The 108,805-nt window shown below is 43.0% G+C and overlaps 2 protein-coding genes and 103 non-coding genes across 105 annotated transcripts; 1 reads left to right on the top strand and 104 right to left on the bottom strand.

Moving 5' to 3' along the window:
- Positions 1–5,124: 5,124 nt before the first annotated feature.
- On the bottom strand, positions 5,125–11,380 carry mrps11 (mitochondrial ribosomal protein S11). The gene is made up of 6 exons (XM_056749426.1): positions 11,207–11,380; positions 10,476–10,586; positions 9,800–9,898; positions 9,471–9,600; positions 7,859–7,924; positions 5,125–5,437 (listed from the first exon to the last, which is right to left on the bottom strand). The coding sequence occupies exons 1-6, from the start codon at positions 11,284–11,286 to the stop codon at positions 5,330–5,332; spliced, it is 594 nt and encodes a 197-aa protein (XP_056605404.1). The 5' UTR covers positions 11,287–11,380; the 3' UTR covers positions 5,125–5,329.
- A 242-nt stretch (positions 11,381–11,622) lies between these two features.
- On the top strand, positions 11,623–18,017 carry mrpl46 (mitochondrial ribosomal protein L46). Its single transcript, XM_056749436.1, has 4 exons — positions 11,623–11,876; positions 15,883–16,084; positions 16,191–16,358; positions 17,299–18,017. The coding sequence occupies exons 1-4, from the start codon at positions 11,634–11,636 to the stop codon at positions 17,544–17,546; spliced, it is 861 nt and encodes a 286-aa protein (XP_056605414.1). The 5' UTR covers positions 11,623–11,633; the 3' UTR covers positions 17,547–18,017.
- Positions 18,018–34,561: 16,544 nt separating this feature from the next.
- Positions 34,562–34,634, bottom strand: trnar-ucg (transfer RNA arginine (anticodon UCG)). Its single transcript has one exon. It is a non-coding gene; the product is annotated as a tRNA-Arg (tRNA).
- A 664-nt stretch (positions 34,635–35,298) lies between these two features.
- On the bottom strand, positions 35,299–35,371 carry trnar-ucg (transfer RNA arginine (anticodon UCG)). Its single transcript has one exon. It is a non-coding gene; the product is annotated as a tRNA-Arg (tRNA).
- A 193-nt stretch (positions 35,372–35,564) lies between these two features.
- Positions 35,565–35,637, bottom strand: trnar-ucg (transfer RNA arginine (anticodon UCG)). Its single transcript has one exon. It is a non-coding gene; the product is annotated as a tRNA-Arg (tRNA).
- Positions 35,638–35,968: 331 nt separating this feature from the next.
- trnar-ucg (transfer RNA arginine (anticodon UCG)) lies at positions 35,969–36,041 on the bottom strand. The gene has a single exon. It is a non-coding gene; the product is annotated as a tRNA-Arg (tRNA).
- A 930-nt stretch (positions 36,042–36,971) lies between these two features.
- Positions 36,972–37,044, bottom strand: trnar-ucg (transfer RNA arginine (anticodon UCG)). The gene has a single exon. It is a non-coding gene; the product is annotated as a tRNA-Arg (tRNA).
- Positions 37,045–37,824: 780 nt separating this feature from the next.
- On the bottom strand, positions 37,825–37,897 carry trnar-ucg (transfer RNA arginine (anticodon UCG)). Its single transcript has one exon. It is a non-coding gene; the product is annotated as a tRNA-Arg (tRNA).
- A 331-nt stretch (positions 37,898–38,228) lies between these two features.
- trnar-ucg (transfer RNA arginine (anticodon UCG)) lies at positions 38,229–38,301 on the bottom strand. The gene has a single exon. It is a non-coding gene; the product is annotated as a tRNA-Arg (tRNA).
- A 696-nt stretch (positions 38,302–38,997) lies between these two features.
- trnar-ucg (transfer RNA arginine (anticodon UCG)) lies at positions 38,998–39,070 on the bottom strand. The gene has a single exon. It is a non-coding gene; the product is annotated as a tRNA-Arg (tRNA).
- A 330-nt stretch (positions 39,071–39,400) lies between these two features.
- On the bottom strand, positions 39,401–39,473 carry trnar-ucg (transfer RNA arginine (anticodon UCG)). Its single transcript has one exon. It is a non-coding gene; the product is annotated as a tRNA-Arg (tRNA).
- A 591-nt stretch (positions 39,474–40,064) lies between these two features.
- trnar-ucg (transfer RNA arginine (anticodon UCG)) lies at positions 40,065–40,137 on the bottom strand. The gene has a single exon. It is a non-coding gene; the product is annotated as a tRNA-Arg (tRNA).
- Positions 40,138–40,677: 540 nt separating this feature from the next.
- On the bottom strand, positions 40,678–40,750 carry trnar-ucg (transfer RNA arginine (anticodon UCG)). Its single transcript has one exon. It is a non-coding gene; the product is annotated as a tRNA-Arg (tRNA).
- A 323-nt stretch (positions 40,751–41,073) lies between these two features.
- trnar-ucg (transfer RNA arginine (anticodon UCG)) lies at positions 41,074–41,146 on the bottom strand. The gene has a single exon. It is a non-coding gene; the product is annotated as a tRNA-Arg (tRNA).
- Positions 41,147–41,602: 456 nt separating this feature from the next.
- Positions 41,603–41,675, bottom strand: trnar-ucg (transfer RNA arginine (anticodon UCG)). The gene has a single exon. It is a non-coding gene; the product is annotated as a tRNA-Arg (tRNA).
- Positions 41,676–42,357: 682 nt separating this feature from the next.
- Positions 42,358–42,430, bottom strand: trnaq-uug (transfer RNA glutamine (anticodon UUG)). The gene has a single exon. It is a non-coding gene; the product is annotated as a tRNA-Gln (tRNA).
- A 931-nt stretch (positions 42,431–43,361) lies between these two features.
- trnar-ucg (transfer RNA arginine (anticodon UCG)) lies at positions 43,362–43,434 on the bottom strand. Its single transcript has one exon. It is a non-coding gene; the product is annotated as a tRNA-Arg (tRNA).
- A 682-nt stretch (positions 43,435–44,116) lies between these two features.
- Positions 44,117–44,189, bottom strand: trnaq-uug (transfer RNA glutamine (anticodon UUG)). Its single transcript has one exon. It is a non-coding gene; the product is annotated as a tRNA-Gln (tRNA).
- A 918-nt stretch (positions 44,190–45,107) lies between these two features.
- trnaq-uug (transfer RNA glutamine (anticodon UUG)) lies at positions 45,108–45,180 on the bottom strand. The gene has a single exon. It is a non-coding gene; the product is annotated as a tRNA-Gln (tRNA).
- A 940-nt stretch (positions 45,181–46,120) lies between these two features.
- Positions 46,121–46,193, bottom strand: trnaq-uug (transfer RNA glutamine (anticodon UUG)). Its single transcript has one exon. It is a non-coding gene; the product is annotated as a tRNA-Gln (tRNA).
- A 918-nt stretch (positions 46,194–47,111) lies between these two features.
- Positions 47,112–47,184, bottom strand: trnaq-uug (transfer RNA glutamine (anticodon UUG)). Its single transcript has one exon. It is a non-coding gene; the product is annotated as a tRNA-Gln (tRNA).
- Positions 47,185–48,247: 1,063 nt separating this feature from the next.
- Positions 48,248–48,320, bottom strand: trnar-ucg (transfer RNA arginine (anticodon UCG)). Its single transcript has one exon. It is a non-coding gene; the product is annotated as a tRNA-Arg (tRNA).
- Positions 48,321–48,543: 223 nt separating this feature from the next.
- Positions 48,544–48,616, bottom strand: trnar-ucg (transfer RNA arginine (anticodon UCG)). Its single transcript has one exon. It is a non-coding gene; the product is annotated as a tRNA-Arg (tRNA).
- A 698-nt stretch (positions 48,617–49,314) lies between these two features.
- On the bottom strand, positions 49,315–49,387 carry trnar-ucg (transfer RNA arginine (anticodon UCG)). Its single transcript has one exon. It is a non-coding gene; the product is annotated as a tRNA-Arg (tRNA).
- A 569-nt stretch (positions 49,388–49,956) lies between these two features.
- Positions 49,957–50,029, bottom strand: trnar-ucg (transfer RNA arginine (anticodon UCG)). The gene has a single exon. It is a non-coding gene; the product is annotated as a tRNA-Arg (tRNA).
- Positions 50,030–50,380: 351 nt separating this feature from the next.
- Positions 50,381–50,453, bottom strand: trnar-ucg (transfer RNA arginine (anticodon UCG)). Its single transcript has one exon. It is a non-coding gene; the product is annotated as a tRNA-Arg (tRNA).
- Positions 50,454–50,547: 94 nt separating this feature from the next.
- Positions 50,548–50,620, bottom strand: trnar-ucg (transfer RNA arginine (anticodon UCG)). The gene has a single exon. It is a non-coding gene; the product is annotated as a tRNA-Arg (tRNA).
- Positions 50,621–51,525: 905 nt separating this feature from the next.
- trnar-ucg (transfer RNA arginine (anticodon UCG)) lies at positions 51,526–51,598 on the bottom strand. Its single transcript has one exon. It is a non-coding gene; the product is annotated as a tRNA-Arg (tRNA).
- A 94-nt stretch (positions 51,599–51,692) lies between these two features.
- trnar-ucg (transfer RNA arginine (anticodon UCG)) lies at positions 51,693–51,765 on the bottom strand. The gene has a single exon. It is a non-coding gene; the product is annotated as a tRNA-Arg (tRNA).
- A 905-nt stretch (positions 51,766–52,670) lies between these two features.
- Positions 52,671–52,743, bottom strand: trnar-ucg (transfer RNA arginine (anticodon UCG)). Its single transcript has one exon. It is a non-coding gene; the product is annotated as a tRNA-Arg (tRNA).
- A 223-nt stretch (positions 52,744–52,966) lies between these two features.
- On the bottom strand, positions 52,967–53,039 carry trnar-ucg (transfer RNA arginine (anticodon UCG)). The gene has a single exon. It is a non-coding gene; the product is annotated as a tRNA-Arg (tRNA).
- A 1,020-nt stretch (positions 53,040–54,059) lies between these two features.
- Positions 54,060–54,132, bottom strand: trnar-ucg (transfer RNA arginine (anticodon UCG)). Its single transcript has one exon. It is a non-coding gene; the product is annotated as a tRNA-Arg (tRNA).
- A 94-nt stretch (positions 54,133–54,226) lies between these two features.
- Positions 54,227–54,299, bottom strand: trnar-ucg (transfer RNA arginine (anticodon UCG)). Its single transcript has one exon. It is a non-coding gene; the product is annotated as a tRNA-Arg (tRNA).
- A 94-nt stretch (positions 54,300–54,393) lies between these two features.
- Positions 54,394–54,466, bottom strand: trnar-ucg (transfer RNA arginine (anticodon UCG)). The gene has a single exon. It is a non-coding gene; the product is annotated as a tRNA-Arg (tRNA).
- Positions 54,467–55,371: 905 nt separating this feature from the next.
- On the bottom strand, positions 55,372–55,444 carry trnar-ucg (transfer RNA arginine (anticodon UCG)). The gene has a single exon. It is a non-coding gene; the product is annotated as a tRNA-Arg (tRNA).
- Positions 55,445–55,667: 223 nt separating this feature from the next.
- Positions 55,668–55,740, bottom strand: trnar-ucg (transfer RNA arginine (anticodon UCG)). Its single transcript has one exon. It is a non-coding gene; the product is annotated as a tRNA-Arg (tRNA).
- Positions 55,741–56,760: 1,020 nt separating this feature from the next.
- trnar-ucg (transfer RNA arginine (anticodon UCG)) lies at positions 56,761–56,833 on the bottom strand. The gene has a single exon. It is a non-coding gene; the product is annotated as a tRNA-Arg (tRNA).
- A 94-nt stretch (positions 56,834–56,927) lies between these two features.
- On the bottom strand, positions 56,928–57,000 carry trnar-ccg (transfer RNA arginine (anticodon CCG)). The gene has a single exon. It is a non-coding gene; the product is annotated as a tRNA-Arg (tRNA).
- A 404-nt stretch (positions 57,001–57,404) lies between these two features.
- trnar-ucg (transfer RNA arginine (anticodon UCG)) lies at positions 57,405–57,477 on the bottom strand. Its single transcript has one exon. It is a non-coding gene; the product is annotated as a tRNA-Arg (tRNA).
- Positions 57,478–57,571: 94 nt separating this feature from the next.
- trnar-ucg (transfer RNA arginine (anticodon UCG)) lies at positions 57,572–57,644 on the bottom strand. Its single transcript has one exon. It is a non-coding gene; the product is annotated as a tRNA-Arg (tRNA).
- Positions 57,645–58,549: 905 nt separating this feature from the next.
- Positions 58,550–58,622, bottom strand: trnar-ucg (transfer RNA arginine (anticodon UCG)). Its single transcript has one exon. It is a non-coding gene; the product is annotated as a tRNA-Arg (tRNA).
- Positions 58,623–59,399: 777 nt separating this feature from the next.
- On the bottom strand, positions 59,400–59,472 carry trnar-ucg (transfer RNA arginine (anticodon UCG)). The gene has a single exon. It is a non-coding gene; the product is annotated as a tRNA-Arg (tRNA).
- A 776-nt stretch (positions 59,473–60,248) lies between these two features.
- trnar-ucg (transfer RNA arginine (anticodon UCG)) lies at positions 60,249–60,321 on the bottom strand. The gene has a single exon. It is a non-coding gene; the product is annotated as a tRNA-Arg (tRNA).
- A 94-nt stretch (positions 60,322–60,415) lies between these two features.
- trnar-ucg (transfer RNA arginine (anticodon UCG)) lies at positions 60,416–60,488 on the bottom strand. Its single transcript has one exon. It is a non-coding gene; the product is annotated as a tRNA-Arg (tRNA).
- Positions 60,489–61,523: 1,035 nt separating this feature from the next.
- On the bottom strand, positions 61,524–61,596 carry trnar-ucg (transfer RNA arginine (anticodon UCG)). The gene has a single exon. It is a non-coding gene; the product is annotated as a tRNA-Arg (tRNA).
- Positions 61,597–63,020: 1,424 nt separating this feature from the next.
- trnar-ucg (transfer RNA arginine (anticodon UCG)) lies at positions 63,021–63,093 on the bottom strand. The gene has a single exon. It is a non-coding gene; the product is annotated as a tRNA-Arg (tRNA).
- A 777-nt stretch (positions 63,094–63,870) lies between these two features.
- trnar-ucg (transfer RNA arginine (anticodon UCG)) lies at positions 63,871–63,943 on the bottom strand. The gene has a single exon. It is a non-coding gene; the product is annotated as a tRNA-Arg (tRNA).
- Positions 63,944–64,531: 588 nt separating this feature from the next.
- Positions 64,532–64,604, bottom strand: trnar-ucg (transfer RNA arginine (anticodon UCG)). Its single transcript has one exon. It is a non-coding gene; the product is annotated as a tRNA-Arg (tRNA).
- Positions 64,605–64,803: 199 nt separating this feature from the next.
- Positions 64,804–64,876, bottom strand: trnar-ucg (transfer RNA arginine (anticodon UCG)). The gene has a single exon. It is a non-coding gene; the product is annotated as a tRNA-Arg (tRNA).
- A 94-nt stretch (positions 64,877–64,970) lies between these two features.
- Positions 64,971–65,043, bottom strand: trnar-ucg (transfer RNA arginine (anticodon UCG)). Its single transcript has one exon. It is a non-coding gene; the product is annotated as a tRNA-Arg (tRNA).
- A 352-nt stretch (positions 65,044–65,395) lies between these two features.
- On the bottom strand, positions 65,396–65,468 carry trnar-ucg (transfer RNA arginine (anticodon UCG)). The gene has a single exon. It is a non-coding gene; the product is annotated as a tRNA-Arg (tRNA).
- Positions 65,469–66,549: 1,081 nt separating this feature from the next.
- trnar-ucg (transfer RNA arginine (anticodon UCG)) lies at positions 66,550–66,622 on the bottom strand. The gene has a single exon. It is a non-coding gene; the product is annotated as a tRNA-Arg (tRNA).
- A 1,248-nt stretch (positions 66,623–67,870) lies between these two features.
- trnar-ucg (transfer RNA arginine (anticodon UCG)) lies at positions 67,871–67,943 on the bottom strand. Its single transcript has one exon. It is a non-coding gene; the product is annotated as a tRNA-Arg (tRNA).
- Positions 67,944–68,402: 459 nt separating this feature from the next.
- Positions 68,403–68,475, bottom strand: trnar-ucg (transfer RNA arginine (anticodon UCG)). The gene has a single exon. It is a non-coding gene; the product is annotated as a tRNA-Arg (tRNA).
- A 94-nt stretch (positions 68,476–68,569) lies between these two features.
- Positions 68,570–68,642, bottom strand: trnar-ucg (transfer RNA arginine (anticodon UCG)). Its single transcript has one exon. It is a non-coding gene; the product is annotated as a tRNA-Arg (tRNA).
- A 951-nt stretch (positions 68,643–69,593) lies between these two features.
- On the bottom strand, positions 69,594–69,666 carry trnar-ucg (transfer RNA arginine (anticodon UCG)). The gene has a single exon. It is a non-coding gene; the product is annotated as a tRNA-Arg (tRNA).
- A 1,249-nt stretch (positions 69,667–70,915) lies between these two features.
- Positions 70,916–70,988, bottom strand: trnar-ucg (transfer RNA arginine (anticodon UCG)). The gene has a single exon. It is a non-coding gene; the product is annotated as a tRNA-Arg (tRNA).
- Positions 70,989–71,683: 695 nt separating this feature from the next.
- Positions 71,684–71,756, bottom strand: trnar-ucg (transfer RNA arginine (anticodon UCG)). Its single transcript has one exon. It is a non-coding gene; the product is annotated as a tRNA-Arg (tRNA).
- A 161-nt stretch (positions 71,757–71,917) lies between these two features.
- Positions 71,918–71,990, bottom strand: trnar-ucg (transfer RNA arginine (anticodon UCG)). Its single transcript has one exon. It is a non-coding gene; the product is annotated as a tRNA-Arg (tRNA).
- Positions 71,991–72,084: 94 nt separating this feature from the next.
- On the bottom strand, positions 72,085–72,157 carry trnar-ucg (transfer RNA arginine (anticodon UCG)). The gene has a single exon. It is a non-coding gene; the product is annotated as a tRNA-Arg (tRNA).
- Positions 72,158–72,509: 352 nt separating this feature from the next.
- On the bottom strand, positions 72,510–72,582 carry trnar-ucg (transfer RNA arginine (anticodon UCG)). Its single transcript has one exon. It is a non-coding gene; the product is annotated as a tRNA-Arg (tRNA).
- Positions 72,583–72,912: 330 nt separating this feature from the next.
- Positions 72,913–72,985, bottom strand: trnar-ucg (transfer RNA arginine (anticodon UCG)). The gene has a single exon. It is a non-coding gene; the product is annotated as a tRNA-Arg (tRNA).
- Positions 72,986–73,079: 94 nt separating this feature from the next.
- On the bottom strand, positions 73,080–73,152 carry trnar-ucg (transfer RNA arginine (anticodon UCG)). Its single transcript has one exon. It is a non-coding gene; the product is annotated as a tRNA-Arg (tRNA).
- Positions 73,153–74,105: 953 nt separating this feature from the next.
- trnar-ucg (transfer RNA arginine (anticodon UCG)) lies at positions 74,106–74,178 on the bottom strand. The gene has a single exon. It is a non-coding gene; the product is annotated as a tRNA-Arg (tRNA).
- A 161-nt stretch (positions 74,179–74,339) lies between these two features.
- trnar-ucg (transfer RNA arginine (anticodon UCG)) lies at positions 74,340–74,412 on the bottom strand. Its single transcript has one exon. It is a non-coding gene; the product is annotated as a tRNA-Arg (tRNA).
- Positions 74,413–74,506: 94 nt separating this feature from the next.
- trnar-ucg (transfer RNA arginine (anticodon UCG)) lies at positions 74,507–74,579 on the bottom strand. Its single transcript has one exon. It is a non-coding gene; the product is annotated as a tRNA-Arg (tRNA).
- Positions 74,580–74,931: 352 nt separating this feature from the next.
- trnar-ucg (transfer RNA arginine (anticodon UCG)) lies at positions 74,932–75,004 on the bottom strand. The gene has a single exon. It is a non-coding gene; the product is annotated as a tRNA-Arg (tRNA).
- Positions 75,005–75,629: 625 nt separating this feature from the next.
- trnar-ucg (transfer RNA arginine (anticodon UCG)) lies at positions 75,630–75,702 on the bottom strand. The gene has a single exon. It is a non-coding gene; the product is annotated as a tRNA-Arg (tRNA).
- Positions 75,703–76,333: 631 nt separating this feature from the next.
- Positions 76,334–76,406, bottom strand: trnar-ucg (transfer RNA arginine (anticodon UCG)). Its single transcript has one exon. It is a non-coding gene; the product is annotated as a tRNA-Arg (tRNA).
- A 663-nt stretch (positions 76,407–77,069) lies between these two features.
- Positions 77,070–77,142, bottom strand: trnar-ucg (transfer RNA arginine (anticodon UCG)). The gene has a single exon. It is a non-coding gene; the product is annotated as a tRNA-Arg (tRNA).
- Positions 77,143–77,326: 184 nt separating this feature from the next.
- On the bottom strand, positions 77,327–77,399 carry trnar-ucg (transfer RNA arginine (anticodon UCG)). The gene has a single exon. It is a non-coding gene; the product is annotated as a tRNA-Arg (tRNA).
- Positions 77,400–77,987: 588 nt separating this feature from the next.
- On the bottom strand, positions 77,988–78,060 carry trnar-ucg (transfer RNA arginine (anticodon UCG)). Its single transcript has one exon. It is a non-coding gene; the product is annotated as a tRNA-Arg (tRNA).
- A 223-nt stretch (positions 78,061–78,283) lies between these two features.
- On the bottom strand, positions 78,284–78,356 carry trnaq-uug (transfer RNA glutamine (anticodon UUG)). The gene has a single exon. It is a non-coding gene; the product is annotated as a tRNA-Gln (tRNA).
- Positions 78,357–79,110: 754 nt separating this feature from the next.
- trnar-ucg (transfer RNA arginine (anticodon UCG)) lies at positions 79,111–79,183 on the bottom strand. The gene has a single exon. It is a non-coding gene; the product is annotated as a tRNA-Arg (tRNA).
- Positions 79,184–79,915: 732 nt separating this feature from the next.
- trnar-ucg (transfer RNA arginine (anticodon UCG)) lies at positions 79,916–79,988 on the bottom strand. The gene has a single exon. It is a non-coding gene; the product is annotated as a tRNA-Arg (tRNA).
- Positions 79,989–80,211: 223 nt separating this feature from the next.
- Positions 80,212–80,284, bottom strand: trnar-ucg (transfer RNA arginine (anticodon UCG)). Its single transcript has one exon. It is a non-coding gene; the product is annotated as a tRNA-Arg (tRNA).
- Positions 80,285–80,621: 337 nt separating this feature from the next.
- Positions 80,622–80,694, bottom strand: trnar-ucg (transfer RNA arginine (anticodon UCG)). The gene has a single exon. It is a non-coding gene; the product is annotated as a tRNA-Arg (tRNA).
- A 1,139-nt stretch (positions 80,695–81,833) lies between these two features.
- On the bottom strand, positions 81,834–81,906 carry trnar-ucg (transfer RNA arginine (anticodon UCG)). Its single transcript has one exon. It is a non-coding gene; the product is annotated as a tRNA-Arg (tRNA).
- Positions 81,907–82,537: 631 nt separating this feature from the next.
- trnar-ucg (transfer RNA arginine (anticodon UCG)) lies at positions 82,538–82,610 on the bottom strand. The gene has a single exon. It is a non-coding gene; the product is annotated as a tRNA-Arg (tRNA).
- Positions 82,611–83,273: 663 nt separating this feature from the next.
- On the bottom strand, positions 83,274–83,346 carry trnar-ucg (transfer RNA arginine (anticodon UCG)). Its single transcript has one exon. It is a non-coding gene; the product is annotated as a tRNA-Arg (tRNA).
- A 274-nt stretch (positions 83,347–83,620) lies between these two features.
- Positions 83,621–83,693, bottom strand: trnar-ucg (transfer RNA arginine (anticodon UCG)). The gene has a single exon. It is a non-coding gene; the product is annotated as a tRNA-Arg (tRNA).
- Positions 83,694–83,916: 223 nt separating this feature from the next.
- Positions 83,917–83,989, bottom strand: trnar-ucg (transfer RNA arginine (anticodon UCG)). The gene has a single exon. It is a non-coding gene; the product is annotated as a tRNA-Arg (tRNA).
- A 184-nt stretch (positions 83,990–84,173) lies between these two features.
- trnaq-uug (transfer RNA glutamine (anticodon UUG)) lies at positions 84,174–84,246 on the bottom strand. The gene has a single exon. It is a non-coding gene; the product is annotated as a tRNA-Gln (tRNA).
- A 223-nt stretch (positions 84,247–84,469) lies between these two features.
- Positions 84,470–84,542, bottom strand: trnar-ucg (transfer RNA arginine (anticodon UCG)). The gene has a single exon. It is a non-coding gene; the product is annotated as a tRNA-Arg (tRNA).
- A 330-nt stretch (positions 84,543–84,872) lies between these two features.
- Positions 84,873–84,945, bottom strand: trnar-ucg (transfer RNA arginine (anticodon UCG)). Its single transcript has one exon. It is a non-coding gene; the product is annotated as a tRNA-Arg (tRNA).
- An 888-nt stretch (positions 84,946–85,833) lies between these two features.
- On the bottom strand, positions 85,834–85,906 carry trnar-ucg (transfer RNA arginine (anticodon UCG)). The gene has a single exon. It is a non-coding gene; the product is annotated as a tRNA-Arg (tRNA).
- A 753-nt stretch (positions 85,907–86,659) lies between these two features.
- On the bottom strand, positions 86,660–86,732 carry trnar-ucg (transfer RNA arginine (anticodon UCG)). The gene has a single exon. It is a non-coding gene; the product is annotated as a tRNA-Arg (tRNA).
- A 1,016-nt stretch (positions 86,733–87,748) lies between these two features.
- trnar-ucg (transfer RNA arginine (anticodon UCG)) lies at positions 87,749–87,821 on the bottom strand. Its single transcript has one exon. It is a non-coding gene; the product is annotated as a tRNA-Arg (tRNA).
- Positions 87,822–88,044: 223 nt separating this feature from the next.
- trnar-ucg (transfer RNA arginine (anticodon UCG)) lies at positions 88,045–88,117 on the bottom strand. Its single transcript has one exon. It is a non-coding gene; the product is annotated as a tRNA-Arg (tRNA).
- Positions 88,118–88,506: 389 nt separating this feature from the next.
- Positions 88,507–88,579, bottom strand: trnar-ucg (transfer RNA arginine (anticodon UCG)). The gene has a single exon. It is a non-coding gene; the product is annotated as a tRNA-Arg (tRNA).
- Positions 88,580–88,763: 184 nt separating this feature from the next.
- Positions 88,764–88,836, bottom strand: trnar-ucg (transfer RNA arginine (anticodon UCG)). The gene has a single exon. It is a non-coding gene; the product is annotated as a tRNA-Arg (tRNA).
- Positions 88,837–89,059: 223 nt separating this feature from the next.
- On the bottom strand, positions 89,060–89,132 carry trnar-ucg (transfer RNA arginine (anticodon UCG)). Its single transcript has one exon. It is a non-coding gene; the product is annotated as a tRNA-Arg (tRNA).
- Positions 89,133–89,740: 608 nt separating this feature from the next.
- On the bottom strand, positions 89,741–89,813 carry trnar-ucg (transfer RNA arginine (anticodon UCG)). Its single transcript has one exon. It is a non-coding gene; the product is annotated as a tRNA-Arg (tRNA).
- Positions 89,814–90,164: 351 nt separating this feature from the next.
- On the bottom strand, positions 90,165–90,237 carry trnar-ucg (transfer RNA arginine (anticodon UCG)). The gene has a single exon. It is a non-coding gene; the product is annotated as a tRNA-Arg (tRNA).
- Positions 90,238–90,331: 94 nt separating this feature from the next.
- On the bottom strand, positions 90,332–90,404 carry trnar-ucg (transfer RNA arginine (anticodon UCG)). The gene has a single exon. It is a non-coding gene; the product is annotated as a tRNA-Arg (tRNA).
- A 94-nt stretch (positions 90,405–90,498) lies between these two features.
- Positions 90,499–90,571, bottom strand: trnar-ucg (transfer RNA arginine (anticodon UCG)). The gene has a single exon. It is a non-coding gene; the product is annotated as a tRNA-Arg (tRNA).
- Positions 90,572–91,090: 519 nt separating this feature from the next.
- Positions 91,091–91,163, bottom strand: trnar-ucg (transfer RNA arginine (anticodon UCG)). The gene has a single exon. It is a non-coding gene; the product is annotated as a tRNA-Arg (tRNA).
- Positions 91,164–91,353: 190 nt separating this feature from the next.
- On the bottom strand, positions 91,354–91,426 carry trnar-ucg (transfer RNA arginine (anticodon UCG)). The gene has a single exon. It is a non-coding gene; the product is annotated as a tRNA-Arg (tRNA).
- Positions 91,427–91,520: 94 nt separating this feature from the next.
- Positions 91,521–91,593, bottom strand: trnar-ucg (transfer RNA arginine (anticodon UCG)). Its single transcript has one exon. It is a non-coding gene; the product is annotated as a tRNA-Arg (tRNA).
- A 94-nt stretch (positions 91,594–91,687) lies between these two features.
- Positions 91,688–91,760, bottom strand: trnar-ucg (transfer RNA arginine (anticodon UCG)). The gene has a single exon. It is a non-coding gene; the product is annotated as a tRNA-Arg (tRNA).
- A 330-nt stretch (positions 91,761–92,090) lies between these two features.
- Positions 92,091–92,163, bottom strand: trnar-ucg (transfer RNA arginine (anticodon UCG)). Its single transcript has one exon. It is a non-coding gene; the product is annotated as a tRNA-Arg (tRNA).
- Positions 92,164–92,493: 330 nt separating this feature from the next.
- Positions 92,494–92,566, bottom strand: trnar-ucg (transfer RNA arginine (anticodon UCG)). The gene has a single exon. It is a non-coding gene; the product is annotated as a tRNA-Arg (tRNA).
- Positions 92,567–93,235: 669 nt separating this feature from the next.
- On the bottom strand, positions 93,236–93,308 carry trnar-ucg (transfer RNA arginine (anticodon UCG)). The gene has a single exon. It is a non-coding gene; the product is annotated as a tRNA-Arg (tRNA).
- A 482-nt stretch (positions 93,309–93,790) lies between these two features.
- On the bottom strand, positions 93,791–93,863 carry trnar-ucg (transfer RNA arginine (anticodon UCG)). The gene has a single exon. It is a non-coding gene; the product is annotated as a tRNA-Arg (tRNA).
- A 94-nt stretch (positions 93,864–93,957) lies between these two features.
- On the bottom strand, positions 93,958–94,030 carry trnar-ucg (transfer RNA arginine (anticodon UCG)). Its single transcript has one exon. It is a non-coding gene; the product is annotated as a tRNA-Arg (tRNA).
- Positions 94,031–108,805: the final 14,775 nt, after the last annotated feature.

Genomic DNA, 108,805 nt, shown 5'->3' with positions numbered 1-108,805 from the left:
TTTTAATACTATTAATTCTAAGAGGCATTTTAAAATGTGTTTAGTTAACTGGCTCAAGCATTCTCGCTCTTTTAACAGGGCCACTTTAATCTACCACTATAATCCACAAACAACCTTCATGCCCCCAGTGGGTTTTCACTTATGTCCTCATTATTTTAATCAGAGTGTGGAGTATTTTTTGCCCCTTCTTACAATTTAACAATCTGTAAACAGAAATAGAATGACGTACTGTTATCATTAAGTGCAATTCTAAGAAAACGTTATATTTAAGCAAATTAAGTAAAGAGAACAAGAACAAGAATGCTTATTATGGTGCCTGCATGCGAAATAAAAATTCTGTATCTTACATTCTTTTTCTGAATTACATATATCGCAAACTCACTATGCCCTTTGTCCTGTTAACAAAATTTAACAAAACACAAAAAGCAAGGCCAGTCACCCACTTTCATTAGGTTTCCCCCCTCCTCCTCCTTATTCCCCCTTTTGTTTGGTGCCAGTAGGTAACCATGGCAACCAGCATCACAAAGCTGCTAGTACTCGAGAAAGAAATGTTTGCGTGTATCAGGACAGTCCACATATACAGGCGTGGATGCGACTTATGCCACACTCAAAGAAATTAAATATTAACAAATGAATCTAAAAATTGACATTATAGGTTGTTCGAATTATATGCGCTAGAAGCCTCAGTCCTGTGTTTGCATTGAAAACCACCACGGTTAGCAGCAAACCGATGTATTAGATTTAATGTACCTTAACATACACGTCGGAAGAGGGAACTAACAAGTGCTGTCACCACAAGTCTGCTTGGAGGAGATCAAGCAATGCAACAATTCATGCAGTTTCGTCATGTTCCTAAGCAACAGAGATCTGTCATTTTGATGGCTAATCATCCAAGCAATCCCTCGTTGGACCTTTTAGACAAACCAAATGCTGCATGCAGAGCGTTTGTTTTGCTGCTGCCAATTCACACCGATTGCGCTGGTGTTTTCAGTCACACGGGGGAATTTCGCACTCTACAGAAATTTCATTTGATCATAAATCGAAAACACCTGTTCACCTTGAAATGATGCTTTAAATCTTTAAATGAATGTTTTTTTAAAGTGTAAAGTGATTTATATATTTTATACAAAATTAATTAAGCAGAAGGTTCAGATTCAACAAGCGTTTGTTTTTTCTCGCTCAAATGCCCCAAACTTCTCCAGAAAGTAGAAACTAGTAAATTATACTACATTACGCCAAAAACGCTGTTCTGTAAAAGGTCAGTAGCCTAATAGGTTGACAAAAGACTAGCCATTAATATAATGTATCAACAATTAGTGCCTGTCCCCGGTTTGCAAATTATTCATAATATCTTCTAGGAAATGTCTTTTATCTCATAATAATGCTTTGTGTTCTCTAAACCCCAGCGGCTTTACCATCTTGCCGGGCTCTTGGTCTGTAGAACAAAGATGCTATTCAGTGCAGCAGGACAGGTAAGAGCGCCCAAATGGAGCTCAAGTGGGCACTAGGCTTCTTGACTAAATAGCCAATGAGCATTCTAATCTTTCATTCTCTGCCTCCTATTCCATTTTGATAATGTACCATAGCCAGCAGCTGCTAAAAGCATGAGCGGGGAGAGGGAGGGGAAATATGGGACATTTTTCGATGAAAACAAAAAGGCGGACATCTCAAGATGCTTCTGCCGAGCCGGCTTCAACATTTCTAAAGGCCAGCACATTAGGACCGACTCCTGTGGGCCAAAAATGCCACAAAATCGACAAATATTCAGCAGCGCACATCACAGTTCCTCTAACATCTTTTTTTTTGTTACTTTATCCTTTTTTTCCCCAACGTCCACATCCTGCCTTTACAGAAAATTACAACTTATATGTCTACATTCTTGGAAGCGGATAATTGGATGGAAGCCCATTATCAAGCACTCAAGTTATACATGAAGCAGGATTTTCTGCTTTTAATACCCTCACACGTACCTACTTGATTTTTTGCCTTTAAGAATTAGGACTGCTGTAAGAAAGAAAAATATGTCAATTACGTCTCCATCAGCGAGAGTTCGTGGATCATTTGACCCTTTTCATTTAGTGATTTCTGTGGAACTTATTGCATATTACTCCATTTTCACTTTCTTGAAAAAGCCCCCGGACTCTCGTTCCGGTAATGCATCTTACCGTTCAGTTTAACGTCGGGAAAATAATGTAACGATGCCAACGATGTTATCGGCCTTGATTCTGTAATCAAAATAGAATTTCCATCTGGCATACAGGACGTTTGACCGCATTCTATAAACGCATAGTCGCAGGGGCCGCTGAGACTAATTGCTAGAAAAAATAAAAAGGCAAATGTACAACATACAGTAGGCTACAGTGCGGAATAAAATTTTATAATAGGGACAAATACTTAATGGCTGTAGGTCCATTGTGGTGTGTAAAGTGCATCATGCTTTTAAAAGGACTGTATAGCAGTAAAGATTGTACTAAGGTAGGCCTATTTGAGGAACAGAATTAGGGGTTTGGGTAGGGTGCATAGGAGGAGGTCTGCTTGAAAGGTTAGTTGGGTTGTCACACGGAGCTGTTGAGCACTCTGACAGCTTGCGAGAAGTCTGGCAATTAAATGAGGCTGAAAAGATGTAATGGACTACTTGTACTGAATTTCCCGACATACTTCTGTTTTATAATAGTATGTCTCCTTATATTTCTTGATGTGTGTGTTTAAAATGTTGCTGAAAGCTGCGTATTTTAAAAGGAGGAGGAGCTTCTCAATGTAATCCCACTCTAACTTCCTGTTTCAGTAGATACATTCAATGCTGCAAACAAAGCATTTAAATGCTGCACTTCAGTTGGTCTTTAAATCTGCATATTCTGTTTAATTTTTAAAGACCGGCCAGCATGAAAAAACAAGTAGTTTATTTGAAATCAAGTCAAAAATAGAACATTTAACAAAATAAAAGCATTTGCAATCATTGCATGGTCTTATTTAATTGTCATTGAAGCCCAAACATGTATGAAGTATCTTTGACAAAATCAAAAAGTTTTGTGTCCTAACAATAGAAGTCAAAGCGGACCAACGGTTTTCGGTGACCAACATTTTTCAAAATATCTTCTTTTGTTTTTTGCAGAAGAAAGAAAATAACACAGGTTTAAACTGACAGCAGGTAGTAAATGATGATAGGTGGTGATTTTAAAGGGAACTTTACCTTTCATGCATATCTTCATGTAGGTGTGTTAAACATTACCGGAAACGCACAAGCCACAATAATTACAAAGCGGAAGTAGTTGTGCAAGTAGTCCATAGCTCAGAGGATCTGAACAAATCGTGGCAGGTAAACATTTATGTGTCTCTCATATGATTAGCGTATTTAAATAAACGTGCGCTTAAATGAAAATCGCACATTATGATTGCAAATTCAATGCAGATATCATGCAGGGTCTCTCCCAGCAGTTTAGGAAAGTGTGTGTTACTAATATGTGCAAATGGATGCTTGAGTAGCTCTCATTATATGGCTCCTAGGGTTACATGGGTGTAGGTCATGCAAGCTTTCAAATGGATCTTTAATATTTACAGCCGGTTTAACCCCCGGCTCTGAAGAAATCCTCAGACGGAGGCAAAATATAATTGATACGTTTCAAGTGAATGTCACATTGAAACAAACTGTTTTATTGCACATAAACAACATACCACCTTAGAATATAATGTTTTTACATAGATTTAAATGTATAGAAATTAGAACATACGTGAATTTAAGCTTTACTTGGAATCCTTTCCACTATTTGTCACATGCAGGAAAACATTGCGTTGTACTTCGATTTGGAGCAAATTGTATCATATTAAGAACTTTCACCTCTATGCTGTTTTCAAGAGCAATCTGTTGCTCTGTTGAATCTGAAAGGTCGGTTTGAGGAAAAAAGAATTTTAAATGCAAGCCTTGGTTAAAAGAACTAAATGCAATATTTATTTATCAAACAACTTCAGCAAGTCCTCATCCCACAACATTTGTGCCACAGACATGAACACTAAATAAAACGGTAAAGATTTCCAAGCAATACAACTTGCGATCTTCACCAAGCATATTATAAAATGTCATATCTAGAAAATAGGAATAGGAACTTGGCGGTCTCATAGTTGCATACAAGTCACGGAACAAATAAACACAGACAGGATTTCAATTGACAGCTCAACTGAAAAAGGGTATAATACCACATGTGTTCTTCAAGGCCAGCAATACTTTCTGATGCACGACTCGCAAACACGCAGATAGAGAGCAAACCTTTTAACTCTTCATTTAATCAACCGTGTTGGCTCTAGTTTCTAATCACTTCCCACAAAAGCCCAGCAGGGAAACTCTGGTTTCATGTCAGAGCCTCTGTCGCATACACAGGCTATCTGAAATGCTTGGCCATCTGGGTTAAAACGCTGGTAGGAGTCACATTTTGCCACTGATGAGATTTGTTTTGTGGTGTGAAAGGAGAGCAGGAAAGGACTGATGGTGAAGGATCATATGTGAAGGGTTTTAGTGAGAAATCTACGCTTATTGTAATGAAACTGCAACTGTAGGAATAAAATACAATAGTGCAGGAGGCTTATTTATTTAACCTTTGCACGGCAAACTCAAATACAACCAAATTCTGAGATAACGTTTTTTCATTTCCAGTCCTCAAGCAAGAGCGTGCACTAAAGCTGGGCTACTACGAAAGCAGATGTGTGTTGCAGGCCTGACCTTGGTTGCTATGGGTACTAGGGACAGACTTATATTCAACTGCCTGCCTGAGTTCCTGCTAATTGCCGTTGTCATGGCAACGAAGCACCTGACGTAATGGTAGGAAAGGGCAATATTCTTACAAGGGTCCATTTATTTATAGGGAGCTATTGCACCCTGGAAACGGACTCAGCACAGATTAAGTGCTTGTACGTAAACCAATAATGTTTATTTAAAAAAATTGTGTACATGTATATAAAATAACATACCTTTCAAAGCACATGTTGAGGAATAATTTTGTTGCCATTTCCCGAAATCATAGCACAGCTTGTCACATCCCCCCCCCCAACACTCGATTCATTAGAAAGTACTTAAAATGTATGCATTCACGCAGAGCCGAAATGAAGCTCAATAAGTCAGCAAACAAGACACGGTGAGTCTTCAATACTCTTTAATAATTATGAAAAATGTAAATAACACATATGTCATTAAAGATGTTATTGCAAAAAAAGAAAATAGAGAGCATTGAAAGCTGAACAGGGATGACCTGCATAAATCAGTCTCTCTATTCAGACTAGATCCGGGATGAAGATGTGCAGAAAACGACAAAACATCTGGGTACACAGGGTTTGTTCCTCCTCACATCCTTCTCGCTTTGCGAGGGCGACAGCCATTGTGTGGGACCGGGGTGTTGTCGGTGATGGATACAACCTCCAGTCCTCCCATGGTTAACCCTTTAATGGCCGACTATACACAGAGGGAGCAAAATCAATGTAGGCCAAGTCAGCAACGAGATAAATCCGATGACAAAAAGAGCATATACATCAGCATACTGGTAAAACAGTTTTTTTGAATGAGGGATTAGTTTAAAAATGTGCTGTTCTTTTAAAAATAAAATCAACCAGGACTTTACTGGGCAACCCTGCAAACAAAAATACGTTCCAAGAACGTTTCCTAACATTTCTATTAAGAAATAAAGTTTTCAAATGTTTTTAAATCTTTCACTAACAATATAAAATAATATTTAAACGTTTTTATACAAATTTTAGAATGTTTAGCAATGTTTATCTCTTTGGTCCCTCAAAAAAAAAATCACTCTTGTTACATGACTGCAAAAAGGCTTTTTGATAATTTTATAGAATTTACTTTTAAAGAACAGAGAACATGTTTTTAACAAGTAAGTTAACAGATGCAACGCTATGTTGCGAATATAAGCGAATGATATGCCCATATTTACAATATAACCTGGCAACAGGTGCCTTATTACTCGTAAATCAGTCAGACATTATAAAAGCCAAGGGATGCTAATTAATATCTGGCTGGAAAATAACAGTTGAATAGTTGGCCTCTATGGGTGTTGTACAGTGTTATACATGCAGTAGTCAGGTAAACATGCTCATTTACAGCAGTTGGCACCATAGTTGTTGGGCTTGCATTGATACATAAATGGCATCCACTGCTCACTTAAATGGATCTTTAGTTTAGAAGACGCTTATGAGGTGACTCGATAAAAGGAGTTATTGAGATCTTAAAGCACACCGCGCCCTTAGCTCTGAAGGGGATCATTACACCCTCATCCAGTCTTAATATCCTCCAGTGGTTTAGAGTAAGAGCATGTGGCCCACAGCTGAGCTTAGAGAACTCATCGGTCAGTTTTGATTATTGAATAAACACTCCCAAATCTGTGCTTTCCCATTTGGGTGATAAAGACAGATTGATAAATACTGTGTTAAGCTACTGACAAGAAAATAGAAAATAAACAAATGAATAAATAAACAATAATTCTTTCATCAGAGGTGTAACGTTTGATAAAACTTTGTCTGTACATTATGTCCGTGGAAATTTCTCCTCAACTGAGGACAAGTTATAATGTGTACAAATATATATAAGTATCAATATTTGTTGTGTGAAAATAATACTTTTTTTATAGTTTTCATAGTCATAATTTTTAACTTTGTTACTGAAAATCGTCTGCTAGTTTTAACAAAAATCAACCTCTGGGATATAACCACCTCATACCATGGTGCATGGTCTGTTTGAATACTTGATTCTGATTGGTTGGAAGGTGTGCATAAAAACTCTTTAAGGAATGGTAGGGTAGCTCCAGTCAGTTTGATAAAATGTGAAATTAACTGACAAAATAAGTTTGATCTAAATTTACAGTCTAAACATCAATAAAAGCTTTAACTTGGCTAATGACCATGGTATAAGCGGGATAATCCACAGCTAACACGCAGCTAGCTGTGGATTATCCCTTTAACATCATAAGATATGAGCTGTGTCCAACGTTTGTCCCAAATCACAGTATGCTAAAATGAGTATTCTCAAAATACCCGGATGGTCTACTGTTTCCGGGGAAAATTCGAGGTGTGAATCCATGGCCACATAACAAGTGACAATTACCAAGAACTCAAAGCGAGAGGGCGGAGTTTAGTGACGCTGCACTGCATTTAATTAAATAATAGATGCTTTGCACAGTAAACATTTCATACGAATTAATACATGAAAAAATACTTTAATGAAAGGGAGAGCTGTATTTTGGTGTTCGTGATGGTTAAGGATCACAGTATGGTCTAGGCAATAATGGCCACTTCCGTTTCGTATTAGTATGTCCCAGTGCGTGCATACAGTTTTGATACGCCCTAAAATGTATATACTGTACTTTTCCATGACAAAAACAGTACATAATTTCAACAATGGGTCTTTTGAGATAATAATCAATCACCTAGTAACAACCCACAATACCCTAGCAACTTCATAACAATAAACTAGAATCCACTTAGTTACAATTTAGCGATTGGATAGCTAGCCCTGGCAACCATATGTGTATGTGACAAATAAAATCTTGAATGTTCCACATTAATTTTATGACTTCCTTTCTCTTTCTTCTATCCACGTTTACCGCTAGAGTTTGTGAAATAGCGTAATGTAAGTATTTTATATTCATTCATTACATGTTATATTGTAAAGTAAATTATGATGGTGATAACTGCACTATTTCAAGACCAGCAATTTGCATTCCTAACACATACGAATGACAGTCATATTACAATCAAATAAAATAACTCTAAAATGGCAACAAATAAATTGCACCTTTATTCACAAAGAAGAGATACTGCCCTCTTCTTTCACATAACTCAGCTGTTGATGAGACCAAAAGCTACTCACCAAGCGCCCTGGACCGAGTCCTTTCACCAGCACGCGAACGTACGTGACCCCCTTCGCCTTTGCCTTCTGCTCAAGACAAACACGCATAAATTCAGGACATTGAGCATAATGAGAAACTAATAAATCGCTGCGGAAAACAAAATTGCCGGGGCTTCGAGTCTGAGGTCTGTCTGAAACCACTCATTTATATCATAACGCTTGTGTCCATACAGCAAATGAATGGTTATCAGCGAGAAGTCATATACTGATTATACAGACTGCTGTGAGTCAGACTTCTCATTATATTCTTCAGGGTGAAAACTGATGAAATTACAAAAAACTGCATGAAAATAGCCAAGGAGGATGTATAAACATGAAACGGAAGTTCTGGATGTTATTTCAATCCATGGCTGGTCTAATTGTCAGTATAAGCATCATTGAAAAAGTTGATCGCATACTGCTGTACCAGATCATCTTCAACACAGAAGGAAAGAAATCTCATACACAATACTAGCACTAAAAAGGGTGTGTCCATTAATATATGTATTTGCTAACTTTATTTGTGATTAAATATAAATAATTTAAAATGAAGATGAAAAGTATTTTGATACTTTCTGTCTGTTAAATGAAACATTTCTATAGTTAATTTGTTGAAAGACACCAGTGGACATTAAGCTTAGATTGACAGAAGATAACACCCGGACTGCGTTTGTTTATCAGCCTGGCTAGAGTCTAATACTAATTAATTTAACTTATAATAATAACATATAATTATTTTATTGTATTATAATTGTATTCAATAAACGATTTGATGAATTGTCTTGTATGTCTCATTTTGCGAAATAAACAATTGAATTGTTGAATGGTTCCTTTAGTTTGGTCGAATTTAAAGAAACCGTATGGAACATTGACATGGTTGAGATTTGGATCGTATTCAAAATATTTGAGAGGCAAGTTTAGCCAGGTAACAGTTATTTCAGTTTCTTTTGCTTGTTATCAGAAATAACCCACAGTCACTCTATTGTTTGCCGATGTGTACCAGAAGTTAAGTTCCGTCTACAAAGGCGAGTATGTGCTTGGACTTGTTGCTTTGAAACCGTCTATTGGCAATAAAAATGGCATTTAGCTCGGAGGATGCCTAACATTATCTGTTTACTGATGCCACTTGGTTTGATACTTCAGTATGTGTACCAGTTAAATTCATAAATGTGACGCCTTTTAAAACGCATCTCGCTTTGCTCCGATTATGTTCTTGACTGGCCATATTGCTTATTTTAAAAATGCATCTGTTCGGACTGGCATCATGTCTTAAAATGTTAAATGTTAAATGTTTCACAATCCATCAGGATCTGATCAATTACTAGAAAGAAATGCGCTGCCATCCAGTGGACGACATTGAAATGACAGATTTGATCTTGTGACAACGAGATGAATACATGACAGCACAGAATTGAATGAATTGCTCGGAAACAAATGTGTAGTGTATTGCAATCTATTTTAATACACATATATTTAAAAACTCTTCTTTTTTTATAAGAAATAAGATCTTTCTCAATCTTTAATTTCACATTCAGCTCAACAAACTAACTCCAATTAGTGCTGTATGATAAATCTTTATTTCTGTGGATCTTACCGCAGCAGCAGAAATCCCAGCAGTCTGTGCTGCAACAGGGGTGGATTTTTTCACATTCTTGAAGCCTTCTGAGCCGCATGAGGTTCGGACCATGTACAGGCCTGCGCTGTCTGTCACCTGAATGTGTGTGCTGGTGTAAAATGAAATTCAAAAGACAGTGAGCTTTTGCAAACACAATCACACCAGTGGACGGTCACATTCGGTTTGAATCTTTATTCATTTCTCTGGATTCCCCTTATGTCTTTATAACCGGCCAAAACATGCCTCTGACCAAAAGGAAAGGTGACAATTGGATGTCTGTTTAATTTCAACTGCATCAGGCAACTTACTTGTTGTACGTAGCTTTTATGTGTGCGATCGGTAACCCTTCATATTTTTTGCTGTCCCATGTCAGCGAGCTCTCCTGACCAGGCAATGGAGGAAAGAGACTAAACAAAAAATTACAATATAGACAAAATAAATATAAAACACACAGCATAAATAATATCTATAATAAAACTGCAAAAATGATGTTCTCACACATCTATTTTAGATTCAAAATATGATAGTATTACCGTATTTTTAAAATAAAAACTAAACTAAAATACCAGTAACAAATTCAATAACATTTATGTTGTGCACAGAACTTGTTGAAGAATCAACAACGTTCAAGGTTTCATAGATCTTTTTTGTATGTGTACATTATAAAAACTAAAAAGGTCTATTGCTGAAAATAAAACTCAACTTAAATGCAACATTAAAATTAGGTCACGTGTTGGTAGCTTAACCAATTGCACTAAACAGACATCACATCATAAAAATATCGCCATAGATCTACAATACATATCGTATTTGTTTGCGTCACAATATAAGTATCTACCCCTACATCAAAAACTATTCAAATTTTCACAGTAAATTATTTTGTGGTTAAGCTGGAGAAAGTTTGGAAACCAGTGTGTTAAAAAGTGTCTGTAAGCAAATGTGCATGTGCACAGATGACTGTCTGTGTTTGTATACAAGACATACTCCTTTAATCTTTTGACGGGTGCTGACGGGTTCTTGGTTTCCACAGGTTCGACATCAGATTCTTGTAATCGGACGGCACTGCATGACAGCATACGGACTACATTTCCTCCACTGCAAAAAACAAGAAGAACAAGAGAGTGAAACCCCGCTATACAAAAACACCAGGTGATCTTATGGTGTCATCGGTTTGGTGAAGAATTAAACCTCCAAGACACAATATTATAGACTTAAACTTACAGTTATATTTTTAGAACATAAAAATATCATTAAACTATATGTATTTGAATGCTGGCTCCACTTTAATACTTCAGAGCATTCTATCTAACAGCCAAATAAAATCATGCAAAGGACATTTATGAAAGCAGATGGTTATTAATACAATGGTATTTAAGAAAATTACTTTCAACATGACATACCTTGTTGTGATACATTGGAATTTGAACCCCATTATGAGAAGTGGAAAATGTATATATATCAAATATAAGTAGAGTGAAATATGTCACAGCTTGATATTGAAAATGTGTTTTAATAATTCACGTACATGTGAAACTGTCATTTGTACCACCGGATAAACACGTCCACATTCATGGATCCCTAATGTGGTTTTACCATGATACTCAGTACAATAACCACGATAAAATAGCTTGAAAACAGCACTCATATCACTTTAATGCAAAAATGACAATGTGAAGTTTACTAGAGCTGCTATTTCAACAACATAAACTACTTACATCAGTCCTCCCTTTGAATTCAGGGGCTCAACAAGCGTCTGACACGACCCTTTTAAGAGACTGTATAACCCACGATACATTGTGTGTGTGTTTATTTCACGCACTTTATCAAAATATACACACTAGCATGACTTCACGTTGCTCTGCGGTCATTGAGGGTCATGTGTAAACGGAACATTACATGTCTCTTTTTCAGAGGGGAGTTTCGCTCAAGTCACATTTCGTCAACGCAGAAACTCTGACAGAAAACATGATGTAGCAATGTCTAGTCATATGTTTGTAGTTTAATTTGATACTATTGTGTATAGTATTAATTTATTACGTCCGTTAACATAGTGAAAACAATATCCTACAATTCCTACATCCAAATGGTAGCGTCCATTTCGTCAAACCAGCAAAGCATTGTGGGAGCGCACGTGGGGTCAACATGGCGGCGCCCTTCAGGTGCATTTATCGGCCACTATGGAGAATAATAACAGTATCACGAAGGTTAACTGTAGGAATGAGAAATATTTCTTTTACGGCGAATCACTTTAGCGCGACAAATCACAAAACTGCGAGTGTAGTCTCTCCGTGGACGCTACATGGTGCAGTTTGCCTACAGAGGCTGCCGGTGATCTCTCAGGACAGAAACCCCATAGAAGAGGAGTTCAGTGGGCTGATGCAGCAGGTAAATATACTAACGTTACAGCCTGACTGTTTTATTTTGTTTTAGTGAACATTAATATGAACGATTTCTCCGAGAAGAAGTTTCTTTGTAGGCTCTTGACGGTTTTGTCTTAACAGTTATTACTCATAATAACGTAATGCAGCTCATTCAACATAATGACCTTTTATGACAACATGCCCCAATAGCAGTTTAGGTTGTCAGAATGGAGCCTGTCATTGAGTAGAGTGTAGGTTCTGAGGGAAAGCAAACGACAAAACAGCGATAAATAAAAGTAAGAAATATAAATATTTATTTCTGTAGTATTTAATAATAATACACCTTTATTTGAGAGGATTTTATTCGGAAGGACAGAATTCATAAACAATTTAAGTAAACAGGCAAAACCACCAGAGAAAAAAATTGCAAAACGTACCTCTAACCTTTCTGAAACTGGATTGAATAACGCCAGTGGAAATGAGAATGTAACTGGCCAATGTGGTCCAAGACGGCGCTTAGGAGCATGGTCACCACCCCTATATATTACACCGTCTGGACCACATTACTTCAGAATCTTACAACTGACGGTTACAGCGCGACGATCTGAGCACTAGGGCTGGGGTAAAGAATTATTTATGAAACGATTAATCTAACGATTATTTTTTCGATTAGTCGACTAATCTAACGACTAATTGGACAAGCAATGTACCGCTTATTTTTCTGTTGCTCGATTAGTAAAAACCATAATGTATCTCAAATAAATACCAAAAAAGTCTTAATAATATACTTTATTAAACAACAGTTATGCACAGCAAAAAATATTATGCTTTACACAAAATAAAATAAATACATTTATTTTACTGTTATACAAAATGAAAGACCAGCCTGTTTACTCTTTACATTACATGCATAACTCTCTTGTTCAAAAAATTCTAAAGTTGTGATGCAAAAAAACCCACTGTGCATTGTTTAACACAATATAAAATTCCTGTTTTTGCGTATATTTTGCGTGCATTGCATCTCTTTCCCAAGACAGGACGCCAAGGTTCTTTGCTTTGTCCTAGAAAACACGAAAGCAATGCATATTAGAACAAAAGCTATGACTGTGGGGTATTTTGAATCTACTCTTAACCTCATCGTAGTGCTATGCTATGATTAGTTTATTTGAATGCCAACGTGGCTATCTAGCAGCTGTGCAATTTGGTGGTGCTAGGCTAACCAATTAACCAATGTATCTAAGCTCTCTGTGCAGTTTGTTCGTGCTGGATTAGTAGCTAACGTTCACGTTAGCTAACGTCAGCTGCTATAGATAGCGGTGTTCTGCAACCGTAAGCTAGCTTCCATTCAAGCCAACATTAGATGATAACTAACATTAGCTAAACACAGTGGTCTAGGCGCAAGTAACTACCTAGGATGAAAAAACTACACGGAGAGCTAATATAGTTAGCTGGCACCACCGAAGTGTGCAGAGCTCAAGCTACGCTACACAAACATGTAATTAATTTAGCTAACGTTAGTACTTACTTGTCATTGTCTCCTTCACGAGTGACAATGGGATGCTTCCGTTTCAGATGCTCCAACATTGCTGTTGTGCTGGCGTGGTATTCCAACACCATTTGGCAAAGAGCGCAAATAACGACACCTTTACGTTTGGGATTAATTTTGAAGTATTCCCATACCCATGTTTTGGTCTTCCATGTGTTTGTGGCGAGCTGCTGCGAGGCGTCGACGCAAAAATATGACGTCGACGAAAAGCTTCAGGCATACTGAGCACGCGAACACGGCAGTTTACTAATCAGAACACTCAGAACACCCACAGGGGATACCATACCACCATCTTATCCAGGAATGCTATCCCACTACACTGAGCAGGGTAGCAATACACATAGAAGAATAACAAGTATAAAAACGGTAAGTGCCAGGGCCAAGGTAGAAATAAAACCTTGTATATTAAGTGATGACATGCAGCCAGCAATATAGAATAACACAGGAACGAGTGCTCAGAACCGTGATGCCACTCGGCGGCGAGGGCTCTTCGACAGCATGTCCCTCCTTCCTCCCGGGTTTCGGCACCAATTTAGCAAGTTTAAAGTAGGGAAGGAAGGAGGCGGGAAACCGGCGAACATTCAAACAAACTTTGATCAAAATAAACAAACAATAACACGGAAGTAAAAGCCCCAAGAACATAAATACATGTCCAGGCCTGTTCCTCTCTCTTGTCCGTAGTCCTACCGCTCGTCCTCTTATGCTCCCGATCTCCTCCATGAGATATGCGGGACCGGTGTCACACAGTTGATTCTCACTATCACTCACGCCTCCTGCCTCGCCTAACGGCACTCGTCCCACCTTCCTCGTTACAATACAATTTGCCCACGAAATGGCATTTAGAGTGGTGGGCACGTAGTCATGCGGTCTGTGTGTGACATATTATCACATTCAACCTCCTGAACGGAGAGTGTTGTAAAATACCATTGCGGTGTATTAACACGGAATCCTCTTCAATAGATCGCATGCATCGGATCGACCAGAGGGAGACCCAGTACTCAAAGCAAAATCTTAGGCCAGATAAGAGGACAGAGGACGAAGGGTCTCCGCCGTTCTGTTACCCTAACAGATCTGAATGCAGATCAAGCATTGACACTCATGCATAAAACGCAGCGATTCCCGCAACAACATCCAAATTAGGATCGGTATGCTGTATCACTCTCGCCACCACAGTCATTGGGGCTAACGTCCAAAAAGAGAGGGGCTAACGCTCCATCGTGAATACAACACGTGCTGCGACAATGGGACCAGTCCTCGTCCCACGCATGTCAGTGTACAACTCGAAGTTGGGGTGTTCATAGGAACGGATAAGAGAAGCAGTGAACTTTATCAGATAGTGGGAACCATTTTGTATAAACAGAAACAGCAAGCTGGCACAAGGCTGGAGTCCTATTAGCACATCCCCTACAAGTAGCCTTGTGACAGTGAAAAATAAACGCAGTGCGCTATTTCCTCCGTCGCGAGCAGACCTCAGTATCCCTCGTGAACCTTCACAGATGAGCTCGAACCGAGACCGGGTCTGGAGAGCGTGATCATATGTTTACCCCCTTGTGATCAAACACGCTTCAGGCTCCCCACAGCAAGACGCTGCTCTTGGGGCTGTTCGGCACATTACACTAATGGGCCAATCGATAGTACAAAGAACCCAAAATCAAGCGAATGGTGCTCGACCAGTGCTATAATGGTGCACATGATAACTGAGTAAACAGTAAACCGAGAACACAAAGAAGACGGAGACAACTATCCACAAGCGGTATTAACACAACGCGACCGCTTGTATAAGGCAGACACCTTATACAAGCGGTAAGCTCGTATGTGGGAAACGGTTGAAGCATGGTAAGCCAGCGGCTCTCAGCCATAGCAGAAAACCCCTACGACGAGGGGCACACAAGGATCCTAGGATCCTTGTTCTTCCTCATTTCCTGGGTGTATCCTCAACAGCATGCCAAGGTAAGTAAAGGAGAAAGATTCTGAGGTAATGTGTTCCAGACGGTGTAATGTATAGGGGTGGTGACCACGCCCCTAAGTGCCATCTTGGACCACATTGGCCAGTTACATTTTCATTTCTACTGGCGTTATTCAATAAGGTTTCAGTAGGGTTTAGAGAAGGGGGAGTCCCCCAAATGCGTTTTGCAATGTAGAGAGACCTCTCTCGAAAGGGAACCAGTTAAATAGAGATGTGCCCGGTTTCACAGATAAGGCTTGATGCTAGTCCCAGACAAAAATTTTACTTTGAGCTGTCTTAACTTTAAAAAAATGCCCTGACATCTTTAAATATGCCATTGTTTTGTGTAAAGATGAACAGCAGTGATGTTTTTATTTAAGGTATTTTATTAAAAGCGATGCAAATTTACTAATTTGACTAAGGCGAAGTCCTGGCTTATGCTAAGCCTTGTCTGTGAAACAGAGCCTTAGTCCTGCTCACACATATGCAGTCATGGGACACCTGTCAACTTAAGCGGTTGTCTCATCTTTGTTATTTCAGATGGAGTTAGAGAGAAGTCTGCTGTCAGACCATGAGTTAAGGCTCCTGGAGGACGCTGCACGTATGAGTCGGAAACAGGAGGAAGACTATGATTCAGATGAAGAGGAGGATTATGGAGACAAAGAAATTGTTACAGCACAAGATCTGGAGGATGCATGGGAACAGAAACTCAAACAGTTTCATCCTGCTCAGAGGTCTAATGGTGAGATGTCAATAAAATTGCTATGATTGAATATGGTCAATTGTGCAGTGACATTTTGAATAGTAGATTGTCAGACATCATCTGAATTCCACAAATCTGTGCACAGGGGACAAGCTGGACGTGAGTTCATCAGAGCGTTGTTTAGCAGACAGTCTGGTCTTACTGATCAAACAAGATGTTGGAAGTCAAAAGGTATGGCTCCTGCCTCAGATACAATGGACGGCTGGGGAAACACTTCGACAGACAGCCGAACGGGCCCTCACTAATCTACCAGGTGAAACTCTTTTTGCTAGGAATGCACCCAAACGAAAATTCTTGGCCGAAGCCGAACATGATTTTAAACACTTGGCCGAATAATACCGAACACGGAACATGTTTTTTTGCATTTCTTCTATTTATTTAGCCATTATTTTCACTATTGTACAAACTGAATAGTCCAAATTTGCATTTTACAATTTGTCTTGCTTTTCAATAAAATACAATACAACTTAATATAAAATTGAGCAAAAAAAAAATAGCCTATATTAATTAGGCCTATAACTGTCTGCTAATTGAATGTAATGTAAGTTACTCTGTACCCCTACAACAAAACAGTTCATAAAAAGTGTCATTAGGACTATAAACGAAAACTGTTGGATTATTATAGGCTACATTGCAAAATGATTTTAAGAAAAAAAACATCCAATGCATGCAATTCTGACTGATGCTGACTGACAACCATATCAGTTCATGTCTCTCCTCCAAACTCCGCCCACAAAAGCTGACTGTTGTTTTAGGTGCGCTTTACTTTTTTAGAAGTTGTTTAGTACAGGGAACCGTGTGCATGCGACCACTGTATGATGTCGTCGATCATTTCACATATTCGGTGGTCTAATATTCGGCATCCCTACTTTTTGCTACTATATGCAAAATTAGTGATAATCAATAATCCTTACAATTGTATGCCAATTACTGATATATAGGCTGATAAGTAAAAAACAAACAATAGTACCTTTAAAACATTGATTGCAGAAAACACTGGAAATCACAAACCATGATTATACTCCAATGGCCAACTTTCACCTGGTTTAAAAGATACTATAACTCAAGGGATGGCTCTAATATTAACAATTTAATGAATGATCTAGAATTCATATTTATATCCAGCGATATGGTGGTGATATATTGTGCCTTTATTGCATTTTTGGTTAGCAGTTGTTCTTTGTGCTGTGTAGGTGCAGATCTGAAGGCTACTTTCCTTGGCAATGCACCTTGTGGATTTTACAAATACAAATACCCAAAAGACATTCAGAAAGAAGGCAGCGTTGGAGCCAAAGTGTTTTTCTTCAAAGCTGTGATGTTCAGCCCCAACCACTTACCCCTGAAGAAGAATTCATTTGCCTGGGTTAAAAAGGATGAACTTAAGGACTTTCTGACACCAGAGTACCTGAAACAAGTTTATCGCTTTATTATGAGTCTGTAATATAAGAATATGTAAAAAATTGTCTTGAATAAAATAAAAATGTCTTTTGGACCACGGGTTCCATCATAGAACACATGGTATGTTATGAGTAACATTACTCTTCATTAATCTTGATATTATAAATGAAAACAAATTACAAATTAAAAGTGCCAGTTTTTTCACTTGAATGTGAAGTGTGATTTTATATAAATGTTCTTATTTTTCCACAAAATTAATATTACTTCATATGTTTACCCTCCTTTCATTAAAAACCTGTTTATAACGTTTCTTCTGTGGAACACAAAGGTTAAAATAATTTTGAGAATTGTCTCCGTTTTCTCCAAATTGTCTCAATACAGTGGAAGTCATTTGGGTCCAATGTCATTTGGTCACCTACATTCTTTAAAGTATCTTATTTTGTGTTTTGCAGAATGATGAAAGTCTAACATATTTGAAATTACCCAAGTGTGAATAAATGATGATGAAAGGCTATGGCTGCTTCAAAATATTACAGCAAATAATCTCCACTGTCCTAACAATAAAAAAGAGAAGTGTAATTTCAGAACATTGCCACTTGAGGGCGGTGGTTGGACAAAGAATAAAGTAGACCGTTTAGCACATAAGACCAGCTCTTTAAGAACATTTTAAATAATTGGACTGAATATTTCAGTGTTGTCTAATGTAAATGCCTTGTAATTGGGTTTCTCTTGTGTACTTATTTCTCCCTCTCTTGCTCCGCTGTCAAACAGTCATTGACTTTTGTGCTGTGTAAGTGGATATGGGGATTAGTAAAACTATGAATTATTTAGGCACCTTTATTATGTAGGCCTGTAAAATTGACTGCAGTCAGAGTCACTTTTGTCAGTATTTTGGAGATTTGGAGAAATTACTTTGTGATTCATAAATACAATTATACGATGGGTGACTTATTTCAAGTACGTATAAGCCTAAATGTGTCAGTTTTTCCAATCATTTAGCCTATGTACAATAAATATACTTTTTTTAGACAATTAAAATTAATCTTATTTAAGGGCAATTTGTTGATTTATTAATTGTACTTATCCATCAAAATCATAATGTTAAAACAGATAGATATTTTTCAGAAAGAAGGATATATGTTCTATTTTAATTTGTTCCACGTATACACACTGTAAACGTAAGCATAATAACATCACTAAAAAGAACATTACGCATGTTTGTGGCAGAGACGTTTCGACCCAAATCCCATTTCAAATTAAATTGTCCACATTTAGCTCATAAACACGCTATACCTCAACAACTTAATTGATAATTGGGGGTTAAAACGGGCGCTCAGAGGTCTTAAGAGCCAATCAAATGGAGACCGGAAAGCAATAAATGGGTTTGTAAATATGAACCTTCCCTCCCTTTAAAGAGCACAAGCGCTGAGCTCAGCGGTTTAAGAACAGGTGAGGTTATTGAAAGGATGAAGCACAATTAGCTGATCAGCATCTTCTTTCCTTTCAGACCTTCTTCATGGTGCTTTGTCATGTCTAAGAGGATTACACAGGCGCTGACAATATTACCATTGACATTTCCACCGATCTTCTGGAAGCACTTTCTTGTCGACAGACAGACCCAAACGTCCCATACAAAATTACGTTTTAAACAAATGAGCAACCGCCCCTCAAAAACAAAGCCCAGAATCAATCCACTGGCTAAAACGCGGAATTCAAAATGCTAAATATTCAACTTCAGTTAACCTTACACTATTGTTTTACTAGCTTTCTTTTTAAATCTACAAAATAAGGTTTAGTTAAAGGTTCTGTGTGTACATTGCAGAGGCCACTATTGGCGATGTAGGAAATTGCGACCTAGTACTCCACTACCCCCATCTCCCTCCAATTAGAGAAGCTACGGTTGCCGTCACAGGACAAAAGGGTTCCGTAAATGATAGCGGCCATTATCGGTGGTGTTGATAATTGCAATCTACCTCTCACAGGCGAACAACAGACTGAAGCTACGGACACAGGACAGAGATGGTGTCGTATGAGACAGCTGAGAGTAACCTTTGCAACTCAAGTGACGAGGTTTATTTACAAAGAAAAATAAATAATAATATTTACTTAATTCATCATTTACTCTAATCGTTATAGTGAATATTATTGTTACTTGTTTAGCATTGTGTCCATAGGCGTAAATCCCGGGGGGGACGGAGGGGACATGTCTCCCTCTATCCGAGAGTTGTCCCCCCCTCGCTCAATTAAATTCTTTATTGTCATAAATATATTGATGTTAATCTAATCTAATTGCGTAATTAGTAGAAAATACAAAAGCAAAAATGCGTTTTAAATTTAGAAACTGTTGAGTTCCCCCTCCCCTGCCTCTCACAATGGTTTGGCCCAATGCCTGCTTTCCACGTTCATATCATCTGCGCATTGCAAAACACATTCAAGTCAGTTATGCGGCTCAGTTCATCAGTGGTTGTTGAACTACAGTAAGAAGGATATTTTATTCACTTTAAATGAAGTTATTCTCTTTAATGTAGTTGATGCTGATTCATTAATAAATTAGTTGTTTCAGAAAATGCTGATTAACGATGCATTTTCCATGAATCTGCTATGTTAGCGATTTAAACGTTACTTAGATAGTTAACATTAGCTTGTTAAATAGGACTTCACACACTTCAACTAACACGCCGAAGCCGTTTCGCATTCATTGTTATATTTTAAGCGACCTTGCATGATGTGAACATTAACCGCAACACTTAGCCACCGATCCCGCCATTCAGGTCCCGTGTCACACACAGCCGCGAACACACCGGTTACAGTTTTGTGACGTTGGCACTATATCTAGCGTCCACAAAAGGTGCTCAGCGTTCATTCAGATGGAGTGGATCGTTTTCTCAGCATCTATTGTGTGCAGTATGTGCGCGGCGGATAAACTAAACATTCAGTTTACTGAAACTCGGGCGATTCATCATCGAGTATAACACAGAATTTAAGTTTGTTTGGGTACACGAACATGAACAAAGTTTGTTGGCGGAGCCAGCTGAAAGTAACAACCACTCAATGATGTCGATGTACGTTTACTTTGTCAAACAATGTTGTAGTATAAATAAGGATAACATTTTAAAAGTTTAAAAGTGTTTAAAAAGTGACTCAATGTCAACATGTAGTATCATGGGTAGTTCCTGTCTTCACAACAAAGACAAAACATATATATAAATGGAAAAAAGCTTTATTGTTCACAATTTCAATTCAGTTATAATATGACCGCAAGTCTGCATGAAACACCTATAAACCTAATGCCTATTGTAGCTTTGTGTCGTAGTAAGTACAATTTTGACTGTGTTATTTGTGTCCCCTTCAAAAATTGCTCTTGAGAAATTTTATATGTATTGTCCCCCCCTACTATTAAAAGAGATTTACGCCCATGATTGTGTCAGTGATGTATTCGCTTATTTTGCATAGCATTTTTGGGAACGGTAACTTGGTTCGTAATTTACAACCTATTGAAACGGCTTGCTAATGCTATAGGCATGTAATCTAACCGCAAAAGTCTTAGCAGACGTTTTTCTCATCATCACAGAGTCAATCAGAGGACTTAAACACAGGTAGTAAGAGGGAGAGGAAGAGGGCGGAGAGGTAGGGTTGTTGGAGATGCAGAGGAGCTAACGTTAGCCGGGAGGACCGCACAAGAGAGGATGTGGAAGCTAAACAGCATTATAATATAACTTACACCGATTTATGCAAATTATGATTGTAAACATGATTTCTAACTTGATTTGCACAGGACCATGCAACAAGAATTTATGATACAATTACAAAGTGCTAAAAATGTACAAGGAAAAACGCTACTTCTCTTGATGATCATGCTCATCTGTTAGCTAAAGCTATCAAACAAACAGTTCACTTATATTGCGGAAATTAGACAAATTTACCGGTCCAGCAGAAAGCTGGCAACTTCGGCGTCGCTTAGCAAACCCGTTTTCTGTTTCAGTGCCCTCCTTTTTAAAAAGAACTACGCCGATGTTTATTCGGGTTTTCTGCTGTTTTTTTCCTCTACTTCCTCTACTTCGCCTTGCTGCATCGTATTTTCTCTTTTTTGACGACACAGATTGGCGCTTTGTCGGCTCTTGTTCAGATTATGTGTGGTCCGCCATTAGCGCAAATTTCACTTCTTACTGCAAGAAAAGAACCGTTTCTATTTCTAATAAAAAACACGACAAGAAAACGTTGTTATTGTTCTTCCTCTACTTCTGCTAATCCTTCTATGTAGTGGCTTTGCAAGCTGCCTCCAAAACACACCCGAAGAAGAAGAACATAGTCCCGTGCATCCTTCCTTTTACGAAACGCGCTCAGTTTGTCCGTGTAGTGCTACTATAGAAACATGGCTGTGCAATTTGATAAATTACATGTAAGGGTGTGCCCGCGGTGTATATACATAAAATGGCTCATTGTAAGGTTATATAAACATTTTGGTTCATTTTGTAAGGTATTTCTTCACCAGCCATAACATAGTTTTGTATTATATATTACATTTTGGTAAATAAATCCTTCAAAATGCTACACACTGTACTTTTAACATATCAACATAGCTATTGGCATATGAGAGTAAACAAATGATAGCATGTTTAGTCCTTAGGGCACAGTTTAGATCAGAGGTAGGCAAAAACATCCATTGTTCTGCCAATTTATGCTACCATGTCAAATTTCGCTACTTCCATACAAAAAAGGATTTACCCCTCCCCCAACCCTTACACCTAAATTACCCCTCCACCAACCCAATCAGAACACGAGGTTAGCCAAATTCTAAGGTCTGTAAATTATTATAATAATGTGTCTTATGAAAGTGTGCAAACGTTTTGCCATTTTTTTCAATACAAAAGTGTTTATAAAACACAGGGTATTAGGAATTGCATTCACATACACTAGAGTAGTTATCAAATTTCAGTATGGAATAAATAAAAAAGATCAAATTTAATGTGCAAATAATATACGACCCTTAACAAGGATTCAAAAACTTGATGTGGCCTTCGAGGTAAAAAGTTTGCCCACCCCGTGTTTAGAGAATTAACAGACTTTTATGTTTCTTCTCTTCAAAGGAAGTGTTTGACATGTATACTGAACAAGCTTCATAGTCAAATAAATATCTGATAAGCTGTGGTTTATTGATCGGAAAAAAATACAACATTTGCTTGTTGTGCAAAGTAAATGCTTTATATCTAAAGTGACTCACTAAAAGCAGCAACAGACCAACTGAAGGAAACAGGCTCGAGGGCCTAGAAGAAACTTTGATGGGGGACCAAATGCATTATGATTACTACCTCTACTAGGAATAAACTATATAGTTATAACTGGCATTATTATTAAAGCACAGATTTGACATCTTCTGCTTTAGCTTACTGGTAGAAAATATAAAGTTTCGATGTTTAAGCCACAGAGAATTATTTTCTGTAAAAACAAAGAGTCTTGCAGCAGATGGTTTGGCCCCCACAGAGCCCTGATCTGGGATTACATAAAACCGTACAAACTTTAACAAGTCTTCTATGATGCTTGTAACAACTTTCTGTCTAACTTTAAAAAATGGCAGGTCTCAACTTTATTTCAAGTCAACTTTATTTATATGCGCTTTTTACAATTCATTTTAACAAAGCAGCTGTACATGAAACATATTGACTATAAGAAAAACATTAAAGTTATACAAGTTAAACAAAAGAAGGGAACACAAACAGAATACAGACATGTGGAAAAAACAACGGACTGTCAAGTAGCACTTATTAGATGCCAAAGTGAAGCCACGCCGAGCACCTAAGAATTTCGCACAATATAACCATTGATATGTAATATGGATGACTGTTGTCCTTAAAGTGTCAGTTCACCCAAAACTGAAAATTCTGTCATCATTTACTCACCCTGAAGTTGATCCAAATCTGTAAACATTTATTTTCTTCTGTTGGACACAAAGGAAGATTTTTTCATAGAATATAGCAATTTTCAGTTCTAGGAAATCATTCACTACCACATAGGAAAACATTATATGGTAGTTAAAGCTGCTCCAAAACTGTTGGTTTTCCTAAATTCATCAAAAATTGCATTTTGTGTTCAACAGAACAAAAACAAATATACAATATTTTTTATACTACGGTAGTACATGATGCCCCAGCACAGAAAATTGCTAACATTCTTCCAAATATCTTCCTTTGAGTTCAACAGAACAAAGACATTTATAAAGGTTTGGAACAATTTGAGGGTGTTTAAATCATGACAGAATTTTCATTTTTGAAATATCCCTTTAAAGGTCCAGTCTATGAAATTTAGCAGCAACTAGCGGTGAAGTTTCAAATCGAAACCAACGGCTCACTCCACCCCTCCCTTTTAAAGCATATGGTGGCTGACACAGGACTAAGATTTGTTTGTCCGTTTATGGCTAGTATAGAAACAACATAAGAATTCCATGAAGGTGCATAGATAGAAATAACTAAGTTTAAGGTTGTTAAAACATAACGCTTCATTATGTGAGGTCTTAATACACCTTATATATAAACCAATTTTATGTAAAAAAAAAAACTGGTGGAACCATGTATGGCACAAATTTTGTCGACCTCTCAGAAAAAGTATTTTGTTTATTACTAAAACAGAGTTCAATTCATCTGGCTATAACGGGACCAAACATTATAAGCTTCACTATTCTTTTTCCTAACAATTTATTTTGGTGTGTAATTTGCCATATACTTGCCAAAATGTTGACAGATTAATTCCATTGATTTTTCATTCGTTGCTGGATTATATTTTTACAAAATCATTAATCAAACTGTTGAATCTATTGAACTGTTGAATCTGCAGACTAATGATTTTACTTATATCTCAAAATAGACTAAATAAGTCCATTGGAAAGGCTGATATTTCACACCAGCCTGCGGGCAAGTTTTACTCTGCACAAGCAATCGGTAAAAGGTAATAAAGCAAACAAAATAATATATTATATAGTGAAAAGCAAAACTTGAAAAATGTACAGTATGTTTAATAAAGTGATTACCATGACCTTTCCATAACTTTTAAAGCAACTCTTTTCTTTTCTTCCTGACATGGAAATCATGATGTAGAAATTCCCTGATATTTCCTGGTTTTCCATGACAGTGGGTACCCACAGAATGCAACCACATAGTAACTATTCCAACCCCCCTTAGCAAGAAATTATTCTGAACACATGGCAAAATGTTTTTCTCTGATTGTTTTTGTTATTTAAACAAATGTTTAGAACTATTCACTGCTTTTACATAACCTAAATGTCAGCACCTCAGAAAACAATATGTTGCTGGATATCCCCCACTTAAACTGCACAAATGTGCTGCTGAATAAGGGTTCTTTGAGTACAAAATAAGTCATTAGATGCTATTTACCAGTCATAGTCAAACACTTGTCGTTTGAATACCCATTACGTTTGTGAGAAAGGGGGATGGGTATGACCCCCTTGACAAAAAAAGCTGCTGGAAATTGCTCCATCCATCATAATTACACCTGTTGGACAGGTCTGTGGAAGACGGGGGAGTGAACCCCTTCTCTGTCCTCATACAAAATAATGGAAAAACTAAATTTGGACTGAAAACTTGACATTTGAAAAGATAAGCATTAGAAGGTTTGAAGACGTCTTTTACAGCATAAGAACTATTAAAGACCTCAGTATCTGTTATATGCATTTTAACAATCTATCTCGATGGCAATCATCCTAGTATTTGAACCATCCTTGCTATATTCTTCATTCTTAAAAACAAAGGTGCTTTAAGTAGTTCTTCACAGCAATGCTTGGTTCCCAAACAACCGTAAACATATTTTTTACCTTTTATGGCCTGAAGAACCCTTATCCTCCTTTTTGCAAGAAAAAGTTTTATGCAGAGTTCTTTAAGGAACCAACCAGCCTGCCAAAGAACGTTTAAGGATCCTTTATATCAAAGTGTTGTTTGGCATCCCTGAAACCACTCACAGCTTTATACCCTCCCATCCAGCTTCTTACTAGACAATCAAGCATAATGTGTTAAAAGCTCAAGCTATTTTGAGAAAGTGTTTCCTTCAAATTTTGAATGTTTTCACACTTCAAAGGCAGGATCTGAAATAGCTGCAAAAGCATCACCGAACAGCAGAAATGAACCTTGGTATTTTAAATCAGTGGTTCCCAACCTGGGGTCCGCGACCCCCTTAGGGGGGCGCCAGAGTTCACATGAGGGGCGCGAGAGCTGACATACATTGAGGTGTAATAAAGCTGCATAAAATGTTCCACAAATCATTTTATTTACAAATATTTTGTTTGTTTTAAAAAATAGATAATGCAGTCCAAAATAGTAATATCTTTCTTAAAATAATTATATCAATTTCAGGCTCCATTCACACAGGGCTTGGCGGTAGCTGTTCTCGCTATGAGACTCACATGAGAAACGTCCTCTGTCAGTCGTCAACGTTCGTGTCAACATAAAAATCAAAAGGAAAAATAGCAAAGAAACGCACAGTTCCAAGTAATGATGGAAGGAGGTGGGAACCGGCGAACATTTAACAACTACTAATAAAATAAACAAAACACAAAATGAAAGTAAAATGCCGGCCGCTCCCTCACGGTCGAGTGCCGGCACACAATCATCAAAAAACATTACATAAAATCCAGGCCTGGTCCTCTTTCGTTGTGAGTAGCATTTACACGCGCGCACACATAAGAGGGTTGGGTGGGATTTGATTGTCATTACTCATTACTAAACCTTATATTTATATTGTTCTGGGAGTTTTTATGGCCGAATATTCAATATTTAAGCATTTTTGTTAAACTCAAGCTAATGGTGAACAAGGACAATTTGGGGGGTATAGCTCCCCCTTGACCTGCCCTTGGAACCAACAGACTTTTACTTTAACTCAATTTAATATGTTTCTGGCTCAAAGTATTATTTGGCATTTTTTGTATACATCCTGTAATGTAGCTCAACCCAGAAACAGTGGATTTGATGTTCAGTCAGCCACATTAACACTTTGGCATGTCTCATACACGTTTAAAAACCTGTGACAACCTGATGTGACAATTTTACAAGTTGTCGATTTTGTATGAATTATTATTCTGCACCGAAACAGAAACCAAATTGTACTAAAAAAACACAAATGTGATTGTACAAATTCAAATGAATCAGCTTCCTCGTAAAATAGTTACAAATTGCTCCACCTGTAGCCGACAGTACATACACAACTTCTAACTGCAGTAACTGGAACACATCTGCTACGACAGCTATGCTAAAAATGTTTCTTTGATTTTTTTATTTGTTTATTAATTTTTTTGGAGAAGGCGCACTCACATTTCCACTGGAAATGAGGCTGAATGGTGTTATACGTCAATCTGGCAATGCAACATTCTTGGATCACTAGGATTGTTTAAGTGAGATCTTATACAGTGTCAGACGAATAAAAATATATATCTGGTCTCAAAGGAAATACATAACTCTGTACACTTTTTGCTGCATGGCAGAATATGTAACACCAGGTAGGTTAAATATTGCAACCTTGTATCACAATTTCCATTATCAGTAATGTTAATAAACCATATTATATTATATTGGGGTCTATTGATTTTGAATTTAAACAGACGTCATATTTTGTATACATCATTAATTTCAAGGATAATTTGAGCATGTAACACAACCCCGCCCCTAAACCGAACAGTTTGTATATTAGTCAATATAAACACAACAGGTAACAGGAAGAAACGGCTACATCAAATCACTTTTATTGTCACATCACAGCAGCATAAGTGCCTTGGTGAGTGAAATTCTTCAGACCGTACCCCAGAAACAATTTAGGTACATACAGACTTATACAGATGACAGTGTGCAATATACACAGACATATACTCAGTACACACAGTGTACTAGACATACTTAGTTATCAATATACATTATACACCATATCTACACATTCTGCATTATGTACACACAATAATATGAAAAGGTGCTGCAGATTAATTATAAATTGGATACGCGAATGTCATGGATGTGCATTGGATGGTATTCAGTGGTAGCAGGTAGATTGTTGTATTAGTGCAGTGTGTATGTGTAGTCCAGTTTGAACAGTGTTAGAGATAAAATGGCTGTTTATTCAAAAAGTGCAATTATTCCAAGTGTTCCTTGGCCAAAGACCAGACCTGAAAAGACTGTCATCCTTCATAAAACTTAGATCCGGACTCTGTACAGTATGACTGGTCGCGTCAAAAGACTGGGCCTTAATTTGCAAGTCAGCATTGATTAATAAAAGCCGTTGGCATTTCTGTTTAAGCTACTGCATGCTCAGTCAAATGGTAATGCATTTTACTGGGCACGATGATATTATAAGTAAACCATTAGACATCAAAGTACATGAGACTCCTAACCTATGCAATATTTCCAGTAGTGGGAAGCCATTTGTTTGAATAATCTAACACTGCAAGGTTGAATTTAAGAGCGTCCAGCCTCTTTGGAGCTGTGAATATGGTAGATATTGAAACATGCCAAAAAAAATATATTAATTTTCAGTTTTAATGAAAATTGACACTATATAATTTTATTATTTGTTGAAAATGATATATATTAAAAATGAACATTGATTAAATGTTTATACTTAAACAAGGAGTCCTAGAGAAACAAGGAGTCCTAGAGAAACAAGGAGTCCTAGAGAAATTTAATTTCACAAGGAGATGGTAATTGGATCTGTTCCCATTGCAGTCATGACAAGGGTGGCACAAGGTGTGAAAACCATGTGCACATAATCACTTATTGCTCTCAATGCTGCTTCTTTATATGGGGGGGGGTTATTTTGTAGGCTTGCTTTCCGCCTTTCCCTGTATGGTTCTATCGATTGGATGGCTGCTGTGGATCAATAGATTGCTGTAGATTTGAACGATTGCTTTGTAGGTCTCTTTCCTTTCGCTCCATCATGTTTCCTGAAAATGCTGGCTCTGTTTTCTACAGTTTGCAGGTAATGACTATGCATGACAAATTTGAATGAGGTCTTTGTTTTGCAATGCATTTTTCATGGAAATATACTGTGCATGTTTCAATTGGTGTTTGTGCAAATGTTAAATGTGTGTAGCATGTTATCATGGATATAAATCATGCATTTAAACTGTCCTGGGGCCAGGAACTTGACTATATTATGAATGTGTCTGCAGTGATCAGAACTGAAGAATATATTTCAAGCCTGTCTGGCAGATTGTAATTTGGAATCTCTGGACTGGCATTCCACTTGTTTTGTCTCAACGTTTTACTCAGGCCTATGCAGACCTTACAAGCTGATCCATGTATCTGTCGAATTCGACATGTTGTTTATACACCTTCAGGTTCTGCCAATCACTCGATTATTATTTTGGCTTTTTAATACAATCCAATTCTGTTCTAAACTACTAACCTGAAATGCTATACTTTAGCGTAAATCAGATGCTGGGGGATATTATGCAAATTAAATAACTTCAAACCAGTATCGCAAACTCTTGAGCGTGTCGTATGTTCCTAGCTCTCCTCCTTTCTCACGCAGAACAACTTGCTGGAAAGCAACCAGTTAGGTTTCAATAGCGGTCATTCCACGAAGACTGGCTCTCTATCATTGAAGCCCTGAGTTTGGCAAGACCAGCCTCAAACTCCTCTGTACTCATCCTGCTGGATAAATCTACTGCCTACGACACCGTTAACCACCACATCCTCCTGTCGACCTGTTAACATGTTAATTTCCCCTTTATATAACGCACTTTGGTACGGTGTGCTCCTACACCATGCACTACGGTAAAGGGTATGGTGCATGCGCAGGAAGATGTTTGGGCGAATGTGAAGCTGTTTGGAGGCTAGGTCTGTTTTGCATCAAGCTGTAACATTTACATGCAATAAAGTTTGTTAACGGAAATAAACGTTGTGTTTATTGGAAGTAACATGGTAGCAGAGCTTGGCTGCTAGTTATAAAGTTCCGTCAAAGTTTGATGAAGCCAGGCCATACGAGTGTTGGAAAAATGTAGTTAATATCTGGACGCGGGTTACCGATCTCGACAAAAGAACCAAGCCCTTGCTGTTCCTTTGGGGCTTGAAGGGAGAGCCCGTGAGACGGCGATGGAAATACCGGCAGAAGACTTGGACAGTAATGACGGTATGGCAACGCTATTGGCGAAGCTAGACAACATGTTCCTAAAAAAGAAAAGAGAGTTCAGTTTCCATGGCGGACTACATAATTGACTTTGAGCAGAGAATCAACCAGATGAAAAAGTACAATATGACGCTTCAAGATGCAGTGCTAGCTTTTAAGCTATTGGACACTGCTTATATCAACAAACAAAGCAGACAGTTAGCAGTGAAGGCATGCACCGAATTAAAATTCTTCTACATGAAGTCGGCCCTTAAAAAGGATTTTCGGAGGGAAACCGACAGGCTCACCAAATGCTAAGTGAACCAGGACGCGCCGTTTTACACCTAGCAAAGACCACAAGGTTGAGGAATACGATACTCGACATTGCACAGTGGACAACAAAAGCTGCCATTAATCGGGAAAAATCCACAGGATAAGTTCGGTAAGCGATCCAGATATGCCATTTGCCAGAGCACATTTCACTGGGCTAAAGACTGTCCTCAAAAGAGAACTGAACAAGTAAAAATTACTGAAGATGCAAATGTGGAGGAATGTAACATTACATTGTTTACAAAGCCCTCAATGTCAGATAGAGTTTTTCATGACAATCACTGGGATCAGCAATTATTGACCCTGCTGCTACCCGTACTGTGTGTGGGGAGAAATGGCTGGAAAATTATGTTGACGACCTCACCCAAGACCAACTGATGCAATTAGAAACTCCTAGTTGCAGACCATTTCGGTTCGGAGATGGGAATTTGGTATATGCCACGAGAAATGTGAAGCTGCCTGCTAAAATAGGACTGACAATGTCAAATTAAATCTGAAGTTGTTAAGGCTGACATTCCACTCCTGCAGAGTAAAACGTCACTGAAGAAGGCAGGGACCATTTTGGACATGGATAAAGACAGTGCAGTGATGTACAAACAATCCATTCCTCTTGAAATCAATAGTTTCGGACATTACGGTGTTGATATCAGAGACAAAGAAGTTACAAAAGATAAAGCTGAAGAGGAAATCCTAATGGTGACAGAAAATATGTCTTCAGGTGAGAAACACAAAGTTCTTCCGAAGCTTCATAAACAGTTCGGTCACGCGTCAGCAGACATGCTACATAGGCTCATGCTCAGTTTTGGAAATAAGAACAAAGAATGTTTCGCAGTCTTACAACAAATAGTAAATGACTGCCAAGTATGCCAAAAGTACAAGAAAACAAAGCCAAAACCTGCTGTTGGTTTGCCTTTAGCTTCGGAATACAATGAGACAGTGGCGATGGATTTACATGAGTTAGAACCTGGTGTATGGTATCTTCACATCATTGACCATTTCACACATTTCAGCCCTGGAAACATTGGGAGAACAAAAAGTCATCTGAGATTGTCAACTCCATCATTCACTCATGGATTAGTGTCCATGGCACTCCCCAGAGGCTGTACAGTGACAATGGAGGTGAGTTCAATAATGCAGAGATTAGAGACATGGCAGAAAACTTTCACATTGAGACAAGAACAACAGTAGGATACAGTCCTTGGAGCAATGGACTACTTGAGACGCAATCAAACACTCACAGATAACATCCAGAAGGTTGAAAGAGAAAATGGATGTGACTGGCACACTGCCCTTGATTGGGCCTTCATGGCTAAGAACAGCATGTTGTCAGGCTGAGGCCTGAACCTGGGTCGTATAGATGGCGATCAGACCATTTAGCACAGAGCCACAGGGTGTAGGTGGAGTCCAACACGCATAGACACTCACATGAAAAAAATTAGTAGATTTATTTTCCACAAGAAAATAATCCTCCGGGCAAAAAAATAGAATCCACAGTGAATTTAATAAAAGTAATCCAAATGACAAGAGCTACTCGAGAAAAAAAACCCACGAGAGAGCGAGAACAAAGAGCTCAAAAGCGCATAAGGCTAGAGATGACTAACAGTAACAATAACGAAGTAAAGACTGAAAGACACAGAGTCTCTTAAAAAGGCAACCTAATAGGCAGACAGGTGCAAACAATAACACTAAAAACAGGTCTTGATCAGTGCAGTGATAGGACCAGATAGTGACCTCTAGTGGACAAAAAATAGAGTCCAGAGAAAAACCCTCAAAGTATGTTAAATGTTCATGGATACAGTCCATATCAGCTAGTGTTTGGACAGAATCCTAATCTTCCTTCTGTTTTGTTTGATAAAATACCTGCTCTGGAAGGTACCACTGTGAGTCCTAGAGTAGAAGAACACATCTCAGCTTTACATGCTACATGAGCATGTACAGAGGCAGAGTGCTCTGAGCGCATTCGAAGGGCAATACCTTAGCAACTCAGGCCTACAGATGATGTGACAGGAGACAAAGTCTATTACAAAAGAGCAGATACCCCTGAATGGAAGGGACCAGGGGTAGTTATTGGTCAGGATGGAGCTGTTGTTTTTGTAAGACATGGGGGGATTCTTGTTAGAGTACATCAATATAGTCTCTATGACAAACACACAGGAACCACAGAATAATCATACTGTGCGAGACAACAGTCAGTCAGCAAGTGAGAAAGAAAGCTCAAACAATCTGATAGAAAGCTCAGATAATGAAGAAGACACAGATACAGAACAGGAAAACAACAGCGATAGATAAGTCGATACAGAAGAAAGGGTTAATTCTAGTATGACACAAACTACAACAGATCACAGTGTTTGTTTAAATCCTGATTCTTCTGCTGGGGTAAAATTAAAAACGGGACCGATAGTAACTTTTGTGAAACAAAATGGTGGTGGTCTACAGGGAAGGTTTTAAACAGAGCTGGCAAAGCCTCTGGAAGATACAAAAACTGGTTTAATCTGCAACATATTGAAAATGATGGTAGTATGGGACAAAAGGAGACAGTAGATATGTTAGTGGTGATAATCTCAATATTGAATCAACAAATAGGTTGTTTGATAACAAAAGACATTTCATTTGATGCAGCCAAACACGATCAAATAATGAATTGGTAAAAAAACAGTGTTTTTGAGGAAGTTGAAGATGCAGGTCAAAAGTGTGTATCCACCAGATGGGTCTGTAGTTTTAAAGACTCTCCTAATGGTATTGTTCCTAAAGCACATCTTGTAGCCAGAGGTTTTGAAGAACTTAATAATGATGAGCTGCAAAAACATTCCCCAACCTTTGCTTCTGACTCTCTGAGGCTATTATTAGCTGTAATCTTTCAAAATAAGTGGAAAGTATATTCTATCGACATCAAATCTGCTTTCTTACAGGTTATGCAGTTATCCAGGGAAATCTATGTCAGGCATCCTCCTGAAGCAGAAAAGAGAAATGTTCTGTGGAAATTAAACAAGTGTGTTTATGGCCTTTGCAGATGCATCATTGTATTGGCACGACAAGGTCAAAGAAATCATGCTGAGCACAGGGGGTAGAGTGTCCCAAGTAGATCCAGCAGTATCTCACTGGTTGGATGATCAGTGTGATGTTACTGGGTTACTTGCATGTCATGTTGACGACTTTCTATGGGCAGGTTCACAATTCTTTTCAACAGATGTAATCCCCAAGCTAAAGTCTGCATTTCATGTACATGAACATGAACATTTCTTCTATGTAGGAATGGACTTATCTACTATTAATGGTGTAGTTCATGTACATCAGCACACGTACATTGAGAACTTGCAGCCTATTCACCTACAAGCAGCACGTGCAGTACAAAGAGATGCCTCTCTTAATGAGACTGAGAAGGAGCAGCTTCAGGTTCAGGTTGCCAGCACCATCCAGTCCTGTAGATTCATCCTCTACATTGTAGAGTCTACAATTTCAGGAAAATTTCTATCTCTTCTAAAATATCTAAAAAAAAAAAAATGCTAACTTAGCTCTGTACACTGTAGTAGGCTTTGTGAGACATGTTTTTATTGCACTTATGCTTTTTGTTGTCCTAATGTTGACCCTTTTGCTTCCATTATTTCCCCAACTTGTAAGTCGCTTTGGATAAAAACGTCTGCTAAATGACTAAATGTAAATGTGCCCATAACTGAGACTTGTCATGTAATTGTAGATTCATTCTCTCCCGATTATCTTTTGCCGCAATGCTAAATCCTTTCAATATATATTCACATGTTCCCCTTACTATTTGCGCTTGATTTTATTTCAGCTAACAAGACAACGAAATTACAGAATCTTAATGAGGAATGCATCGAACTGTTCCTTTGCTGTTCCTGAGATAAAGAAAAACATCCAAATGCTTTTTTAAATATTTCAATATGCAAATGTTAACCTTAACAGAATAAAAAAAAAAATCGCTGCTTTATAGAGCTAGTCAAAGGAGATACAAACATTTTGCACTTTTTTAAACTTTTTTGTCCGGCAATGAAAACTAGCCAACCTAGCCAACAAACACTGTCAGTATTGATTTACATGTAAAAGATGTATTGCAATTACAATAGGCACATCTACGCAAGCTAGGGGGCCGATGTTTATCCAGAACAGTAATTTAAGATGGACATTTAACTGCAATCATTTTTGCACACCTTACATACTCAGAATGGTGGCAGTTTATGAATCACACATACTAATTACATAATTACATAAATTACATAAAATTCTGAGATCAACATCAAGGAACAGTTGTAATGGACATTTTAAAACTGCGACCCTGGCAGGACTCAAAACAGCAATCTTCTGATTCGAAGTTAGACGTCATATCCTTTAGCCCACGAGGCCTACAAATGGTTCAAAGTTTTGCTCTGCTATCCCAACAAAAGACCGCATACAGTATCTATTACAAAGGCAAGACGTTATAGCTTTGTGGCATGTTCAGAAGAAGTGTTGTTCTCAGGGGATCTCTTTGATTCCTGGATCTGCTAACATCCCTTTCTATGACATATGCATTGAGGACATTCCTAAGAAACACATAAGGCATATCCTTAAATTGACATCTGGTTGCTGCAACAACCACTTGCACAGTAAAAACCGGTTGTAATGGGCATTTTGAAACTGCGACCCCGGCAGGACTCGAACCTGCAATCTTCTGATTCGAAGTCAGACGCCTTATCCATTAGGCCACGAGGCCTACAAATGCTGCAAAGTTATGCTCTGCAACTGCAACAACCACTTGCACAGACAACTGGTGTGCGTCAACGGTTGTAACGGGCACTTTAAAACTCCGACCCCGGCAGGACTCGAACCTGAAATCTTCTGATTCCAAGTCAGATGCCTTATGCTCTGCAACTGCAACAACCACAGCAGAATTCGAACCTGCAATCTTCTAATTCGAAGTCAGACGCCTTATCCATTAGGCCACGAGGCCTACGAATGATCCAAAGTTATGCTCTGCAACTGCAACAACCACTTCAACAGACAACTGGTGTGCGTCAACGGTTGTAATGGGCATATTAAAATTGCGACCACGGCAGGACTCGAACCTGCAATGTTCTGATTCGAAGTCAGACGCCTTATGCTCTGGCCACGAGGCCTAAGAATGCTCCAAAGTTATCCTTTGCAACTGGAACAACCACTTCGACAGACAACTGGTGTGCCTCAAAGGTTGTAATGGGCATTTTAAAATTGCGACCACGGCAGAATTCGAACCTGCAATCTTCTGATTCGAAGTCAGACGCCTTATCCATTAGCCAACGAAGCCTACAAATGCTCCAAAGTTATGCTCTGCAACTGCAACAACAACTTGCACAGACAACTGGTGTGCGTCAACGGTGGTAATGGGCATTTTAAAATTGCGACCACGGCAGAATTCGAACCTGCAATCTTTTGATTCGAAGTCAGACGCCTTATCCATTAGGCCACGAGGCCTACAAATGCTGCAAAGTTATGCTCTGCAACTGCAACAACAACTTGCACAGACAACTGGTGTGCGTCAACGGTTGTAATGGGCAATTTAAAATCGCGACCACGGCAGGACTCGAACCCGCAATCTTCTGATTCGAAGTCAGACGCCTTATGATCTGAAACTGCAACAACGGTTGTAATGGGCATTTTGAAACTGCGACCGCGGCAGAATTCGAACCTGCAATCTTCTGATTCGAAGTCAGACGCCTTATCCATTAGGCCACGAGGCCTACAAATGCTGCAAAGTTATGCTCTGCAACTGCAACAACCACTTGCACAGACAACTGGTGTGCATCAACGGTTGTAACGGGCACTTTAAAACTCCGACCCCGGCAGGACTCGAACCTGAAATCTTCTGATTCCAAGTCAGATGCCTTATGCTCTGCAACTGCAACAAACACAGCAGAATTCGAACCTGCAATCTTCTAATTCGAAGTCAGACGCCTTATCCATTAGGCCACGAGGCCTACGAATGCTCCAAAGTTATGCTCTGCAACTGCAACAACCACTTGCACAGACAACTGGTGTGCGTCAACGGTTGTAACGGGCACTTTAAAACTCCGACCCCGGCAGGACTCGAACCTGCAATCTTCTCATTCGAAGTCAGACGCCTTATCCATTAGGCCACGAGGCCTACAAATGCTGCAAAGTTATGTTCTACAACTGCAACAACCACTTGCACATACAACTGGTTTGCGTCAACGGTTGTAATGGGCATTTTAAAATTGCAACCCCGGCAGGACTCGAACCTGAAATCTTCTGATTCCAAGTCAGATGCCTTATGCACTGCAACTGCAACAACCACAGCAGAATTCGAACCTGCAATCTTCTAATTCGAAGTCAGACGCCTTATCCATTAGGCCACGAGGCCTACGAATGCTCCAAAGTTATGCTCTGCAACTGCAACAACCACTTCAACAGACAACTGGTGTGCGTCAACGGTTGTAATGGGCATATTAAACTTGCGACCACGGCAGGACTCGAACCTGCAATGTTCTGATTCGAAGTCAGACGCCTTATGCTCTGGCCACGAGGCCTAAGAATGCTCCAAAGTTATGCTTTGCAACTGGAACAACCACTTCGACAGACAACTGGTGTGCCTCAAAGGTTGTAATGGGCATTTTAAAATTGCGACCACGGCAGAATTCGAACCTGCAATCTTCTGATTCGAAGTCAGACGCCTTATCCATTAGCCAACGAAGCCTACAAATGCTCCAAAGTTATGCTCTGCAACTGCAACAACCACTTGCACAGACAACTGGTGTGCGTCAACGGTGGTAATGGGCATTTTAAAATTGCGACCACGGCAGAATTCGAACCTGCAATCTTTTGATTCGAAGTCAGACGCCTTATCCATTAGGCCACGAGTTCTACAAATGCTGCAAAGTTATGCTCTGCAACTGCAACAACAACTTGCACAGACAACTGGTGTGCGTCAACGGTTGTAATGGGCCATTTAAAATCGCGACCACGGCAGGACTCGAACCCGCAATCTTCTGATTCGAAGTCAGACGCCTTATGATCTGAAACTGCAACAACGGTTGTAATGGGCATTTTGAAACTGCGACCGCGGCAGAATTCGAACCTGCAATCTTCTGATTCGAAGTCAGACGCCTTATCCATTAGGCCACGAGGCCCACAAACGCTGCAAAGTTATGCTCTGCAACTGGAACAACCACTTGCACAGACAACTGGTGTGCCTCAAAGGTTGTAATGGGCATTTTAAAATTGCGACCACGCAGGACTCGAACCTGCAATCTTCTGATTCGAAGTCAGACGCCTTATGATCTACAACTGCAACAACCACTTGCATCAACTGTTGTAAAGGGCAATTTAAAATTGCGACCACGGCAGAACTCGATCCTGCAATCTTCTGATTCGAAGTCAGACGCCTTATGATCTACAACTGCAACAAACACATGCACAGACAACTGGTGTGCGTCAACGGTTGTAATGGGCAATTTAAAATTGCGACCACGGCAGGACTCAAACCAGCAATCTTCTGATTCGAAGTCAGACGCTTTACGTTCTGCAACTGCAACAACCACTTGCATCAACGGTTGTAATGGGCAATTTAAAATTGCGACCACGGCAGGACTCGAACCTGCAATCTTCTGATTTAAGTTGAGTTGTCTGACTTGCACAGACAACTTGTGTGCGTCAACGGTTGTAATGGGCTTTTTGAAACTGCGACGGCGGCAGAATTCGAACCTGCAATCTTCTGATTCGAAGTCAGACGCCTTATGATCTACAACTGCAACAAACACTTGCACAGACAACTGGTTGCGTCAACGGTTGTAATGGGCAATTTAAAATCGCGACCACGGCAGGACTCGAACCCGCAATCTTCTGATTCGAAGTCAGACGCCTTATGATCTGAAACTGCAACAACGGTTGTAATGGGCATTTTGAAACTGCGACCGCGGCAGAATTCGAACCTGCAATCTTCTGATTCGAAGTCAGACGCCTTATCCATTAGGCCACGAGGCCTACAAATGCTGCAAAGTTATGCTCTGCAACTGCAACAACCACTTGCACAGACAACTGGTGTGCATCAACGGTTGTAACGGGCACTTTAAAACTCCGACCCCGGCAGGACTCGAACCTGAAATCTTCTGATTCCAAGTCAGATGCCTTATGCTCTGCAACTGCAACAAACACAGCAGAATTCGAACCTGCAATCTTCTAATTCGAAGTCAGACGCCTTATCCATTAGGCCACGAGGCCTACGAATGCTCCAAAGTTATGCTCTGCAACTGCAACAACCACTTGCACAGACAACTGGTGTGCGTCAACGGTTGTAACGGGCACTTTAAAACTCCGACCCCGACAGGACTCGAACCTGCAATCTTCTCATTCGAAGTCAGACGCCTTATCCATTAGGCCACGAGGCCTACAAATGCTGCAAAGTTATGTTCTACAACTGCAACAACCACTTGCACATACAACTGGTTTGCGTCAACGGTTGTAATGGGCATTTTAAAATTGCAACCCCGGCAGGACTCGAACCTGAAATCTTCTGATTCCAAGTCAGATGCCTTATGCTCTGCAACTGCAACAACCACAGCAGAATTCGAACCTGCAATCTTCTAATTCGAAGTCAGACGCCTTATCCATTAGGCCACGAGGCCTACGAATGCTCCAAAGTTATGCTCTGCAACTGCAACAACCACTTCAACAGACAACTGGTGTGCGTCAACGGTTGTAATGGGCAATTTAAAATCGCGACCACGGCAGGACTCGAACCCGCAATCTTCTGATTCGAAGTCAGATGCCTTATGATCTACAACTGCAACAAACACTTGCACAGACAACTGGTGTGCGTCAACGGTTGTAATGGGCATTTTGAAACTGCGACGGCGGCAGAATTCGAACCTGCAATCTTCTGATTTAAGTTGAGTCGTCTGACTTGCACAGACAACTTGTGTGCGTCAACGGTTGTAATGGGCATTTTGAAACTGCGAAGGCGGCAGAATTCGAACCTGCAATCTTCTGATTCGAAGTCAGACGCCTTATGATCTACAACTGCAACAAACACTTGCAGAGACAACTGGTGTGCGTCAACGGTTGTAATGGGCAATTTAAAACTGCAACCACGGCAGGACTCGAACCTGCAATCTTCTGATTCGAAGTAAGACGCCTTATCCATTAGGCCACGAGGCCTACAAATGCTGCAAAGTTATGTTCTACAACTGCAACAACAACTTGCACAGACAACTGGTGTGCATCAACGGTTGTAATGGGCATTTTAAAACTGCGACCACGGCAGGACTCGAACCTGCAATCTTCTGATTTAAGTTGAGTCGTCTGACTTGCACAGACAACTTGTGTGCGTCAACGGTTGTAATGGGCATTTTGAAACTGCGAAGTTGGCAGAATTCGAACCTGCAATCTTCTGATTCGAAGTCAGACGCCTTATGATCTACAACTGCAACAAACACTTGCAGAGACAACTGGTGTGCGTCAACGGTTGTAATGGGCAATTTAAAACTGCAACCACGGCAGGACTCGAACCTGCAATCTTCTGATTCGAAGTCAGACGCCTTATCCATTAGGTCACGAGGCCTACAAATGCTGCAAAGTTATGTTCTACAACTGCAACAACAACTTGCACAGACAACTGGTGTGCATCAACGGTTGTAATGGGCATTTTAAAACTGCGACCACGGCAGGACTCGAACCTGCAATCTTCTAATTTAAGTTGAGTTGTCTGACTTGCACAGACAACTTGTGTGCGTCAACGGTTGTAATGGGCATTTTGAAACTGCGACGGCGGCAGAATTCGAACCTGCAATCTTCTGATTCGAAGTCAGACGCCTTATGATCTACAACTGCAACAAACACTTGCACAGACAACTGGTGTGCGTCAACGGTTGTAATGGGCAATTTAAAACTGCGACCACGGCAGGAATCGAACCTGCAATCTTCTGATTCGAAGTCAGACGCCTTATCCATTCTGATCTTCAATTTAAAACTGCGACCCAGGCAGGACTCGAACCTGCAATCTTCTGATTTAAGTTGAGTTGTCTGACTTGCACAGACAACTGGTGTGCGTCAACGGTTGTAATGGGCATTTTAAAACCGCAACCCCGGCAGGACCCGAACCTGCAATCTTCAACTGGTGTGAATCAACGGTTGTAAGGGCAATTTAAAACTGCGACCACGGCAGGACTCGAACCTGCAATCTTCTGATTCGAAGTCAGACGCCTTATCCATTAGGCCACGAGGCCTACAAATGCTGCAAAGTTATGTTCTACAACTGCAACAACAACTTGCACAGATAACTGGTGTGCATCAACGGTTGTAATGGGCATTTTAAAACTGCGACCACGGCAGGACTCGAACCTGCAATCTTCTAATTTAAGTTGAGTTGTCTGACTTGCACAGACAACTTGTGTGCGTCAACGGTTGTAATGGGCATTTTGAAACTGCGACGGCGGCAGAATTCGAACCTGCAATCTTCTGATTCGAAGTCAGACGCCTTATGATCTACAACTGCAACAAACACTTGCACAGACAACTGGTGTGCGTCAACGGTTGTAATGGGCAATTTAAAACTGCGACCACGGCAGGAATCAAACCTGCAATCTTCTGATTCGAAGTCAGATGCCTTATGATCTACAACTGCAACAAACACTTGCACAGACAACTGGTGTGCGTCAACGGTTGTAATGGCCATTTTAAAACCGCAACCCCGGCAGGACCTGAACCTGCAATCTTCTGAATCGAAGTCAGACGCCTTATCCATTCTGATCTTCAATTTAAAACTGCGACCCAGGCAGGACTCGAACCTGCAATCTTCTGATTCGAAGTCAGACGCCTGATCCATTAGGCCACGAGGCCTACAAAGCTGCAAAGTTATGTTCTGCAACAACAACTTGCACAGACAACTGGTGTGCATCAACGTTTTTAATGGCCATTTTAAAACTGCGACCACGGCAGGACTCGAACCTGCAATCTTCTGATTTAAGTTGAGTTGTCTGACTTGCACAGACAACTGGTGTGCTTCAACGGTTATAATGGGCAATTTAAAACTGCGACCACGGCAGGACTCGAACCTGCAATCTTCTGATTCGAAGTCAGACGCCTTATGATCTACAACTGCAACAAACACTTGCACAGACAACTGGTGTGCATCAACGGTTGTAATGGGCATTTTAAAACCGCAACCCCGGCAGGACCCGAACCTGCAATCTTCTGAATCGAAGTCAGACGCCTTATCCATTAGGCCACGAGGCCTACAAATGCTCCAAAGTTATGTTCTACAACTGCAACAACAACTTGCACAGACAACTGGTGTGTGTCAACGGTTGTAATGGGCATTTTGAAACTGCGACGGCGGCAGAATTCGAACCTGCAATCTGATTCGAAGTCAGACGCCTTATGATCTACAACTGCAACAAACACTTGCACAGACAACTGGTGTGCGTCAACGTTTTTAATGGGCATTTTAAAACTGCGACCACGGCAGGACTCGAACCTGCAATCTTCTGATTTAAGTTGAGTCGTCTGACTTGCACAGACAACTTGTGTGCGTCAACGGTTGTAATGGGCATTTTGAAACTGCGACGGCGGCAGAATTCGAACCTGCAATCTTCTGATTCGAAGTCAGACGCCTTATGATCTACAACTGCAACAAACACTTGCAGAGACAACTGGTGTGCGTCAACGGTTGTAATGGGCAATTTAAAACTGCAACCACGGCAGGACTCGAACCTGCAATCTTCTGATTCGAAGTCAGACGCCTTATCCATTAGGCCACGAGGCCTACAAATGCTGCAAAGTTATGTTCTACAACTGCAACAACAACTTGCACAGACAACTGGTGTGCATCAACGGTTGTAATGGGCATTTTAAAACTGCGACCACGGCAGGACTCGAACCTGCAATCTTCTAATTTAAGTTGAGTTGTCTGACTTGCACAGACAACTTGTGTGCGTCAACGGTTGTAATGGGCATTTTGAAACTGCGACGGCGGCAGAATTCGAACCTGCAATCTTCTGATTCGAAGTCAGACGCCTTATGATCTACAACTGCAACAAACACTTGCACAGACAACTGGTGTGCGTCAACGGTTGTAATGGGCAATTTAAAATTGCGACCACGCAGGACTCGAACCTGCAATCTTCTGATTCGAAGTCAGACGCCTTATGATCTACAACTGCAACAAACACTTGCATCAACTGTTGTAATGGGCAATTTAAAATTGCGACCACGGCAGAACTCGATCCTGCAATCTTCTGATTCGAAGTCAGACGCCTTATGATCTACAACTGCAACAAACACATAGACAGACAACTGGTGTGCGTCAACGGTTGTAATGGGCAATTTAAAATTGCGACCACGGCAGGACTCAAACCAGCAATCTTCTGATTCGAAGTCAGACGCCTTACGTTCTGCAACTGCAACAACCACTTGCATCAACGGTTGTAATGGGCAATTTAAAATTGCGACCACGGCAGGACTCGAACCTGCAATCTTCTGATTCAAAGTCAGACACCTTATCCATTAGGCCACGAGGCCTACAAATGCTGCAAAGTTATGCTCTGCAACTGCAACAACCACTTGCATAGACAACTGGTGTGCGTCAACGGTTGTAATGGGCAATTTAAAATTGCGACCACGGCAGGACTCAAACCTGCAATCTTCTGATTTAAGTTGAGTTGTCTGACTTGCACAGACAACTGGTGTGCGTCAACGGTTATAATGGGCAATTTAAAACTGCGACCACGGCAGGACTCGAACCTGCAATCTTCTGATTCGAAGTCAGACGCCTTATGATCTACAACTGCAACAAACAGTTGCACAGACAACTGGTGTGCGTCAACGGTTGTAATGGGCAATTTAAAACTGCGACCACGGCAGGACTCGAACCTGCAATCTTCTGATTTAAGTTGAGTTGTCTGACTTGCACAGACAACTGGTGTGCGTCAACGGTTATAATGGGCAATTTAAAACTGCGACCACGGCAGGACTCGAACCTGCAATCTTCTGATTCGAAGTCAGACGCCTTATGATCTACAACTGCAACAAACACTTGCACAGACAACTGGTGTGCGTCAACGGTTGTAATGGGCAATTTAAAATTGCGACCACGGCAGAACTCGATCCTGCAATCTTCTGATTCGAAGTCAGACGCCTTTTGATCTACAACTGCAACAAACACATGCACAGACAACTGGTGTGCGTCAACGGTTGTAATGGGCAATTTAAAATTGCGACCACGGCAGGACTCGAACCTGCAATCTTCTGATTTAAGTTGAGTTGTCTGACTTGCACAGACAACTTGTGTGCGTCAACGGTTGTAATGGGCATTTTGAAACTGCGACGGCGGCAGAATTCGAACCTGCAATCTTCTGATTCGAAGTCAGACGCCTTATGATCTACAACTGCAACAAACACTTGCAGAGACAACTGGTGTGCGTCAACGGTTGTAATGGGCAATTTATAACTGCAACCACGGCAGGACTCGAACCTGCAATCTTCTGATTCGAAGTCAGACGCCTTATCCATTAGGCCACGAGGCCTACAAATGCTGCAAAGTAATGTTCTGCAACTGCAACAACAACTTGCACAGACAACTGGTGTGCATCAACGGTTGTAATGGGCATTTTAAAACTGCGACCACGGCAGGACTCGAACCTGCAATCTTCTAATTTAAGTTGAGTTGTCTGACTTGCACAGACAACTTGTGTGCGTCAACGGTTGTAATGGGCATTTTGAAACTGCGACGGCGGCAGAATTCGAACCTGCAATCTTCTGATTCGAAGTCAGACGCCTTATGATCTACAACTGCAACAAACACTTGCACAGACAACTGGTGTGCGTCAACGGTTGTAATGGGCAATTTAAAATTGCGACCACGCAGGACTCGAACCTGCAATCTTCTGATTCGAAGTCAGACGCCTTATGATCTACAACTGCAACAAACACTTGCATCAACTGTTGTAATGGGCAATTTAAAATTGCGACCAGGGCAGAACTCGATCCTGCAATCTTCTGATTCGAAGTCAGACGCCTTATGATCTACAACTGCAACAAACACATAGACAGACAACTGGTGTGCGTCAACGGTTGTAATGGGCAATTTAAAATTGCGACCACGGCAGGACTCAAACCAGCAATCTTCTGATTCGAAGTCAGACGCCTTACGTTCTGCAACTGCAACAACCACTTGCATCAACGGTTGTAATGGGCAATTTAAAATTGCGACCACGGCAGGACTCGAACCTGCAATCTTCTGATTCAAAGTCAGACACCTTATCCATTAGGCCACGAGGCCTACAAATGCTGCAAAGTTATGCTCTGCAACTGCAACAACCACTTGCATAGACAACTGGTGTGCGTCAACGGTTGTAATGGGCAATTTAAAATTGCGACCACGGCAGGACTCAAACCTGCAATCTTCTGATTCAAAGTCAGACGCCTTATGATCTACAACTGCAACAAACAGTTGCACAGACAACTGGTGTGCGTCAACGGTTGTAATGGGCAATTTAAAACTGCGACCACGGCAGGACTCGAACCTGCAATCTTCTAATTTAAGTTGAGTTGTCTGACTTGCACAGACAACTTGTGTGCGTCAACGGTTGTAATGGGCATTTTAAAACTGCGACCACGGCAGGACTCGAACCTGCAATCTTCTAATTTAAGTTGAGTTGTCTGACTTGCACAGACAACTTGTGTGCGTCAACGGTTGTAATGGGCATTTTGAAACTGCGACGGCGGCAGAATTCGAACCTGCAATCTTCTGATTCGAAGTCAGACGCCTTATGATCTACAACTGCAACAAACACTTGCACAGACAACTGGTGTGCGTCAACGGTTGTAATGGGCAATTTAAAATTGCGACCACGCAGGACTCGAACCTGCAATCTTCTGATTCGAAGTCAGACGCCTTATGATCTACAACTGCAACAAACACTTGCATCAACTGTTGTAATGGGCAATTTAAAATTGCGACCACGGCAGAACTCGATCCTGCAATCTTCTGATTCGAAGTCAGACGCCTTATGATCTACAACTGCAACAAACACATAGACAGACAACTGGTGTGCGTCAACGGTTGTAATGGGCAATTTAAAATTGCGACCACGGCAGGACTCAAACCAGCAATCTTCTGATTCGAAGTCAGACGCCTTACGTTCTGCAACTGCAACAACCACTTGCATCAACGGTTGTAATGGGCAATTTAAAATTGCGACCACGGCAGGACTCGAACCTGCAATCTTCTGATTCAAAGTCAGACACCTTATCCATTAGGCCACGAGGCCTACAAATGCTGCAAAGTTATGCTCTGCAACTGCAACAACCACTTGCATAGACAACTGGTGTGCGTCAACGGTTGTAATGGGCAATTTAAAATTGCGACCACGGCAGGACTCAAACCTGCAATCTTCTGATTCGAAGTCAGACGCCTTATGATCTACAACTGCAACAAACAGTTGCACAGACAACTGGTGTGCGTCAACGGTTGTAATGGGCAATTTAAAACTGCGACCACGGCAGGACTCGAACCTGCAATCTTCTGATTTAAGTTGAGTTGTCTGACTTGCACAGACAACTGGTGTGCGTCAACGGTTATAATGGGCAATTTAAAACTGCGACCACGGCAGGACTCGAACCTGCAATCTTCTGATTCGAAGTCAGACGCCTTATGATCTACAACTGCAACAAACACTTGCACAGACAACTGGTGTGCGTCAACGGTTGTAATGGGCAATTTAAAATTGCGACCACGGCAGAACTCGATCCTGCAATCTTCTGATTCGAAGTCAGACGCCTTTTGATCTACAACTGCAACAAACACATGCACAGACAACTGGTGTGCGTCAACGGTTGTAATGGGCAATTTAAAATTGCGACCACGCAGGACTCGAACCTGCAATCTTCTGATTCGAAGTCAGACGCCTTATGATCTACAACTGCAACAAACACTTGCATCAACTGTTGTAATGGGCAATTTAAAATTGCGACCACGGCAGAACTCGATCCTGCAATCTTCTGATTCGAAGTCAGACGCCTTATGATCTACAACTGCAACAAACACATAGACAGACAACTGGTGTGCGTCAACGGTTGTAATGGGCAATTTAAAATTGCGACCACGGCAGGACTCAAACCAGCAATCTTCTGATTCGAAGTCAGACGCCTTACGTTCTGCAACTGCAACAACCACTTGCATCAACGGTTGTAATGGGCAATTTAAAATTGCGACCACGGCAGGACTCGAACCTGCAATCTTCTGATTCAAAGTCAGACACCTTATCCATTAGGCCACGAGGCCTACAAATGCTGCAAAGTTATGCTCTGCAACTGCAACAACCACTTGCATAGACAACTGGTGTGCGTCAACGGTTGTAATGGGCAATTTAAAATTGCGACCACGGCAGGACTCAAACCTGCAATCTTCTGATTCGAAGTCAGACGCCTTATGATCTACAACTGCAACAAACAGTTGCACAGACAACTGGTGTGCGTCAACGGTTGTAATGGGCAATTTAAAACTGCGACCACGGCAGGACTCGAACCTGCAATCTTCTAATTTAAGTTGAGTTGTCTGACTTGCACAGACAACTTGTGTGCGTCAACGGTTGTAATGGGCATTTTAAAACTGCGACCACGGCAGGACTCGAACCTGCAATCTTCTAATTTAAGTTGAGTTGTCTGACTTGCACAGACAACTTGTGTGCGTCAACGGTTGTAATGGGCATTTCGAAACTGCGACGGCGGCAGAATTCGAACCTGCAATCTTCTGATTCGAAGTCAGACGCCTTATGATCTACAACTGCAACAAACACTTGCACAGACAACTGGTGTGCGTCAACGGTTGTAATGGGCAATTTAAAATTGCGACCACGCAGGACTCGAACCTGCAATCTTCTGATTCGAAGTCAGACGCCTTATGATCTACAACTGCAACAAACACTTGCATCAACTGTTGTAATGGGCAATTTAAAATTGCGACCACGGCAGAACTCGATCCTGCAATCTTCTGATTCGAAGTCAGACGCCTTATGATCTACAACTGCAACAAACACATAGACAGACAACTGGTGTGCGTCAACGGTTGTAATGGGCAATTTAAAATTGCGACCACGGCAGGACTCAAACCAGCAATCTTCTGATTCGAAGTCAGACGCCTTACGTTCTGCAACTGCAACAACCACTTGCATCAACGGTTGTAATGGGCAATTTAAAATTGCGACCACGGCAGGACTCGAACCTGCAATCTTCTGATTCAAAGTCAGACACCTTATCCATTAGGCCACGAGGCCTACAAATGCTGCAAAGTTATGCTCTGCAACTGCAACAACCACTTGCATAGACAACTGGTGTGCGTCAACGGTTGTAATGGGCAATTTAAAATTGCGACCACGGCAGGACTCAAACCTGCAATCTTCTGATTCGAAGTCAGACGCCTTATGATCTACAACTGCAACAAACAGTTGCACAGACAACTGGTGTGCGTCAACGGTTGTAATGGGCAATTTAAAACTGCGACCACGGCAGGACTCGAACCTGCAATCTTCTGATTTAAGTTGAGTTGTCTGACTTGCACAGACAACTGGTGTGCGTCAACGGTTATAATGGGCAATTTAAAACTGCGACCACGGCAGGACTCGAACCTGCAATCTTCTGATTCGAAGTCAGACGCCTTATGATCTACAACTGCAACAAACACTTGCACAGACAACTGGTGTGCGTCAACGGTTGTAATGGGCAATTTAAAATTGCGACCACGGCAGAACTCGATCCTGCAATCTTCTGATTCGAAGTCAGACGCCTTTTGATCTACAACTGCAACAAACACATGCACAGACAACTGGTGTGCGTCAACGGTTGTAATGGGCAATTTAAAATTGCGACCACGGCAGGACTCAAACCAGCAATCTTCTGATTCGAAGTCAGACGCCTTACGTTCTGCAACTGCAACAACCACTTGCATCAACGGTTGTAATGGGCAATTTAAAATTGCGACCACGGCAGGACTCGAACCTGCAATCTTCTGATTTAAGTTGAGTTGTCTGACTTGCACAGACAACTTGTGTGCGTCAACGGTTGTAATGGGCTTTTTGAAACTGCGACGGCGGCAGAATTCGAACCTGCAATCTTCTGATTCGAAGTCAGACGCCTTATGATCTACAACTGCAACAAACACTTGCACACACAACTGGTTGCGTCAACGGTTGTAATGGGCAATTTAAAATTGCGACCACGGCAGGACTCGAACCTGCAATCTTCTGATTCGAAGTCAGACGCCTTATGATCTACAACTGCAACAAACACTTGCACAGACAACTGGTGTGAATCAACGGTTGTAAGGGCAATTTAAAACTGCGACCACGGCAGGACTCGAACCTGCAATCTTCTGATTCGAAGTCAGACGCCTTATCTATTAGGCCACGAGGCCTACAAATGCTCCAAAGTTATGTTCTACAACTGCAACAACAACTTGCACAGACAACTGGTGTGAGTCAACGGTTGTAATGGGCATTTTAAAACTGCAACCCCGGCAGGATTCGAACCTGCAATCTTCTGATTCGAAGTCAGACGCCTTATGATCTACAACTGCAACAAACACTTGCACAGACAACTGGTGTGCGTCAACGGTTTTAATGGGCAATTTAAAACTGCGACCACGGCAGGACTCGAACCTGCAATCTTCTGATTCGAAGTCAGACGCCTTATCCATTAGGTCACGAAGCCTACAAATGCTCCAAAGTTATGTTCTACAACTGCAACAACAACTTGCACAGACAACTGGTGTGCATCAACGGTTGTAATGGGCACTTTGAAACTGCGATGGCGGCAGAATTCGAACCTGCAATCTTCTGATTCGAAGTCAGACGCCTTATGATCAACAACTGCAACAAACACTTGCACAGACAACTGGTGTGCGTCAACGGTTGTAATGGGCAATTTAAAATTGCGACCACGGCAGGACTCAAACTAGCAATCTTCTGATTCGAAGTCAGACGCCTTACGTTCTGCAACTGCAACAACCACTTGCATCAACGGTTGTAATGGGCAATTTAAAATTGCGACCACGGCAGGACTCGAACCTGCAATCTTCTGATTTAAGTTGAGTTGTCTGACTTGCACAGACAACTTGTTTGCGTCAACGGTTGTAATGGGCTTTTTGAAACTGCGACGGCGGCAGAATTCGAACCTGCAATCTTCTGATTCGAAGTCAGACGCCTTATGATCTACAACTGCAACAAACACTTGCACAGACAACTGGTTGCGTCAACGGTTGTAATGGGCAATTTAAAATTGCGACCACGGCAGGACTCGAACCTGCAATCTTCTGATTCGAAGTCAGACGCCTTATGATCTACAACTGCAACAAACACTTGCACAGACAACTGGTGTGAATCAACGGTTGTAAGGGCAATTTAAAACTGCGACCACGGCAGGACTCGAACCTGCAATCTTCTGATTCGAAGTCAGACGCCTTATCTATTAGGCCACGAGGCCTACAAATGCTCCAAAGTTATGTTCTACAACTGCAACAACAACTTGCACAGACAACTGGTGTGCGTCAACGGTTGTAATGGGCAATTTAAAATTGCGACCACGGCAGGACTCAAACCAGCAATCTTCTGATTCGAAGTCAGACGCCTTACGTTCTGCAACTGCAACAACCACTTGCATCAACGGTTGTAATGGGCAATTTAAAATTGCGACCACAGCAGGACTCGAACCTGCAATCTTCTGATTTAAGTTGAGTTGTCTGACTTGCACAGACAACTTGTGTGCGTCAACGGTTGTAATGGGCTTTTTGAAACTGCGACGGCGGCAGAATTCGAACCTGCAATCTTCTGATTCGAAGTCAGACGCCTTATGATCTACAACTGCAACAAACACTTGCACAGACAACTGGTTGCGTCAACGGTTGTAATGGGCAATTTAAAATTGCGACCACGGCAGGACTCGAACCTGCAATCTTCTGATTCGAAGTAAGACTCCTTATGATCTACAACTGCAACAAACACTTGCACAGACAACTGGTGTGAATCAACGGTTGTAAGGGCAATTTAAAACTGCGACCACGGCAGGACTCGAACCTGCAATCTTCTGATTCGAAGTCAGACGCCTTATCTATTAGGCCACGAGGCCTACAAATGCTCCAAAGTTATGTTCTACAACTGCAACAACAACTTGCACAGACAACTGGTGTGCGTCAACGGTTGTAATGGGCATTTTAAAACTGCAACCCCGGCAGGATTCGAACCTGCAATCTTCTGATTCGAAGTCAGACGCCTTATGATCTACAACTGCAACAAACACTTGCACAGACAACTGGTGTGCGTCAACGGTTTTAATGGGCAATTTAAAACTGCGACCACGGCAGGACTCGAACCTGCAATCTTCTGATTCGAAGTCAGACTCCTTATGATCTACAACTGCAACAAACACTTGCACAGACAACTGGTGTGAATCAACGGTTGTAAGGGCAATTTAAAACTGCGACCACGGCAGGACTCGAACCTGCAATCTTCTGATTCGAAGTCAGACGCCTTATCTATTAGGCCACGAGGCCTACAAATGCTCCAAAGTTATGTTCTACAACTGCAACAACAACTTGCACAGACAACTGGTGTGCGTCAACGGTTGTAATGGGCATTTTAAAACTGCAACCCCGGCAGGATTCGAACCTGCAATCTTCTGATTCGAAGTCAGACGCCTGATCCATTAGGCCACGAGGCCTACAAAGCTGCAAAGTTATGTTCTACAACTGCAACAACAACTTGCACAGACAACTGGTGTGCATCAACGTTTTTAATGGCCATTTTGAAACTGCGACGGCGGCAGAATTCGAACCTGCAATCTTCTGATTCGAAGTCAGACGCGTTATGATCTACAACTGCAACAAACACTTGCACAGACAACTGGTGTGCGTCAACGGTTGTAATGGGCAATTTAAAACTGCGACCACGGCAGGAATCGAACCTGCAATCTTCTGATTCGAAGTCAGACGCCTTATGATCTACAACTGCAACAAACACTTGCACAGACAACTGGTGTGCGTCAACGGTTATAATGGGCAATTTAAAACTGCGACCACGGCAGGACTCGAACCTGCAATCTTCTGATTCGAAGTCAGACGCCTTATCCATTAAAATGCTGCAAAGTTATGCTCTGCAACTGCAACAACCACTTCCACAGATAACTGGTGTGCCTCAAAGGTTGTAATGCGCATTTTAAAATTGCGACCACGGCAGGACTCGAACCTGCAATCTTCTGATTCGAAGTCAGACGCCTTATGATCTACAACTGCAAAAAACACATGCACAGACAACTGGTGTACGTCAACGGTTGTAATGGGCAATTTAAAATTGCGACCACGGCAGGACTCGAACCTTCAATCTTCTGATTCGAAGTCAGACGCCTTACGCTCTGCAACAACCACTTGCATCAACGGTTGTAATGGGCATTTTGAAACTGCGACCCCGGCAGGACTCGAACCTGAAATTTTCTGATTCGAAGTGAGACGCTTTATCCATTAGGCCACGAGGCCTACAAATGCTGCAAAGTTATGCTCTGCAACTGCAACAACCACTTGCACAGACAACTGGTGTGCGTCAACGGTTATAATGGGCAATTTAAAACTGCGACCACGGCAGGACTCGAACCTGCAATCTTCTGATTCGAAGTCAGACGCCTTATCCATTAGGCCACGAGGCCTACAAATGCTCCAAAGTTATGTTCTACAACTGCAACAACAACTTGCACAGACAACTGGTGTGCGTCAACGGTTGTAATGGGCATTTTAAAACTGCAACCCCGGCAGGATTCGAACCTGCAATCTTCTGATTCGAAGTCAGACGCCTGATCCATTAGGCCACGAGGCCTACAAAGCTGCAAAGTTATGTTCTACAACTGCAACAACAACTTGCACAGACAACTGGTGTGCATCAACGTTTTTAATGGCCATTTTGAAACTGCGACGGCGGCAGAATTCGAACCTGCAATCTTCTGATTCGAAGTCAGACGCGTTATGATCTACAACTGCAACAAACACTTGCACAGACAACTGGTGTGCGTCAACGGTTGTAATGGGCAATTTAAAACTGCGACCACGGCAGGAATCGAACCTGCAATCTTCTGATTCGAAGTCAGACGCCTTATGATCTACAACTGCAACAAACACTTGCACAGACAACTGGTGTGCGTCAACGGTTATAATGGGCAATTTAAAACTGCGACCACGGCAGGACTCGAACCTGCAATCTTCTGATTCGAAGTCAGACGCCTTATCCATTAAAATGCTGCAAAGTTATGCTCTGCAACTGCAACAACCACTTCCACAGATAACTGGTGTGCCTCAAAGGTTGTAATGCGCATTTTAAAATTGCGACCACGGCAGGACTCGAACCTGCAATCTTCTGATTCGAAGTCAGACGCCTTATGATCTACAACTGCAAAAAACACATGCACAGACAACTGGTGTACGTCAACGGTTGTAATGGGCAATTTAAAATTGCGACCACGGCAGGACTCGAACCTTCAATCTTCTGATTCGAAGTCAGACGCCTTACGCTCTGCAACAACCACTTGCATCAACGGTTGTAATGGGCATTTTGAAACTGCGACCCCGGCAGGACTCGAACCTGAAATTTTCTGATTCGAAGTGAGACGCTTTATCCATTAGGCCACGAGGCCTACAAATGCTGCAAAGTTATGCTCTGCAACTGCAACAACCACTTGCACAGACAACTGGTGTGCGTCAACGGTTATAATGGGCAATTTAAAACTGCGACCACGGCAGGACTCGAACCTGCAATCTTCTGATTCGAAGTCAGACGCCTTATCCATTAGGCCACAAGGCCTACAAATGCTGCAAGGTTATGTTCTACAACTGCAACAACAACTTGCACAGACAACTGGTGTGCGTCAACGGTTGTAACGGGCATTTTAAAACTGCGACCCCGGCAGGACTCGAACCTGCAATCTTCAGATTCGAAGTCAGACGCCTTATGATCTACAACTGCAACGAACACTTGCACAGACAACTGGTGTGCGTCAACGGTTGTAATGGGCAATTTAAAACTGCGACCACGGCAGGACTCGAACCTGCAATCTTCTGATTCGAAGTCAGACGCCTTATCCATTAGGCCACGAGGCCTACAAGTTCTCCAAAGTTATGTTCTACAACTGCAACAACAACTTGCACAGACAACTGGTGTGCGTCAACGGCAGGACTCGAACCTGCAATCTTGTGATTCGAAGTCAGACGCCTTATCCATTAAAATGCTGCAAAGTTATGCTCTGCAACTGCAACTGCAACAACCACTTCCACAGACAACTGGTGTGCCTCAAAGGTATGTTCTACAACTGCAACAACAACTTGCACATTAGGCCACGAGGCCTACAAATGCTCCAAAGTTATGTTCTACAACTGCAACAACAACTTGCACAGACAACTGGTGTGCGTCAACGGTTGTAATGGGCATTTTAAAACTGCGACCACGGCAGGACTCGAACCTGCAATCTTCTAATTTAAGTTGAGTTGTCTGACTTGCACAGACAACTTGTGTGCGTCAACGGTTGTAATGGGCATTTTGAAACTGCGACGGCGGCAGAATTCGAACCTGCAATCTTCTGATTCGAAGTCAGACGCCTTATGATCTACAACTGCAACAAACACTTGCACAGACAACTGGTGTGCGTCAACGTTTTTAATGGGCATTTTAAAACTGCGACCACGGCAGGACTCGAACCTGCAATCTTCTGATTTAAGTTGAGTTGTCTGACTTGCACAGACAACTTGTGTGCGTCAACGGTTGTAATGGGCATTTTGAAACTGCGACGGCGGCAGAATTCGAACCTGCAATCTTCTGATTCGAAGTCAGACGCCTTATGATATACAACTGCAACAAACACTTGCAGAGACAACTGGTGTGCGTCAACGGTTGTAATGGGCAATTTAAAACTGCAACCACGGCAGGACTCGAACCTGCAATCTTCTGATTCGAAGTCAGATGCCTTATGATCTACAACTGCAACAAACACTTGCACAGACAACTGGTGTGCGTCAACGGTTGTAATGGCCATTTTAAAACCGCAACCCCGGCAGGACCCGAACCTGCAATCTTCTGAATCGAAGTCAGACGCCTTATCCATTCTGATCTTCAATTTAAAACTGCGACCCCGGCAGGACTCGAACCTGCAATCTTCTGATTCGAAGTCAGACGCCTTATCCATTAGGCCACGAGGCCTACAAATGCTCCAAAGTTATGTTCTACAACTGCAACAACAACTTGCACAGACAACTGGTGTGCGTCAACGGTTATAATGGGCAATTTAAAACTGCGACCACGGCAGGACTCGAACCTGCAATCTTCTGATTCGAAGTCAGACGCCTTATCCATTAGGCCACGAGGCCTACAAATGCTCCAAAGTTATGTTCTACAACTGCAACAACAACTTGCACAGACAACTGGTGTGCGTCAACGGTTGTAATGGGCATTTTAAAACTGCAACCCCGGCAGGATTCGAACCTGCAATCTTCTGATTCGAAGTCAGACGCCTGATCCATTAGGCCACGAGGCCTACAAAGCTGCAAAGTTATGTTCTACAACTGCAACAACAACTTGCACAGACAACTGGTGTGCATCAACGTTTTTAATGGCCATTTTGAAACTGCGACGGCGGCAGAATTCGAACCTGCAATCTTCTGATTCGAAGTCAGACGCGTTATGATCTACAACTGCAACAAACACTTGCACAGACAACTGGTGTGCGTCAACGGTTGTAATGGGCAATTTAAAACTGCGACCACGGCAGGAATCGAACCTGCAATCTTCTGATTCGAAGTCAGACGCCTTATGATCTACAACTGCAACAAACACTTGCACAGACAACTGGTGTGCGTCAACGGTTATAATGGGCAATTTAAAACTGCGACCACGGCAGGACTCGAACCTGCAATCTTCTGATTCGAAGTCAGACGCCTTATCCATTAAAATGCTGCAAAGTTATGCTCTGCAACTGCAACAACCACTTCCACAGATAACTGGTGTGCCTCAAAGGTTGTAATGCGCATTTTAAAATTGCGACCACGGCAGGACTCGAACCTGCAATCTTCTGATTCGAAGTCAGACGCCTTATGATCTACAACTGCAAAAAACACATGCACAGACAACTGGTGTACGTCAACGGTTGTAATGGGCAATTTAAAATTGCGACCACGGCAGGACTCGAACCTTCAATCTTCTGATTCGAAGTCAGACGCCTTACGCTCTGCAACAACCACTTGCATCAACGGTTGTAATGGGCATTTTGAAACTGCGACCCCGGCAGGACTCGAACCTGAAATTTTCTGATTCGAAGTGAGACGCTTTATCCATTAGGCCACGAGGCCTACAAATGCTGCAAAGTTATGCTCTGCAACTGCAACAACCACTTGCACAGACAACTGGTGTGCGTCAACGGTTATAATGGGCAATTTAAAACTGCGACCACGGCAGGACTCGAACCTGCAATCTTCTGATTCGAAGTCAGACGCCTTATCCATTAGGCCACAAGGCCTACAAATGCTGCAAGGTTATGTTCTACAACTGCAACAACAACTTGCACAGACAACTGGTGTGCGTCAACGGTTGTAACGGGCATTTTAAAACTGCGACCCCGGCAGGACTCGAACCTGCAATCTTCAGATTCGAAGTCAGACGCCTTATGATCTACAACTGCAACGAACACTTGCACAGACAACTGGTGTGCGTCAACGGTTGTAATGGGCAATTTAAAACTGCGACCACGGCAGGACTCGAACCTGCAATCTTCTGATTCGAAGTCAGACGCCTTATCCATTAGGCCACGAGGCCTACAAGTTCTCCAAAGTTATGTTCTACAACTGCAACAACAACTTGCACAGACAACTGGTGTGCGTCAACGGCAGGACTCGAACCTGCAATCTTGTGATTCGAAGTCAGACGCCTTATCCATTAAAATGCTGCAAAGTTATGCTCTGCAACTGCAACTGCAACAACCACTTCCACAGACAACTGGTGTGCCTCAAAGGTATGTTCTACAACTGCAACAACAACTTGCACATTAGGCCACGAGGCCTACAAATGCTCCAAAGTTATGTTCTACAACTGCAACAACAACTTGCACAGACAACTGGTGTGCGTCAACGGTTGTAATGGGCATTTTAAAACTGCGACCACGGCAGGACTCGAACCTGCAATCTTCTAATTTAAGTTGAGTTGTCTGACTTGCACAGACAACTTGTGTGCGTCAACGGTTGTAATGGGCATTTTGAAACTGCGACGGCGGCAGAATTCGAACCTGCAATCTTCTGATTCGAAGTCAGACGCCTTATGATCTACAACTGCAACAAACACTTGCACAGACAACTGGTGTGCGTCAACGTTTTTAATGGGCATTTTAAAACTGCGACCACGGCAGGACTCGAACCTGCAATCTTCTGATTTAAGTTGAGTTGTCTGACTTGCACAGACAACTTGTGTGCGTCAACGGTTGTAATGGGCATTTTGAAACTGCGACGGCGGCAGAATTCGAACCTGCAATCTTCTGATTCGAAGTCAGACGCCTTATGATATACAACTGCAACAAACACTTGCAGAGACAACTGGTGTGCGTCAACGGTTGTAATGGGCAATTTAAAACTGCAACCACGGCAGGACTCGAACCTGCAATCTTCTGATTCGAAGTCAGATGCCTTATGATCTACAACTGCAACAAACACTTGCACAGACAACTGGTGTGCGTCAACGGTTGTAATGGCCATTTTAAAACCGCAACCCCGGCAGGACCCGAACCTGCAATCTTCTGAATCGAAGTCAGACGCCTTATCCATTCTGATCTTCAATTTAAAACTGCGACCCCGGCAGGACTCGAACCTGCAATCTTCTGATTCGAAGTCAGACGCCTTATCCATTAGGCCACGAGGCCTACAAATGCTCCAAAGTTATGTTCTACAACTGCAACAACAACTTGCACAGACAACTGGTGTGCGTCAACGGTTGTAATGGGCATTTTAAAACTGCGACCACGGCAGGACTCGAACCTGCAATCTTCTGATTCGGAGTCAGACGCCTGATCCATTAGGCCACGAGGCCTTCAAAGCTGCAAAGTTATGTTCTGCAACAACAACTTGCACAGAAAACTGGTGTGCATCAACGTTTTTAATGGCCATTTTAAAACTGCGACCACGGCAGGACTCGAACCTGCAATCTTCTGATTTAAGTTGAGTTGTCTGACTTGCACAGACAACTGGTGTGCGTCAACGATTATAATGGGCAATTTAAAACTGCGACCACGGCAGGACTCGAACCTGCAATCTTCTGATTCGAAGTCAGACGCCTTATGATCTACAACTGCAACAAACACTTGCACAGACAACTGGTGTGCGTCAACGGTTGTAATGGGCATTTTAAAACAGCAACCCCGGCAGGACCCGAACCTGCAATCTTCTGAATCGAAGTCAGACGCCTTATCCATTCTGATCTTCAATTTAAAACTGCGACCCCGGCAGGACTCGAACCTGCAATCTTTTGATTCGAAGTCAGACGCCTTATCCATTAGGCCACGAGGCCTACAATTGCTCCAAAGTTATGTTCTACAACTGCAACAACAACTTGCACAGACAACTGGTGTGCGTCAACGGTTGTAATGGGCATTTTAAAACTGCGACCACGGCAGGACTCGAACCTGCAATCTTCTGATTCGAAGTCAGACGCCTGATCCATTAGGCCACGAGGCCTACAAAGCTGCAAAATTATGTTCTACAACTGCAACAACAACTTGCACAGACAACTGGTGTGCATCAACGTTTTTAATGGCCATTTTGAAACTGCGACGGCGGCAGAATTCGAACCTGCAATCTTCTGATTCGAAGTCAGACGCGTTATGATCTACAACTGCAACAAACACTTGCACAGACAACTGGTGTGCGTCAACGGTTGTAATGGGCAATTTAAAACTGCGACCACGGCAGGAATCGAACCTGCAATCTTCTGATTCGAAGTCAGACGCCTTATGATCTACAACTGCAACAAACACTTGCACAGACAACTGGTGTGCGTCAACGGTTATAATGGGCAATTTAAAACTGCGACCACGGCAGGACTCGAACCTGCAATCTTCTGATTCGAAGTCAGACGCCTTATCCATTAAAATGCTGCAAAATTATGCTCTGCAACTGTAACAACCACTTCCACAGACAACTGGTGTGCCTCAAAGGTTGTAATGGGCATTTTAAAATTGCGACCACGGCAGGACTCGAACCTGCAATCTTCTGATTCGAAGTCAGACGCCTTATGATCTACAACTGCAAAAAACACATGCACAGACAACTGGTGTACGTCAACGGTTGTAATGGGCAATTTAAAATTGCGACCACGGCAGGACTCGAACCTTCAATCTTCTGATTCGAAGTCAGACGCCTTACGCTCTGCAACAACCACTTGCATCAACGGTTGTAATGGGCATTTTGAAACTGCGACCCCGGCAGGACTCGAACCTGAAATTTTCTGATTCGAAGTGAGACGCTTTATCCATTAGGCCACGAGGCCTACAAATGCTGCGAAGTTATGCTCTGCAACTGCAACAACCACTTGCACAGACAACTGGTGTGCGTCAACGGTTATAATGGGCAATTTAAAACTGCGACCACGGCAGGACTCGAACCTGCAATCTTCTGATTCGAAGTCAGACGCCTTATCCATTAGGCCACAAGGCCTACAAATGCTGCAAGGTTATGTTCTACAACTGCAACAACAACTTGCACAGACAACTGGTGTGCATCAACGGTTGTAATGGGTATTTTGAAACTGCGATGGCGGCAGAATTCGAACCTGCAATCTTCTGATTCGAAGTCAGACGCCTTATCCATTAAAATGCTGCAAAGTTATGCTCTGCAACTGCAACAACCACTTCCACAGACAACTGGTGTGCCTCAAAGGTTGTAATGGGCATTTTAAAATTTCGACCACGGCAGGACTCGAACCTGCAATCTTCTGATTCGAAGTCAGACGCCTTATGATCTACAACTGCAACAAACACATGCACAGACAACTGGTGTACGTCAACGGTTGTAATGGGCAATTTAAAATTGCGACCACGGCAGGACTCGAACCTTCAATCTTCTAATTCGAAGTCAGACGCCTTACGCTCTGCAACAACCACTTGCATCAACGATTGTAATGGGCATTTTGAAACTGCGACCCCGGCAGGACTCGAACCTGAAATCTTCTGATTCGATGTGAGACGCCTTATCCATTAGGCCACGAGGCCTACAAATGCTGCAAAGTTATGCTCTGCAACTGCAACAACCACTTGCACAGACAACTGGTGTGCGTCAACGGTTGTAATGGGCATTTTAAAACTGCGACCACGCCAGGACTCGAACCTGCAATCTTCTGATTCGAAGTCAGACGCCTTATGATCTACAACTGCAACAAACACTTGCACAGACAACTGGTGTGCGTCAACGGTTGTAATGGGCATTTTAAAACTGCAACCACGGCAGGACTCGAACCTGCAATCTTCTGATTCGAAGTCAGACGCCTTATCCATTAGGCCACGAGGCCTACAAATGCTGCAAGGTTATGTTCTACAACTGCAACAACAACTTGCACAGACAACTGGTGTGCATCAACGGTTGTAATGGGCATTTTGAAACTGCGATGGCGGCAGAATTCGAACCTGCAATCTTCTGATTCGAAGTCAGACGCCTTATGATCTACAACTGCAACAAACACTTGCACAGACAACTGGTGTGCATCAACGGTTGTAATTTGCATTTTGAAACTGCGATGGCGGCAGAATTCGAACCTGCAATCTTCTAATTTAAGTTGAGTTGTCTGACTTGCACAGACAACTTGTGTGCGTCAACGGTTGTAATGGGCATTTTGAAACTGCGACGGCGGCAGAATTCGAACCTGCAATCTTCTGATTCGAAGTCAGACGCCTTATGATCTACAACTGCAACAAACACTTGCACAGACAACTGGTGTGCGTCAACGTTTTTAATGGGCATTTTAAAACTGCGACCACGGCAGGACTCGAACCTGCAATCTTCTGATTTAAGTTGAGTTGTCTGACTTGCACAGACAACTTGTGTGCGTCAACGGTTGTAATGGGCATTTTGAAACTGCGACGGCGGCAGAATTCGAACCTGCAATCTTCTGATTCGAAGTCAGACGCCTTATGATATACAACTGCAACAAACACTTGCAGAGACAACTGGTGTGCGTCAACGGTTGTAATGGGCAATTTAAAACTGCAACCACGGCAGGACTCGAACCTGCAATCTTCTGAATCGAAGTCAGACGCCTTATCCATTCTGATCTTCAATTTAAAACTGCGACCCCGGCAGGACTCGAACCTGCAATCTTCTGATTCGAAGTCAGACGCCTTATCCATTAGGCCACGAGGCCTACAAATGCTCCAAAGTTATGTTCTACAACTGCAACAACAACTTGCACAGACAACTGGTGTGCGTCAACGGTTGTAATGGGCATTTTAAAACTGCAACCACGGCAGGACTCGAACCTGCAATCTTCTGATTCGAAGTCAGACGCCTGATCCATTAGGCCACGAGGCCTACAAAGCTGCAAAGTTATGTTCTACAACTGCAACAACAACTTGCACAGACAACTGGTGTGCATCAACGTTTTTAATGGCCATTTTGAAACTGCGACGGCGGCAGAATTCGAACCTGCAATCTTCTGATTCGAAGTCAGACGCGTTATGATCTACAACTGCAACAAACACTTGCACAGACAACTGGTGTGCGTCAACGGTTGTAATGGGCAATTTAAAACTGCGACCACGGCAGGAATCGAACCTGCAATCTTCTGATTCGAAGTCAGACGCCTTATGATCTACAACTGCAACAAACACTTGCACAGACAACTGGTGTGCGTCAACGGTTATAATGGGCAATTTAAAACTGCGACCACGGCAGGACTCGAACCTGCAATCTTCTGATTCGAAGTCAGACGCCTTATCCATTAAAATGCTGCAAAGTTATGCTCTGCAACTGCAACAACCACTTCCACAGACAACTGGTGTGCCTCAAAGGTTGTAATGGGCATTTTAAAATTGCGACCACGGCAGGACTCGAACCTGCAATCTTCTGATTCGAAGTCAGACGCCTTATGATCTACAACTGGAACAAACACATGCACAGACAACTGGTGTACGTCAACGGTTGTAATGGGCAATTTAAAATTGCGACCACGGCAGGACTCGAACCTTCAATCTTCTGATTCGAAGTCAGACGCCTTACGCTCTGCAACAACCACTTGCATCAACCTGCAATCTTCTGATTTAAGTTGAGTTGTCTGACTTGCACAGACAACTTGTGTGCGTCAATGGTTGTAATGGGCAATCTTCTGATTCGAAGTCAGACGCCTTACGCTCTGCAACAACCACTTGCATCAACGGTTGTAATGGTCATTTTGAAACTGCGACCCCGGCAGGACTCGAACCTGAAATTTTCTGATTCGAAGTGAGACGCTTTATCCATTAGGCCACGAGGCCTACAAATGCTGCAAAGTTATGCTCTGCAACTGCAACAACCACTTGCACAGACAACTGGTGTGCGTCAACGGTTATAATGGGCAATTTAAAACTGCGACCACGGCAGGACTCGAACCTGCAATCTTCTGATTCGAAGTCAGACGCCTTATCCATTAGGCCACAAGGCCTACAAATGCTGCAAGGTTATGTTCTACAACTGCAACAACAACTTGCACAGACAACTGGTGTGCATCAACGGTTGTAATGGGCATTTTGAAACTGCGATGGCGGCAGAATTCGAACCTGCAATCTTCTGATTCGAAGTCAGACACCTTATGATCTACAACTGCAACAAACACTTGCACAGACATCTGGTGTGCGTCAACGGTTGTAATGGCCAATTTAAAACTGCGACCACGGCAGGACTCGAACCTGCAATCTTCTGATTCGAAGTCAGACGCCTTATCCATTAAAATGCTGCAAAGTTATGCTCTGCAACTGCAACAAAGACTTGCACAGACAACTGGTGTGCATCATCGTTTGTAATGGGCATTTTAAAACTGCGACCACGGCAGGACTCGAACCTTCAATCTTCTAATTTAAGTTGAGTTGTCTGACTTGCACAGACAACTGGTGTGCATCAACGTTTTTAATGGCCATTTTGAAACTGCGACGGCGGCAGAATTCGAACCTGCAATCTTCTGATTCGAAGTCAGACGCGTTATGATCTACAACTGCAACAAACACTTGCACAGACAACTGGTGTGCGTCAACGGTTGTAATGGGCAATTTAAAACTGCGACCACGGCAGGAATCGAACCTGCAATCTTCTGATTCGAAGTCAGACGCCTTATGATCTACAACTGCAACAAACACTTGCACAGACAACTGGTGTGCGTCAACGGTTATAATGGGCAATTTAAAACTGCGACCACGGCAGGACTCGAACCTGCAATCTTCTGATTCGAAGTCAGACGCCTTATCCATTAAAATGCTGCAAAGTTATGCTCTGCAACTGCAACAACCACTTCCACAGACAACTGGTGTGCCTCAAAGGTTGTAATGGGCATTTTAAAATTGCGACCACGGCAGGACTCGAACCTGCAATCTTCTGATTCGAAGTCAGACGCCTTATGATCTACAACTGCAAAAAACACATGCACAGACAACTGGTGTACGTCAACGGTTGTAATGGGCAATTTAAAATTGCGACCACGGCAGGACTCGAACCTTCAATCTTCTGATTCGAAGTCAGACGCCTTACGCTCTGCAACAACCACTTGCATCAACCTGCAATCTTCTGATTTAAGTTGAGTTGTCTGACTTGCACAGACAACTTGTGTGCGTCAATGGTTATAATGGGCAATCTTCTGATTCGAAGTCAGACGCCTTACGCTCTGCAACAACCACTTGCATCAACGGTTGTAATGGGCATTTTGAAACTGCGACCCCGGCAGGACTCGAACCTGAAATTTTCTGATTCGAAGTGAGACGCTTTATCCATTAGGCCACGAGGCCTACAAATGCTGCAAAGTTATGCTCTGCAACTGCAACAACCACTTGCACAGACAACTGGTGTGCGTCAACGGTTATAATGGGCAATTTAAAACTGCGACCACGGCAGGACTCGAACCTGCAATCTTCTGATTCGAAGTCAGACGCCTTATCCATTAGGCCACAAGGCCTACAAATGCTGCAAGGTTATGTTCTACAACTGCAACAACAACTTGCACAGACAACTGGTGTGCATCAACGGTTGTAATGGGCATTTTGAAACTGCGATGGCGGCAGAATTCGAACCTGCAATCTTCTGATTCGAAGTCAGACGCCTTATCCATTAAAATGCTGCAAAGTTATGCTCTGCAACTGCAACAACCACTTCCACAGACAACTGGTGTGCCTCAAAGGTTGTAATGGGCATTTTAAAATTGCGACCACGGCAGGACTCGAACCTGCAATCTTCTGATTCGAAGTCAGACGCCTTATGATCTACAACTGCAACAAACACATGCACAGACAACTGGTGTACGTCAACGGTTGTAATGGGCAATTTAAAATTGCGACCACGGCAGGACTCGAACCTTCAATCTTCTGATTCGAAGTCAGACGCCTTACGCTCTGCAACAACCACTTGCATCAACGGTTGTAATGGGCATTTTGAAACTGCGACCCCGGCAGGACTCGAACCTGAAATCTTCTGATTCGAAGTGAGACGCCTTATCCATTAGGCCACGAGGCCTACAAATGCTGCAAAGTTATGCTCTGCAACTGCAACAACCACTTGCACAGACAACTGGTGTGCGTCAACGGTTGTAATGGGCATTTTAAAACTGCGACCACGCCAGGACTCGAACCTGCAATCTTCTGATTCGAAGTCAGACGCCTTATGATCTACAACTGCAACAAACACTTGCACAGACAACTGGTGTGCGTCAACGGTTGTAATGGGCATTTTAAAACTGCAACCACGGCAGGACTCGAACCTGCAATCTTCTGATTCGAAGTCAGACGCCTTATCCATTAGGCCACGAGGCCTACAAATGCTGCAAGGTTATGTTCTACAACTGCAACAACAACTTGCACAGACAACTGGTGTGCATCAACGGTTGTAATGGGCATTTTGAAACTGCGATGGCGGCAGAATTCGAACCTGCAATCTTCTGATTCGAAGTCAGACGCCTTATGATCTACAACTGCAACAAACACTTGCACAGACAACTGGTGTGCATCAACGGTTGTAATTTGCATTTTGAAACTGCGATGGCGGCAGAATTCGAACCTGCAATCTTCTAATTTAAGTTGAGTTGTCTGACTTGCACAGACAACTGGTGTGCGTCAACGGTTGTAATGGGCAATTTAAAACTGCGACCACGGCAGGACTCGAACCTGCAATCTTCTGATTCGAAGTCAGACGCCTTATGATCTACAACTGCAACAAACACTTGCACAGACAACTGGTGTGCGTCAACGGTTGTAATGGGCAATTTAAAACTGCGACCACGGCAGGACTCGAACCTGCAATCTTCTGATTCGAAGTCAGACGCCTTATGATCTACAACTGCAACAAACACTTGCATAGACAACTGGTGTGCGTCAACGGTTATAATGGGCAATTTAAAACTGCGACCACGGCAGGACTCGAACCTGCAATCTTCTGATTCGAAGTCAGACGCCTTATCCATTAGGCCACGAGGCCTACAAATGCTGCAAAGTTATGTTCTACAACTGCAACAACAACTTGCACAGACAACTGGTGTGCATCAACGGTTGTAATGGGCATTTTGAAACTGCAATCTTCTGATTCGAAGTCAGACGCCTTATGATCTACAACTGCAACAAACACTTGCACAGACAACTGGTGTGCGTCAACGGTTGTAATGGGCAATTGAAAACTGCAACCACGGCAGGAATCGAACCTGCAATCTTCTGATTCGAAGTCAGACGCCTTATCCATTAGGCCACGAGGCCTACAAATGCTCCAAAGTTATGTTCTACAACTGCAAAAACAACTTGCACAGACAGCTGGTGTGCGTCAACGGTTGTAATGGGCAATTTAAAACTGCGACCACGGCAGGACTCGAACCTGCAATCTTCTGATTCGAAGTCAGACGCCCTATCCATTAGGCCACGAGGCCTACAAATGCTGCAAAGTTATGCTCTGCAACTGCAACAACCACTTGCACAGACAACTGGTGTGCGTCAACGGTTGTAATGGGCAATTTAAAACTGCGACCACGGCAGGACTCGAACCTGCAATCTTCTGATTCGAAGTCAGACGCCTTATGATCTACAACTGCAACAAACACTTGCACAGACAACTGGTGTGCGTCAACGGTTGTAATGGGCAATTTAAAACTGCGACCACGGCAGGACTCGAACCAGCACTCTTCTGATTCGAAGTCAGACGCCTTATGATCTACAACTGCAACAAACACTTGCACAGACAACTGGTGTGCGTCAACGGTTATAATGGGCAATTTAAAACTGCGACCACGGCAGGACGCGAACCTGCAATCTTCTGATTCGAAGTCAGACGCCTTATCCATTAGGCCACGAGGCCTACAAATGCTCCAAAGTTATGTTCTACAACTGCAAAAACAACTTGCACAGACAACTGGTGTGCATCAACGGTTGTAATGGGCATTTTGAAACTGCGATGGCGGCAGAATTCGAACCTGCAATCTTCTAATTTAAGTTGAGTTGTCTGACTTGCACAGACAACTGGTGTGCGTCAACGGTTGTAATGGGCAATTTAAAACTGCGACCACGGCAGGACTCGAACCTGCAATCTTCTGATTCGAAGTCAGACGCCTTATGATCTACAACTGCAACAAACACTTGCACAGACAACTGGTGTGCGTCAACGGTTGTAATGGGCAATTTAAAACTGCGACCACGGCAGGACTCGAACCTGCAATCTTCTGATTCGAAGTCAGACGCCTTCTGATCAACAACTGCAACAAACACTTGCACAGACAACTGGTGTGCGTCAACGGTTATAATGGGCAATTTAAAACTGCGACCACGGCAGGACTCGAACCTGCAATCTTCTGATTCGAAGTCAGACGCCTTATGATCTACAACTGCAACAAACACTTGCACAGACAACTGGTGTGCGTCAACGGTTATAATGGGCAATTTAAAACTGCGACCACGGCAGGACTCGAACCTGCAATCTTCTGATTCGAAGTCAGACGCCTTATGTTCTACAACTGCAACAACAACTTGCACAGACAACTGGTGTGCCTCAAAGGTTGTAATGGGCATTTTAAAATTGCGACCACGGCAGGACTCGAACCTGCAATCTTCTGATTCGAAGTCAGACGCCTTATGATCTACAACTGCAACAAACACATGCACAGACAACTGGTGTACGTCAACGGTTGTAATGGGCAATTTAAAATTGCGACCACGGCAGGACTCGAACCTTCAATCTTCTGATTCGAAGTCAGACGCCTTACGCTCTGCAACAACCACTTGCATCAACGGTTGTAATGGGCATTTTGAAACTGCGACCCCGGCAGGACTCGAACCAGCACTCTTCTGATTCGAAGTCAGACGCCTTATGATCTACAACTGCAACAAACACTTGCACAGACAACTGGTGTGCGTCAACGGTTATAATGGGCAATTTAAAACTGCGACCACGGCAGGACGCGAACCTGCAATCTTCTGATTCGAAGTCAGACGCCTTATCCATTAGGCCACGAGGCCTACAAATGCTCCAAAGTTATGTTCTACAACTGCAAAAACAACTTGCACAGACAACTGGTGTGCATCAACGGTTGTAATGGGCATTTTGAAACTGCGATGGCGGCAGAATTCGAACCTGCAATCTTCTAATTTAAGTTGAGTTGTCTGACTTGCACAGACAACTGGTGTGCGTCAACGGTTGTAATGGGCAATTTAAAACTGCGACCACGGCAGGACTCGAACCTGCAATCTTCTGATTCGAAGTCAGACGCCTTATGATCTACAACTGCAACAAACACTTGCACAGACAACTGGTGTGCGTCAACGGTTGTAATGGGCAATTTAAAACTGCGACCACGGCAGGACTCGAACCTGCAATCTTCTGATTCGAAGTCAGACGCCTTCTGATCAACAACTGCAACAAACACTTGCACAGACAACTGGTGTGCGTCAACGGTTATAATGGGCAATTTAAAACTGCGACCACGGCAGGACTCGAACCTGCAATCTTCTGATTCGAAGTCAGACGCCTTATGATCTACAACTGCAACAAACACTTGCACAGACAACTGGTGTGCGTCAACGGTTATAATGGGCAATTTAAAACTGCGACCACGGCAGGACTCGAACCTGCAATCTTCTGATTCGAAGTCAGACGCCTTATGTTCTACAACTGCAACAACAACTTGCACAGACAACTGGTGTGCCTCAAAGGTTGTAATGGGCATTTTAAAATTGCGACCACGGCAGGACTCGAATCTGCAATCTTCTGATTCGAAGTCAGACGCCTTATGATCTACAACTGCAACAAACACATGCACAGACAACTGGTGTACGTCAACGGTTGTAATGGGCAATTTAAAATTGCGACCACGGCAGGACTCGAACCTTCAATCTTCTGATTCGAAGTCAGACGCCTTACGCTCTGCAACAACCACTTGCATCAACGGTTGTAATGGGCATTTTGAAACTGCGACCCCGGCAGGACTCGAACCTGAAATCTTCTGATTCGAAGTGAGACGCCTTATCCATTAGGCCACGAGGCCTACAAATGCTGCAAAGTTATGCTCTGCAACTGCAACAACCACTTGCACAGACAACTGGTGTGCGTCAACGGTTGTAATGGGCATTTTAAAACTGCGACCACGCCAGGACTCGAACCTGCAATCTTCTGATTCGAAGTCAGACGCCTTATGATCTACAACTGCAACAAACACTTGCACAGACAACTGGTGTGCGTCAACGGTTGTAATGGGCATTTTAAAACTGCAACCACGGCAGGACTCGAACCTGCAATCTTCTGATTCGAAGTCAGACGCCTTATCCATTAGGCCACGAGGCCTACAAATGCTGCAAGGTTATGTTCTACAACTGCAACAACAACTTGCACAGACAACTGGTGTGCATCAACGGTTGTAATGGGCATTTTGAAACTGCGATGGCGGCAGAATTCGAACCTGCAATCTTCTGATTCGAAGTCAGACGCCTTATGATCTACAACTGCAACAAACACTTGCACAGACAACTGGTGTGCATCAACGGTTGTAATTTGCATTTTGAAACTGCGATGGCGGCAGAATTCGAACCTACAATCTTCTAATTTAAGTTGAGTTGTCTGACTTGCACAGACAACTGGTGTGCGTCAACGGTTGTAATGGGCAATTTAAAACTGCGACCACGGCAGGACTCGAACCTGCAATCTTCTGATTCGAAGTCAGACGCCTTATGATCTACAACTGCAACAAACACTTGCACAGACAACTGGTGTGCGTCAACGGTTGTAATGGGCAATTTAAAACTGCGACCACGGCAGGACTCGAACCTGCAATCTTCTGATTCGAAGTCAGACGCCTTATCCATTAGGCCACGAGGCCTACAAATGCTCCAAAGTTATGTTCTACAACTGCAAAAACAACTTGCACAGACAGCTGGTGTGCGTCAACGGTTGTAATGGGCAATTTAAAACTGCGACCACGGCAGGACTCGAACCTGCAATCTTCTGATTCGAAGTCAGACGCCTTATCCATTAGGCCACGAGGCCTACAAATGCTGCAAAGTTATGCTCTGCAACTGCAACAACCACTTGCACAGACAACTGGTGTGCGTCAACGGTTGTAATGGGCAATTTAAAACTGCGACCACGGCAGGACTCGAACCTGCAATCTTCTGATTCGAAGTCAGACGCCTTATGATCTACAACTGCAACAAACACTTGCACAGACAACTGGTGTGCGTCAACGGTTGTAATGGGCAATTTAAAACTGCGACCACGGCAGGACTCGAACCAGCACTCTTCTGATTCGAAGTCAGACGCCTTATGATCTACAACTGCAACAAACACTTGCACAGACAACTGGTGTGCGTCAACGGTTATAATGGGCAATTTAAAACTGCGACCACGGCAGGACGCGAACCTGCAATCTTCTGATTCGAAGTCAGACGCCTTATCCATTAGGTCACGAGGCCTACAAATGCTGCAAAGTTATGTTCTACAACTGCGATGGCGGCAGAATTCGAACCTGCAATCTTCTAATTTAAGTTGAGTTGTCTGACTTGCACAGACAACTGGTGTGCGTCAACGGTTGTAATGGGCAATTTAAAACTGCGACCACGGCAGGACTCGAACCTGCAATCTTCTGATTCGAAGTCAGACGCCTTATGATCTACAACTGCAACAAACACTTGCACAGACAGCTGGTGTGCGTCAACGGTTGTAATGGGCAATTTAAAACTGCGACCACGGCAGGACTCGAACCTGCAATCTTCTGATTCGAAGTCAGACGCCTTCTGATCAACAACTGCAACAAACACTTGCACAGACAACTGGTGTGCGTCAACGGTTATAATGGGCAATTTAAAACTGCGACCACGGCAGGACTCGAACCTGCAATCTTCTGATTCGAAGTCAGACGCCTTATGATCTACAACTGCAACAAACACTTGCACAGACAACTGGTGTGCGTCAACGGTTATAATGGGCAATTTAAAACTGCGACCACGGCAGGACTCGAACCTGCAATCTTCTGATTCGAAGTCAGACGCCTTATCCATTAGGCCACGAGGCCTACAAATGCTCCAAAGTTATGTTCTACAACTGCAAAAACAACTTGCACAGACAACTGGTGTGCATCAACGGTTGTAAAGGGCATTTTGAAACTGCGATGGCGGCAGAATTCGAACCTGCAATCTTCTAATTTAAGTTGAGTTGTCTGACTTGCACAGACAACTGGTGTGCGTCAACGGTTGTAATGGGCAATTTAAAACTGCGATGGCGGCAGAATTCGAACCTGCAATCTTCTAATTTAAGTTGAGTTGTCTGACTTGCACAGACAACTGGTGTGCGTCAACGGTTGTAATGGGCAATTTAAAACTGCGACCACGGCAGGACTCGAACCTGCAATCTTCTGATTCGAAGTCAGACGCCTTCTGATCAACAACTGCAACAAACACTTGCACAGACAACTGGTGTGCGTCAACGGTTATAATGGGCAATTTAAAACTGCGACCACGGCAGGACTCGAACCTGCAATCTTCTGATTCGAAGTCAGACGCCTTATGTTCTACAACTGCAACAACAACTTGCACAGACAACTGGTGTGCATCAACGGTTGTAATGGGCATTTTGAAACTGCGATGGCGGCAGAATTCGAACCTGCAATCTTCTGATTCGAAGTCAGACGCCTTATCCATTAAAATGCTGCAAAGTTATGCTCTGCAACTGCAACAACCACTTCCACAGACAACTGGTGTGCCTCAAAGGTTGTAATGGGCATTTTAAAATTGCGACCACGGCAGGACTCGAACCTGCAATCTTCTGATTCGAAGTCAGACGCCTTATGATCTACAACTGCAACAAACACATGCACAGACAACTGGTGTACGTCAACGGTTGTAATGGGCAATTTAAAATTGCGACCACGGCAGGACTCGAACCTTCAATCTTCTGATTCGAAGTCAGACGCCTTACGCTCTGCAACAACCACTTGCATCAACGGTTGTAATGGGCATTTTGAAACTGCGACCCCGGCAGGACTCGAACCTGAAATCTTCTGATTCGAAGTGAGACGCCTTATCCATTAGGCCACGAGGCCTACAAATGCTGCAAATTTATGCTCTGCAACTGCAACAACCACTTGCACAGACAACTGGTGTGCGTCAACGGTTGTAATGGGCATTTTAAAACTGCGACCACGCCAGGACTCGAACCTGCAATCTTCTGATTCGAAGTCAGACGCCTTATGATCTACAACTGCAACAAACACTTGCACAGACAACTGGTGTGCGTCAACGGTTGTAATGGGCATTTTAAAACTGCAACCACGGCAGGACTCGAACCTGCAATCTTCTGATTCGAAGTCAGACGCCTTATCCATTAGGCCACGAGGCCTACAAATGCTGCAAGGTTATGTTCTACAACTGCAACAACAACTTGCACAGACAACTGGTGTGCATCAACGGTTGTAATGGGCATTTTGAAACTGCGATGGCGGCAGAATTCGAACCTGCAATCTTCTGATTCGAAGTCAGACGCCTTATGATCTACAACTGCAACAAACACTTGCACAGACAACTGGTGTGCATCAACGGTTGTAATTTGCATTTTGAAACTGCGATGGCGGCAGAATTCGAACCTGCAATCTTCTAATTTAAGTTGAGTTGTCTGACTTGCACAGACAACTGGTGTGCGTCAACGGTTGTAATGGGCAATTTAAAACTGCGACCACGGCAGGACTCGAACCTGCAATCTTCTGATTCGAAGTCAGACGCCTTATGATCTACAACTGCAACAAACACTTGCACAGACAACTGGTGTGCGTCAACGGTTGTAATGGGCAATTTAAAACTGCGACCACGGCAGGACTCGAACCTGCAATCTTCTGATTCGAAGTCAGACGCCTTATGATCTACAACTGCAACAAACACTTGCACAGACAACTGGTGTGCGTCAACGGTTGTAATGGGCATTTTGAAACTGCGATGGCGGCAGAATTCGAACCTGCAGCCTTCTAATTTAAGTTGAGTTGTCTGACTTGCACAGACAACTGGTGTGCGTCAACGGTTGTAATGGGCAATTTAAAACTGTGACCACGGCAGGACTCGAACCTGCAAGCTTCTGATTCGAAGTCAGACGCCTTATCCATTAGGCCACGAGGCCTACAAATGCTGCAAAGTTATGTTCTACAACTGCGATGGCGGCAGAATTCGAACCTGCAATCTTCTGATTCGAAGTCAGACGCCTTATGATCTACAACTGCAACAAACACTTGCACAGACAACTGGTGTGCGTCAACGGTTGTAATGGGCAATTGAAAACTGCGACCACGGCAGGAATCGAACCTGCAATCTTCTGATTCGAAGTCAGACGCCTTATCCATTAGGCCACGAGGCCTACAAATGCTCCAAAGTTATGTTCTACAACTGCAAAAACAACTTGCACAGACAGCTGGTGTGCGTCAACGGTTGTAATGGGCAATTTAAAACTGCGACCACGGCAGGACTCGAACCTGCAATCTTCTGATTCGAAGTCAGACGCCTTATCCATTAGGCCACGAGGCCTACAAATGCTGCAAAGTTATGCTCTGCAACTGCAACAACCACTTGCACAGACAACTGGTGTGCGTCAACGGTTGTAATGGGCAATTTAAAACTGCGACCACGGCAGGACTCGAACCTGCAATCTTCTGATTCGAAGTCAGACGCCTTATGATCTACAACTGCAACAAACACTTGCACAGACAACTGGTGTGCGTCAACGGTTGTAATGGGCAATTTAAAACTGCGACCACGGCAGGACTCGAACCTGCAATCTTCTGATTCGAAGTCAGACGCCTTATGATCTACAACTGCAACAAACACTTGCACAGACAACTGGTGTGCGTCAACGGTTATAATGGGCAATTTAAAACTGCGACCTCGGCAGGACTCGAACCTGCAATCTTCTGATTCGAAGTTAGATGCCTTATCCATTAGGCCACGAGGCCTACAAATGCTCCAAAGTTATGTTCTACAACTGCAAAAACAACTTGCACAGACAACTGGTGTGCATCAACGGTTGTAATGGGCATTTTGAAACTGCGATGGCGGCAGAATTCGAACCTGCAATCTTCTAATTTAAGTTGAGTTGTCTGACTTGCACAGACAACTTGTGTGCGTCAACGGTTGCAATGGGCATTTTGAAACTGCGACGGCGGCAGAATTCGAACCTGCAATCTTCTGATTCGAAGTCAGACGCCTTATGATCTACAACTGCAACAAACACTTGCACAGACAACTGGTGTGCGTCAACGGTTGTAATGGGCAATTTAAAACTGCGACCACGGCAGGTCTCGAACCTGCAATCTTCTGATTCGAAGTCAGACGCCTTATCCATTAGGCCACGAGGCCTACAAATGCTCCAAAGTTATGTTCTACAACTGCAAAAACAACTTGCACAGACAACTGGTGTGCGTCAACGGTTGTAATGGGCATTTTAAAACTGCGACCCCGGCAGGACTCGAACCTGCAATCTTCTGATTCGAAGTCAGACGCCTTATCCATTAGGCCACGAGGCCTACAAATGCTCCAAAGTTATGTTCTACAACTGCAAAAACAACTTGCACAGACAACTGGTGTGCGTCAACGGTTGTAATGGGCATTTTGAAACTGCGATGGCGGCAGAATTCGAACCTGCAATCTTCTGATTCGAAGTCAGACGCCTTATGATCTACAACTGCAACAAACACTTGCACAGACAACTGGTGTGCGTCAACGGTTGTAATGGGCAATTTAAAACTGCGACCACGGCAGGAATCGAACCTGCAATCTTCTGATTTAAGTTGAGTTGTCTGACTTGCACAGACAACTTGTGTGCGTCAACGGTTGCAATGGGCATTTTGAAACTGCGACGGCGGCAGAATTCGAACCTGCAATCTTCTGATTCGATGTCAGACGCCTTATGATCTACAACTGCAACAAACACTTGCACAGACAACTGGTGTGCGTCAACGGCTGTAATGGGCAATTTAAAACTGCGACCACGGCAGGAATCGAACCTGCAATCTTCTGATTCGAAGTCAGACGCTTTATGATCTACAACTGCAACAAACACTTGCACAGACAACTGGTGTGCGTCAACGGTTGTAATGGGCAATTTAAAACTGCGACCACGGCAGGACTCGAACCTGCAATCTTCTGATTCGAAGTCAGACGCCTTATGATCTACAACTGCAACAAACACTTGCACAGACAACTGGTGTGCGTCAACGGTTGTAATGGGCAATTTAAAACTGCGACCACGGCAGGACTCGAACCTGCAATCTTCTGATTCGAAGTCAGACGCCTTATGATCTACAACTGCAACAAACACTTGCACAGACAACTGGTGTGCGTCAACGGTTGTAATGGGCATTTTGAAACTGCGATGGCGGCAGAATTCGAACCTGCAGCCTTCTAATTTAAGTTGAGTTGTCTGACTTGCACAGACAACTGGTGTGCGTCAACGGTTGTAATGGGCAATTTAAAACTGTGACCACGGCAGGACTCGAACCTGCAAGCTTCTGATTCGAAGTCAGACGCCTTATCCATTAGGCCACGAGGCCTACAAATGCTGCAAAGTTATGTTCTACAACTGCGATGGCGGCAGAATTCGAACCTGCAATCTTCTGATTCGAAGTCAGACGCCTTATGATCTACAACTGCAACAAACACTTGCACAGACAACTGGTGTGCGTCAACGGTTGTAATGGGCAATTGAAAACTGCGACCACGGCAGGAATCGAACCTGCAATCTTCTGATTCGAAGTCAGACGCCTTATCCATTAGGCCACGAGGCCTACAAATGCTCCAAAGTTATGTTCTACAACTGCAAAAACAACTTGCACAGACAGCTGGTGTGCGTCAACGGTTGTAATGGGCAATTTAAAACTGCGACCACGGCAGGACTCGAACCTGCAATCTTCTGATTCGAAGTCAGACGCCTTATCCATTAGGCCACGAGGCCTACAAATGCTGCAAAGTTATGCTCTGCAACTGCAACAACCACTTGCACAGACAACTGGTGTGCGTCAACGGTTGTAATGGGCAATTTAAAACTGCGACCACGGCAGGACTCGAACCTGCAATCTTCTGATTCGAAGTCAGACGCCTTATGATCTACAACTGCAACAAACACTTGCACAGACAACTGGTGTGCGTCAACGGTTGTAATGGGCAATTTAAAACTGCGACCACGGCAGGACTCGAACCTGCAATCTTCTGATTCGAAGTCAGACGCCTTATGATCTACAACTGCAACAAACACATGCACAGACAACTGGTGTGCGTCAACGGTTGTAATGGGCAATTTAAAACTGCGACCACGGCAGGACTCGAACCTTCAATCTTCTGATTCGAAGTCAGACGCCTTATCCACTAGGCAACGAGGCCTACAAATGCTGCAAAGTTATGTTCTACAACTGCAACAAAGACTTGCACAGACAACTGGTGTGCATCATCGTTTGTAATGGGCATTTTAAAACTGCGACCACGGCAGGACTCGAACCTGCAATCTTCTAATTTAAGTTGAGTTGTCTGACTTGCACAGACAACTTGTGTGCGTCAACGATTGTAATGGGCATTTTGAAACTGCGACGGCGGCAGAATTCGAACCTGCAATCTTCTGATTCGAAGTCAGACGCCTTATGATCTACAACTGCAACAAACACTTGCACAGACAACTGGTGTGCGTCAACGGTTGTAATGGGCAATTTAAAACTGCGACCACGGCAGGAATCGAACCTGCAATCTTCTGATTCGAAGTCAGACGCCTTATGATCTACAACTGCAACAAACACTTGCACAGACAACTGGTGTGCGTCAACGGTTGTAATGGGCATTTCAAACTGCAACCCCGACAGAATTCGAACCATCAATCTTCTGATTCGAAGTCAGATGCCTCATCCATTAGGCCACGAGGCCTACGAATGCTCCGATGTTATGCTCTGCAACTGTAACAACCACTTGCACAGACAACTGTTGTGCGTCAACGGTTGTAATGGGCAATTTAAAATTGCGACCACGGCAGGACTCGAACCTGCAATCTTCTGATTCGAAGTCAGACGCCTTATCCATTAGGCCACGAGGCCTACAAATGCTGCAAAGTTATGTTCTACAACTGCAACAACAACTTGCAGAGACAACTGGTGTGCATCAACGGTTGTAATGGGCATTTTAAAACTGCAACCACGGCAGGACTCGATCCTGCAATGTTCTGATTCGAAGTCAGACGCCTTATGATCTACAACTGCAACAAACACATGCACAGACAACTGGTGTGCGTCAACGGATGTAATGGGCAATTTAAAATTGCGACCACGGCAGGACTCAAACCTGCAATCTTCTGATTCGAAGCCAGACGCCTTACGCTCTGCAACAGCAACAACCACTTGCATCAACGGTTGTAATGGGCAATTTAAAATTGCGACCACGGCAGGACTCGAACCTGAAATCTTCTGATTCGAAGTGAGACGCCTTATCCATTAGGCCACGAGGCCTACAAATGCTGCAAAGTTATGCTCTGCAACTGCAACAACCACTTGCACAGACAACTGGTGTGCGTCAACGGTTGTAATGGGCAATTTAAAATTGCGACCACGGCAGGACTCGAACCTGCAATCTTCTGATTCGAAGTCAGACGCCTTATGATCTACAACTGCAACAAACACTTGCACAGACAACTGGTGTGCGTCAACGGTTGTAATGGGCATTTTAAAACTGCGACCACGGCAGGACTCGAACCTGCAGTCTTCTGATTCGAAGTCAGACGCCTTATCCATTAGGCCACGAGGCCTAGAAATGCTGCAAAGTTATGTTCTACAACTGCAACAACAACTTGCAGAGACAACTGGTGTGCATCAACGGTTGTAATGGGCAATTTAAAATTGCGACCACGGCAGGACTCGATCCTTCAATCTTCTGATTCGAAGTCACACGCCTTATCCATTAGGCCACGAGGCCTACAAATGCTGCAAAGTTATGTTCTACAACTGCAACAAAGACTTGCACAGACAACTGGTGTGCATCAACGTTTATAATGGGCATTTTAAAACTGCGACCACGGCAGGACTCGAACCTGCAATCTTCTGATTTAAGTTGAGTTGTCTGACTTGCACAGACAACTTGTGTGCGTCAACGGTTGTAATGGGCATTTTGAAACTGCGATGGCGGCAGAATTCGAAACTGCAATCTTCTGATTCGAAGTCAGACGCCTTATGATCTACAACTGCAACAAACACTTGCACAGACAACTGGTGTGCGTCAACGGTTGTAAGGGCAATTTAAAAATTCAACCCCGACAGAATTCGAACCATCAATCTTCTGATTCGAAGTCAGATGCCTCATCCATTAGGCCACGAGGCCTACGAATGCTCAGATGTTATGCTCTGCAACTGTAACAACCACTTGCACAGACAACTGGTGTGCGTCAACGGTTGTAATGGGCATTTTAAAACTGCGACCACGGCAGGACTCGAACCTGCAATCTTCTGATTCGAAGTCAGACGCCTTATCCATTAGGCCACGAGGCCTACAAATGTTGCAAAGTTATGTTCTACAACTGCAACAACAACTTGCACAGACAACTGGTGTGCATCAACGGTTGTAATGGGCACGAGGCCTACATATGCTCCAAAGTTATGTTCTACAACTGCAACAACAACTTGCACAGACAACTGGTGTGCGTCAACGGTTGTAATGGGCAATTTAAAACTGCGACCACGGCAGGACTCGAACCTGCAATCTTCTGATTCGAAGTCAGACGCCTTATCCATTTGGCCACGAGGCCTACAAATGCTGCAAAGTTATGCTCTGCAACTGCAACAACCACTTGCACAGACAACTGGTGTGCGTCAACGGTTGTAGTGGGCAATTTAAAATTGCGACCACGGCAGGACTCGAACCTGCAATCTTCTGATTCGAAGTCAGACGCCTTATGATCTACAACTGCAACAAACACTTGCACAGACAACTGGTGTGCGTCAACGGTTGTAATGGGCAATTTAAAACTGCGACCACGGCAGGAATCGAACCTGCAATCTTCTGATTTAAGTTGAGTTGTCTGACTTGCACAGACAACTTGTGTGCGTCAACGGTTGCAATGGGCATTTTGAAACTGCGACGGCGGCAGAATTCGAACCTGCAATCTTCTGATTCGATGTCAGACGCCTTATGATCTACAACTGCAACAAACACTTGCACAGACAACTGGTGTGCGTCAACGGTTGTAATGGGCAATTTAAAACTGCGACCACGGCAGGAATCGAACCTGCAATCTTCTGATTCGAAGTCAGACGCCTTATGTTCTACAACTGCAACAAACACTTGCACAGACAACTGGTGTGCGTCAACGGTTGTAATGGGCAATTTAAAACTGCGACCACGGCAGGACTCGAACCTGCAATCTTCTGGTTCGAAGTCAGACGCCTTATCCATTAGGCCACGAGGCCTACAAATGCTCCAAAGTTATGTTCTACAACTGCAAAAACAACTTGCACAGACAACTGGTGTGCGTCAACGGTTGTAATGGGCATTTTAAAACTGCGACCACGGCAGGAATCGAACCTGCAATCTTCTGATTCGAAGTCAGACGCCTTATGATCTACAACTGCAACAAACACTTGCACAGACAACTGGTGTGCGTCAACGGTTGTAATGGGCAATTTAAAACTGCGACCACTGCAGGACTCGAACCTGCAATCTTCTGATTCAAAGTCAGACGCCTTATCCATTAGGCCACGAGGCCTACAAATGCTCCAAAGTTATGTTCTACAACTGCAAAAACAACTTGCACAGACAACTGGAGTGCGTCAACGGTTGTAATGGGCATTTTAAAACTGCGACCCGGCAGGACTCGAACCTGCAATCTTCTGATTCGAAGCCAGACGCCTTATCCATTAGGCCAAGAGGCCTACAAATGCTGCAAAGTTATGTTCTACAACTGCAACAACAACTTGCACAGACAACTGGTGTGCATCAACGGTTGTAATGGGCATTTTAAAACTGCGATGGCGGCAGAATTCGAACCTGCAATCTTCTGATTCGAAGTCAGACGCCTTATGATCTACAACTGCAACAAACACTTGCACAGACAACTGGTGTGCGTCAACGGTTGTAATGGGCAATTTAAAACTGCGACCACGGCAGGAATCGAACCTGCAATCTTCTGATTCGAAGTCAGACGCCTTATGATCTACAACTGCAACAAACACTTGCACAGACAACTGGTGTGCGTCATAGGTTGTAATGGGCAATTTAAAACTGCGACCACGGCAGGAATCGAACCTGCAATCTTCTGATTTAAGTTGAGTTGTCTGACTTGCACAGACAACTTGTGTGCGTCAACGGTTGTAATGGGCATTTTTAAACTGCGATGGCGGCAGATTTCGAACCTGCAATCTTCTGATTCGAAGTCAGACGCCTTATGATCTACAACTGCAACAAACACATGCACAGACAACTGGTGTGCGTCAACGGTTGTAATGGGCAATTTAAAATTGCGACCACGGCAGGACTCGAACCTTCAATCTTCTGATTCGAAGTCAGACGCCTTATCCACTAGGCAACGAGGCCTACAAATGCTGCAAAGTTATGTTCTACAACTGCAACAAAGACTTGCACAGACAACTGGTGTGCATCATCGTTTGTAATGGGCATTTTAAAACTGCGACCACGGCAGGACTCGAACCTGCAATCTTCTAATTTAAGTTGAGTTGTCTGACTTGCACAGACAACTTGTGTGCGTCAACGATTGTAATGGGCATTTTGAAACTGCGACGGCGGCAGAATTCGAACCTGCAATCTTCCGATTCGAAGTCAGACGCCTTATGATCTACAACTGCAACAAACACTTGCACAGACAACTGGTGTGCGTCAACGGTTGTAATGGGCAATTTAAAACTGCGACCACGGCAGGAATCAAACCTGCAATCTTCTGATTCGAAGTCAGACGCCTTATGATCTACAACTGCAACAAACACATGCACAGACAACTGGTGTACGTCAACGGTTGTAATGGGCAATTTAAAATTGCGACCACGGCAGGACTCGAACCTTCAATCTTCTGATTCGAAGTCAGATGCCTTACGCTCTGCAACAACCACTTGCATCAACGGTTGTAATGGGCATTTTGAAACTGCGACCCCGGCAGGACTCGAACCTGAAATCTTCTGATTCGAAGTGAGACGCCTTATCCATTAGGCCACGAGGCCTACAAATGCTGCAAAGTTATGCTCTGCAACTGCAACAACCACTTGCACAGACAACTGGTGTGTGTCAACGGTTATAATGGGCAATTTAAAACTGCGACCACGGCAGGACTCGAACCTGCAATCTTCTGATTCGAAGTCAGACGCCTTATCCATTAGGCCACGAGGCCTACAAATGCTGCAAGGTTATGTTCTACAACTGCAACAACAACTTGCACAGACAACTGGTGTGCATCAACGGTTGTAATGGGCATTTTGAAACTGCGATGGCGGCAGAATTCGAACCTGCAATCTTCTGATTCGAAGTCAGACGCCTTATGATCTACAACTGCAACAAACACTTGCACAGACATCTGGTGTGCGTCAACGGTTGTAATGGCCAATTTAAAACTGCGACCACGGCAGGACTCGAACCTGCAATCTTCTGATTCGAAGTCAGACGCCGTATCCATTAGGCCACGAGGCCTACAAATGCTGCAAAGTTATGTTCTACAACTGCAACAACAACTTGCACAGACAACTGGTGTGCGTCAACGGTTGTAATGGGCATTTTAAAACTGCGACCACGCCAGGACTCAAACCTGCAATCTTCTGATTCGAAGTCAGACGCCTTATCCATTAGGCCACGAGACCTACAAATGCTGCAGATTATGTTCTACAACTGCAACAACAACTTGCACAGACAACTGGTGTGCATCAACGGTTGTAATGGGCACGAGGCCTACAAATGCTCCAAAGTTATGTTCTACAACTGCAACAACAACTTGCGTGCGTCAACGGTTGTAATGGGCATTTTAAAACTGCGACCACGGCAGGAATCGAACCTGCAATCTTCTGATTCGAAGTCAGACGCCTTATCCAATAGGCCACGAGGCCTAAAAATGCTGCAAAGTTATGTTCTACAACTGCAACAACAACTTGCACAGACAAATGTTGTGCGTCAACGGTTGTAATGGGCATTTTAAAACTGCGACCACGCCAGGACTCAAACCTGCAATCTTCTGATTCGAAGTCAGAAGCCTTATCCATTAGGCCACGAGACCTACAAATGCTGCAAAATTATGTTCTACAACTGCAACAACAACTTGCACAGACAACTGGTGTGCATCAACGGTTGTAATGGGCACGAGGTCTACAAATGCTCCAAAGTTATGTTCTACAACTGCAACAACAGCTTGCACAGACAACTGGTGTACGTCAACGGTTGTAATGGGCAATTTTAAATTGCGACCACGGCAGGACTCGAACCTTCAATCTTCTGATTCGAAGTCAGACGCCTTACGCTCTGCAACAACCACTTGCATCAACGGTTGTAATGGGCAATTTAAAATTGCGACCACGGCAGGACTCGAACCTGCAATCTTCTGATTTGAAGTCAGACGCCTTATGATCTACAACTGCAACAAACACATGCACAGACAACTGGTGTGCGTCAACGGTTGTAATGGGCAATTTAAAATTGCGACCACGGCAGGACTCGAACCTTCAATCTTCTGATTCGAAGTCAGACGCCTTATGATCTACAACTGCAACAAACACTTGCACAGACAACTGGTGTGCGTCAACGGTTGTAATGGGCAATTTAAAATTGCGACCACGGCAGGACTCGAACCTGCAATCTTCTGATTCGAAGTCAGACGCCTTATGATCTACAACTGCAACAAACACTTGCACAGACAACTGGTGTGCGTCAACGGTTGTAATGGGCAATTTAAAACTGCGACCACGGCAGGAATCGAACCTGCAATCTTCTGATTCGAAGTCAGACGCCTTATGATCTACAACTGCAACAAACACTTGCACAGACAACTGGTGTGCGTCAACGGTTGTAATGGGCATTTCAAACTGCAACCCCGACAGAATTCGAACCATCAATCTTCTGATTCGAAGTCAGATGCCTCATCCATTAGGCCACGAGGCCTACGAATGCTCCGATGTTATGCTCTGCAACTGTAACAACCACTTGCACAGACAACTGTTGTGCGTCAACGGTTGTAATGGGCAATTTAAAATTGCGACCACGGCAGGACTCGAACCTGCAATCTTCTGATTCGAAGTCAGACGCCTTATCCATTAGGCCACGAGGCCTACAAATGCTGCAAAGTTATGTTCTACAACTGCAACAACAACTTGCAGAGACAACTGGTGTGCATCAACGGTTGTAATGGGCATTTTAAAACTGCAACCACGGCAGGACTCGATCCTGCAATGTTCTGATTCGAAGTCAGACGCCTTATGATCTACAACTGCAACAAACACATGCACAGACAACTGGTGTGCGTCAACGGATGTAATGGGCAATTTAAAATTGCGACCACGGCAGGACTCAAACCTGCAATCTTCTGATTCGAAGCCAGACGCCTTACGCTCTGCAACAGCAACAACCACTTGCATCAACGGTTGTAATGGGCAATTTAAAATTGCGACCACGGCAGGACTCGAACCTGAAATCTTCTGATTCGAAGTGAGACGCCTTATCCATTAGGCCACGAGGCCTACAAATGCTGCAAAGTTATGCTCTGCAACTGCAACAACCACTTGCACAGACAACTGGTGTGCGTCAACGGTTGTAATGGGCAATTTAAAATTGCGACCACGGCAGGACTCGAACCTGCAATCTTCTGATTCGAAGTCAGACGCCTTATGATCTACAACTGCAACAAACACTTGCACAGACAACTGGTGTGCGTCAACGGTTGTAATGGGCATTTTAAAACTGCGACCACGGCAGGACTCGAACCTGCAGTCTTCTGATTCGAAGTCAGACGCCTTATCCATTAGGCCACGAGGCCTAGAAATGCTGCAAAGTTATGTTCTACAACTGCAACAACAACTTGCAGAGACAACTGGTGTGCATCAACGGTTGTAATGGGCAATTTAAAATTGCGACCACGGCAGGACTCGATCCTTCAATCTTCTGATTCGAAGTCACACGCCTTATCCATTAGGCCACGAGGCCTACAAATGCTGCAAAGTTATGTTCTACAACTGCAACAAAGACTTGCACAGACAACTGGTGTGCATCAACGTTTATAATGGGCATTTTAAAACTGCGACCACGGCAGGACTCGAACCTGCAATCTTCTGATTTAAGTTGAGTTGTCTGACTTGCACAGACAACTTGTGTGCGTCAACGGTTGTAATGGGCATTTTGAAACTGCGATGGCGGCAGAATTCGAAACTGCAATCTTCTGATTCGAAGTCAGACGCCTTATGATCTACAACTGCAACAAACACTTGCACAGACAACTGGTGTGCGTCAACGGTTGTAAGGGCAATTTAAAAATTCAACCCCGACAGAATTCGAACCATCAATCTTCTGATTCGAAGTCAGATGCCTCATCCATTAGGCCACGAGGCCTACGAATGCTCAGATGTTATGCTCTGCAACTGTAACAACCACTTGCACAGACAACTGGTGTGCGTCAACGGTTGTAATGGGCATTTTAAAACTGCGACCACGGCAGGACTCGAACCTGCAATCTTCTGATTCGAAGTCAGACGCCTTATCCATTAGGCCACGAGGCCTACAAATGCTGCAAAGTTATGTTCTACAACTGCAACAACAACTTGCACAGACAACTGGTGTGCATCAACGGTTGTAATGGGCACGAGGCCTACATATGCTCCAAAGTTATGTTCTACAACTGCAACAACAACTTGCACAGACAACTGGTGTGCATCAACGGTTGTAATGGGCACGAGGCCTACATATGCTCCAAAGTTATGTTCTACAACTGCAACAACAACTTGCACAGACAACTGGTGTGCGTCAACGGTTGTAATGGGCAATTTAAAACTGCGACCACGGCAGGACTCGAACCTGCAATCTTCTGATTCGAAGTCAGACGCCTTATCCATTTGGCCACGAGGCCTACAAATGCTGCAAAGTTATGCTCTGCAACTGCAACAACCACTTGCACAGACAACTGGTGTGCGTCAACGGTTGTAATGGGCAATTTAAAATTGCGACCACGGCAGGACTCGAACCTGCAATCTTCTGATTCGAAGTCAGACGCCTTATGATCTACAACTGCAACAAACACTTGCACAGACAACTGGTGTGCGTCAACGGTTGTAATGGGCATTTTAAAACTGCGACCACGGCAGGACTCGAACCTGCAGTCTTCTGATTCGAAGTCAGACGCCTTATCCATAAGGCCACGAGGCCTACAAATGCTGCAAAGTTATGTTCTACAACTGCAACAACAACTTGCACAGACAACTGGTGTGCACCAACGGTTGTAATGGGCACGAGGCCTACATATGCTCCAAAGTTATGTTCTACAACTGCAACAACAACTTGCACAGACAACTGGTGTGCGTCAACGGTTGTAATGGGCATTTTAAAACTGCGACCACGGCAGGACTCGAACCTGCAATCTTCTGATTCAAAGTCAGACGCCGTATCCATTAGGCCACGAGGCCTACAAATGCTGCAAAGTTATGTTCTACAACTGCAACAACAACTTGCAGAGACAACTGGTGTGCATCAACGGTTGTAATGGGCATTTTAAAACTGCAACCACGGCAGGACTCGATCCTGCAATGTTCTGATTCGAAGTCAGACGCCTTATGATCTACAACTGCAACAAACACATGCACAGACAACTGGTGTGCGTCAACGGTTGTAATGGGCAATTTAAAATTGCGACCACGGCAGGACTCGAACCTTCAATCTTCTGATTCGAAGTCACACGCCTTATCCATTAGGCCACGAGGCCTACAAATGCTGCAAAGTTATGTTCTACAACTGCAACAAAGACTTGCACAGACAACTGGTGTGCATCATCGTTTATAATGGGCATTTTAAAACTGCGAACACGGCAGGACTCGAACCTGCAATCTTCTGATTTAAGTTGAGTTGTCTGACTTGCACAGACAACTTGTGTGCGTCAACGGTTGTAATGGGCATTTTGAAACTGCGATGGCGGCAGAATTCGAACCTGCAATCTTCTGATTCGAAGTCAGACGCCTTATGATCTACAACTGCAACAAACACTTGCACAGACAACTGGTGTGCGTCAACGGTTATAATGGGCAATTTAAAACTGCGACCACGGCAGGACTCGAACCTGCAATCTTCTGGTTCGAAGTCAGACGCCTTATCCATTAGGCCACGAGGCCTACAAATGCTGCAAAGTTATGTTCTACAACTGCAACAAACACATGCACAGATAACTGGTGTACGTCAACGGTTGTAATGGGCAATTTAAAATTGCGACCACGGCAGGACTCGAACCTTCAATCTTCTGATTCGAAGTCAGACGCCTTATGATCTACAACTACAACAAACACTTGCACAGACAACTGGTGTGCGTCAACGGTTGTAATGGGCAATTTAAAACTGCGACCACGGCAGGAATCGAACCTGCAATCTTCTGATTCGAAGTCAGACGCCTTATGATCTACAACTGCAACAAACACTTGCACAGACAACTGGTGTGCGTCAACGGTTGTAATGGGCATTTCAAACTGCAACCCCGACAGAATTCGAACCATCAATCTTCTGATTCGAAGTCAGACGCCTTATCCATTAGGCCACGAGGCCTACAAATGCTGCAAAGTTAAGTTCTACAACTGCAACAACAACTTGCAGAGACAACTGGTGTGCATCAACGGTTGTAATGGGCATTTTAAAACTGCAACCATGGCAGGACTCGATCCTGCAATGTTCTGATTCGAAGTCAGACGCCTTATGATCTACAACTGCAACAAACACATGCACAGACAACTGGTGTGCGTCAACGGATGTAATGGGCAATTTAAAATTGCGACCACGGCAGGACTCAAACCTGCAATCTTCTGATTCGAAGTCAGACGCCTTACGCTCTGCAACAGCAACAACCACTTGCATCAACGGTTGTAATGGGCAATTTAAAACTGCGACCACGGCAGGAATCGAACCTGGAATCTTCTGATTCGAAGTCAGACGCCTTATGATCTACAACTGCAACAAACACTTGCACAGACAACTGGTGTGCGTCAACGGTTATAATGGGCAATTTAAAACTGCGACCACGGCAGGACTCGAACCTGCAATCTTCTGATTCGAAGTCAGACGCCTTATCCATTAGGCCACGAGGCCTACAAATGCTGCAAAGTTATGTTCTACAACTGCAACAAACACATGCACAGATAACTGGTGTACGTCAACGGTTGTAATGGGCAATTTTAAATTGCGACCACGGCAGGACTCGAACCTTCAATCTTCTGATTCGAAGTCAGACGCCTTACGCTCTGCAACAACCACTTGCATCAACGGTTGTAATGGGCAATTTAAAATTGCGACCACGGCAGGACTCGAACCTGCAATCTTCTGATTCGAAGTCAGACGCCTTATGATCTACAACTGCAACAAACACATGCACAGACAACTGGTGTGCGTCAACGGTTGTAATGGGCAATTTAAAATTGCGACCACGGCAGGACTCGAACCTTCAATCTTCTGATTCGAAGTCAGACGCCTTATGATCTACAACTGCAACAAACACTTGCACAGACAACTGGTGTGCGTCAACGGTTGTAATGGGCAATTTAAAACTGCGACCACGGCAGGAATCGAACCTGCAATCTTCTGATTCGAAGTCAGACGCCTTATGATCTACAACTGCAACAAACACTTGCACAGACAACTGGTGTGCGTCAACGGTTGTAATGGGCATTTCAAACTGCAACCCCGACAGAATTCGAACCATCAATCTTCTGATTCGAAGTCAGATGCCTCATCCATTAGGCCACGAGGCCTACGAATGCTCCGATGTTATGCTCTGCAACTGTAACAACCACTTGCACAGACAACTGTTGTGCGTCAACGGTTGTAATGGGCAATTTAAAATTGCGACCACGGCAGGACTCGAACCTGCAATCTTCTGATTCGAAGTCAGACGCCTTATCCATTAGGCCACGAGGCCTACAAATGCTGCAAAGTTATGTTCTACAACTGCAACAACAACTTGCAGAGACAACTGGTGTGCATCAACGGTTGTAATGGGCATTTTAAAACTGCAACCACGGCAGGACTCGATCCTGCAATGTTCTGATTCGAAGTCAGACGCCTTATGATCTACAACTGCAACAAACACATGCACAGACAACTGGTGTGCGTCAACGGATGTAATGGGCAATTTAAAATTGCGACCACGGCAGGACTCAAACCTGCAATCTTCTGATTCGAAGTCAGACGCCTTACGCTCTGCAAAAGCAACAACCACTTGCATCAACGGTTGTAATGGGCAATTTAAAATTGCGACCACGGCAGGACTCGAACCTGAAATCTTCTGATTCGAAGTGAGACGCCTTATCCATTAGGCCACGAGGCCTACAAATGCTGCAAAGTTATGCTCTGCAACTGCAACAAACACTTGCACAGACAACTGGTGTGCGTCAAAGGTTGTAATGGGCAATTTAAAATTGCGACCACGGCAGGACTCGAACCTGCAATCTTCTGATTCGAAGTCAGACGCCTTATGATCTACAACTGCAACAAACACTTGCACAGACAACTGGTGTGCGTCAACGGTTGTAATGGGCAATTTAAAACTGCGACCACGGCAGGAATCGAACCTGCAATCTTCTGATTCGAAGTCAGACGCCTTATGATCTACAACTGCAACAAACACTTGCACAGACAACTGGTGTGCGTCAACGGTTGTAATGGGCATTTCAAACTGCAACCCCGACAGAATTCGAACCATCAATCTTCTGATTCGAAGTCAGATGCCTCATCCATTAGGCCACGAGGCCTACAAATGCTGCAAAGTTATGTTCTACAACTGCAACAACAACTTGCACAGACAACTGGTGTGCATCAACGGTTGTAATGGGCACGAGGCCTACATATGCTCCAAAGTTATGTTCTACAACTGCAACAACAACTTGCACAGACAACTGGTGTGCGTCAACGGTTGTAATGGGCATTTTAAAACTGCGACCACGGCAGGACTCGAACCTGCAATCTTCTGATTCGAAGTCAGACGCCGTATCCATTAGGCCACGAGGCCTACAAATGCTGCAAAGTTATGTTCTACAACTGCAACAACAACTTGCAGAGACAACTGGTGTGCATCAACGGTTGTAATGGGCATTTTAAAACTGCAACCACGGCAGGACTCGATCCTGCAATGTTCTGATTCGAAGTCAGACGCCTTATGATCTACAACTGCAACAAACACATGCACAGACAACTGGTGTGCGTCAACGGTTGTAATGGGCAATTTAAAATTGCGACCACGGCAGGACTCGAACCTTCAATCTTCTGATTCGAAGTCACACGCCTTATCCATTAGGCCACGAGGCCTACAAATGCTGCAAAGTTATGTTCTACAACTGCAACAACAACTTGCAGAGACAACTGGTGTGCATCAACGGTTGTAATGGGCATTTTAAAACTGCAACCACGGCAGAATTCGAACCTGCAATCTTCTGATTCGAAGTCAGACGCCTTATGATCTACAACTGCAACAAACACTTGCACAGACAACTGGTGTGCGTCAACGGTTGTAAGGGCAATTTAAAACTTCAACCCCGACAGAATTCGAACCATCAATCTTCTGATTCGAAGTCAGATGCCTCATCCATTAGGCCACGAGGCCTACGAATGCTCAGATGTTATGCTCTGCAACTGTAACAACCACTTGCACAGACAACTGGTGTGCGTCAACGGTTGTAATGGGCATTTTAAAACTGCGACCACGGCAGGACTCGAACCTGCAATCTTCTGATTCGAAGTCAGACGCCTTATCCATTAGGCCACGAGGCCTACGAATGCTGCAAAGTTATGTTCTACAACTGCAACAACAACTTGCACAGACAACTGGTGTGCATCAACGGTTGTAATGGGCACGAGGCCTACATATGCTCCAAAGTTATGTTCTACAACTGCAACAACAACTTGCACAGACAACTGGTGTGCGTCAACGGTTGTAATGGGCATTTTAAAACTGCGACCACGGCAGGACTCGAACCTGCAATCTTCTGATTCGAAGTCAGACGCCTTATCCATTAGGCCACGAGGCCTACAAATGCTCCAAAGTTATGTTCTACAACTGCAACAACAACTTGCACAGACAACTGGTGTGCATCAACGGTTGTAATGGGCATTTTGAATCTGCGATGGCGGCAGAATTCGAACCTGCAATCTTCTGATTCGAAGTCAGACGCCTTATGATCTACAACTGCAACAACAACTTGCACAGACAACTGGTGTGCGTCAACGGTTGTAATGGGCATTTTAAAACTGCGACCACGGCAGGACTCGAACCTGCAATCTTCTGATTCGAAGTCAGACGCCGTATCCATTAGGCCACGAGGCCTACAAATGCTGCAAAGTTATGTTCTACAACTGCAACAACAACTTGCACAGACAACTGGTGTGCGTCAACGGTTGTAATGGGCATTTTAAAACTGCGACCACGCCAGGACTCAAACCTGCAATCTTCTGATTCGAAGTCAGACGCCTTATCCATTAGGCCACGAGACCTAAAAATGCTGCAAAATTATGTTCTACAACTGCAACAACAACTTGCACAGACAACTGGTGTGCATCAACGGTTGTAATGGGCACGAGGCCTACAAATGCTCCAAAGTTATGTTCTACAACTGCAACAACAACTTGCACAGACAACTGGTGTGCGTCAACGGTTGTAATGGGCATTTTAAAACTGCGACCCCGCCAGGACTCAAACCTGCAATCTTCTGATTCGAAGTCAGACGCCTTATCCATTAGGCCACGAGACCTACAAATGCTGCAAAATTATGTTCTACAACTGCAACAACAACTTGCACAGACAACTGGTGTGCATCAACGGTTGTAATGGGCACGAGGCCTACAAATGCTCCAAAGTTATGTTCTACAACTGCAACAACAACTTGCACAGACAACTGGTGTGCGTCAACGGTTGTAATGGGCATTTTAAAACTGCGACCACGGCAGGACTCGAACCTGCAATCTTCTGATTCGAAGTCAGACGCCTTATCCAATAGGCCACGAGGCCTACAAATGCTGCAAAGTTATGTTCTACAACTGCAACAGCAACTTGCACAGACAAATGGTGTGCGTCAACGGTTGTAATGTTCATTTTAAAACTGCGACCACGCCAGGACTCAAACCTGCAATCTTCTGATTCGAAGTCAGAAGCCTTATCCATTAGGCCACGAGACCTACAAATGCTGCAAAATTATGTTCTACAACTGCAACAACAACTTGCACAGACAACTGGTGTGCATCAACGGTTGTAATGGGCACGAGGCCTACAAATGCTCCAAAGTTATGTTCTACAACTGCAACAACAACTTGCACAGACAACTGGTGTGCGTCAACGGTTGTAATGGGCATTTTAAAACTGCGACCACGGCAGGACTCGAACCTGCAATCTTCTGATTCGAAGTCAGACGCCTTATCCATTAGGCCACGAGGCCTACAAATGCAGCAAAGTTATGTTCTACAACTGCAACAACAACTTGCACAGACAACTGGTGTGCGTCAACGGTTGTAATGGGCAATTTAAAACTGCGACCACGGCAGGACTCGAACCTGCAATCTTCTGATTCGAAGTCAGACGCCTGATCCATTAGGCCACGAGGCCTACAAATGCTCCAAAGTTATGTTCTACAACTACAACAACAACTTGCACAGACAACTGGTGTGCGTCAACGGTTGTAATGGGCAATTTAAAACTGCGACCACGGCAGGACTCGAACCTGCAATCTTCTGATTCGAAGTCAGACGCCTGATCCATTAGGCCACGAGGCCTACAAATGCTCCAAAGTTATGTTCTACAACTACAAGAACAACTTGCACAGACAACTGGTGTGCGTCAACGGTTGTAATGGGCAATTTTAAACTGCGACCCCGGCAGGACTCGATCCTGCAATGTTCTGATTCGAAGTCAGACGCCTTATGATCTACAACTGCAACAAACACTTGCACAGACAACTGGTGTGCGTCAACGGTTGTAATGGGCAATTTAAAACTGCGACCACGGCAGGACTCGAACCTGAAATCTTCTGATTCGAAGTGAGACGCCTTATCCATTAGGCCACGAGGCCTACAAATGCTGCAAAGTTATGCTCTGCAACTGTAACAACCACTTGCACAGACAACTGGTGTGCGTCAACGGTTGTAATGGGCAATTTAAAATTGCGACCACGGCAGGACTCGAACCTGCAATCTTCTGATTCGAAGTCAGACGCCTTATGATCTACAACTGCAACAAACACTTGCACAGACAACTGGTGTGCGTCAACGGTTGTAATGGGCATTTTAAAACTGCGACCACGGCAGGACTCGAACCTGCAATCTTCTGATTCGAAGTCAGACGCCTTATCCATTAGGCCACAAGGCCTACAAATGCTGCAAAGTTATGTTCTACAACTGCAACAACAACTTGCACAGACAACTGGTGTGCATCAACGGTTGTAATGGGCACGAGGCCTACATATGCTCCAAAGTTATGTTCTACAACTGCAACAACAACAACAACTTGCACAGACAACTGGTGTGCGTCAACGGTTGTAATGGGCATTTCGAAACTGCGACCCCGGCAGGACTTGAACATGCAATCTTCTGATTCGAAGTCAGACGCCTTACCCATTAGGCCACGAGGCCTACAAATGCTGCAAAGTTATGCTCTGCAACTGCAACAACCACTTGCACAGACAACTGGTGTGCATTAACGGTTGTAACGAGCACTTTAAAACTCCGACCTTGGCAGGACTCGAACCTGCAATCTTCTGATTCGAAGTCAGACGCCTTATCCATTAGGCCACGAGGCCCACAAATGCTGAAATGTTATGCTCTGCAACTGGAACAACCACTTGCACAGACAACTGGTGTGCGTCAACTGTTGTAATGGGCAATTTAAAATTGCGACCACAGCAGGACTCGAACCTGCAATCTTCTGATTCGAAGTCAGAAGCCTTACCCATTAGGCCACGAGGCCTACAAATGCTCCAAAGTTATGTTCTACAACTTCAACAACAACTTGCATAGACAACTGGTGTGCGTCAACGGTTGTAATGGGCATTTTAAAACTGCGACCACGGCAGGACTCAAACCTGCAATATTCTGATTTAAGTTGAGTTGTCTGACTTGCACAGACAACTTGTGTGCGTCAACGGTTGTAATGGGCATTTTGAAACTGCGACGGCGGCAGAATTCGAACCTGCAATCTTCTGATTCGAAGTCAGACGCCTTATGATCTACAACTGCAACAAACACTTGCACAGACAACTGGTGTGCGTCAACGGTTGTAATGGGCAATTTAAAACTGCGACCACGGCAGGACTCGAACCTGCAATCTTCTGATTCGAAGTCAGACGCCTGATCCATTAGGCCACGAGGCCTACAAATGCGCCAAAGTTATGTTCTACAACTTCAACAACAACTTGCATAGACAACTGGTGTGCGTCAACGGTTGTAATGGGCATTTTAAAACTGCGACCACGGCAGGACTCAAACCTGCAATCTTCTGATTTAAGTTGAGTTGTCTGACTTGCACAGACAACTTGTGTGCGTCAACGGTTGTAATGGGCATTTTGAAACTGCGACGGCGGCAGAATTCGAACCTGCAATCTTCTGATTCGAAGTAAGACGCCTTATGATCTACAACTGCAACAAACACTTGCACAGACAACTGGTGTGCGTCAACGGTTGTAATGGGCAATTTAAAACTGCGACCACGGCAGGACTCGAACCTGCAATCTTCTGATTCGAAGTCAGACGCCTGATCCATTAGGCCACGAGGCCTACAAATGCTCCAAAGTTATGTTCTACAACTACAACAACAACTTGCACAGACAACTGGTGTGCGTCAACGGTTGTAATGGGCAATTTTAAACTGCGACCCCGGCAGGACTCGATCCTGCAATGTTCTGATTCGAAGTCAGACGCCTTATGATCTACAACTGCAACAAACACTTGCACAGACAACTGGTGTGCGTCAACGGTTGTAATGGGCAATTTAAAACTGCGACCACGGCAGGACTCGAACCTGCAATCTTCTGATTCGAAGTCAGACGCCTGATCCATTATGCCACCAGGCCTACAAATGCTCCAAAGTTATGTTCTACAACTACAACAACAACATGCACAGACAACTGGTGTGCGTCAACGGATGTAATTGGCAATTTAAAATTGCGACCACGGCAGGACTCAAACTTGCAATCTTCTGATTCGAAGTCAGACGCCTTACGCTCTGCAACAGCAACAACCACTTGCATCAACGGTTGTAATGGGCAATTTAAAATTGCGACCACGGCAGGACTCGAACCTGAAATCTTCTGATTCGAAGTGAGACGCCTTATCCATTAGGCCACGAGGCCTACAAATGCTGCAAAGTTATGTTCTACAACTGCAACAACCACTTGCATAGACAACTGGTGTGCGTCAACGGTTGTAATGGGCATTTTAAAACTGTGACCACGCCAGGACTCGAACCTGCAATCTTCTGATTCGAAGTCAGACGCCTTATCCATTTGGCCACGAGACCTACAAATGCTGCAAAATTATGTTCTACAACTGCAACAACAACTTTCACAGACAACTGGTGTGCATCAACGGTTGTAATGGGCACGAGGCCTACAAATGCTCCAAAGTTATGTTCTACAACTGCAACAACAACTTGCACAGACAACTGGTGGTAATGGTCAACGGTGGTAATGGGCATTTCAAACTGCAACCCCGACAGAATTCGAACCATCAATCTTCTGATTCGAAGTCAGATGCCTCATCCATTAGGCCACGAGGCCTACAAATGCTGCAAAGTTATGCTCTGCAACTGCAACAACCACTTGCATAGACAACTGGTGTGCGTCAACGGTTGTAATGGGCAATTTAAAATTGCGACCACGGCAGGACTCGAACCTGCAATCTTCTCATTCGAAGTCAGACACCTTATGTTCTGCAACTGCAACAACCTCTTGAACAGACAACTGGTTTGCGTCAACGGTTGTAATGGGCATTTTAAAATTGCGACCGCGGCAGGACTCGAACCTGCAATCTTCTGATTCGAAGTCAGACGCCTTATCCATTAGGCCACGAGGCCTACAAATTCTCCATAGTTATGCTCTGCAACTGCAACAACCACTTGCACAGACAACTGGTTTGTGTCAATGGTTGTAATGGGCATTTTAAAATTGCGACCACGGCAGGACTCGAACCTGCAATCTTCTGATTCGAAGTCAGACGCCTTATCCATTAGGCAATGAGGCCTTTAAATATTACAAAGTTATGCACTGCACTCGCAATATAGGACGTATTCTTTGTCTATAACTACGGCAAGACGTACTTGCTTTTTGGCATATTCAGGAGAAGTGTTGCTCTCAGGGGATCTCTTTGATTCCTGGATCTGCTAAAATCCCTTTCTATGACATATGCATTGAGGACATGCCTAAGAAACACATAAGGCATATCCTTAGATTCACATCAGGTCTCTGCAACAACCACTTGCACAGAAAACTGGTGTGCGTCAACGGTTGTAATGGGCATTTTAAAACTGCGACCCCAGCAGGACTCGAACCGTATTCAGTGTCTATAACTTCGGCTAGACGTACTAGCTTAGTGGTGTGTTCGCAACGCATGAACTGGAAACTTTTTTAGATAGGGGATGATTTAGATTTATTTGGGGATTACATCTACTCCTGTTTAGAAACGGGCCTAAGCCAGTATGGAAAATTCTTATATCAACATCAAGGAACATCACATGAGGCATTCGGCTAAGTTTGATAGCAGGCAGCAAAAACACAGCTCAAATTGTTGCAAACGCAACCAGTAGAGGTCACAACTACTGAAACTTCTCATGAATTTGATACAAGCTACAACAATCACTTGCACAGACAACTGGTGAGCATAGACGATTTTAAAACCACAACCAAGGCAGGACTCGAACCTGCAATCTTCGATTGTTTTTAAGATTTGCTCTGCTTTCCCCCAGAACTCTGGCAGGACATAACTTTAAACAATTTTAGTTAAAATATGGTTTAGCCTTTTTAGGGGATTACATCATCTGCCGTTAAGAAAAGGGCCTGAGCAAGAAGGGAACATCAACGAAGATCAATTTAGTTTGATGGCAGACAGCACAAACACAGCTCATATCAGATTTCATATGTTTGGTTTCATAAATTAACACAGCTCCAGTAGACATTATCATCTCCTAAGTGACCACTAATTGATGTTATGGCAACACAATATGTTTATAATCCATTTGATATTTCTCTTTAAAGTAGAAAAAGAACAACTCAGCAATTTCGTGAACATTTAACTTACCAAGACACATTACAGCGAGTGCGACTAACTCACTAAAACACCTACTGTAACCTAATAAACTACTGATGTAGTCAATAACATGCAAAACACTTAGATCAATGCTTTTGACCAGACTGAAAATGCTGATAATGCATTCGTTTTGGTTTCAGGAGACCATTTGTCTAAGGAGAGTCACATTTTGAGAGCTACAGACATTAGTGCGAAATGTGTCTTATAACTTTATTAAAAGAAGGGCCAGTACATGTGGTGGTCGCTATACTTCTGTATGACAAAGAGCTTATGCAAGCGCTTCTGATTTGTCTCTGCATCTGAGCTTGGTAGATTTATTGCTCTGTTAGGATTTTGTTATGGTCCCTGGTGGAAAACTGTATCAGCACAAAGAAGTAATAAAAAGAAAGAATCAGCACTTATTATGTACTGTAGTATTTCCTTAATTTTTTAGACTTTATTAGACAGTGATTTACTTCAACAGATCAATTAAACAGGCCAACGTCTAAAAAAAATAACATTTATACTTGGTTCGTAAAAAATATTATAGTTCATGTCAAATTATCTTTTATGTTACCTTTATCTTCCATAACTTACTTTACAGAGTAGTTTTTTAGTAGTAGTTTTTACTAGCCTACACTGTAAAAAATAAAGGTAATTTGGTTAGTCGTTGAAGGTTTACATGAATAACAGATGCTTAGACTTGTTATAATATTCACTTTGAATTAAACACATTATTACTGACAGGTGAAAGCATTTCCACCATATAAAGGTAAAAGCTATTCAGTAATATTAAAACATGGATATTATTCCTATGATGTGTACTCTTCTTCAAAGCACAGTGAGTTCATATTTTTGCATTATCATCAGTTATGATTTAATGTTTTAATCATAGCTATGAAACATGGACGTAGTGTCCTTGACGTCACCCGTAGGTTTCTGAGGAGCTGTTTTGAAGCTTAAAGCGGGCGGAACCAGCCATCGCCATTTTAGCAGCACGTCAGTCCAGGATAATCGAAAATGGGTAAAGAGGTGGGATGTCGTTGTAGCCTGCTTATTGAAACCACTTGTGATTCAATTTTCAATTTTCCGTAAATAAGTATAACAGGTAAGTTAATAAAAAAATCACCTTCCTCTCAGGGGAGGTTGTGAAGGGTAAAATTTGCTATATCAACCTAAATAATGTAAACATGTATTTTTCTTCTGTGGAGTCTCTAGTGGCCAGTCGATGAATTGAAGTTTAAATCACTTCAGTGTTGGCTTGGTTTTAATGTACCAATACCAACGTTGACATACTTGTATCTTTCTTATAGCAAATAATAATAATTTCTGCATAAGTCTGTAAGTAATACATATTCAATGCAGTCTCCCCTACTGATTATTAGACTTGTTATTACCTGTTTCAGTAAAATACAGACAGGTTACTTTGGCCGGCAAAACATCCAGTTCACTATTTTCCAAAACACATAAAATGTGCCGTTCTTACACATTTTAGAAATGGAGCTTGATCTTTGTATTCCTGATAAAACTATTGAGTGCTTTAACTTAAAAAACATTTTATATTTTTTAGCCATGAAAAACAAGGTCAGCATTACATTTAATTGGTTTAATGTGATTTTAACATGTTTTAAAAAGAAAAAAGTCCAAAACAAGATCCTTAAATTCATATTTATCATAACCCTGTCAAAACCATAGCAATTTTTACAAAAAGCCTTCCACCTAGCAAGTGCAAGCGCAGCATTACATGTCCCCCCACCTGGGAAACCAGAACAGTACCTGATGCGTAACAGGATTAAATGAAAAGATCCGAAGATACAGGCAGATAAGGAAGAGATGGGGATGGAGGTGGGTTTTAAGTGCAACACTATTAACCAGCTGATGAGGAGCAAAGAAATGCAACTTAAATAGGACGCAGTTTAATGCGTGTTGTATGACAATTGGTCAACGTTGAGTAGCTGCACCTGATGTGATCAGCTGAAGCAAGCTGAACTCACGTGACTTGCCAGAACTAATGCTACGGTTGAGTTGTATAGACAATTCTAAATGTAACATTTTAAATTCGGAAAGCTACCTATATCTGAAATGATAATCAATATCGTTGTGTCCTCAGTAATACAAGACAATATTCAACTTTTAACTAGAAAAATATAAAGAAATATGTTAACATTTTAGCCACCTGAAAGGTAATAACACGTGATACTTTAAACAAAATCAAGCTTAATGTAAAGATCTGTGTGTTTGTGGGTAAATATTAAAATGAATTAATCTTATATAGCAACATTAAAAAGAAACCAATAAAAATATAAAGGACAAAAAGCATTTTTTCTAAAACTTTTAACTCAAATGAACACACAAAGCTAATCATAAAAGCTCATTTGAAATATTAATAAAACTAAATAAAACTAAAATCAAAACTATAATAACTGGTTAGTATAACATACAATAATTTCTTTCTGAATCTTTTTTATTTTAATCTGTTCATATTACAGAGTATCATGCATGCACTCAGATACACCTGGACGCATTGCGTTTATGAGATTAAGTAATTTCATTTAATTTCTACGTTAAATTTAAAAAGGTAAAGAATGCAATTACCTTTATTGAAATGATTTGTGTTACAAAATTACTATAAATTTTTTATATTTAAAATCATGATTTCTTGAGGATGACTCCCATCGGATGGGATTTCCATACTGTAAATTACATTTGGCGGGTGCAGTTACCCTGTCATCATCATGGCCTAAAGCAACAGGAAGCCTCTCAATACACGATTTAGCTGGCTGACACATTTTCGCACCAGGACTGAACAGTGTCCTTGTAAGTGTGAGGCTCGAAGACAGTTTGTGGGTGTCAGGGAAAAAGCCTGCAGCGATTTGTGATTTTACCTGTTGACTATAAAGGGTTTTAATTCGCCTCAGAGATGAAAGGCAGGCCTCTGACTCATACACAGAGACAACATTATAATGAGCGGCACAGAATGATCTCGGCATTCAATTCCTTACACAAAGATTAAGTCCTTGATAAGGATTTAAAAAAAAAACTTCAACGCACTGACATGATGACTCATGGTTTTCCATTTCTTGTGAAGGTTTTGTTGGCTTAGAAATAGCATCAAGTTTAATTATAATCAAGAAGGTTTCTAAGCAATTTTTTCCACTAAAAAAATTCTCTAATATCCCATAATTTAAAACAAATGTAACATTTTCAATAAAGTCAGACACTAAAGTTGCATTCTTGTGGGGGTAAATATGCCAACGGTATGGAGGTAACATTGATGTAATGTTGAAAATGTTTAATAAAGGCATTGTCAGAAAGATGTAAATATATTAATTTGAAGAAAGTCATACATCAGGGTCCAAAGCAATTGTACTGACAGGTACGCCGACCTAACTTGCGTATACATTTGGGCAGTCTTAGTCAAATCATACGATGAACTGATGTAGATTTGTGGGAGTGTGGTTACACGTAGCGTTTCATGCAGGTCTGGGTGAGCATCGCTTTTAGATAAATGCATGTTTTGTTCCGACACTTTCATTTTTGCAATTTTTGTGTTTAATACATGCATGGGCAACTTATAACACACCAAAGAGACATAAAAAACATGTGTTCATGCCATTTGACCAATTTCACGAGTTCACACTTACATATAATGAATAGGAAGGGTTGTGCGTATTTGGCTTGCTGTCCGAGGGGAGGGCTCTAAGCCTGGGATTCGGCACCGAGTCGGCACCAACCTATGGGGAAGAAGCAGGATTCAAACATTGTGAAAAAAACAGGATTCAAATCAAAAACATTTTCCCGCATTTTGTGTCCCCCCACCTTCTCAAACCAAAGTTACACCTTTGCCTGCACTTGATCATACTTCTCAGCCTCCCCGGGAAAGTCTATGCCAGGGTACTGGAGAGGAGAATCCGGCCGATGGTAGAACCTCGGATTCAGGAGGAACAGTGTGGTTTTCGTCCCGGTCGTGGAACACTGGACAAGCTCTATACCCTCTCCAGGGTGCTGTGCTTTGTGGATTTGGAGAAGGCATTCGGCATCCCTCGCGGCTTCTCTTGGAGGGTGCTGTGGGAGTATGGGATTCGGGACCCTTTGCTAAGGGCTATCCGGTCCCTGTACGATCGGAGCAGGAGCTTGGTTCGCATTGCCGGCAGTAAGTCAGACTTCTTCCCAGTGCATGTTGGACTCCGGCAGGGCTGCCCTTTGTCGTCAGTTCTGTTCATAATTTTTATGGACAGAATTTCTAGGCGTAGCCAGGGGCCGGAGGGTGTCGGGACCACACGTTTTCATCTCTGCTCTTTGCGGATGTCGTGCTGGCCCCATAAGACCAAGACCTTCAGCATGCACTGGGACGGTTAGCAGCCGAGTGTGAAGCGGCTGGGATGAGAATCACCACCTCCAAATCTGAGGCCATGGTTCTCAGTCGGAAAAGGGTGGCTTGCTCACTTCAGGTTGGTGGAGAGTCCCTGCCTCAATTGGAGGAGTTCAAGTATCTGGGGTCTTGTTCACGAGTGAGGGAAGGATTGTCACGCTCTATGCCTGTTTTTGATTTCACTCGGCTGGGCAGCCATTAGCTGATTGCTGCTCCTCGGACCCATTCAGCCCACACCTGGTCCTAGTTACCGTTTTTCTATTTAAACCTGTCTTTGTGTTTGGTCTGTGTGGGTATATCTTGTGTACTGTGCGTATGATGTCTGTATTCTTGCCGCTGGACTATTGTGTGCTATTTCTAACAAGTTCAAGGAGTATTATACATTATTTTTCTGTCCAGGGCCATCAGGCGAGGAAATAACTTTTGATCCTTCCGGACAGTGAGAATACTTTGAGAGTTTCTGGTCGGATGTCCTTCGGCGTTACTCTCGGTCCACTGTCCAGCGAACGCAGACACTCGGAGTGCTCTGCTTTTTCTGTTATCCTTTTGTTTTTGTGTTTACATTAAATCCTTTTTGCTCGATCCTGCATCTGAGTCCTTCTGTTACGTGACAAGGATGGAACGGGAGATTGACAGATGGATCGGTGCAGCTTCTGCAGTAATGCAGTCGCTGTACCGGTCTGTCGTGGTGAAGAAGGAGCTGAGCCGCAAAGCGAAGCTCTCGATTTTCCGGTCAATCTACGTTCCTACTCTCACCTATGGTCATAAGCTGTGGGTCATGACCGAAAGGACAAGATCCCGGATACAGGCGGATAAAATAGTTTGGGGCTAACTGATAGCATTGTAGCTTACAGTTAAATGAATCCTTCAAAAAGTCAACTGTACAATAATTAGTAAGTGTAATTATTTTAGAAAATATAGAATAAAATATATTACATTAACAATGTACTGCTTAGAAGAGTTGCTTTGGATGAAATAGGTATTATGAAGAATAATTAAATAATAATTTCAAATAAAACAAATACAAAATAACAACTATAACTTAACTGTGGTATATGTAGTAAAACCATGGTTATAAAAATGGTATTTAATGTGCTAAAAAAGCATTTTGCAACTTTTATTACAACACTTTTACTATAATAATACCATTGTTTGATATCATACTATAATAATACCATTGTTTGATACCACGACCGTTAAACTGTACCCTATATAAACTTAAAAAAGGTAAAAATTTGATGTCAGACAATTTTATCAGGTCTACTTTGGCACTGTCAGGAAAAAAGTTCTGGAATTATTGTTTTAAATAATAAGACTTACATGACATGTTTGATCTGCTAACTTTATTGCATTTCACAATGACAAACAAGATAAAACACAGAAAAGGCAGAGATAAAAAAGCACTTTTACCTTAAGTGTCTACCTTGGTACCTGAAACCACAGAGATGGAGAATTACAGTTATGCAGTCATATCCTTCTGAGAATGACATTTAAAACAATACATGGTATGTTTGGTCAGTTTTTTAATTTTATTAGTTAAAAATCTAATCTTCAAGCAATCTCTCATTGCTTCCTTCAAAGACAGATCTAAAACCTCCTTTATCCAGCATGCTGGCAGTTTTGTACTGAGGGGAGTGGAGTTCTATTAAAAGATAAATGTAGTTGACATCAACATGCAAAATTTACCATGCATCCAATATTTTCAAACTATTTGTTATTATGTTTAGGATTAGGAAGCAAACTTCATGTCTCTGTTCCCAGACGAGGATGAGATGATATCAGAAAATGCATTTGAGTTATAGTATTTACAATTATCAAGTGCGTGTTAGAAAATATAACGTGATTTTAAAGATTACTAAAAGTTTAAGTAAATTTTTTGTATTATGTTTCCCAATTTGTTGACTCGGAGGTCTTCGCAGGGATTGCCATGACATAACCTCTTCATAAATCATCTGAAGTCTTCATGGGAGGCTGGATCTAATCTAATCTGAGTTTCTGCTTTAGAAGACCTAATTTCAGGCCAGGATAGCTGTTTGATATGATAAGGACTAAATTCGGCTTAATGGTTTACCGTGATACGAACGTGTAACGGTTACTATACCGCACCATATTTTAATTACCATTAAACCGTAACGTTACCTGTATTATGCCTTCGAAAACCCTGTCCAGCATCAAACAAAGTTATCAAGAGTAACTTATAATATAGGCAGATGTGATAATTGACAAAGTTGCAGAGAAAAGTGAATTCTTCTCTAAGCTTCTTCTTTAGGCCCTTGTGTGTAATGCACCTCTTCAAGAAACATTGAAAACTGTATATGGTTACAGCAAAAATTGTGTAACCTAAGCATTAAAAATTTTCTCATCAGAATAATAAAAAGCACATAAATTAAAACCTTTAGTTATTTTGACAGAAAAAAAATGATTTGCATTATTCAGACATATACACAGTGTGTGCCGGTCCAAATTAAATCCAGGGCCGAATTTTTGTCCCAGTACAGCCCTGCCTTCTAGTGTGTGAAAGTGTGCATGTGCAAACAGCAATCTTTGTTAGCTCTCGCTCTGACACCGGACCGATTGGCCTCTTATTTGGAGCTGTTTTGCTTCAGATTGGTTGTAAGGATTGGAAGATATTAAGAAATGCTTGTGGAATGTATTGTTTAGGGGGCATTAACATCTTAAAATCATGGGCAGATGCAAGATGCGTCGCTTTCTCACACTCTCCCGTCACACTCTCATACTCATAAATGATGTTTTATTATCAAAGTTCGGGAGGAGCAGGTGCAAATAATTACGCAGCTGCACGGCATCAGCAATCACACAGCTGCACGGCATCAGCAATCGCACTACCTATCCTACCAAACCAGAGCGAGCTCTATAAATTATGAAACCGCCTTACCTCCTCCACTCAACATTTTCGCAGGATCACAGTTCCACAACTCGAGGAAACGACCATCCCAACCACTGCGAGGAAGAGGTATCGTACACAAGTCAAAGAGGACGGCCCTCGGCCAGTCTAGGCCGCGCCCCGGCCCACGCAGACACCAGCAACCAGCCGTCTACAGGATCACCACAGTCCAACACCTCTGCCGGCTCTACACCAGTCCATTACCGGCATGGCAACGCGAGCACGCGCCCGCCAGCGGTAACACTGCCTACCCTATCTTCTGACTATCAGCTTTCTCATTTTCCCCCCGGTTACTGGCCTGCAGCCACACTGCCAACTGTTAACGCGAGGCTGCCTCCGTTACAGGCACAGGCGGAGGCCCAAGTTTTTCCCCATTTCCTATTGCCACAGGCTCGGGAGCCGCCCAAAGCGTGAGGCTGCCTCCGTGATGGTGGTCTAGTGGGTTAAACCACTGATTGGTAAATTAAAGTTTGCTGGTTCGATCCCAGCAGCCACCACCTTGAGTGTCCTTGAGCAAGACACTTTACTCCATGTTGCTCCAGGGGGATTGTCCCTGTAATAAGTGCACTGTAAGTCGCTTTGGATAAAAGCGTCTGCCAAATGACTAAATGTAAATGTAATGTACGCGGCTCTAGCAGCCGGCCCTTTCTTCCCACACACTCTATGTGTAGAAATTACCCTTTGACTCCAGTGAATGTTTCCTACCTTTCTCTAGAATTGTCACAACACCCCGACACAAATTTCACAGAGTTCCTACTGTCCGGCCTCAAACACGGCTTTTACCCCGGTGTTGAAAGTCTCCCATCCGAGAGCACCATCTGCACTAACCTCCAGTCCGCTCTCGCCGAACCAAAAACCGTCGATCGTCTAATCCAAAGCGAAATCGATGCAAACTTCATGATAGGCCCATTCTGCGAACCCCCATTCAGCGTTTTCCGCATCAGTCCCATAGACATAGCAACCAGAACATTTTCCAGTAAAAAACGCTTAATAATCGACCTCTCATCACCACACAACTCTGCATGCCCAAGCATCAACAGCCTTATACCGCTCAACAAATTTTCCCTCCATTACCACGACATCGAACAAGCAATAACCCTTATTAAAAAAGCAGTGCGCTGCGCCTGGCTAGCCAAAGTCGATATCACATCCGCATTCAAAATAATGCCGATCCACCCAGATTTCTGGCACTTATTCGGCATTTGCTGGACCAAAAGTTCTATTTCTCCGTTCGCTTGACCTTCGGATGCTGAAGCAGCCCAAAAATCTTCGACATGTTGTCAGAAGCAATCTGTCGGATTTTATCCAACAACTACGCAAACCCACTCATCATCCACCTAGTAGACGATTTCCTAATAATATCTCCCCACAACTCCGTCCCAGCCGCACACCTCTTAACGGTCCAAAAGCTCTTCACCGAGCTCGGGATCCCCCTCGCACAAGAGAAAACCGCAGGACCAAGCACATCAGTAGAATTTCTAGGCATTCATTTAGATTCATAAAAATTCCAGGCTTCCCTACCTAAAGAGAAAATCGTCAGGATTATTGTGGTCGCCAACTCTCTTGTAGACAATCCTAACTGCTATAAACGCGAACTGCTATCTATCCTCGACCACCTAAATTTCGCCATACGCATCATCCCGCAAGGTCGCCCTTTTATCTCCCACCTCCTCTAACTCGTGTCCTCCGTCCAGGCCCTCGAGGATCTCACCTGACCAATGCCTGCAGTTTGTGGATAACCTTCCTAAAACAATGGAACGGACTCTCTTCTTTCTACAACGATATGATTTTGCACCCGGACGATATCCAATTATTTTCCGACACAGCCCCATCCGTCGGTTTCGGAGGGTATTACCAAGGTCGCTGGTTCGCATTCACATGGCCACCCCAGCTGTTAAATCTCCCCCAGTCTTCCTCGTCCTCGGCGCTGTTCGAGCTATACCCATTAGTCATCGCAGCCTTTCTGTGGGGAAAAGAATGGTCAACCAGTAGTATCTCAGTCTACTGCGACAAACAACGAAGCACCCGTGCAAAGCATCAACAAAGCCCGTTCCCATTCCCCCGAACAAACACCTTTGATAAGGAGACTAATTGGATATCAGCGTGCGACGATTGGATAAACACGTTCCCGGGTCAAAAAAACAAATAGCTGATTCTCTCTCCTGCTTTGCTTTTCAGAAGTTCAGGCAGCTGGCACCAGAAGCGGACCAACACCCCACCCCAGTACCTCCCTATTCGGAACTAATATTCCCCTAGATCACCCACTAAAGCCCCTCCTCGACGTCTCTCTCAGCCACATCATCCTCTCAGTCTCCCCCAGGTCCCTAAGATCCTACCTCACAGCTTGGAAATGCTTCAAATCGTTCCAGGCAAGATATACCCTAACATTCCCAGACTTCTCATAGAAAATGGGATGGGATGTGACATGTTAGTTAGAAGGGAGGATGGTGTGAGAGATGATGGGTTCCAGTACTCCCAAAAGGTTGAGAACCACTGCTATAGTACACCTTATTTCTCACAACACAAAGCACACACGGATGATTTGCTGAATTGTGTTGTGTTTATATGAAAATCTGATTTACTCACTCTTTTAATCTGAACTAGGTAACTTTTATCTGTTTTTTTTGCCCCCAACTTGCCATGACAAAAGTACATTTACAGGTAAACCCATTATAAAATTTGGTTTACATCAGTTCTTTTTTGACATTACCAGAACATGTTAATAAAACTGTGATAATGTTCACTATAATCATGATCTGAAATTTGCGCACCATTACATGTTCTGTGCGGGTGTATTGCCTGAGTGCACTGACTGAAAAACGTCTTTTGAGAGTACTTGATGCTTTAAAATGGTTTGTATTAGTGTATTGGCATGACTTAAAATGTGCAAATGCCTATTCCGTCAATTGATGCGCGATCCCTGAAGCTAGAAAATACAGATGGGCGGTGGGCGGGCATTGCTCTAGGCCAGAGAGTGGCGTTTACAACAGAGAAGCCTGCATTTGTCAGGGTTGTCAAAAGGACTCAGATGCAGGTGAGAATAAACATAGTTTATTAGAACAAAGTTCACAGCAGCAAACAATAGATCGGCAGGGCACTCCTGACCAGAACACAGTTAAAACGGCTGGCTGTAACCTCCGTGAGAGAAAAGACAGGCAGGGCACTACTGACCAGAACTCAGGTAACAAGGCTGGCTGTAAAACTCTGTGAGCGAAATATCCTCCAAAAACCGGAAAGGCAAACGAGAACCAAAAGTAGAGCAAACCGGCTCATGGGTTGCCTCGTTCCCACGAAGGGAAGATCAAAAGGTAAACTCCAAGCACTGCGAGTAAGATACGGGAAAAACAATTTACATCGCCACATGGAAAAAAATGCTAAATATCAATGTCGATAATCGGCCAGGGTGATAATCGATTGAACCCTTATTATTGTGTTATTTTTTACTCACCCACATGAAGTTTAACATGTTTTAAGACATGCCGGCATCTTCAGAACACAAATAAAGAGATTTTAGGTGACATCCAAGAGATTTCCAGGCTTCCTCTTAGACATCATGGTTATAGTTGTTAAAGTCAAGATCCAGAAAAAGTACTGAAGACATTGTTAAAATGGTCCATCCGCTCATAGTGGCTCAAAAGGGACAACAATACCTTATGTGCAAAAAACAAATCAAAATAACAACTTTAATTGATATATTCTACTTTGTCTGGTTTGACAAAAAAGTTCAAGTCTTCCTCAATATCGAAATCATCAGACATTTTGCAGGATCAGCTTATATACAGTGTGCGCTTGCTTCTAAACACAGGGTTGCACTTCTGGGTTGTCAGTCAGAATGCCGGCGTCAAAGTGCTCTCATGAATGCGCAGCATAGACATAGACATAACAAGACTATATATATATTGATTAAAGTCGTTATCTTGTTTTGTATTTCGCACATAAAGTATTGTCGTCGCTTTGAAAAAAATCAGTTAAGCCACCATGAGCGGATGGACCAATTTAACAATGTCTACAGTACTTTTCTGGACCTTGACAACAACCATAACCATGATGTCTATTAGGAGGCCTGCTAATCTCATGGTTGTCACCAAAAATACATTGAAGGAAATTATTATTTGTTCGCCTACTAATTTTCTAAGTTTGCTTGCTTACAAAGAAATGAAGAGTCTATAATTTGTATGGTAGGGTTATTTTAACTGATAAAGATAGAATATAACAAAAAAATAAGGTGAAATTGTTTTATATAAAGGTTATAAATTGATTTGCATTTCAATCAGTGAAATAAGTATTTGATCTCTGATCAAACAAAAACAACTTTATACTCGGTGGAGAAACCCTTGTTGGCAAGCACAGAGGCAAGCCCTTTCTGATTGATGTTCACCAGGTTTGCACATGTGTCAGGATACATTTTAGTCCATTCCTCTGTAAATCTTTAAGGTTTCTTGGCTGTCACTCAGCAAATTGGAGTTTTTGCCTCCTTCACAGATTTTCTATAGGACAAGGGTCTAGAGACTGGCTTCGACATTTTGGCCCGGTTTCACAGAAAAGACTTAAGGATAGGCCCACCATAAAATGAATGTATGACCTGTCTAAACTGAATATAACATGTCCTGAAATATCTTTAAATAAATCTGTGCTATTGTGTTTTGTCTCAAGATGTACACAATTTATGTATTCTTCTAAGGGATTTTTATAAAAGTGACATAAATATTTTAATTTAACTAAGGCATAGTCCTGGTTTAAACTAAGCTATGTCTTCGAAACCGGGCCTCAATGGGCTTCTCCATAAGCAATTATTTAGTTGTCTGGGCAATATGTTTTGGGTCTTTGTCATGGTAAAGGTACATCCACGACACATTTTCAGTGATCTAGTTAAGGGAAGGAGGTTCACATCCAAGATTTTACAGTACATGGGCCCATCCCTCACCCCCTCAATGAGGTGAATTCATCCTGTTTCCATGGCAGAGAAAAAGCCGTAAATCATTATGTTGTAACACTGTGCTTCTCTGTAGAGATGATGTTCTTGGGGTCATAGACAACATTTTTCTCCCTCCAAAAACAGGAGTCAATTTTGGTCTTGTTGGGCACGAGGACCTTGTGGGTGCTTCTGGATTTCAATCTATTGTGGCACAGCGTTTTGCCAATGGTTTGCTTGCTTACTGTGGTCCCGCCTGTCTTTACTTTTACATTTATGCATTTAATGGAGAAAATGTACATTTACAGCATTTGAAATCATTAACAAGCTTCTTCCGTATAGTTCTGGGCTGATGTTTAATCTTCCTTATGATCATCTTTACTGAAATGCAAATCAATTAATAACCTTTAATATAAACCTTTAATTATAACCTTTAATAACCTTGAAAAAAAATGCAGCCGAGTGCGAAGCGGCTGGGATGAGAATCAGAACCTCCAAATCTGAGGCCATGGTTCTCAGTCGGAAAAGGGTGGCTTGCTCACTTCAGGTAGGTGGAGAGTTCCTCCTCAAGTGGAGGAGTTCAAGTATCTGGGGGTCCTGTTCACGAGTGAGGGAAGGATAGAACGGGAGATTGACAGACGGATCGGTGTAGCTTCCGCAGTAATGCGGTCGCTGTACCGGTCTATCGTGGTGAAGAAGGAGCTGAGCCGCAAGGTGAAGCTCTCGATTTACCGGTCAATCTACGTTCCAACTCTCACCTATGGTCATGAGCTGTGGGTCATGACCGAAAGGACAAGATCCCGGATACAGGCGGCCGAAATTAGCTTTCTCCGCAGGGTGGCTGGGCGATCCCTTAGAGATAGGGTGAGAAGCTCGGTCACTCGGAAGGAGCTCAGAGTAGATCTGCTGCTCCTCCACATCGAGAGGGGCCAGCTGAGGTGGCTCGGGCATCTTTTCCGGATGCCCTCTGGACGCCTTCCCGGGAAGGTGTTCCGGGCATGTCCCACCGGGAGGAGACCCGGGGAAGACCTAGGACACGCTGAAGGTACTATGTCTCCCTGCTGGCCTGGGAATGCCTCAGTGTCCCCCCGGAAGAGCTGGAGGAAGTGTCTAGGGAGAGGGAAGTCTGGGCATCCCTGCTTAGACTGCTGCCCCCGCGACCCGGCCCCGGATAAGCGGTAGAAATAGATGGATGGATATAAAAAAATTCCCTGATTTTTTGTGTTAATATTTGGTTTCTATCAGTTAAAATAAAACTACCATAAAAATTATAGACTTTTGCTTTGTTTCCGGTTGTGTGCCATATTTGTAGTCCTTTGTAGTTTTTCTTTGTTAATTAGTTTCCCCAGGTGTTTCTTGTTTTCTTGTTATCGCATTGTTTTTAAGCCCTAGAGTTTACTTTGTTTCGTGTCGCTCTTTGTTTTATGCTTTGTTTTTCATTTAGTCTCGTCGTCTCGTCTCGTACTATTTTCATTAAATTCATACTGCATTTGGATCCGCTTCTCTGTTTACTCTGCATGACAGTAAGACCGACCAACCATGGAT

Source organism: Triplophysa dalaica, chromosome 1 (assembly GCF_015846415.1).
Source record: "Triplophysa dalaica isolate WHDGS20190420 chromosome 1, ASM1584641v1, whole genome shotgun sequence".
Taxonomy (NCBI): domain Eukaryota; kingdom Metazoa; phylum Chordata; class Actinopteri; order Cypriniformes; family Nemacheilidae; genus Triplophysa; species Triplophysa dalaica.
Note: the sequence above shows the minus strand (reverse complement) of the source record. Positions and strands in the feature narration are given on the sequence as shown.

Coding starts and splice junctions, on each gene's coding strand:
- mrps11 (XM_056749426.1), bottom strand. CDS start 11,286: ATGTATCGTGGGTTATACAGTCTCTTAAAAGGGTCGTGTCAGACGCTT. Junction 10,587..11,206: donor AATTCAAAGGGAGGACTGAT/GTAAGTAGTTTA, acceptor TGTTTTTTGCAG/TGGAGGAAATGTAGTCCGTA. Junction 5,438..7,858: donor GACTCGGTCCAGGGCGCTTG/GTGAGTAGCTTT, acceptor CTCTGTGTATAG/TCGGCCATTAAAGGGTTAAC.
- mrpl46 (XM_056749436.1), top strand. CDS start 11,634: ATGGCGGCGCCCTTCAGGTGCATTTATCGGCCACTATGGAGAATAATA. Junction 11,877..15,882: donor TCAGTGGGCTGATGCAGCAG/GTAAATATACTA, acceptor TTGTTATTTCAG/ATGGAGTTAGAGAGAAGTCT. Junction 16,359..17,298: donor GGCCCTCACTAATCTACCAG/GTGAAACTCTTT, acceptor TGTGCTGTGTAG/GTGCAGATCTGAAGGCTACT.